This window comes from Lepisosteus platostomus, chromosome 3 (genome assembly GCF_059453375.1).
Source record: "Lepisosteus platostomus isolate fLepPlt1 chromosome 3, fLepPlt1.hap1, whole genome shotgun sequence".
Lineage (NCBI taxonomy): Eukaryota > Metazoa > Chordata > Actinopteri > Semionotiformes > Lepisosteidae > Lepisosteus > Lepisosteus platostomus.
The window spans coordinates 32,221,764-32,356,699 of record NC_142613.1 but is presented as its reverse complement, the minus strand read 5'-3'; the positions used below and the strand labels follow the sequence as shown (position 1 = coordinate 32,356,699).

Here is a 134,936-nt window from a genome sequence, read left to right as displayed (position 1 = left end):
GAATAACAAAACTGAGAATAACAAAAACAATCCCAGATGCCCACCCTACTACATTAATTGCTTCATGATAACTTTGCAACACTTCTTTAGAGTTTTTTACAACAAAGATTGACAATATCTGGCATCACATTCTTTCCACAACGCTTGCTACTATTACACCTTCTCCCTGCATTACTGATTTGTTGATTCTCCTCTTTCTTGTTTCTCTCAACTTGATACTGCATGCCTTAGTAAACGTATATCATGTATGAAACCCACCACCTGTCTACAAGATCCCTTTCCATATGTTTTATTTAAATCCTGTTTTCAGCCCTCTTCCCTACCGTTTTCAACATTGGAAATGAATCTTTGAGCACTTAAATTGTACAAATGGCCTTTAAAATGATTTCAGTTACAACTATGCCTAAAAATACAAACTTGGCTTGGGTAACCTAAACAATTTTTGTCCTCTATCTAACATGCTGTTGCAATAATAATTACCTTATAGCAAATAACCTCTTCGAAACCTTCCGAAACCTTGGTTTCAGACAATTACACAGCACATAAACTGCCATTAAAGTTAATAACAATCTTTTTATGGCAACTTATTCTTGTTTTCTATATATCCTAATTCTCCTAGACCTGTGATGCTTGTGAAACAGTTGATCTTGACATTTTCCTCTCCTGTCTTGAGTCTGAGTTTGTAGTATCTGACATAGTCTTAAATGGTTCAATTCTTATCTAACTGACCACTCATACTTTGTTCATCTTGGGGGGTTTTAGTTCTGAAATCTGGTGTTCCCCAAGGCTCAGTACTGGGCCCTCTGCTATTCAATATTCAATTCTATGCTGATCATATGCAAATCTATGTCTTTACTAAACCTGACACTGAAGTAGTTGTTTCTACACTCTGTAACTGCATCTCTGATATAAAACCCTGCTGGACTCAATTTATATCACTTTCCTCACTTTCCTCCACTTAAATGGCAACAAGACTGAGGTCATGCTTCTCAGCATCCTCCATCACCTATGTAGAGCCAATGCAGTAAGCCTACAGTATATGTGGACAGCTGTGTAATTTAATTTCAATTAAAATTGAAGAACTGGGGGTGATATTTATTTCTGGTTTGACTTTTGACTCAAGTGCAGAATATTGTAAAAACATATTTTTGCCATCCCAGAAATATCACCAGACTATATCCTATGTTGTTTTTGACTGCAGCAGCAAAGTTGGTCAATACATTTGTCTTTTCTAGATTTGATTACTGCAATGCCTTACTCACTGGGGTATCTAAATCCACACTGAACAAACACCGATATGTTCAGAATACAGCAGTGAGAATCCTGACCAGGCCGCGTGCAAGTGCTCACATTACTCCTGTCCTGGAGTTCTAACACTGGCTTCCTATCAGGTTTTAAACCATCATGGCTTGAGACCTCAGTACCTTTCTGATCTTATTATGTCTACTCCCCAACATGCAGCCTTCATTAGTCTAATAGGGCCTTCTATTGCTATGCTGCAAAGCTCTGGAATTCTATTCTCAAGTATATCAGAGGGCTACCTACCCTGAGCGCATTTACATCTGGACTCTTTCTTTTCACACCCTCTTTCTTTTTCTTCTTTCTTTTCAGGAAAAAGCCTTTCCAGGCTTTTATTGAATTGATATCTGTGTTTGCTCCATTTTCAAATGACAATGTATCTTCTGCTGTACCTCTAACCACTTGAGTTTCTTATTCTATAATTTGCTATTATTACTTTTTTACACCTACTTTGAAATGTTTTAAGATGCCACTCATAAAAGCAGTATATAACATAAAGCTTATTATTGTGGTTATAATCATTAATGTAATTTACAAAAAACTAAAACATACAGTAACATACTTGCAGTATGCAAATGATCAGAAATAAACACATGGAAAATGAACAAGCCCAGCTGCTTGCCTTGAATGGCACAAGAGTAAAAATAATATTTCACACCTAATAAGAATAACTGGCAAGAAACCCTAGATTAACACTTGCAATTGGTTGTGAAAAGAGGGTGATTCGTTGGAGAGAAAGATAAGGGTGCCAAAATTCACCCTGCCACTGTGAGTGATACTGAACAGTATTCTGCACCCATTGAAATCATCATTGATCCTGTGTCCCGTTGTGATAGGAAACACCTCTTCTGATGTTTTTGTTTTGTTTTTTGAGAAAAAACCAAACTCAACTGAAGTAGCAAATAGAATTTATTAATCCTATCAATTTTGTATTGTACATTTTTCACATACAATTCATTCAGATGTAATTAATTTACAACATGAAGTGCTAAACAGAAACTTGCAAAAATGTCTAAACAAATGAAATTTCACCCTCTGAATATATTGTGCTTTCAAGAACATAAGTATTTACCCATTCCTACAGTGAGAGGGCAATGTGGCATTGTACGCAAGTCTTTGCATTCATAACTCATAACTATCTATGCCTATCTATATCTACACTGCGTGTTCTGGTGTGATGGTGAGAATAGGTTCATATTGCACCAATGATTTCAGTACACTGTAATCATTTTGCAAATGATCATGCAGATGTCTTATGAAAGTCTACGGTCTAGGTTTATTCTTTAAAAACTGTATGAGTGCATTCCATATTCAGGTTCTTCAAAAAGGTGTTCAATGTTAGCTGGCAAGGCTGGTCAAGGAAGAATAAAATGTTCAGATTCCTGTAGGTACTCTAGACATATTTCACCTGACAGACCATATGCCCATATGTCCTGCTGGAATTTGTTTTCAGAATCTGATGGCTCTTGAAAAGCAGTTCCAAAATCCTGGTCAGATGGTCAGTAAGGCAGGTCCATCTTCCTATTCACTCTATAGAGACACAAGGTGACTGAACATGGGAAAGAGCCCTCCTTCTTTGCCCTCTTTGTTCAGCATTGGTAAGTGAGCAGAAAGCAGGGGCAGTCTGTAGAGTTTCCTGTCTGTTGTTAACACATTCAAAGTTGCAACAGTCATGTGGTGGCAGTGTAATCTTCTCCCGACCTCATGTGTGGACAGTGTAGCTCTAAGCCTTCCTATTGCTTCAGGGTTCCTTTATGCTCAGCATTTCCCCTCATTTCCGTGTCAGTCTTTGCATCCTGTGATTGTCTTCTAATTTGACAAAGACCGTGAGCTGAAGTCTGTCATTGTTGCTGTTCTCGCATGCACAGAAGATGGAGATGCAAGAGTTAAACTATGCCAGGTAAATCACATATCACAGCCGCAGCAGATGGGCTCATTGAAGATTTTAAGTAGTGCATGTAAAAATCATACAGATGATTTCATTATATTTATTTACTGCACTTGTTATAAATATTTACTCAAAATATGGCAGCAAACATGAAGTGCCCAGCTGCAGCTCTTCAAACCTGAAATATCACACTTCTGTACAGTAGGAGCCTTTTTCCATTGGTATATCTTTATTATGTAGATAATGCAGTTTGAAGAGCTCGCCATACGATTGAGAACAATCTAAACACACTTTTTAGTTTAGAGTTGCCAGTTATTTCTGTGATATCCGAACTGGAATAGTCAATCGTGTGTTTTTCATGCCTCGACTTGCAGCTACAATCTCCGTGAAAGCTCACAGAGGAGTATGAGGAAGCACAGGCAGACTCTTCTGACCCGCCCACCTTCAGTCCAGTTGTGCTTTAACACGTGACAGGCACTGTTCAGAGTTGATTGGAGAAGAGGTGCGTCCCTTGCCGCCAACAACACTGACTGTACCTTACTGTACATCTGACCACCCAGCTGACCACAGGGGTCACTCCAAGTGTTGCTGAGGAGTTGCTGAGAGCTGAGAGCTTGGGGAATCCTGTTGACAGTCAGTTAGTGATTAGACCCAGGCTCAAACCTGCAATCATGGAGCTCAGCCTGGACTCTTGACTAATCACTCATTAAAAACACTCTCAGAAAACAAATTGGACATTTTGAATAGTAATGCAAAAGATCTACAGTATTCTCTGTGCACACACTTCAAGTACATTAGCAAGTACTTTGAAAAAGAATGAATCTTTGCTTTTATACCTTTTCTGATGCATTTCTTTGCATGCACTTATTTTAATGGTGCTTTTTTCTTTTTTATTTTAAGAAGTCATACCCCTACCCCTCTGTCGCAAGCAGGTTTGGTTAGAAATTCAGTTTGCTAGACCTGTCACAATAAATTAATTACAGGATATTGCAGAAGTGGCTTTGTTCAAGCATATACATCTTGCATAGATTAATATAGCCAATTTCCCCATTTCTATCTATTTGTGGTCAGAGATATCCACAGAACTTTACAGCTGCTGCAGACTGCCAGGTACACTAAATATGAGAACTGAGTATCATTCGGGTGTTAAGTGCTGTAAGAGTGCATATCCTCATCTAAGTGTCAGTCAGAGTGGAAGAACACAGCTGCTGGATGGAGTATTTAGCAAATATTTACCAGCAACATTTCCCCAGATATTTTAATGCAAAATATGAATGTTTTTGTAGAGTAACAGGTGTTGTATTCGGATACTGCATCATTAAAGAGGATCTGAAAAAAAAACACAATTTCAGCAGGACAATACAATCTTTACACCAACACTTACAACACATAGATAGATAGATAGATAGATAGATAGATAGATAGATAGATAGATAGATAGATAGATAGATAGATAGATACTTTATTGAACCCGTGAGGGAAATTGCAGTGCAACAGCAGCTTAACACACACAACACAGCCACAGTGTAACGAATTATATACTAATAGTACAATACATACAATACAATACAAGAGTTACTCACAGTCCGGACACACAAGAGGAAACTAGAACAGAACAGTACACAGAAAATCGTATCACACGTATGAATATAAATATAGATGTAACCATAGATATAAATATAAATATAAATGTATTGCACAGGTCCCTGGCATATATTGCACAAAAGTGGTTGTAAACGGGAAAAAGAAAAAGAAAAAGAAAGAGAACAGATGTAGCAGTATATGTGTATATGCGTTTAGTCCAGAAACAGGTCACTGTCGCTGTTGCCTCTGCCAAGACGCAAGGTGGATGCGTTGTACAGTCTTATGGCAGACGGCAAGAATGACCTCCTGTAGCGCTCCCTGTCGCACCGTGGATGAATCAGTCTATTGCTGAACGTGCTCTTCATTCCTGCAAGCCTGTCATAGAGGGGATGGGAGAAGTTGTCCATGATGGCCTCCAGTTTGGACATCATTCTCCTCTCAGCCACTACCTCCAAGGGGTCCAGGTCAGACCCAATGACAGAGCTCGCTCTCCTGATGAGCTTGTTCAGCCTTTTGGAATCTACTGCTCTAATCCCAGAGCCCCAGCACACCACTGCGTAGAAAATGGCACTCGCTACCACCGACTGATAAAACATGTGTAGCATCTTACTACACACATTGAAGGACCTGAGCCTCCTCAAGAAGTAAAGTTGGCTCTGTCCGTTCTTATAGATGGCCTCGATGTTCTTAGACCATTCCAGTCTATCGTCGATGTGCACTCCCAGGTACTTGTACGAGTCCACCATCTCCACGCCACTCCCATGGATGTAGACAGGAGTAGGTTTGACCTTTTTCCTCCTGAAATCTACCACCAGTTCCTTTGTCTTTGTAACATTCAGTTCCAAGTGGTTCACCCCACACCACTCCACAAAGCTGCTGACCAGTCCTCTGTACTCCTCCTCCTGCTCACCCTTGATACATCCCACAATTGCAGAGTCATCTGAGAACTTTTGCAGGTGGCATGACTTTGAGTTGTACTTAAAGTCCGAAGTATAGAGGGTGAAGAGGAATGGAGAAAGAACTGTCCCTTGAGGTGCCCCTGTGTTACTCACTACCAGTTCAGACACGCAGTTCTGAAGTCTCACAGACTGTGGTCTGCCCGTCAGGTAGTCAGTGATCCACGAGGCTGTGTGGAGTGAGGCTGTGTGGAGGCTGTGTGGAGTTGGAGCAAACATTTCAAATTGTGCAGGACAATCAGTGTTATTTCTCAGTCATCAATTTTGTATACACTTTCATGGTGTGCTTGAAGGCGTGGTTGTTAACAAAAAAGACATTTCTTTAATGTGACAGCTTAAAAGCAAAGATTTTATCCCAAACAAGTCAGGAGGCAGGCAGTGTTAAAGTATTAAAGAACACTTTCTTAAGTTTCTACCTCATCTGAAGCTTGAGTAAGTCACCTCATACTGTGTACATATTGCTGCAACATTCATTGTTTACATATCCAATAGAAGCCTGAATTACAATCATCCAGACTGCAGACAAACATTCTTCACTGCAAGTCTAATCAGAGGACAAACAGACAATCAGGGGTCTCTATCTGGATCATCCGCACTTGTTTTGTGTGGCATATTTGGAAAACGGAGTAAAACAAATGAAAAAAAATATCACCAGTGCTGAAACTAGCTATTCTGGCACCAGATAACAGATCACAAAAACTAAGTGGTGTTTTAATTTAAAGAAAATATATTTTTGAGCAGAAATGTGAAATATGCAGCATGTACTATGTATCAAGAAAATGCATTTTGTTTGGAAGACTGCTGCCTTTAAAAAAGGTACATAGAAAAGCTGTTGATAGTTGTTAGGTCTAAACATTACAGGGTGTTTTGTTTGTCCTCAAGGGTGTATCTGCAGTCGCTTTGTTTGCATGACAAGATTTCAGAGATGAAAGAGAGTCCCCCCCACTGATGCGCTTAACAATACATTTGAGTATAATAAAAATGACAACTAGCCACCCACTCTCAAACAACACAAATCAAAAGGCTGATCTAAGATAGGATCTAAGTGCCAAAAGATGTTTTTCGTATATCTACAGTATATGGAAAAAATTATTCTTAGAAATCCATGACAATAATAGTTGCAAAGTAAGCATTAAATAAATTGTCCAAATACACCCATTATGGTTGTAAATTGTGTGTTAGGTGTATGGAAAGAAATTCAAAAGAAATTGATGTCCTTGAGTTACAGAACCTTTCAGAATAATCCAAAATAAGATTGATGCACGTACATCAACTGCAAACAAGTTTCTAACTGAGAGAAGACCTGTTTATGCTTCAGGGAGTTTATAAGAGCACTTTGCATGAAGTGCCTTATTCAAGGGTAGAACAGTAACATCCCACCCAGGATTTCAACCCACAACCTTCGTGTCTGGAATTCAGACCTCTAACCACATTACTGGTGAACAATCACTTATAATGTCTTGCGGTTCTTGGTTTTGTTTTACCTTTGCAGAGGTGCAGCCCTTGGTATGATGAACATGAATAATTAACAGTGGGAACATCTTTGTGATGTGACCTAATGGTGACAAAAGGGAAATTATAAGATCATAAGAGAGTGCTTTCACTATTTGTTAGATTGGGTTTTAAACATGAGTTCACAAAGATAAAAATCTTGGGAAATACCTCAATGTTCCAGCCACCAACAAAAAGTCCATTTTGCATTAAGGCTCCACAATAAAGACACACATCAGATTTGCTTTCCCAGAGGGTATGGACATCTTTTAGATATCGAATGAACAAAGATACCCTGTTAAGTTTGGGATAAGAATCTGCACGGAGTTTGTATGTTCTCTTGTGTTCACGTGGGTTTCTTCTGCATTTTTCGTTTTCCTCCAACTGCCCCAAAACTAGATTAATTGGCTTCTGTAAAATCAGCCCTGGTGTGTGAGTGTGTGTACAGTATGTGTGTGTGTGCCCTGAAATGGACTGGTGTCCCTTCCAGGGTGTATCCTGCCTTGTGCCCCATTGCTTGCTGAGTTAGCCTCTGGCTCCCCTTGCGAACCTGTACTGGATAAAGAGGTTTAGAAAATACTGTAAACGGATGGATAGATTGACTAATAATTGATTCATTTTATTATATATTTTTAGTAATGGAATACATGGGATAATTAATTGTTAGCAGCATATTCATTACATTCAAGAACTGATAATGTAATTTACAGCACTTCTGCTAATGAAAGCGATATGATATACAGTATGCCTAATCGCAACAGCAATATATAGTTCTAAACTCAGCCTCCGAATGACTGAGTGGTACGAGATTAATTGCTAAATTCAAAAGATATAATGCAAGCAACTTTCGAATGCGTCAAGGGCAAAGGCCTTTTCTGTTCATGAATCAAATTTAGATATGGAATTTTTTCTTTTTTTAGTCCACAAAAAATGATGCGTGATGTTAGAAGCAGTAAATAAATGCCTTTCTTGTGGCGTGGAGCAGAGGGGATGAGAGACTTGGGCCTGCTGCGTCTCTATTTCAAAATTCCTCCAGAACCATTTCAAAATGTAGTGTTTTTCCTCACCACAGCAGACCCCAGAAGTCAAAATAAGGAAGGTTTCCTTATCTCTGTGCTCCAGTATGGTGGCAGTGCTGGGTCACTGCAGGAGAGATCGCAGGGGGCGTGTTCAACACTAATGACAGGCAGGGGGGATGGCTGCCTGTGTGTGTGGAAATGTGTGTGTGTATTTGTGAGCACATGTGAGAGTGTGTTTGTGCACTCTGTTTATGAAACCCTACTGGAACAATCACATAGATAAAGGATGGGGGATGGGAAAGTGTTTTTTTGCTTCTATAAAAGAAACAATAGAATGTGGAATCGGGGCAAGTGGAATACTGTACTTATAGACAAAAAAGACTTTTTAGTAAAAACAAAACTTTGGAAAACATATGATGTGTTTTGTTTTCCAACAATGCATTTTTATGAATTGTCAACTGGCATATACAGTATGTCTATCATTATCTAATAATTATATCTATGATCTATGATATCTAATCTTATTTTCTAGCCATTTATCATCATCGGTGCTCTTTACCAGCATGGTGAGGCTGTAACATTATGTTGAACACAAAGTGAAGAACAAGGACAATGTTTGGCTGCATTTATGGCATACACAATTGGGAATTCTCAAATTGATCCATATTGACAAGCGCGACCAAGACCTACAGTATATTACTAGGTGTACTAGTAATAGTAGGTGAACACCTACATTTTTACCTTTACAAACTTTTGAACAGTATTCCATATGTCAGGCAGTAACTCAGTTTGTTTAGTTTGTTAAGTTCAAGATGTTCTTATCACGTTGCTCACACTAAAAATATTCCAAAAAACTCCAGCAAGCAAATGTGTTGCACACTACTAAACCAGAAACTGCAGACATCAAAAAACACTCGGCTCATTGCACATTCACACCAACTCATACAAAAACAAGAACCTGTCATCACTAGACCAAAACTTCACCTGGTCAGTCACTGGAGAGACTGATAATGCAGGTCAGACTTCAACTCAAAGGTCATGACATAGAAAACTAATGGCCTCAGCTACTGATATAGAACACATTAAGTACAAGTCAGCATTGAAGGGAGACACTTTAGGGAATACAATAGGGAATTTACTGTTTACGAACCTTATCAAAACATGTTAAAAAATATGTTTTCTGACAAGTTGAAGAACATTTCTTTCATCAAAGAAATTTGTCTTCTCAGGAATCACAGTTGCATTGAGGTATTAAATATATTTGAGTATACTTGTGCTTGCTGCACTCTTTCACTCATATACTGTAAAGAGATTAATTAGCGTTAATTTTATTTTTAATTGTAATTTAATTTAATGTTAAGCTACTGGGAGCAGTGAAATTAGTGCACCATTTGGAATGCTTTTACTCTTCCTTCTCATTCATGAAATCTAGATTTAATCTCTTAGTATGTTAAGGAATAAAATATTGCAACACAAGCGCCTACCTGACCTCATGTTTGGTGGGGGCTGCACTTAAGGGTGGGTCCCCTCCATCATGAAAAGTGCATTAGTGTATATAAATGTGTTTTTTGTGTTGTAGCAAATGCAGCCTGAAAATGATGACTCAGAAGGATCACGTGAACACGCTGGACATGAGTGTTGATCCCTTTGCCTTTCAGAGGGTGATCTGCCCTGCACAGAACTGGCCTTCTGCCTTCAATCATGTCAATAACAAGCAGGTGATCTTCATCACCCATGTCAGGCTTGGTAGTTTAATCTTGCATGAATTAAAATGGTGTCTTTTTGTAGGGCTAATCAACTAATTTTTAATTTATATACCTAACATTGACTGGCAGTGTTTGTTGAAAGACAGCTGTATGAAATCTGTAAAAAACTTTCTGGAATGAGAATACTATAGTTATAGCTTACTGTATGTACTTTCACAAAAAGTTATCCATTTGTTTTAAGCCCTCTGACCAGCAATACAGCCTGTGCAGTGAAGCATTGCAATTTGCGAATCACATGAAAGGTGCACTTTCACCCAACGAAGTCCAGGTGGAACAATACCTTACAAGGTCACCTTTAAAAAGGCCTTTATTCAGTTTTCTGTGCATTCCATAATGCCTCGATGTCACTAGAAGCAAGGGAGAGGGCCATTGGCATGCTGCAGGCAGGCAGGCAGGCAAGCAGGCAAGAAGGCAGGCATGGCATGTGCCAGCATTGCCAGACACTATGGAGCAAGCTGCTGCTGAATCTGCCAACAGTCACAATGCCCGCATCAGTGAGGCTCCAAGCTGCTGGCATTAGAGCAAGGCGACCTGTCAGAGGCCCTCTGCTCACACCTCCTAGACATCACACCTGACTGGCTTGGGCCAGACAGAGGCGGCGATGGATTCGTCAGTAGTGGCATCAGGTCCTCTTCACAGATGAGTCACTCTTCAGCCTGTTCCATGCAGACGGGAAGGCCAGAGTGTGTTGCGTTTCTTTTTCCATCAGTATACAATAATTAATATTTTATTAATACAAAAATGTACTTAGCCTTTATTTACACACGTTTTTTGAAAGACAGAGAACAAAGAATATGTCTTAACCTATTATGTGTGCTTCAAACATATAATATAAAAAGAACTATGAAAGTGCCTTATGAACTCTCAGGTAGGCAGAGTTTGGTTCAGAGCTTTTTATTAGTTTATAACTGAACAATAGATGCATTCTTTAGAAAGTACATAGGTATAGTAAGTGAAGAGATTCAGATTTGTATCTAGACTCAAGTCTGTAAGGGCATTGTTTTATCTTCTGTAAGAAAACTGATATATGAAGTGTCAAATTAAAAATACATCCAATAGCTTCTGTGTTAATTCATAATCAAAACCTTTTTTTTTTTTGCTTTACTGGAAAGGTTTTTGTATTTATTAGATGAGTACAAATACGTTTAACGTACAGTAAGTATTGCTTTTATTTTGGAGTAATTCCATGCATAGAGTAAATTTGCTCAAATTAGTACAATGACATTCTTTATAAGTAACTTTACGTTCAAGTAATTTCCAATGACCATACGTGTTGAGACACATTCACCTCGGAAGCACATTTCAGAGTCTTAAAGTATTTGATTGCATAGTATTATGGGGTACATGAAGTATGTACCCCACTGAGTGCTGCTCAGATGGCTTTAAATCTGGAGATTGGCTTGATCGTTCTAATTTTCCTCTTTTTTCCCTCCCAATGGGCTCCTAGGTTGCACTGGTCAGATGTTTTGGGTCATTGTCGTACTGCATGGTGAGGCACTGCTCGCCAAGCACAGAAGCTTGTACTTCTATATAAACAGACAATTCTGTAAACTCCAGAATACATTTTTCCGCTGCCATTATCAGTTACATCAATAGAGTGAGTCAGTTTCAGAGGTGGAATTTTCATGCACGACATTACCTCCTCCATGCTTCAGGAGAACAGATGAGATGGCATTCTTTGGAGCGTCTGCAGTTCCTTTGTTTCTCCACACTTTAACCTTCCTATCACTTTGGTAAAGTAGTGTTGGGCTCATCTGTCCATAAACCTTCATATGAAAACTATCATGTTTGTACTTTCAAGCAAATTTTAATCTGACTGTGTCTTATTGGTGCAGATGATTGAAAGTTTAGCTTTTATTGTCTCAGTCTTCTAAAAACAGTGGATTTTTATACCTTCACTCCTGCACTCTGGAGGTTGTTGGTAATTTCCCAGACAGTTGTTTCAGGGTTTTCCTTGACAGCTCTTGAAATCTTTCCATCATCAACTGCAAAACTTTTTTCTTAGGTTACCTGGTCTTGGGCTAATTGTGCTTGTTGTGGCTTTTCTTCTTTAGTAAATGGTTGCCTTATGACAGACTGGCATGCTCAATTTCTGTCCCATGGTTCTGATTGAGTTTTTAAAACTGCCTGAAGTTCTGTAACAAACGTGGGTAGCTGCATCAGCATGTGTAGGCTGCAAAGGAACAAGTGATAGGTTTATTCCATGCTGAAAAGAGAAGAAAGAAAACACAACGTTTCAGATAGGAGCCTTCTTCAGGTTTGAGCCTGAAGAAGGCTCACGAAGGCCTCACACCTGAAGAAGGCTCCACAGCTGAAACATTGTGTTTTCTTTCTTCTCTTTGTTCTGTAACATAGTTATTTGGTTTTCATTTTGACTTTCCACCGTAGACTCCAAATACTAACGTTTTTGGTGATTTTGATTTTAAGGTGAAAATACCAGTTTAGACTTCAATGCCCAAGTACTTTTTGGAGAAATTGTATAAAGAGCAGAACGTAAACAATCTGGAAGTTTGTAAGAACTGCCCTTGGGGATTTTACCCAAGCAGCAAAAAGTGTGTTTTATCAGCATCCTGATTTGTATCATAAATCTTCTTGCTGTATAGAGAAAGCTCTGTCAACAAACCCATTAATACACAAATTAAGCACCTAACAACTTGATTCCTTTGTATTCCATCATTTTTTGTAAATATCCCCAGATAACCCAGAGAACCAGGGAAGTTATTTTTAAAAGTAATCAGTTACAGTTAACAGATTCTTCTGTAAGTAATTACATTTTTAAAATTAATAATAATAATAATAATAATAATAATAATAATAATAATAATAATAATAATAATAATAATAATAATAATAATAATCATGAGGTGGAATTACTAGTAATAGGCAATTAATGTTCTTTTCAAAGTAACTTTAGACAATTGCTTTAATTTAGACTATAGTACATAAATCACCGTTACCCCTGACCCCAGCTTTAGGTTTACTTTAAAAAGAGTTTATGGTGAAAATACCAGTTTAGACTTCAATGCCCAACTGGGTTCAGTTCTGGACCTGGAATGCTATCTGTATGGAATTTGTATGTTCTCTCTATGTTTTTGTGGATTTCATCCAGGTGCCCTGGTTTCCTCAGACAGTCCAGAGACGTACCTGTACTGCCAGGTTAATTGGCTTCTGGGTAAATTGGCCCTGGTGTGAGTGTGTGTTTGTGATGTGACCTGTGATGCACTGGTTCTTGACCATGATGTATCCCACCTTGCACCTGTTGCTTACCTAGTTAATGGCATCTGTGAAGAGGTTTGAGCTGTGAGCTGTGTCAGCATGTGAGCAGCACAGGAACAAACAGAGGTTAATTCAAGACTGGAAAGTATGAAGGACAGATGTAACATGTTGGCAGTGAAGGTTTTTGTAGTTGTATATGGGAGAGAGGAGAAGAGCAGAAAATGAGACAAAGGTTGACATATGTGAATTTAATGTGACATGTTTGAACAATTTTTACATTATTATCAGTGGCCGATGATTTAATCCAAAATGAAGAAGATAAAGTATTCAGAAATAATTTCAGAACAACACAATTGTTTTGCTATCAGTTATTGCAAAAAAAGTTAAAATGAAAAATAATGTGACACAAAAAGATTTATAGACATAACATATTTTCCAATTGACAGTTTTTTGCTCACTTGAACCAGCCTAGAATGTCTGATAAGCAGATTCATGGTCAAGAGGTTGGTGAAAAGAAACGTTTTCTGTCATGGCTGTTGTTTGTATTGGTCTTGTAAATGGAGGTTTGTAAAAGACGTCATCAAACAATCCACAAAAATGTTTGCAGTTTTACTTTTTATAATGGGGTAAAAATATTGAAATGTCTAAAATTTTAAAAATTAGTTTTACTTTTATTTCAATTTACTTTTTTAACTCAGAAGTGTCATCATTCAGTAATGTCAGTTCAACACCTTTGGTGATACACAAACCAGCGGTCACAAGTGGAAACTATGATCACGTTAATTTAAACCTGAGAACACAAGATTACACTTGGGGTTGTGGGAGTCTGGAACAAGCAGCCCAGCCATGATACAATGGTTTCTTTCAAGAAACATCTGGATGAGATACTCAGATCAATCAACTGTTGGAACCAAGTAAGTTATATAATGGCCTCTTTAGTTTACAGCCCTGGGTAAGTCAGAGATAGTTTACTTTTAAAAACATACTCTTTATTTTGGATGAAATGGTTTGTTTTGATGCTTCATTGATTTGTCTTATTGGTTGTCCAGAGGGTCTGTAATAAAAACCACCAACACACAAACCTGTTAAGGGCAAGCAATATGGTTTCCTTTAATACTGAATAACCAGACAGAAAATGTATCTCCTATTAATATATGAGTTAAATATATGAGTTTTTTAATATAAAAGTTAAAAATCTAAAGAAGCAATGTGGAGATTGTGTGTAGAAAAGCTAGCTAAATAGAAAGTTAGTGTTTGCTGAGAATCATCTATATTAACTTCAAGCTATTTTGGAAGTGTAACACTCTGAACTCAGTTTTATTTGTAGATTGTTCATCTTTCCAGAATCTCTTTAATTAAACCATTGATTGACTTTTCAGTTTGTCGGGATTCTGTTGCTAGAAATTATTAAATATTTTATGTTATATGATATATACCGACTGCATTTCATGTAGTACACATCATTATATTACATTTTAAGACAATGAAAAATGTATTTATGCTTCAATTTCTGTACCTGTTCTGTCACATTCTGCACACCTGTAGCAGTTTTGTATTATCAGACTTGTACTGGAGAAAGGTAATATTTTGGGTTTGCTGTCAAAGGGTGAGTGAAGTGAAGCTTAGCTTAAAAAAAATGGGAAGAAAGTGGTGGCCTACAATTCCGGTTTTTGAGTGTGCCCTGCTTTGTGCTGTCTTTTGTTTTTATGACTAGTACTAATCTTTGTTTCATGATAAAAGCTTGCTAGCTCATGGAAATCAGTACAACAGGGAGTGACTAATATGATGTCTTCGCAGTGCCGACAGTGGCTGTATCTCCAGGATCGTGCTCATAATTTGAAGGTCCAAGTTCTCACTGACAACACAGCTTGTGTTTATAAAACAACTGTTTGCGCCACAAACTCTTCCCGCCTTGGCCAAAGTGCAGCCCATTCACCTCGGGAATTAGAGCAGAAGCAAGCGATGAATGAAGCAGCTCATTATGAACTCCACAGCCCTGAGCCCAGGCGAACGTCTAACATGCCAGCTATGTTTTCATTGCTGTCCAGTGCCTCTTTCGATGGCCATTGTTAACCCTAAGTGATCCTGACATTCAATTCACCAGCAGACAATTGGACCCAGCGAGCAGATTTAGGCCGCTTGTCATCAGGGAATTTCAGTGTTTGTGCCCCCCTGTCCTCCAATCCCTCCCAGCTTGAGTGCCACCTTCCCTCATTTGTCTTGTTTTTCATTGTTCCAATGATATTGCAAAACCCTGCCTTTTGCCATCTTGATGATGCCTCCTCCTCCAAGTATTTAATCTAAAAGGTACACAGAGTGTTTTGTTTTATCCACTCTCTAAAAGAAAGCTGGCTAAAAATGAACCTTGCTGGTTCCTCGTTGCATTCGATCACACAATTGTGAAAAACAATGGCACAGTGCAAAATGCATTGAGGTTTTGGTGACTCAGAATACAATGTGACATCAATTGTAAGGCATCTGGATTCTTCTGGTTGACTTCGTTTAAAAAATGAAGCTACCTTAAGTTAAACTGCAAACATCTTTTTATTCAAGCTCTCAAAAATTTACATTTAAAAGGGATTTTAAACTGTACACAGTAGAATACAATAAAAGGAATTTCCTTCTGCAATTTGTTACATTACTCTTTTTTGTATAATACTGTGCAGGTATAGCAATATATATTGTACCTATAATAGGTATATCTTTTGGATTTTTAACTGGCCCGACACAAAGGGAAATTTTATTTCCTTTAGACTTAGATAATGTAATCTGCATTTTCTGTCATGACCTTCTGCCTTCTCCCACTCATTCAGTAAAACCAGCAGTAAAACATTTTGTGGCTTCTTCACATATTTCGTGCTTCTCTACTCGTGTGACAGGAAACAGATTGTTTTTAGTCAGCCCTTCTCTGTCCAAACGCTGACCATCAGTCTCAAAAATAGCACCTTATAGACACTGTATACACATGGCATGTTAGCTTTATAGTTAAAAGAGAAATACCACTACCTGCTGTTAACACAATCCACTTACTAGATCTACCACATTTATCTCTGTTCTTTTGAAGCTAGAGGACACTTACAGCAATGTCTTTTTTTAACAAGCTTTTCTTGCCAAGTTTTCAGTTTTAATACACCACAGATTTTTCAACTTAAATATACAATGTAATAGTTATTTTCAACTGTTAGATTTTTTATATATTTGCACATGCTATATGGTGGAAAACCATTACTGGAAGCCTAAGAATATATCCTAAGCCATATAAAGGAAGAGCTAATATACTTTATTTTTATGGATGTACAGTATTTTACATTTAGGACCTGTAATATGTCTCTTCATAGATGATATTCCGAAAGCTGATTCCAATAAATGTGTAGGGGATAAAATTTAGAAGTGTACTTGATCCGCAGCTCTCATATTCAAATTTATTTTTGTTGTTTTGAAATTTAGAAGTTAAAATTTCTGACTGCTTTGCAAAACCTCAACGTCTATTTAAGTTGTGTCTTAAATTGTGGGAGCTTAGTTAAGGAGATCGTCTGTGATCTTATTAAATGAACTGTCATCACCCTTTGTGGATTACTAAATTCAAGAAAACCAGCAAACATATCAGAAAGAGTAATAGGTTCCTCAGAGTCACTCCAGAAAGCTTTATTTAGAATTAGTGGGGCCAGAAGGTATAAGATGTAGGAGGCCCATTTTTCAAAATTCTGGTTTCAGTATACTTTTTTTCACTGCTAATGACTTAAACCACATCATCAACAAAACTTCTTAAAATAGTTTTTTTCCTTGGCTTAAAGGAACACACAAAAGCATGAAGTACAGTATCATTGCTTCTCTTAGAACAAGGAAAACTTTTTTGGTGAAAAAAACAACAACCCATAAAACATGATCTTTACATAAAACATGCTCTTTAATAGTGACCTGTTTGACTTGGCTAATGCCTTTAGCACAGATAAAAAATAATTTATCATAAGTGACAGGAAGAATGCAGTTCTCCTGATAACCTATTTCTTAAATTTGATTTATTTTTACATTATTCTTCCACAATATTCTCCCGTGTTCTTCACAAAGTCTGTCGGGACAGCACTTCAAATTGTTTGCATCTTCCAAAGATACACAGGAGGAGTGGAGTTTGTTCAGCTGCTTATTACTGTATCTACACTGCCTTGCAAACGTATTCAGATCCTTCCATAGTGCTACATTTTGTGCCATTATAAAATTATGCATACACATGTTTTTGAACTTAACATTTCATTTAAAAACCTGAAAGCTCAAATGGAAGACTTTTAAGTGCAAGTTGCAGTTAATGTCAGCAAAAATTAGAAAAAAAAATCAAACATGTTGATTGCGTAAATATTCAGACCCGTGAATTCAATATTTGGTGGGAGCATCTCTGACAGCAATTACAGCTGCAGTTCTTTATGAATCTCTACCAACTTTGCACAAAAAACTTGGTGCAACGTTTGCCCATTCTGCACGGCAGATTTACTGTAGTTCTCTCAGGTTGCTTGGGGATCACTTATGGACAGGAGTTTTTCAAGTCTTTCCGCAGATTCTCAACAAGATTCAAGTCAGGAATTTGACTGGGTCATCCACTTTCTTATTTCCAAATCACTCTAGTGTAGCTTTAGCCTTGTGCCCGGGGCCATTGCCCTGTTTAAGGGTAAATTATTGCTCCTGTTTTAGGTCTTTAGCTAAACTAATGCTGGTTTTCCTTTCAGATTTGCTTCATCATTGTTTCTATCATTCCTGAGCTTCAGAGTCTCTACTGATGACAAGTAATCCTTTAACACAATGCTGCCACAACCATGCTTGACAGAAAGGATGATGTTGACTGGGTGGTGTTGTGCGTGGGGAGCGCAGTTTTGCATTTAGACCAGAAAGTTCCAATTTTGTGTTGTCTGACCACAAAATAAATTTTGCAATGAGTATTATCATTTAAATGCTTTTTTGCAAACTGCACGAAAGAGTTTTTTTTAAGCAATTGCTTCCTTCTTGGCTCTCAGGCCAGCTTCAACTCCAAGACATTTTCTTCAATTTCAGCCATTGAACTTTTTCAGTGTTCTTTATCAGCTACTCAGTTTGAAGGGAGAGCCTGATTTAAGCAGTTTCCCATTTCTTGGTGATTGACTTCACCACACGCAAAAGGATATTCAGTGTCATTGAAAATACCCGTTAATCACTCTGTACCTTTATAAACTTTATCCTTACTCTGTTTTGTAAGCTACTTTGTCTTTGTGGCTATTTTTTTACTTGACTGGAGGACCTTACCGAAACATATTTCAATTCTGAAATAAATTTACCACAATTATAGCACATAGAGGCCAATCAACTATCTGGGTGACTTGTAACAAATACTAACTACTCCTTAAAGGTGTCATGACAGCAAGCTTTACAACAAAATCAAATATATTCAAGGATTGTTTGCATGGCACTATGCATGTATTATACTGTGATGGACTGGCATCTTGTCCAGCATGTACCCTGATTTGCATCCGGTGCTTGCTGGGATAGGCTCCAGCTCCCCCGCAACCCTGTATTATATAAAACTGATAGAAAAATAGATGGCTGTATACCTATTATATACCATTACTTACATCTCAAATATTTCTATTAAGATTCGACAATCAGTGTTTTATGTTTCAGGAAGACTTAAATGTGAAATTGCAGATTTTTTCTCAGACATAAACGTCACCTTCTATAATAACTATTGGAATCTAGGTCTTTTTTTTATCTAGAGTGTGTGTTGTCTACTGGGATACAACTTTGCTATGTAATAATGAGCAGCAGGAACAAGCAAGTAACATGAAAGTTTGCATTGAAAGTTAACAATTTTGTCTTGTCTGACCACAAAACCTTTTGCCACATATTTGTGGTATTACCTAGATGCTTTGTTACAAACTCCATGCAGGATTAATGTTCCTTTTTCAGTTGTATTCAAACACCCTTTGTTTAGTGACAGACATATAGTTGGCTCATTAATATTTTCTTCCATGTGGGCCACCGAGATCAGTAACTCTTAGAAAATCACCATTGGTCTCACACCTGTTTCTTTCTTGTCCAGATAGCCTGATCTAGGCAGCGTCTGGGTGTCTTCCTCTTAGCAATTGTCTTCACCATACTCAGAGAGATACAGTATGAAGTGACTTTGAAATATTTTTACACCATGCTTTGTGTCACTATACATCTTTATCCCCGAGTTGTTTTGCTTGGTCTTCATGGTTGCCTGAAATTCACTTCCTGGCAGAGGAACCTTACAGAGACAGGTGTATTTATTCTGAAATCATGTTTACTATTATTATTGCACAAAGATGCAGGCCACTCAACTCATCGTGTATCTTATGAAGGTAGTTTTGTGCATATAAATTAATTTAGGCTTGCCACAGTAGTAGCCTTGAATACTTGAGCACTCATGACTTTTCCAGTCTAATTTCACACTATCTGCTTACTTCTTTTTGCTTTTGAATGTGTGGTGTACTGTAGGTTGTAACGTATATTTACAACCTACTACTTCAAAGGGTCATGACTGCAAGATTAAAAGCAACAACCTGTAAAAACCTCTAGGTTATTAATGCTATTGCAAGGCACTTATACTGTATGTATCATATACTGTTACTTATACTATACAAATAATGAAAACAGAGGGAGGTACTGTATACCAAGTGTATCAGTAGCCACAAGCTGGTTTTTTCCTCACCTAAACTGGACTTCTGGTCAGCTGCGAAACCAACGTCTGACTGCTCGGTCACCCTGTAATGCAGCCTTAGTGCAAAATCACAGATGTGCTATCCCTCTACTCAGAGTGAACATCTTATCAATGGTCTGTTCACACATTTTTGTTATTTATAACTCTATGAGTTCAGATAATTCTTATCGTTAAGAGTGCTTGTTTTCTGACAGTTGTCCAACAACCTCTGTATCTTTAATACACCACATACATTTTATATCATGATTAAAGGAGGTTTTTTGTATCATTTTAATTTTCAGTCAGCAGCTGTTTAATATTCTGATAAATATATTTTGCGTTTTATTGGGAGGTAAACACACTTGGAAGGCCTATTTTATTGTTTTACTAAATGGAACAATTGAATGTTCCAGTTTTCAGGCTCACTCTTTTGTTCTTGCTTCCTCTTTTCAGTGCCGGCATTAGAGTACCTGAATTGCAGGAATTTAAAATAGTGCCCTGGTAAGGTAGAGGATACCAGGCCCCTCTTGTCATGTATGTTGCTGCTATTCATAGAAGTGTGGTTGCACCTATGATCTTACAAGGCTATTACATTCTATTTAAAAATATCTTAATTCAAATGTTTGCTCCCACTTTATTAATAAAATCAACTTTTAAATCACTTAATGCTAAAGCCACTTTTAAGGAAAGGGCTTTAGATTACTTGATTCTAAATGAAAACAACAACATACAGTACAGTAGTATTCAGCCTTAAAGTGCTCCACAGTCATATGAAGATTGGATTTAAACTAAATATCTCCTTAACATGAGCTGTGGGTAGTGCATCGGTTTGAGGAAGGAAAAAAAATCACAGGTATAAGGAGATAAAATTAGGTTTCTCTGCAGAGTTGGTGGATTCACCCTACAGGGTAGGATGTGGAGTTCAGCGGTCTGGGAGAGCTCTGGTGTTGAGTCTTGAGCCTCAAGAGAAGTCAGATGAAGTGTCTTGGACACCTGAGAAGCAGGCTCCCTTTGGAGCTCTTCCAGGAATTACCCTCTGGGTGGATTATTCAAAGCCATCCCAGGACACATGGGAAGGATCACACATCTCTGCCCTTGCCTGGGAACGGGGAGTCCCCAAGGTGAGCTGGAAGGGGTTGCTGGGGAAAGGGAAGTTACAGTAAGCTTTCTTTACTTAGCATGCGCCCACCATCCACCTGATCAGGAGGAGCGCCATAATGAAAAAGGCGGATGGATGTCTGTAAAGCAAAATTACACCTGATCAAACATGGGATATAAAATGATAACCAGCAAACGTTTTCATAGTAGGTAGCTGCGTCAGCATGCGTAGGCTGCAAAGGAACAAGTAAAGGTTTATTCCATGCCGAAAAGAGAGGAAAAGAAACAACGTTTCAGCAGTGAAGCCTTCTTCAGGTGCAACACATTTTCTATATTTTTTATTTACCCACGCCAATGACATTTTAACATTAACTATACATTTTTAGTATATAATTTAAAATGTTTAGTATATAATATAAAAGCCTTCTGCTTTTGTTGTAACGTACTGTGAGAATGCTCACAGCTCGGTGAAGCTGAACAATGATGAAGTGAAAACTTCATCATTGATCGGTGAAGATTACAACGACAATCTAGTAGTTTGACTTTGGATCTAACTTTATTGTGTGAAGTTCATAAACTATTCATTGATCTGTTTAAACAGAAAGTAGAATGTAGTACATTTGTTACAGAAAGGCACACAATAATGACCAAAAAGTATATAAAATAAATATATATGAAATATCAAGTTTTTGTTTGTAATAATAGGTTGTATTTAGGGGATGTATTGCATTTAATAATAGCTTTAAATCGAACAGCAAACAAATAATGTAAATAATAAAGTGCCACTACTAATAGAAACCTTCAGTCTGGCTGAAAAGTCCAGATGATTTAAAATTCTAACATTTCACAAATAAAGCAATTAAATTAGCTTTTTTTCCAAACCGATATGCATATATTTATAGCATACATACTGTGAATATACAGTATAAACTTCAATCACTTGAAATACTTAGGACACTAATAAATATACTGTTTTCTAAACAACTGTAAAAAAAGTGAGAAATGTAAATACAGTACAGCAAAAAAAAATCAAATAACTCATTGTTTATGTAGAAGTGGCATAACATTCGTGTTTCTGTAACAGGTACCTAGAATGCCTTTTACTTTGTTAATATGAAAGGTTTTCAGTTTTAATACATTCATTCAACTTCAAGTTAAATCAGATGACTCATTTGATGAATAAAACATCCACATGGAAATTTAGTGTCTATCATTAAAATAGAAAAATATCTCAAAATTCACACAAAAAACATGACATTTTTAGCACTTAGTGAAAATTGTGTAGATTCAGAGGCATTATATTTTGTCACTCACAATCTCTAACAATGTTATTCACCAATTTATAACAATATTGCTTACATGTTTCTAGAAGAGGTACAAACTCAGTCATCTTGATTAAGATTTAAAATAATGATTAAAGACAGAGGGAATACATATAAGACTTCATAAACTTCTATAACATTGCAGAAATAAGAAATGAATTAATTTGCTTCTACTAATGTGTTACGAGGATAAGTCAGTATTTAATAAACACATTGCTGAATAATCATAGTTTGAAACAAAGTAATAACACTAACAGCTAATAAATATGTGAATAACATCATTAGAAATGGTGGGCACCAGAAATTTTGTCTGTGACTGCAGTATCAATTAATAATTTGTGCAACTGAAATTGTAAAATATGAAAAACATATAAAAATGCATACCACATTAAACTTTAAAACCTGGAATCATATATAATCACATTTTACATGTTTACAACTCAATGACACATAACAATACCAACCCAAAACAACAGGAAAATACAACACTATAAAATAAATAAAATCAAAATATTAGTACAAAATAAAACATGTAAAATTCGTGGTAACACAGTAAATAAAATGCCCGGAGATTTTCCATGCTCAGAGTACAGCAGGGCTTTTTAGTAACAACAGAAGTGAAGGAACAAAAATAGCAGCAAACTGGGCTAGATATTCATCATTCAGTCTCCTAACAAAACATCAGCCCTTTGCAAACATTCAAACGTATTAAAGTAGTGTTTCTCATAAAGGAATAGGCACTATTTTTAATCCCTGTACTACTTAAATCGTTTAGGAAGTAACCATTCACACTTTTGTACACAATGTCCTGGCTGGCACCACTCAAATTGCAGGGCTCTGAAGCCTTTATTGCTGATACACGTGCGTACAGTACATTCGCAGAGCTGGCATCTATCTAACAGTCTGGCTCAAAAGCACTGTTCGATTGTCCTCCTTTGTGGATGGTCTTGGCCGAAGTCTTCGACCTCTTCTTTCTAACAGACGCCGTAGGAGCCGCAGTGTCACCAGCAGTGACAGTCTGGGATGATTCGACATCAGTGACAGCAGGAGTCTCTGACCTGCCTTCTGTGGACTTCTTCTTCAACTTCTTCTTTTTCTTTTGGACTCTACAAGAGATACAGGTATATTTTCTGAAAAAAGGTTGGTAGTTAAAACCAGAAGGTTCATCTTTGCAATCTGAGCAATCTTTACAATGGAATAAAAACCACTGAACGCTTTTTACATGTACTAATTGTGTTGCTGATCAAATATATTTATTGGCTATGTTTAATGAATTTTTGAAGAAAAAGATATGTGATTTATTTATCCTGGCAAATACCCTGTTTTCCGTTTTCAAATGTATTCAACATATAGCTTCACCCAGATAAAACACAAGTTCATACCCCCACCCTCATCTATCAAAGAAATAAACTCTTGAAAAGATGGAGAGACACTACAAGAGTATATTTTATGTCTGCATGACTGTTATTTTCCGAATCAATTAGCCCCCATTAAAAAATATGTTCTTTGTATGAGATTCAAATATCACAAGCCAAATAAGCCTTGCTTTATCTTTGTCTGAGATAAAGACTTAAGTTTGTCTTGTGCAGTGATTAGGGACACTCTGCAGTCTACTACAACAGTTCTGACAGCAAAAGTGTGAAGGATGAGGCAGAAACTGTATTTTAAAGCATTTACACGGTCCCTGTCAGACTTTAGTGCTGCCATTTTTCATAATCCTACCCTATTCCCAGGATTCAGAACTGGCACATATGTTTCTTTCAGAGCTCAGAGCTCAGAAACAGCGATAGCCATGTGTTCTATAGACAAGTACACATGACAAACTGTTTTGTCACTAGATGTTACTGAAAACTCAGTTCTGTGCTCTGTGGTTCGAGATGCAAGGACAACAAACAACTCTTTCCTTAAACTGGTTATAAAAGAATAGAAATGACCTGTTATGTTGTTCACATCTCTGTAGATGACTCCTGATTCCTTGTTTGCATTGACACATTACTTCCAGTAAATGTTATGAGTATTAGGGGGAGTTACAATGCAATTGCACACTTTGTTCTCAATGCCTTGGAATAGTTCCAGTCTCTGAAGCACATTTTGGCTGGCAGGCTCCTATTCCAAAATCTCTGTCCAATGGCATGAATCCGTCTTACCCAATACTCTCTACTTTGCAGGACTTAACAATAGTTTTCCATCAGATATTTGTGTTTGAAGTACTAAGACAAATATGTCTGACAGAAGCTTGTGAAGATAATCATTGATCATCACCTGTTTGCATTTGTATGTTGCGTACCTCTTTAGTGCCAGACAATATATAAATGACAAGGATGGCCTACATTTACTTAGTTTCACTAAGAACATCAGGACAAATCCTGAATTTGCCTCTATTTTCAGGATTCTTGCACATTCAGTGGAGTGGCTGGGCTACAACTCTCTTGTCAAGATTAACCTTCACCCTTTATCCTTCAAAAAGTGATGACTTTGGGACAGGCCCAGATATGGGAAAATTAGATTGGTCTGAACAAAGCTAGATTTCCCACTCCATTACCTTTTCTTTTGATACTGTATTTTCACATTTCTGCATTTCTGATATGATGTATATCATTTCTGTTCATCTTAGAAAACCTACATCTTCCAGTTGAAACTAGAGTGACTGTGCTTTTTTAACAGAAAAGAAAAAAAGCTTAAAAATTGAGAATTTTGCTGTAATGAGTCTCAACATAAATACTGTATATAAATAATTTTTAACTGCATTTATGAAAAGATTGAATTAACCCAGACTAATTGTTGTATTTAATTTAACAAACACTAGTTATTAAGAAGTATTGACAAAAAGATTCATTCCCAATTGAAACACACCTAGCTTTTCTTAGTCGTGCATATATATGATCTTTGAATGTTTGTCAGCTCAATTTCACAAATTTCTCTGATCCAGAGTACCCTGATCTAATTTATTTACTCAGTTTAGTTATAGCTTTGGTTTTTACACTTACCGATTACTGCTATTACAATCAGATTCTAAAATATTAAAATTTCTTCTTGCCTGTTACTGAAAAAACATTAACCTGAAATGTATTTTGTGTTAAGGACAATAGTTTGCTTCCTGTTCTTTTGTTCTTTAAGTCACCCATTTTCCATTTTTAAATTTTAAAAAGTGAATATACTACAATTCTGTTACAATAAGACAGTACCCTAAAGGGTATTCTTATTTTAAAACGAAGAATAGGAAACACGACTTTACATTAAAATATAAGAAAGGACACAAGTATGTAATTAGTAGCCAATTGATCCAATCTAATCCCATTATTTACTAATTTACTAAGAATCTAGGGTGTTGGATTCAGATGGGATGAGATACTGAGCTGTGAGAACATGAGAAGTGAGATTTGGACCTATATCTCCAGAACAGACTAAGACTCAAACAGAGCACTTATCTGCTTAACCTCCCTAACATGGGTGACAACAAGTGTTGTGGGTATGCGGAACAGGATTCTCAGCCAAGTGCTGACTCCTCAACTCTGGGCCTTTAAGAAACAAGTAGACAAGATTTTAGATTCACTAAGCTACTAAACCAAAGGAGTAAGATTAGCTAAATGGTCTAAAGCAATATGAGTAAACACCAAGCAATGTTAATATTATTTCAAATTGATTAATAAAAAAATTCATATAGTGGGTTAGAGATGCAGTCTCTATTCCAAACCCAGATTTGATATTTATTTATTTTCCAGAATACACATTAGTAATTGCATTTTATTTGTCTTTTTCCCTGAGCTTTTTCACTCATCTATGACTGACGTAACTACATATATAACTGAATTATGTTTTTCCATGTTAAAAATATTTCAAATGCTCTAAACCAGTTTCACAATATGGTAAAACCTGGAATGTTTAGTCCAAATAAAAATCAGATGGGTTTCCACCTGCACCTGGGGCTGTTTTCACCTTTGTACAGAGCTGTAGTTCGCTGCTATCACTACCACCCACACTCTCCATTTAGGTCCATTTGCTACCACTGTTGATTAAAGACCAACAGGCCATGTAAGGAAAGAATTTTAATACTGTATTTCTGTGTCTAATAAATGAAAATGTCTGTAAAAGCAATTGAGAATGTCATTATAAACAGAACGGATGTTTTCATATGCCTTATTAAAATTCTAAAGAACTAAAAGCAGTGGAAGAAGCTCCATCTTACTGAATGTGATTCAAGATATAGTTAAAGCAGTAACATTTTTGCTAAAATGGGTAATGTCCCCAAATGGGAAATGCTTTTAGAAAATGGGAAACCTTTGAAACTACTCTTTAAATATCGAAGGGTGATAGTGGTAATGTTAAAACACAAAGAAAGAATAAAAAGGTAAAATCGTGCACAGGGAATTCTACTAAAAGGAGATTACAAAACACCTGCCTCTATTAAAGATAAGAGTTCTTATCAGTATTGTGAATAGCCCTTATAATATTTTATAGGGCTTGCATTTGTAAGTTTACTTGAAACACAATGAATGAATTCAGCACTGGAATTTTGTCCAGAGGACTGGAACACTGATCTGCTTCTGCTTCTACCCCTCTGTGTCTACCTATGGTTTCCTGAATAACACATCGACAATATAGCAATTGAATGGCCTATACTCAAGCCTAAAGGCTCATCAGGCCAAAGCTTATCCCAGTTTCTATAGTACTAAGCGCATGTAACTCCCCCTGGATGTGGCGCTATTCCACTGAACCACCCAGCACCGCACACCATCCAGCTGGTCTCGGTTTCTACAGTTGGGTGGACTGGAGCTCAATGACAGAACAGCCAAGTCTGCAGTGGGGAACTGAACCCACCATTGTCCAGCGAGGACTTAAACTACCGTTCTGTGCTGTTCCCACAAACGCAGCATTTTGAATGAAAGTTCTGCTTAAAATATATGTTCATACAAAAATAATGGCAAAATAAACACAATTCAGAAAAAAGAATCAGTCAATGTGACATGGCTTTCATGTTGGATGAGATTCTTCTTAAAAGAGAAATACATTATACAGTGCAATGCTACATTTAGAATGAACCGTATAACTTCATATTGCATATTAATAATTTCAGGGAACAATACTGCCTTTTTATTCCCATGGGTAACTAATAAAAGGAAAAAAAAAGTGTCTGGCTTATCCACAATGACCCCGATGTCACTAAAACCTACTGTATATTATTCATATGGGCTGATAATGGAAGACACTACTGGAGATTAATTTCATTCACTTCATTTCGGTCTACTACAATACAGCCATTCCAGTGGCACTGGCTTGCAACATCAAATGTGTAAAATGTGCTTTCAAAACAGGTGAGCACTCATGACAAATAGGAAAACTAAAAAAGTTTAAGACAATCCATTAGTTGATTTCTCCCAACTGTTACCAAACTTTATGCGTTATCTACTGTATATTCCTTTTTATCTATTTCTATCAGGTTTCCAAATATTCTCTGACAATTTTTTGGTTTAACAAGCTTCAGAAAGGGTAAAACAAACACTAATTTGCAGTGGTATAAAGATGAATTTTTAAATAACACATTTACTTAAGGGAGACAAGTGGATGAAGATGGGGTTGGAAACTACGGAAGTGAAAAAGTGTTTTTAACTCAGCACATTGAAAACCAACATGCTGGTGTTGCAGCTGCCCTGTGACACAATTGTAACAAGAATTCTTACAGTGAGTTTCAATTTCCGAATGCTACTCACGTGGTCACAGGTGAGTCTGTGTCTGTATCGTGCTCCGAGATGAATTTGAGCTCCCCCGAGTAGCTGACAGCTGCTGACATCTGCAAGAGAATGTGTAGAAAAGTTTGACATGAAAGGGAAACAAAGGGGATAGCACATTTTGTGTGAGGGTGTAGAAACCCACTGGCTTCCTGTACATTCATTGTCTTCAGGCGTTATCAAAGCAGTGTCTGGCACTTTAGGAGTCCTTACTGCAGCGTAGGTACAAATGATTTCAAAACTAGAGTGGCAAAAAATTACAATCTATCCAAAGCAAACGTTTTGGGGTAGTTAAAATGTTTGCCTAAATCACCAGAGTACATAGAGCATTCATTCTGGAAGAAAGAGAAACATCTCATGTGAGAGAGACTGGTCTCTGTAACCAAAATATGAAGCCAGCAACATAAAAACAAAAGTGTTCTATAATAAAGAAAAAGTAAATCTTAAAGGATAATTCAGTAGAATTTCCCCCAGTCCTTAACAACTGAATATTTTTATTCAGAAATTGGTTGTTGTATTTTTTAACATAAAATGCTAAAAAGTGTTTTTCTCTAATTTATTTTTGCAGATTTTATAAAATAAACATAGAAGTTAAAAAACTATTTCTATGCAGATCAGAATGTCTACTGCTGTTTCAATTCAAAATATCCACTAATAAAATACTTCACAAATGGAAGATTTCGAAATCAGTCCAAAATCCGATTGTATCAAAGAGGTGATAAACCACTGATTAGTGAAGGTAGTGAATACAAAGAAAAAGAGCTCACAAAATAATATGTTTACTGTATTACATGAAGCTATAGTTAAAGTGAATGAGAAGTTAGAGTATTCTATATATGTACGACTAGATAGTATGACTGTGGAAAGCAGATAATTGTAAAACAATAAAAAGCAGTTAACTCCAATTTCAACCAGCAGCTGTTAGCTGATACAAATCCAGAAGAGTCTGCAGTAGCATGGCTGCACCAGTAACTCTATGTCTATCTAGGAACTTTTACAATTTCAAATGAGAAATGCTTGAGTTGACTATAACTTCTGAAACCAGGATGTTCTTCTAATGATATTCATGAAGTCTAAGAGAACCGCAGGAATGAGTTAACAAAAAAAGGGCTTAAAGACCTACGAACACAGAATAAAGAGTTGATTGACAGATTATCAGGAATTGATCAAGGACAGACATGCTATATTTAAATAAAAAAAAAACAACTAAAGAGCATTAGCCTAGACGATTTAAGTGCAGTAACTGCTCAGAGGACGATGGAATAGATATTTAAGAAAGAATAAAATAACCTTTATTCAGGGTACACTGTTTTAACTGGCTGTTAAATCACTAGTCAGTTTTCAATGTGTTTGCAATCTTCCTAACACATCACCTATTACCTACCTGTCAATTCCACAGAATTTATTTCAGTATGGTGTTCAGGCTCCTTCAAGGTCTACAACCTTACAGTTAAATTTACAGCATGTCGACTGACTTAAAACATTGTTTTAAAAGTTCCAACTTGGAAAAATATTTGCATTGTTTCAAAGAGTCCCACAAAGCACAGCTTGCTTAATGGACTGAATGCCACAATGTTTTAAAAGCCACTCCAATGTAGCAAATCAGGTGATCAGAGAAGAAAAAACATTTCATTTTATTTTTTAAGCTAAAGCCAGGGTTGAGCAGGGGAGAGAGGGGTCCTAGCTGGTGAACCAAGGAGAAATATAATGTACAGCATACATTAATCACTGTCCATCAATAATGTACAAAGGGAGATTAGTGAGAGATGTAATTCCTGTTGGGGCCTGTACACAGACATGACAATGTGATTTAATGTTTCACATCTATACAACAAGCTGTTTCGTCAGAACCACAATTATAATTCTATTTTTACTTTAGAAATATTTTATTACTACTACTAGCCACAATAAAGATATAGCATTTGTAATGCTGTGCATTTATTTTCTGTTTTATAATTTAAGAGGTTCTGTAACATTTTGTACTCAGTTAGACAGTGTTTTGTGTTGATCAAAGGCAAGAAATCCCAATTAAATACATCAGGATTTTATATGGGTGGCATGGAGGCACAATAGTTAGCATTGCTACCTTGCAGAGCTGGGGCCCTGAATTCATGGGACTGCTACCTGCATTGAGTTCGTTTATTCTCCCTGTGTTCTTGTGGGTTTCCTCAATGTGCTCCAGTCCAAACATAGACTGGTAGGTTAATTGGCTTCTGGGTAAACAGACTCCAGATCCCCATGACCCAGAATTTTAAGAAACGGTTAAATATGGATGATTCCATATTAGAACAAAATAACATGTGACAAAGTGCGGGGGGGGGGGGGGGGGGTATTTTTGATAGCCACTGTTTGTCATTTAGAGAAGTATTGGCATGTCAAAAAGTGATACAAGTCAATAATGAAAACTGATGGTGTGCAAAAATATTCAATATTTGTATCCTAAAACAATGCCCGGTGAGACATTATATTATGTAGATATTATTGAAAATGGCTCCTAAGTTTTGGTAACAGCAGGTTTTGCCTAGGTCAAAAGAATCATCAAAGAAACTCAGAAATACTTAACTTCTACAAGGCAAGTGATGGGTATAGAAATAGACACGTTTTCCAATTTTAGTCAGACAGGAGCATTGTTTGAAATGGATTAAAAAATACCCTTAAGGAATACCCTTAGAGAAATGATCATTAAGTGGGAAAAATTTCACTAAAAGCATTGAAGAGAAAGGAGACATCAACCACCATAACTCAAGATAGTCCTTGACTCAACAGTGAGGAGGAATTTATACACTGATTGAGATTTTGCAATGATAGCAAGAAAAAAGGCCATAGTTAAAGCCAAAGCTTAATTTTCCCGAGGATGACCTTTGGACAACCCAAAGATGTCTGGAAGTTTTTTAAATATTGAGTTTTTTAAATATCGACATGTTAAATGCCAGACAAGTAAATCATTCTAAGAATAGAATCTGTGTCTACTGTGAAGCAGGAAAGAGGTGACATTACTGTGTGGGGATCCTTTTCTGCTCCAGACACCACTAAGACTGTTGAAGGAGATGGAAAAATGAATTTAGATGTACCATCCACTTGTCCACGTGAGCTGAGCTGATACTATGCCTTCCAGCATATTACTGACCTTAACATACCTAATACATACATAATACATAAAGCAACAAGTGATAGGTTTATTCAACGCTGAAAAGAGAAGAAAGAAAACAACGTTTTGGCTGTGGAGCCTTCTTTGCAGCCACCCACCTGAACTACTTCAAAATACATAACTTCCAAAACAAAAATATCAAAATTAACAGTAAAACACCAAGAGCACTGCCACTTTTCTAAAACATTACCACACATAATAAAAATGTTTCTCATCTGCAATCGTTCAAAGTAAAACATACCTTTCATTAATTTTGTGGTCTGAGTTTTGAATTTTGAATACAAAAGTGTTGAAATGTAAAAATAAATGTAAAATGTAATATGAAGGTGGTGAAAATGTATCAGTTTTGCAAAGAAGCTTTGGCATAGCATTAAATAATAAAACTGATAGATGTGATGTAGTTGGCCAAATGTACAGTATGAGCTATGAGCTACATATATGAAACAAATGCTTACACTTTCTCTAGTCTTGCTATCTGAGGTGTCAACTCACTTTCCTGTTGTGTAGCATGTTTAAAAATGTGCAAGGGGTATATTTAAAAGAGTGGTAGATTATATATAGGGAGACAATGACTGATAAAACAAGAATACTATGAACTATAAATTATATACTATGCTAACACGATACTATAAAGTATATTATCTTATACAGATTATACAGATTTGGTGCATTTTCAGCTGCTAAAAATATATGAACATTTTTCTGTACAGTTTAATATACTAGTATATCATTTCCTATCTTCAGCGGAGAAGGACGACTGTCTTCCATGAACCAAACGTGACTGATAGGCCAGGTATCTGTGCATTCTCTGGTAGGTGGAGCACATGCTGTCTTGGGAGATATGTGGTTGTGTAATTTACAATTCAATCATGGTGAGTTCTTTTAAACATTCTCACTCTTCTTTCTCATTTTGACATCTCTGCATGTCTCTCGAAGTGTTGAGCTCCTTCCCAGATATTTTCCATCCATCTGGTTCTGTCATGAGCCACAGTTTATCGGGAGGCTAAATTTATGTTGCATTTTTGCAAGCTTGCTTTTGCCATCTCTCTTCAATGTTTCTTCTGACCTCCTCTGATTTGACTGCCTTGGCAAAGCTGGCAAAAGAGAACCTTTTCGAAAGCCTGGAGTCTGATATCAACATGTTCAATGCAAAGGAGCAAAGCTGGAGGTGAGAAGACTAGAGAGAACCCAATGTTGGTGCTTCTGTCCTCTCATTTCATAGGTAAAATCTTCTGCAAACAGCCATGGTGATACATTGGGTTTCAAAGTCCCCCTCTTGTCCTTGTGAAAATGGCAATAAGTAATGTCAGGTCAACATCTACAGGGTGAAAAACAGGAGGATTCCTTCAATTCTGGAGCTGGTTAGGTTGCTTTGAAGAACTGTTAGGATTCTTGAACGTTACCATCTAGTTCTATGTTTACAAATGTGCTTTGCTTTGTGGATGTGGATGCTAAGGTCATTTTTAAATTAGTCACAAAGATTAACAAATACTGTGGTGACAAGATAAGATGCAAAGGATAAGGACACAAAATTAGTGTTGAGTAATTAAACCACATGGCTAAGAAAATGTTAGTGTGATAACATATTCACATATATGTTCTCATTAAGGTGTGAAAAAAGAACCACAGACCAAAGAACACTGCAACAAAGTTCAGCTAAAAAATACAAGTAATATTATATTGTGCAAGTTAATCATTGTCGTACATTTTTTAAGCTTTATATTTTCACGTTTAATATTGCAACTGTTTTAGATTTTTCAGACCATGTGTTTTAGAATTTAATATATTATATTAGACCATTTTCAAAACAAAACATCTAAAACTACTTTCACTTTATGGCATTTGTAAAATGTACGCGGTCTCTAGTGTTGACTGCTGAAACTCAACAATTTCTAGATACAGTCTGGAGCTTTTTGTAAAGAAGGATCATCTATAAATGGAAAGAAGGGCTGGCGATAACAAAGTTTGGATTAAAAATATATATCTGTACGATCTGGCAGAATACTAATGAAATACAGATCTGGTTATAGAAAAAACTGCCAAAGGAGCTGTCCATTTTCCTGTTTGAGCTCATCCAGGCTTTCAGCATTGTTAAGCAGATGAGAGAGCACTTGACTCTTCCTCTGGATGGGACACCGCTTCATCACAGGGATCATCCCCAGCAATCCTGGTTCCCATTTATACAGCTGGGAAGACTGGAACAACTCGGATGCAGGACCTCGTTCAAGGGGACAATGACAGGGTCCACAGACCTACAAGCTACGACTCCGGAGACTGCATCAAAATTCAGTACCAAAACAAACAATAAGCCACTTAAACTTTAAACAATATCCTAAATGATTGCACGTGAGACATGAATACCTGCTATAATATGCAGTCTTTCTTGTTGTCATGAGCGTTTAGGAGCCAAAGTCTAATTGTGACTCTTATTTTTAAATCTTAGGACTTTCTATGGTCTTCCTAGTTCTTTCCAATCCTATTCCAGTCTAACGTACAATTGCAAGCAATGTTGCCTAATTAGCATATATCTAAAAAATATAAATATGAAAAAAAAAACGTTCAAGTCCTATTTCACAATCCGAAACAACTGCAAAACAACTCTTACTATAATTAATTTTATCTTACACAAACCAGAACATATTCCTTGATGGCATAACCCCTAGTTCAATTAATCATCACAGAGAAGAGTTCAGCTAAGCCTTCTTGTGCGGCAAAGTCAGGCCTGCACCCTTTATATTACAATTATTTTCTGGAGAGGGGTATATATTGTTTATCCAAAATAAGGGTGTTATTTAAGTCTTGATATGAGTATATTAAGTTTGTACTGGATTCTTTCTCCACTCTGTGTAAAATTAAATTCCCTCTATGAAGTTTTAATTTTGTTTTAAAAATCAATGATGGTAATGTCTCTACCCTGAAAACTTTCCCAGCATGGTTTTTAAGAGTCAAAAATGTGAAATGGAAGATAATGCGGTTTTTAAGATCACATTTTAGTATCAGTTTGTGTTTGCATAGTTTTTAGATGGTTTATAAAAAATGTGCCACTATAAACTTGATGAACCAGAAGTAGGTCTAAATAAATAAAGATAATTGGCTACTTAAATCAGACTTTAAAAATATTTTATTTCAACCTATAAAATTATCATGTAGATATAAAATCACAATTAATATAATCTTTAGAAGTAAAGAACTTGTCTTTTGATATGACTTTACACATATAAAACAAAACACACTGCTTTAATCTTGAGTTGCTAACACTATCACTTACATTATCAAACCAAAAAGCACAGAATGTTTTAAGACTACTGTTTTCCCCATATATCTATTTAGGATTCTAATCTTGTAAGAAAGGTTTACTGGGTCATATTTGTTCACTGAATTACCTCCAATGTTTCTACAGGCTGGTGCTATGCACTTTGTGTGGTCTTAGTAACACATGAGGTCTGGTGTTAAATATTAGATAAATTCAACATAGATTAGAAATGATTAGCTGCAGTGAGGAAGTTGGGCAGGTGTTAGGATTGGGTAATCCAAACTCTATTCTATGAACAAACAATGGTACCGCCATGACCAGAATGCTCCTATCAGATCCCACCACTGTTACACTTACACATTTAATTTAATCATTTTTCATGGGTGTGACTCTTCCATAAATTCCACAACACACCTGCTCATGGTTGACAGCACACTACTTCATAAGGGCAGCCTGCTTGGGGAAACATGACATGATGCAAAACAAGGTACTGTACTCATGATGTATGAAAATCCATCTGACTACTGAACTTAATACTCCATCATCTACTTTCATGATTCCTCCATCTACAATAACTGTCAGATTAATTTGTGGTGTATGCAGCTCCACCCGTTCAGCAATTCACGTTTCTCATTTGAGCTCCTTTTGGAACTGCAATAAAAATGATTCACATATGAATTTGCAAACATTTTCACTCCGGGTGAAGACCATAAAGATCCAAGCAGGTCACAGCACTTGAGCATTTTTTAAATCATTTACCCTTTCCTAATCATTTACCTTAGCTGGGGTTGGCGATCTGTCAGCTGTCTCGTTCTGCTGGTCAGACAGAACAGGATTTGGTTCTAGTGTGTGGGATAGCTCCTCTTCAAAACCTCCTGCAGTGGAAACACAGATGCGTTTGAACACATGACCCAAAACCACTGTGTCAGCAGAGGTTGTTCTCGTTAAGCTTAAAAGGAAAAAAAAAAAACATAACAAAAACAGCTTACTTTCATCTGCCACATAATTAGCCGGGAAGTAGCCCTGTTGTCCATTTGCCAGGCGGCCAAACCACCAGTTCTCATTATCTTTGTACAACACTTGGATAATGTCACCACGATGTATGGTTAGCTCATCTGATCGATTCGCTGTGTAGTCATAGAGGGACACAACCTAAGGGGGAAGATAAGAGCACCACAGCTTTATCAGACCTGTGCCACAGAGAGAAACACTTAACATTCACTTCCTCCTGCAGTACAGCAGCAGAAACCAAAGCTGCTGCTCTGGTAAGAGTTGAGGCTGTCTAGGGTTTTCTGAAAGGGATTCAAGGTGGTGGGAAGACATCAGGAGCAGTGAGATAAAGGACTTGTGGCACTGCAGAAATGTTTAAGAAAAAAGAAAAAAAAACTTTAATTGTGCTAAGATTAGTTTTCAGGCAGCTGCTACGCATTCAGCAAATGATTAAATTTTCGAAAGGAAGATAAAAAAGCTTTAAGCACATACATTCTAAGAACTGTGACACCACCTCCTGTACCACATGCTTTGTTGTCAATCTAATAAAAAACTTAACTCTTTACAAGCAATGTGAAGCACATTTTTCTGCCACTGGTTTCTGATGAAGGCTTAAAATTTGTTAAAACATTTCTGAAGTTCAAAGTTTTTTTTAATTCAACTATTTAAATTCAAAATGTTTTTGAAATCAGTTACTTTGCAAATTTATTTTAAAAAAGTTAAATCAGATCATTGTTAATTTTTTCCAATTTCCAATCACTTCCTTGGGGATTGTCCATATTGATTTGTCACTGCAGCAAACAGAAGATGACTAACAGGAATAGAAACCACAGTCACCACTTTTTAAATGTCAAAAAAGAGGACAGAATCTGCCAGTCTAAGGTACTCAATCTAAAAACATAGGCACAGTAGTTTTTTTAATTACTTGTTATGTGGAATACATTAATGGTCAAGTAGAAATTACACAAATTATACTATTACAACTATATTTATAGCCACAATACAAACACGGCGTATTTGGTGCCACAGCACATAGTGTTACACTCTTCTGTTCTTGCCTCACAGTAGTTTGTAACTGCTAATATGGTGGGCAAAGACTTAGAGGAATTACGAGAGCTCTAATATGTTAATAAGAGAAACATTTAGTTCCATTAACTATACCCATTACTACAGTATTCAAAGTTGTTTTTAATGAAAGCACTGTTTATACATTTTAAGGTAATTCCTTAAAAGTAACAAGGGACACAAACTCCAGTTTTGTCATAAAATCTCCCATGTTCATTATCCTTTCTGCTAAATGGTTTAGCCACTCTTATCATTAGATAACATCCTATCAAAATACCAGATTAAAATCAAGGGAATGCTTTCAAGACACAAAATCAGCAACACTCTTCCAAATGATTATCAATATTTCTGAACTGCATAAAGTTACTGGTTACAATAAGGTAAATGTCTGAGACAGACACAACTAAATAAAATAAAGGGTTTATATTTAATGAAATCACTAATGTTTGCTTGACGATAGCTGTTATGGTTTCCTATAGTATTAACAATTGTGTAACAAAATAATGACAGTAAATCTTGAATGAATAGAATGTGTGTCAATATTGCAAACTCTATTATTTATTAACAATGATTACACAAAGAATATTTTTATACTGTATCAGATCACTGCTAAATGTTTGAATTGACCATTCACATACTGAAACAAGGACAGCAATGTCCTTTAGTTTTAATTTTTGTTTTGCTATTGCAATTTGCTTTAACGCCTCCATGACAAATCCTGTAACCAATGGTGGAAAATCTGAGTCACAGTGTTTCACAGTTTTTACAAAAATCCCAACAAGCAGATCCTTCTTCTATCTTTTCTGCGAGGTCTTAAAACAACAGGTATTTTACACTTTTTAGAAATGTAGCAAGGCTCTGGTTACTAATGACAATCCGTAAATATATTTTGTTATGATAGGATAAACATAAAAATAAATACACAGGGACATACAGTTAAGTCTTTGTCTTCTTAACGTGAGATTTTAAACCTCACCTGAATGAAAAATACAATCTAAAAGTTATACATAATCAGTATACACAAAGGAGGTGTTTCAAATATTGCAATAACTCAGTAGAGCAAATAATTTTATAAAGTAAAAAGACAGAATTCACATAAACTTACTGTCTGTTGGACTGGTACAAAGGAATCAGCTTCTACTCTAAGAAATGAAGTTGTGGGATCAGCAAAACTCTGAAGAAGAAAAAAGGGAACCTTTTAAACATGTAAAACACAAAACAGATTAGGTGTCTAAGGTGCCTGAGTTACGTTCAGTAACTTCTTGGAACACCTCAAACGTTCTGTAGCTAGGATTCATTAGATAAACAAAACAAAAATCATTGGACATGAAAACCCAGATGACTGTCAAATATTCCTTTTTTATATGAGATGTCCCTTTACTAGGTTGGCGTCCCATCAAGGGCTCATCCATCTTGGCATCTTATGCATCTCTGGCTTCCCCCAACCCCAGATAATATGGTTGGAAAATAAATAGATGGATGGACTTCACACAAAATATAGGGAAAAACAATTTTATATTTTTAGAAAATACTTAAGAGACTGGTGTTGGCCTACAACAACATGGATGGAAATACCAACCAATCCATGTACTAAAGCATTACATTTCATTAGGAAGGATACTAGTGACACAAGTTCTTGATGCAACGAGACAGCCTCACACACAACCTTACACTAGGTTGTTAGTTCCATATTACTTCCATGCAAGGTGAATGTAATTAACTGGTAAATTTGACCTTTTCTCATGACGGGTAAATAACCGTAGTCTCTATTTGAAGGGTTCCAATAAATTTACATAATACCATATACAAACCAAATTCCAGTCATCAAACTAAAAAACAGATACAATCTTATGTAGATCATCTGAAGATTAGTATATATTTTATCACAATCATAAAATATACATAGATTTGACAGTTAATTGTATAAAATGACATTAAAATATGTGAGTAACATGGTGATTGCATTGCTGCATTGCAGTGATGGGGTCCAGGGTTCAATTCCACACCTGGGGTACTATCTGTGTGGAGTGTGTACTGTATGTACTCCCCATGTTCATGTGGGTTTCTGATGAGTGCTCTTGTTCCTCCCACAGCCCACAGACAAACTGGTAGTTTAACTGGCTTCTGTGAAGACTGGCCCTGGTGTGAGTGTGGGCCCGCCCTGTGATGGATTGGAGTCCCATCTACGGTGTGTCCTTATTTCTACCCACTACTTGCTTGGCTCCTCTGCAACCCTGTAATTAGAATATGGATGGATCTACATTTAAACTTTTAAGTGCTTAATTAGTCTAATTATTTGATTCACTTTATTACTTCTAACCATGTTACTAAATATCACAAAGAAAACTTTCAGTCAAGGCTAGTGAGATTTAGACACACAGGAGATAGTAGGCTACATTGCTCAACAGTGAATATGGTTGAGAATTTTTCAGAAAACAGCAAAATCTAGATTATAAACCAAGACACACCTACACAGGTGCATACATAGTAAATACGTATTATTTAATATAAACAAAAGAACACAATAGATCTTTCACTGTATTTGACAATGGATTCAAAGTTTCTCAATCACCAGACCAAGAGCAGTGACTCTAGTGAGTCACACATTAATGCTAGGAAGCTGGGCATACGTTTGTAGTGTGATTTCTTGATACAGAGTATTTTCTAAAAACAACCTCAATTTTCTCAAATAGATTTGGTCGATTTCTTTTGATCTTGAACTGAGAAAATGAGAACAAGACAGTTTTTTTCCATATGAGCTTAATGAATACCAGCCACACAAAAATCTAGGAATGTTGCCTAAATGTTCCCATTTCTAATTTTATCATGTGGTTTTGCTCCTGAAAATATTTTAAACATCAAAGGCAAATAAGGGATTACATATTGTGAAGATATGAATATCAGAAGTCCATCTGAGGACAAAGAGGATAAATGCCTTAAATACTGTACACTGAAAATTGATTTGCTATCACTGAAATGGTACTGTACAATTTTAGTTGGAGATGGAAAAAAAGGTGATTTAAAACTGCAGTTACTGACTCTTTATAAGCTGTTCTTCATGAAAGCTATTCAAGAAACAAAAACTAATAAATCTCTGAAAAGTCTCCCTGACAAAAGTAACTTGGTGATATTTCCAAGAGAACAAATTAAACAAACAGTGGAAAGAGGAAGTGAGGTGACAAGGAAAGTACCTACTGTATTACAGTAGGTAGAAACAAAAATAAATTAGACACCTGCTTAAGATTGATCCCAATAAAAACACAGTATCTTTGACAAAAGGACAAAGGCACCTACAGTAGTTGTAGCTACCCCCCCTCCTTGAATAAAATGATGTGCGTTTTAAATTTGGGCAATGTGGTTTATGCTAATATTAAGACTCTGTATGCCAGACATTTTCTCCCGAGGCAGATTATTTCCAATACAGATGATCTAGTGTAAGAAAGAGTAGTATTTAAAAAAATGTCAACTGATATATTTATGATAATTACAATAGTGCACAGAGCTTCAACTTGAAGCCATTGTTTGGATGGCTAAACATAAAGATATATAGGATGTTCTTTTCTGTCCATTGATTCTTGTCATTTTTTGGGGGGTTATTTAGACTTTATTCCTTTTAAATTACTTTGCCCCGAAGCTATTTTCTGAAGCCTTGATTCTCGGCAATTAAAAAAAAAGACTGAATAATTTCTGGTCTTATTTGTTAACATTGATGTTAACATTGATGTCCACTTTGAATAATTTCACATTCAGAAAAAAATATACTATGTGGATTTATCATGCGAATGGTAAGTTCTAGCCAATAAGAAGCAAGTTGCATGTGAATGAAAGGCAGATTGTTAAAGGGAAAAGAAAGTTTATGGACACCTGTAAACTTAGAAAATAAAAATAACATTAATATTACATTTTTCTGCTAAGAACTTTTGAGCTTTTAAGGTAATTTTCATCATAATTTGATCCAGTCTATACCCTTAGAAAACATTTAAAAAACATCTGGTCACTCAGCAGAAGTGGATCACAGAGAGATAATGAAAAGATGCTAAGGGCAAACAGCATAAGTGAGAAACCTAACACACTGCACTACACAACGATTTCAATCATGTCACTCTATGAACTTAGTCATACAACATGAGTTGCATCATGTTTTAAAAAGACTGACTTGATTTGACAGTAGCAAAAATCTGCTGAGTTCACTGCAATGCTAAAGTACGGTTGTCGCTAGTTTCCAAAACAAGGATATGTAGATGGTTTCCAAAACAACATAATACAATTATTGGATCCATGTTAATTAAAAAAATATATATTTTCAAGATTAATTAAACTTTTCAACCATTTGATTTTGTATGTGATGTATGTTCCAAGGAATGGGAGGTACATATACAGTATAATATAATATAACATATAATGGGATACATATAATGGGAATGCGATTTTCAAACCAAGACAGCTTAATGCCAGGAGCTAGTTCTGTACTGGATTCGTTGTGACTGAGGTGCTCTTTTGAAGGAAAGGTTCTTACCGTTTGCAGCCTAAGAGATGGCGCATGGCTCAAGTGTCGTCCCACAGTACTGAAACCTCCTGCAAAAACAATGACAGCCATCTGTAAGAGCTGAGCCTGAAGACATCTCTCATGTCCCGCACAGTGAAAAATAAGCAAACATTCACACGGCTGAACACTAGGAAGCACCGTCTTTGCAATGACTCACATCATATATCTTAATGTTTGTTGAAACAGCTGAACTGGTTTGAGAGTTTGAATAAAATACATCACCAGTCATTCCATGTCTTGATTATATGCCTGGCAAATGCTGCAGGGAAAATGCTTACATGAGACTGAACTAAATTGCTTAAAAGAAAGATTATTTAAAAAAAAAACCTGTCAAATGATAAATTTATCATACAGCTGAACACATGGAAATAATAATATATTCTAGTGCAGTGTTAAACTTACCACAACATCTTCCTGGAAAGGAATCACATAATGTACTATAAACTGACTTGTAGAAAACACTGAAAACTACATTATCAATGAGCTTCAAAGGACATTATGCCGCAGAACCTGAAACACTCAGATTTCATAAGTTACCTTTTTGGAACAGCTATAATGTTTCTTTGGAAAATCTTTTGAAAACCACGTATTAGCAAAATCAAAAATAAGGTGCAGTTTCATGTTCTTATAAAGCACATCAATTAAATATTCTTAATGCCATTGGTGGCATGATATGTAAACAGTGCAAATAATCCTGCTGACTCTGATGAAAAAAAAAAGAACTGAAATGAAACTAAAATAGTTTAACACAATGTGATCCTCTCTTTTGTAAACACTAAAAAAAAAGAAGTTTTTTTAGTTCCTTACTAAGTTCCTTTTCCTAAGTTGTATAATAGCATATTTACATAAATACACACTGTCTGTCAATAAATGTGTACAGCTGAAAACAGGTGTGACATGGTTGGCTTAAATGTAATGCTTCAAGACAGCTAATTATAAGCAGCAAGTTCTACTGTAGGTGACAATTCTTTTTGCACATGTGTTATCTGCTTACATGTTACTGCCAATCACCTTCTCACCCTTTGCCCTTCTTATGTTAAATGAAAACTGTAACTACAATGCTGGGCATTCTGTTCTAAACTGACAAAGTGACCTGTTGCAGTGAATAACAGGAGGCAAAACTAGTTTTGCTGTTAATTTTGTAAATCACAAATATTCAGGATCTACCCTGAGTTATGAGGGTGTACAAAACTGTGATCTTTCTTTACATGGACTAATAAATTATCATCTGTCTTTATTTTGTTATCTAAAATCTTTATCACTTACTTTATCTTTATCTAGAGTCATATTATTTGGGAGAAAATGCAGAATGTATACTGTATATACTTAAAAGTTTAATACGTTTTAAGTGGCTTAGGTGATTAGTGAGACAGGAATTGTTTGGTGTTCTAGAACAAATCAAATTACATGAAATCTCGGTTAAGGGCAACGTTTCATGTTTCTTGTCAAAAGTTATTGTGCACATAACACAATGCTCGAGTTTCTATTGTTCTATATCTTCATACATTTTAAATGCACATAAAAATGGCAATGTGAAACCACAAGCATGAACCCCATTACACTGTGCAGCTTGCAAAACCAGTAACATTTTCATATCATGCAATGCAATAGGTGTGAATATATGTTCAAAAAACATCCATAACAAACTCTGTCTTTTTGGGCAGCTCAGTTACCATATAAACTGATTTAGTGTACAGTATATCCTGACACAAAACCCTAATTGGAAGTCACTGTTTAAATACAACTCAGGCACAGTTGTATTCACAACTGAATTCACACGCAGTTTAACAAATTCTTATTAATCTGTTGCTGTTGTTAGAATGTGATGTACAGTAGCATACAAACTGAATCATGAATGGCACATGCTTGCTCAGAACAGGCACACTCAAAATCCCAAAAGCAATAAGAAGATGCACAACGCCACATGCATGGTAAACTCATGACACTTAAGTACAGTGCAGCCCTTTTCATCAAAGAAGGTTCAATCAAGCAGCATGTTTTCAGCTCTGAAATGGCTGTCACTCCCACTGTACCAGTGGATTGAGGATTGTGTGCACTGTGCATTAGTGTGTCCTAAACTGATTTCATTGCTGTGCAGCTGGAACACAGGTGAAAATGAACCTGAGCATAATGTTAACAGAAAAAGTGCCACTTATCAGTGACTCCCATTTCTAAGTGTCTGGCAAAATCAGTGAAGTGAACAACATCTTATCAGCCAAAAAACGTGGACTACCTGAGTTGCGGAATTAAATCTTTAATACAGGATTATTCATATCCTTTGTGGATACCCCTGATATTTGGTTTGAACTGGCTCTAGAACCATTACAATATAGATACTAAATAACTCATTAGATCACTGCAGTATCAGCACAGAGAGAATGCTTAGTTTTCTCAAAATAGGATCTGTGAAATTCAGATCATCATTATCACCTCTTAATCAGGGTCTTATTCTTTGAAACTGTGAAACGTTGACACGTTAAAAAAGTTTCACTTGGACTGGCTCATCAATTCCACCATCAAAATTTGGGACAATTTAAGTGCATGATCTCTTGCTAAGGTGGAAAATGCACTTTTTTATTGAAAAACATTTACAATCTGGTGTGTTCTTCCATTTCTAATAAAATGAAAGACAAAATGTCAACAGAGACACGCTCAATGTGGCTAATACATTGCACTGATAAGTAAAACTGGCCTGTTGTTGCTACATTCTTTGATTCTTTGAGAATTTATTAGGCTATGATATCTGATAATGTAATCAACTTCGGTGGTCAAGTTTATTTATATTGGTGCAATATGCCAATTACTAATATTATACTACCAAAGACATCTTTATCTACCACTGCCAGTACATTTCTGAAGCCAGACAAATCTCCCAGGGCTCCTGTTGCTTTAAGCAATGCACAACAAGCACATGCAACAACAATCATGCTTGCATGAGTAGTTCAGGTGGGTAGCTGCGTCAGCATGCTGACATGAGGTCTCTTTCCTACAGCACATTAAAAAAAGGCCTGAGTTGAGGCAACTTTACAATCATGAGGCATGCCAAGTGCACAGTACTCACACACTTTATGCAGGATGGGCAGGATTCTATTCTGTAATTGTCTGGTAGAACAGGGTACAGACACAGTGGAAATTCTGTTGTTTCACATACTTAAATAAAATGTCAAACTTCACTGTGTCCGAAACTACAACTTAATTGAGTCTGACATTTATTTATCAGACACTATCATGAAGCGTCTCTTAAAAGATTAATTCCATCTGAGTTTGCACAAAACGTAAATGCAGACTTTAAAAGACTTTAAAACTTTAAAAGACTTTATGAAAAAATGCAAGCATGGAAAAAGCAAATATTCCAGGGTTAAAGTTTATTTTGAAGTCTTGCAATGACAGCATTATAACTTTGAAGGCATCCATTAATTTTTTTTTTTGCTTGTAACTTACCCAAAGTGCATCTTAAACAGCATCCTAAATACATTTTATTAGGGACGCCCCAAACAGGCTTTTTAGGGCCGATACCGATTCCATGCCTTTAGAATCGGCCAATACTGTTTTTTTCTTTTAAAAATCACTACATCAAGCTCCTACTTTACCAGCCATGTAAAAGCCTCATGTCACATGGTAAAGTGTTACCCTTGTTATTTTTTCCAATTAAAATAAACTATAGACTACAGGTGTTATTTATTTATTTTTTCTTAACAAAATGAAATGTAGTGTGCTTCTTTTTCAATTACCATAAGATAAACACTTCTTACTAAAATAATCACTTAAAGTAAAATAAAGACTTTACTAATAAAACATGTAAAAAAACATTTATACATACGGTACAGTGGTGTGAAAAAGTAAGTACACCCCATGAAAAGGTTTGACTTTTTTTTACATTTCTGGACAAAAAGGATATTTGACCGTAATTTCAATAATACTGATAGATAAAGGTCATCTAATTTTAAAAAATAACATTAAGAAATTACATTTTGCACTAATTTGTACTATTTAAATCAACAGAAATGCGATTTCATTGTGCTCAAAAAGTACACCCCTATCTTTATCATTGGATTAAATGCCTAAAATTAGAATCAGGTGCACCAAAACAGGTGCAAATGATTAGAACATCATTAGAGAGTAACTTGGAGGACACTGCCTTCTATAAAAATCAGAAACCTGTGGTCTGGTTTGGTCTTAGCAATGGGGAGGGGGGTGTGTGGCTACATCATGCCAAGATCAAAAGAGCTCTCTGAGGCCCTCAGAAGAACGATTGTTGATGCCTATGAGTCTTGGAAGGGTTTTAACGCCATTTCCAAGCAATTTGTAGTTAATCACTCCACTGGCAATCTATCCAGGCCAGGTCTGAGCTGACCAAAAGATGCTGCAGAAAGTCTCCAAGAACCCCAGGATAGCATCAAGGGATTTACAGGCAAGTCTTGCTGCAGTCAATGTCAAAGTGCATGAGTCAACCATCCGAAAGAGGCTGCCCAACTTTGCCCTACATGCGAGGTCAGGAAGGAAGAAGCCTCTGCTCTCAAAAAAGAATATACTGTAGATGCATGACTGAAGTTTGCCAGACAACACCTAGGTGAAGATCAGGACTATTGTAACAATGTGCACTGGACAGATGAGACAAAGGTAGACATCATGTTTGGCGAAAACCAAAAACTGCCTTTGACCAAACGATTCTCATACCAACTGCATGGTGGTGGAAACATTATAGTTTTGGGCTGCTTTTCAGCCTCAGGGCCTTGCCATGAATTCCACATTGTACCAGAGAGTACTTGAGGAGAATGTGAGGCCATCTGTCAAAATGCTGAAACTGAACCATAACTGGACCTTGCAACAAGACAATGACCCAAGACACTCAAGCAAATCCCCAAAAGAAAGGCTCAAAAAGAAGAAATGGAGGGCTATGGAATGGCCAAGTCAAAGCCTATAGAAATGCTGTGGGGGGATTTGAAGTGGGCAGTACATGCAAGAAAGCCATCCAACATCACACAGTTGAAGGAGTTCTGTAAGGAGGAGTGGGCAGAAATTTCTCCAAGACGATGTAGGCGACTGATAGACTATTACAAGAAATGCCTATAAGAAGTGATTTCTGCCAAAGGGGGCAACACCAGCTATTGAAGCTAGGGGGTGTACTTATTTTTTCCATAGCACACAATTGCATTTCTGAGTTTTTTGTTGAATAAATTATTGCAAAGAATATTTTTCATTGTTATTTGTTAAATGCTCTTTAGCTACTAAGCCTGTTGTTTACTTATCATCGAGGGCAGATTCTTGTTTATGAATATGAACATCTCTGCATGTTTTTAAGATAATCCGTTCCTCTTCTCATACCAAATGGGCGCTGCTGTACTGAATAGATCACGCTGTCCACACTCGTACAAGAACAGCAAAGGTAGACCCGAGCTGCTTCTGCCAAAGCAGGGAAATGTTTTTTATTGCTCTTCCAGAAAGCCATTGGGACTGCGCTTCTTGGGATGAGTTGTTCACCGAGGTAGAGATTAATCTCCGATGCTGTTGACTTGTTCCTGTCCTAACCATTGCTTTTATCTTCAGTTAGAATTTCCTCATACTTCGCCTGCAAAGATCCTGCCCGTAGTACTTTCGGCTTTCTTGCTATTCCTACTGTAAGTTTCGATTTTTTTAAGTGTTGCCATTTAAGTGTTGATGGTTGAGCGAGAGTCGGCTTTCTAGTTGCCGCAGCCTTTGCATATGCTAATTTTTCATACTCTGCGTATTATTTTTGGTGTTGAATGTCACCACGAGCGACTTCTTTTGCACATATATTGCAAACTGCAAATTTTTCATCTTTTGTAGAAGTGTGGTAAAACTGAGAGACCGGCAAAGACATGTTGCTATGTCCTGGTAACGTCGGAAATTTGGTCATTGCAAAATCGTCTTTTGAGATCGGTCGATTTAGAGAGCACATAGTGAAAATTGGCCGATTTCAATTGGCGGCCATTCGATCGGCGCACCCCTAAATTATATGGTTGTAAATTTCCTTCAGGGAAGAAATGTACTGAAAATATATTCGTCTTTATATTAGTCTTATACGCAGACAAATATATTAGTCTTATATGCAGCTACATGTACATGGGCTCATATGATATAAAAAAGACGGGATTATATGCAAGGAAAAACAATAACATACAAAATTATAAAATGCACAAAACACACATTAAAAATACTTCACCTAGGACTACAGTTCATCAGTTCTAAGACTACATGTCATCTCACACTAGAAATGGAATGTATTTGGTTTTAAACCCATTCTGTATGACATTTAAAGATAATTTAATCCTTGAAGATAAGAAGTATTATATTTATAAAGTTATAAATTTTCAAAAGAATTCTCTGATCTTTGAAGATTCCTTCATACATTCATATTTAATTTCATACAACCCGCCAATCGACAATGTAATCTATTATATATTTCATATATAAGTCTTCAGCAGTTGTTCACTCTTAATGAGAAAAGCTGAGAAAAGTCCACATGATATGGCATCCATGTACTCCAGACTGGACAGGCCCAGCTCAGACCTTTCATAGAAGAAAGACTGCAACGTGTGCTGTATTGTACACAATGGGGATATCAGGTGATCAGGTAAGCCATAAATGTTTACTGATACCTTTCTGACAAGACAGGTGCAAAACATGTAGGTCAAATCTGTGCAGATAAGATAAAGACAGGTATCTGAGCTGCTTCAGAAAATGAGAAGAGCATTTCACTACTTTATGAAACTGTAGTTTGTCTCCAGGAGAACGGAGTCCTTGGAAACATAAGTGTTTAGAAAACAGGCCATTCAACTTTTCATGATAAATAAATTGTAAGTTACCTGCATTGACTAAAACCTACAGTATGTCTTGTGCTAATTAGAAACAACAAACACTGGTCAGATAAAACTACATTTTTAAAATTGAAATGATGGAAGACCTGAAAATATAAAACAAATGCAAACAGAAAATGAAAGAAATTGAGTTTCAGTTTACACAATATATGCTGCATTGATATCAAAGGAGATAAAGAAAAAAAGCAGAAAAATCTAATTCTTCATTTATTTCCAATATATAGCCTATATGCATTTTCACCAATGTCTTTGTGTCACAGAATAGCTTGACTCATAAAAATAAAAATAAACAAGTAGTATATTTAAGCTTCTTATAAATTCATGGTAAGCAGGACCTAAGCTCTTGATTCAGTACCAGCGGTAAAAAAAGAAGAACTTGTTTGGAAAGCTCATTGTGATTGCTCAACAGGAAACCAACCATTGATAAAAAGTTTTTTTTGCTTGTAGAGAACGAGGAGGCTGCAGCATAGTGAAATGTGCTGAACTGAGGCGTGTGCACCAGCCTCCTTCATCTTTGAAAACCAGTTCATCTATCATCAGAGGCAATTCGTGACTTTGTGGAACTCATTTAACTTGCTTACATCTAGATTCCTTCCTGGCAGGAAAAACATGGAAGTCAAATGAAAAAAAACAAAACAAACCAAACAAGTACAACAGATTCTAAATGAGATAAAACATACTGAAAAAGCAAACTATTTCTATGTAAAATGCTCTGTAATATGCGTTTACTGTATGCAAGAGTTAATGTCTTCAGACATCATTTTCTCCATCAGCTTTATCCTGTGATAAAACAAAAGTATAAGTTGTAATGGTTAAAGATTAATAAAGTGTCTGGCAGGCACTCTATGGTGAGTGTCTATACTCAGTAGCTAAGCCTGCATAATTTGCAATGCAAAAAGTACTGAGGTTAAGTAAATATGTAGCCATTGCCTCAGCCTTTAACTTGACTTATTTCTCATCAGCCCTGCTCAATACCTATGCTTGCTGACTTAAACCAAAGTACATTTGCTTGCTGACTAAAATCTCAAATTAAGGGCACGGCCGTAAAACTCTCTGTCACTTGAACAAGTGAAGGCTTTGAGTTCCTGAAAACCCACGCAAGCTACTGGAAAGTAGATACCTCAACTTTATTTCACAAAGACTAACCAGCCACAATGACCATTATCTCATGGCCCGGCCTACTTTCAGTGTTGAGTATGCAGCGTTTGTCAGGAGAGGGAAATTATCCCAGGGGCAGTACCGTGAAACGGATTAATCAAAACATAGAACATTTTTTTTTACAAAACCAAAAACTACAAGCTTTCCCTTTTAGCTTTTGTTTAAGCTAAAGTTGTGAAAGTGATCTGACCTTTTAGAAAAAGCATGACATCATTAAATATTATCAAACATCCATGATCAGAAAGCCAGGATCATGGCAAGCTGGAGCCTATCCCAGAAGAATACAGCGCAGGGCCGAACCAAACACAATTGCTCTCCTCCTGGATGAGATGCCTGTTCTTCATAAGGAAGCAGAGAGAGGGGCAATCAATGTTCTTACTCTCTACTAAGAATAATTTTCCAGAACTTTTCCGTGTCATTTCCAAAGCACCACATGTCAACCACACCCTTGTACCTTTTCAATTTCTGTTTACCAAATTAACTCATGGTTCAGCTCAGTCAGTTGTTCAGCTTTATTATTACTGGTAAATAATATCAGATCAGGCAATAATCTAAAACTGTACTAAGAATACAATTAGCTTTCATTTAACAAGATTAGTCAACTAATAACAAACTCTCTTTACTCTTTACTTAGTAGGACATTTTACTACGTCCCCCCCCCCCCCCACCATCACTGTCTTCGATAAACATACAGTTGTGAGAAAAAGTTTGTGAACCCTTAGGAATTATATGGATTTCTGCATGAATGGCTCCTAAAATGTGATCTGATCTAAGTCAATAATAAATGAAGACAGTCTTATTTAACAAACAACACGCACAACATTTAACATTGCCATATCTTTATTGAAGAAATGGTTTAAACAATCAAGGTCATTGATGGAAAAAGTATGTGAACCCTTATATATAGTAACTAGTGGAACCTCCTTTATTGGCAATAACCTCAACCAAACGCTTTCTGTATCTGCTGATCAGACCTGCGCAGCGGTTAGGAGGTTTTTTGACCCAGTCACTCTGTTGTCGATTTACTCCTGTGTTTTGGATCATTGTCATGTTGCATGACCCAACCTCTTCATTATCCTTTATTGCCACACAAAAATAGTTGGTGGAATTTGCTTTCAGTATACAGTAGCAAAGAATATAGATGAGACATACATTCAACATATCCAGTACAAATTTAAGTAAGACAGAAGACAAAAAAAAAATCATCACATGTAAACTACTTTCCACGTAGCACTGGTTTGAGTTTTAGATCAGACAGACGCCCTGACATTCTGCCGTAGAATTTCCTGATTCAACTTGGAATTCATTGTTTTCTCAATGATTGCATGCCATCCAGACCCTGAAGCAGCAAAGCAGGCCCACACCATTATACTCCCTCCACCATGCTTCACAGTTGGGATGAGGTTTTGGTGTTGGTATGCAGTGTTTTGTTTATTCCAAAACTTATGTCTCATCTGTCCACAGAACACTGTTTCAGTAGTGCTGTGGAACATCCAGGTGGTCTTTAGCCAACTTGAGAAACCCTTCAGAAATCCTTTTGTAACCCTTTCCAGTCTTATGAGCTTCACCAACTGTTCTTCTGAGATCCTCTGAAATCTCTTTTGATCGGGCCATATAAAACGTCAACAGAATTCTGTTGTGAAGAGCAGGTAACCAGAATTGTGTGCATTTTTACACAGCAGGGCAGGTCCTAGAGCAGTGGTTCTCAAACTCTGTCCCGCGGAACCCTTGGGGTTCTGTGAGTTCTCGCATAGGCAACTAGAAAAATAAAAATTTGCTATCAATAAAAAAATGTGAGTTACCATGGCTTTGCATGGCTCCAAGAAGTCAGAAAAATTAGGGATATCTTCTGAAACGTCATCTTCAAATTCACGCACTGAATAAATTTGTGTACGTAAATTTTCTGTACGCTGCTAGAGCCAGAAGGTACCTCAAAGGTGTCGGATGAAATTTCCTCTTCCATCTGCTCTTCTATCTTGTTTGGAGATAAAAATGTTTGCCATTAGCTATCCGGCAAATCTCAAAATCTCTCGCAATGAGAGAAAACAGCATGTTACTAGGTAGAAGGATTGCTTAGAAATTACTGCAACCACGAGAGAGAAAAAAAAGAGAAAGAAAAAATGTGAAAAACAATAAAAAACTTAAGAGACTTCACGTCACAAGCATATGAGAAGTTCATTGACCTGATTTCAAACTCTTCCTGACAGCTTTTAATGAAGTGCAGTTGGCAGAGTTTTGGTGCAGCAGCAAAAACAAATATCCAGTACTATCGGAGAAAGTTCTTTCTGTTCTTCACCCGTTTGTGACCACCTATCTGTGTGAAACCGGATTTTCGTCGTAGGTGTCCACAAAAACAAAGTATCGCAACAGACTGGATTCAGAGTCGAACATGAGACTGCATCTCACATCCATACAGTAACTCCAAATATAAAAAAAATTGTAGAAGAATTGTAGAAAAATTGTAAGTAAGTAAGTAAGTAATTGTAAGTAAGGGGCAAACTCACTCATCACACTTTGTGATTGTTCTGTTTCTTCTAATTTCTTCTAACTTGGTTGAACTGGTGGATAGAACTTTGATTCTTTCATTCTCAACAAGTATTTCAGTGATAAAGCTTCACTGAACTGTAGGGGTGCTAATTGTAAACAAGTTATCATGTGATTAATCCATCCATTTTCACTTCCGCTTTTCCTGGTGAGTCGTGGTGAAGCCAGAGCCTACCTGGCAAGCAACGAGCACAAGGCAGGGTACACCCTAGACGGGGCGCCAGTCCATCGCAAGGCAAGTACAAGCCAATCATACATGGGGACAATTTGTAGTCCACAGTAAGGGCTGAGGGGGGGAATTTGGCCAAGATATTGGGATAACTCCCTACTGTTCTCGAGAAATGCTTGTGGATCTTTGATGACCACTGATAGTCAGGATCTCGGTTTAGCGTCTCATCCGAAAGATGGCGCCCACTACAGTATAATAATAATAATAATTGCTTACACTTATATAGCGCTTTTCTGGACACTCCACTCAAAGCGCTTTACAGGTAATGGGGTCTCCCCTCCACCACCACCAATGTGCAGCATCCACCTGGATGATGCGACGGCAGCCATAGTGCGCCAGAACGCTCACCACACATCAGCTATTAGTGGGGAGGAGAGCAGAGAGTAATGAAGCCAATTCATAGATGGGGATTATTAGGAGGCCATGATTGGTTAAGGCCAATGGGAAATTTGGCCAGGACGCCGGGGTTACACCCCTACTCTTTTCGAGAAACGCCCTGGGATTTTTAATGACCACAGAGAGTCAGGACCTCGGTTTTACGTCTCATCCGAAGGATGGCACCTGTTTACAGTATAGTGTCCCCATCACTATACTGGGGCATTAGGACCCCCAAAGACCGCAGGGTGGGCACCACTAACACCTCTTCCAGCAGCAACCACAGGTTTTCCCAGGAGGTCTCCCAACCAGGTACTGACCAGGTTCACACCCGCTTAGCTTCAGTGGGTTGCCAGTTGTGAGTTGCAGGGTGATAAGGCTGCTAACCTCATGTGATTCATAAATGACTGAAATAAACTCAATGGGCTCAGCTCATGCAATGCTTACAATTAAAACAAAAGCAATCAATAGTTTCTTCCTTAATTATTGTCTAAATTGCCTTTGAATAGCAGTCCTAGAATTCTTTTTGCAGAACACCACCATAGGTAATCCTGAAAAGTAAGAAAAAAGGTTGCTGGGGATCTGCAACATTAGCTTTGACAGAAAAAGGGTTTCTGTCATCGAAAAAGTTTCAGAACCACTGTCCTATAGGTTCACATACTTTTTCCATCAATTACCTTGATTGTTTAAACCATTTGTTCAATAAAGATATTAAAATATGTTGTGTGTGTTGTTTGCTTAACAAGACTGACTTTATTAATTATTATGACTTAGATAAAGATCACCTCACATTTTAGGAGCCATTCATGCAGAAATTCACATAATTCCAAGGGGTCCACAAACATTTTCTCACAATTGTATTAATTCGAACACTGCATGGTCATATTAATAAAGCTTTTTTAAAATAATAATATTTAAGAAGTGAAGGACTCGTACCCTCTAATAAGAACTTATTATATAATAATAATAATAATAATAATAATTCCTTACACTTACACAGAAATTTTGTGGGGACTCCTCTCAAAGTGTTTTACAACCTTAGAGTTACAAGTCCTTAGCCCTGACTGAATGCTCCACTTTACCTTACATACTGTACATATTAGAGCAAAACAAAGATGCTGTCTTCATACATAAAAAAAGGAAAGGCAAGAAGGCTTATGCTATTGTTCAAACAATGTCACCCTCCCTGATTTGAAGCATAGTAATATTGAAGCATATTAACCAAGTAGTTTATCCTCTCTAGCAGTTTTACAGTACATACAGCCATGGGCTTAATTTGTAAAAATAAATATCGGTGAATAACTAAAACAAAAATCTGTGAGCCTTTTCTTTTAAAAGTATTTAATTAGGTTTAGGAGAGTAACTACCATTTTTTTCAGATCTTTTAGCCATTTTATCATCTTCTTGCAACATTATACTAATACTTTTTTGTCTACGTCTGTACACTTTCAATTTAATTTTTTTTTCTTACTTTCTTAGAATTACTGTACCTTGTTATGGCTGCTTTTACTGTATGTATTGCAGGAGTTTCTTTGGATTGGTCATGCATGTATGATTTCCTTCTGAAGACAAAATAATCATGCACATTGTTAAAAAAATCATTTTAAATTCTCAATTAGTATTAAATCATAGAGCAACAAAAGGTATTTGAAGGAATCCCAGAATGTTCTGAATTCAGTTCTACCCTTGAAGGATATACCAAAAACTCAGCAGCTCTGAAACATTTTAGCCCAAATTAGAATTTAGTATTGAGAAGAATATGGAGCAATGTTTTAAACACTTATGTGGCATCCTGTTCTGACATTATGTGTGACAGGAGACTAAGTGTAACCAAATACTTCACCTTGGGATATAGTAGGGGATTTCTCCTGAGCAGCTTTTTTTGAAACTGCAGCAAAGAAAGCAAAGCAAGGAACTTTATGATGGAATGTGGTGGCTGACAAATTCATCTGACAATTTACTTAAATTTCTTGTTGTTGCTGAATTATGGTTAGCGACAGCTCAAGTGCTATCGTACATGCTATCAAATCTTCTATCTGTGTCTTTGAGGACAAAATATAAGAGGAAAGATGATACTTCTAGTTAATTTAGTGTAGTCATCTTAGTCTCTGTAGTCGCATCTAGCTGATGTCTCATGGAATAGCTGTTACAGTGTTCTATGTACTGTAGCTCTTCCTGCTTGTATTTTTGCCATATGTAAGACTTCTATGTACAATATAGAGGCCACAGCTGCCCAGGTTAATGAGATTTGAAAGTCCTGCATCATCCTTCTTCTTATCTGCCTCAATATATTTTAGGAATTCCAGATTTATTCCAGAACCACCCATGATAATCTGCAATAATTTATTTGGTGTTTAAATTTCTCAAGAAGGTGTTCTGTTCTTATGAGTCCAAGTAATTCCTCATCCAAATACCATGCAGCTACTTTTCCATTCCACTTGCAAGAACACAATAACAAATTCATCTGTTCAGTTTGAGATACAATATTTTAACATTCCTGAATTGACATAACATAGCATTTTGAACATCTATTAGCCTTTCCATGAAATACTGGGTTAAGCAAATGAAATCAGCCTGCTTTGATGCACTACAAGAAACGATCTGTTAAATATCATTGACAAACAAGCTAGAAAACAGCTGACACTCATTTGCACAAATGTATTCATTGCTCACTGTACATGTGAATCAAGAAGACTTACACTGGGTGAAAATATTAAAAAGATGGGGGAAGCACTGCATGGAGCACTAGGTCAGTTCTTTCACTATCAACCTCTCCTGATGTACATTTACGACAAGCTCTAGCTGGTCTGGCTATTTCTCTATGTTATGTAATGTGTAGAAATAGTTTATCCTTATCTTCAGCTTATTGTTTTGTAAATGTGCCGCTACCTTAGCATGTCCCTGGCTTCATGTGTGATTCTTAAGAGCAGAGCCACTCATGTTTCAGGAAAGGAAATTAAAATAGTTTGGGGAGCTCAGACCATTTAGAATTTCCAATTAAAACTAAACACCATTCCTTTGGGAGATGGAAGGAAACTTCTAGAATCCAGCAAAAACCCATAAAACATGGAGGGGACATGCAAACTCTATGCAGATATTCAAGGTATCAAACTAAAGTGCTATAAGATGGTAGGATTAACCCCCACACCACTGTGCCAATCATCCTTTACCAGAAAGAAAAAACAGTAGATGAGAAACTCAAGAAGAATTTATAATTCCTTGACTGAGAAAATATCCTTGTCATTTTCAGCCCTGCACTGCAGCTTATAAGGACCATATACCACCATGAGAGTATAGTAGCCACTCACATAAAAACTAAGATAGATTTCACTCTGCATTTAGGCTTCCATTTTCTACAAGACTATATTATGGTTGTGATAGCTTCTTAGGTTATTTGAAGAATGGGTTGGAGCTACATGTTATAGTCCTGATTTTCAAAAAGTGCCAAAATATTATTAATGATAAAAATGACCTTTGAATAAACGTCTTCCTTATTGCAATTTTTAAAATGATGTTACAAAATTCAGAACCTGCATTTTTACCCACCACTCTACAATTGGAAATGCAAATCTTATAAAGATTACAGTAAAGACTACACTTGCAGTGTTACATTGTCAAATATTGTAATGGTTATTGTTTCTCTGTATTTGTGCTTTAAAGAAAATGAATAGGTTTTCAATGCTCTTCTCCTCCCTTAGTCTGCCCTTTCAGTGTGATTTATTTTAAAACTCCTTACGACAACATTCTCAGTGTTTCTGTGGAAAAGATTACAATTTAAAGAGCTATCTCTGCCTTCTTCGACAAACATATTCATTTTAACACTGCACATTCATACAGTACTAATAAAGCCCACAGAAGTGAAGGACTCAGTGGTCCATAAATATTTAATTCAAAGCACACTGCATTCTGCTTTTGAAGGTCACATTTTCACTTTTGTACACTTGACTCACATATTGCTCACCATTATGGCTCAATAATGTCATCTAAGCGAAGTACAACTTTGTTTCCATCCTCGCTGCTTTTGTCTTATCTTTCATCAATTTCTATGCATCAGGACACCTGTGACTCACTTCTAAGTCTGTATCAGAGCTGGTGTCATATTATATTTGATAATTTGTTGATATGTTCATCTTGAGTCTTCTCCATTGTGACATCACAGATTAATGGGCACATTTTGGAGAGGAAGTACATTGGGTTAATAACTTTCAACCTAGAGGAAAGCAAAAACTAATCTTTATTTAAAAGCCAAACATGAATATCATGTATTTGAATTATTCTGAGCCAGAGAAAATGGAAGTGTACTCTTTAAAACTATGAGGACTGAAACTGAACTGAAAAAAATTATGACATCACATTAGAAATTTAAAATCTAGCATGAGTCAAGAAAGGTGGGGCATTGTCTTTCTCATGGGGCCCTGCAGATAAATCACATGGGCTTTGGACATGTTGAGTCTAGCCCAAAATCCTATTAATAAGCACATTGTGTTGCGTGACATGTGAACATGAGAGATAAAACTGGTTCTACAATTTATTGGAAACCTCTGCAAAACAGGACTTTTTAGAGGTGAGGTTAACAAGGCTGGTGGGTGTCAAGAACATAGCTTTGGGGTATGAAACAGCATTATGTGTCACAACCGAACCAAAATCTTTGAAGAGAGCTTTGAGCACAGGAAGTAGGTCTTTAAATAAAATGCTAAATGTTCATTTGTACTGCATTGTTATTTTTACAACAGCTCAAAAGCTCATGCTAAGCTGACCAATAATTGGAAAACAAACATGACAATTTGGAAGGGGATATATGGTAATTTCAAAATAATTCAATAGCACACATACTGTATAACAGAATCTTTCTTCTATAAATTACCTAAGTTGTGGTAATTGCAATAAATTTGCACATAACTGGATTGCCTCATTTCCAGTGACACATTCACTTTCACATTTACACGTGGCAGAAGGAGAGGTCTTTCTCAGTGGTGCCTGAGTCACACATGAATTGGGGCTGCCTTCTGGAGGTCACCTCACTCCAAGTGAATGGAAAAAGGGCTAAGAGCAGGGCAGGAATAATTGTGACTTTATAAAACTGCAAAAACATGGCTGATTACATTTATCATGAACAAAACTCCATATCCAAACCAACACTACAAAACCAGCATATGCTATAAATAAATTGAGTAACCAAAAAAAAGGGCAATAAAAAGTAACACTAATGTATAATTAGTACCCATACAATGCACAAAGTCAAGCACCTTGGCTTTATGTCAAAAATAAACTGAACTTGATATTTTTATACTTTGTTAAGGCTAGAGTTATAATACTGTTTTAAATTTAGGTTTTAATATACTGTATAATGAAGTTAAAGTTACTGATTACAAAAACTACATCTGGAAAGTCCAAGAAAACAGGCCATGAGAAGGTAAAATGCTGTTTCAGGCAACACAGATCTGGGTAATTTTGTTCTTGATGAGCAGCACAAAAAAGCAAAAAACAGAGTAAAATTGTAAAATACTGACATGTCTTTTAATTCAGTTGCAACATTCAAACACTAAATATAATGGATAGATATGGTATGAAGAATTACTGTTCCTTCTGAAAATGAAAGTTGTTTGTAAAAATATGTTATAGCACTAAAGGGAAAATTATGTTAATTTATGACATTACTACAATGCATTACCTTGCCAAGCATTAAAAGGCTTCCTTAGACAAAAACGTAACCTTATATTAAGGTTAGAGGCCTGCCTGTAAAGGAAGTAAACCAATCCCATTGTAAAATCTCATAAAAGGTAATAAACCCGCACGCAGTTTCCACAAGTTACTGTGTGTCCACAATGGAAGGGAACAGGAAGGTCCTTATGCATCTTTTCAAACACTTCTTTCTGCTGTGATGGGTGTTCGTGATTTAGGCCACAACCTGTATCTGGTTTAGTTAAAATGGATTCATCCCATTTAACAGGAAATGGTAATGCATAGATTCATCCACACCCTAGTGCAGACTGACAGGTGGTGCTTCCCTCAACCTTAAACCATAGCAACATCTGCCACAACACAGTTCACATGCACCTGAGTTATCCTTTTCTTTCAGATTCAGGAACTTCACAGTTCCCATATCTATCCTTTTCATGCACTTCACTTCCCGATGTGTGCTTTGTTTTAGAAATGTGTTTCCTCATTTGGCTTTAATAGTTCAAAGCATATAAATAAACTTCCTTTGCTGAAACTGGGAATATCTGGACAACACCTTCTTCTTTTAGCAACAAAAATATCATTAATCCTGAAACCATACATAATGACACAGTATCTCAGCACATCTCTGACTTCAAATCAAAGTGGGCCCAGTAAAGATAAGACCTTGTTATAATGACGTGGCATTCATTCAGGGATCTTTGTATGGGAATGTCATTATGAAACAAAAAGTGTTCTAACACCTTTAGGAGAAGAATTAATGTACCTGTATCCACTTGCGGTACTGTCAAAACATGTCAATATAGGAAAAGCCTGCAGCTCCTTTTCCAGCCATGGATCCAGGTATGCAATCATTCAAACTTTGCCAAAGGTTTTCTCGTGGGAAAGTCTCAGCCAGATATGCAGCATGAAGATTTCACAGTAAGGTCCTGCTTGGAATCCTGAATTTCAGGTTGCTCACATGTTCATTCCACATGTAATACTACAAATTGCTCTCTATGGCTCAAGTTTTAACATGCATATTATTGAGAAACAAAAAGTGACAAATAAATGTTCTTCTCAGGATGAATACAATAAAACTATTTACAAGTGGGAGACATGACCTCTGTGGGCTTGTGTCAGCTAATTCGTGTTTCAACAAGCTCACTCAGCCTTACTTCACATTAGCCTTGCCATCTCATCCTTAGAAATTCTCAGGAATGTTTCAGTTCATGAGGTTGTAATACACTTTGTCAAGATTTTAGGATCCAAAGCATGAAACAAAACTAAAGTTCTGAATAATTGAAGATCAACACATCATCTATGAGCTGGCTAAATAATAATGTCTAATAAATGACAATAACGGACATTCAATTGATGATGATAAATTTGATTTAGACATAACTTAGTGATATTTTAACATAATTAACTGATATTTTATACAGTGCCGTCCAAAGGTACTGAGATTGTTGTTTGTGCTTTACACTGAAGCAATACAGTATGTACATTGTCAAGTACAATGCAAGTTTTATTTTTGGGTTATCCCATGCACACTGCTCAACCCAGTGCTATCAAGTGACCATAAGTATACGAACATTGTTCCATAGAACTTTGTTCCAAAATGGCCCAAACTCATTGTTGGGTTTCTGAGCAAATTCTAATCTGGCTATTCTGCTCTTGATGCTCAAGAGAGGACAGCAGAATTGCAAAGAATTGCACTTTTTTGGGGTTTTGATACCTTCATCTCTGCAATCTGGAGGTAGCTGGCGATTTGACAGTAGTTTTAGGGTTTTCCTTGACAGGTTGGATAATGTTTCTGTCATCAGCTGGAGATTCTTTTACCTTGCCAACCTGTTCTTGGCTGATTAGTTAATATACCGGTGGTTTCTTTCATTTTCACTATATTCAAGTTGCTGACGTTAGAATTCCCAGCTACTGCACTATGACTCCAACTGTTTTTTTATTCTTGATTGCCTGCTTTTATATAACATAGAGGTCCTAGTTTGTATTTTAGAGTTCATAGCTGAAAATAAAAAAAGAAGGCAAGTAGAGAGGATGGCCACAGCTCTTTTAACAATGGTCCAAATACTCAATAATGAATACCTGACTAACAAGAGACACCAAACAAAAGGTAATGTTCAATATCTGTCATGAAGGTTCCTGCCTGAAAATGCATGAACTAATCTACACAGACAATGCTATGGACATCGATTGGTATTGTTACATCCCCAATATGGCTCAGTCTAGGGGCGAATGGGGACTAACATATGAGCCAGGGTTTAATGGATGAAAATACAAACAACTATGTGTAGTATAGCTGATAATGCTAGGAAGTAAAAAAAACACAGGGCTAAGTGAATAAAAAACCCCCAACTAATTACACTATTCTACAACCTAATTACCCGCTAATTTAGTAGTGGCTTTCTGGCTAAGGATCTGCACCTTTGGCTGGAAGGTTGCCAGTTTGTATCCCACCGCCGGCAGAGGAATCCTACTCCGTTGGGCCCCCTAGCAAGGCCCTTAATCCTAAATGTTCCAGGGTGCCATATAAATGGCTGACCCTGTGCTTTGACCCCAAGCTTCTCTCCCTGTCTCTGTGTCTCATGGAGAGCAAGTTGGGGTATGCTAAAAACAAATTCCTAATACAAAAAATTGTATATGGCCAATAAAGTTATCTCTTATCTTAGTTCTTAAACCTGTCTCCTGAGAAAGGGGTGGCAAAGCCAAACAAAAGTCTTTGGCAAGCTATCTTTCTACTCTATCATAAACTAAGCTATAACGGAAAACAAAAAAACATGGGTGCCACAACAATCCCAACCCTACACCACAGCTAAGAAAACAAATCCGACACATCTCATGTTATCGCCGTTTCTTCTTCTTACACCTTTCTTCAGACACCCCTACCAGGATGTCCCATACTGCCATTTAAAACCAGACCGCTCCCTTCAACCAATCCAGAGAGAGGCTTAATCTAGGGATACACCCACTTTCAAAAATGGATTCCCGCATGGGAACGTAACAGTAACAATCTAACTAATAATCTAATAAAACGATATGACTTATAATGGTTATTAATTAGCTCTTGGAATTTTATAGAAGAATGCATTGTTTGAAAAACTGGGTGTACGTATGCCTTCCATCCACTGGGTTTCTTCTTATTTTGGCTGTAGGGGTCATATTCCAAACAATTTTTTAGGCCTGCCCAACTACAACATACAATAAGATACTCATGGATCTGTTATAGCATGGACATTAGTAAAAACACAAGAAGCTAATCTGAGGAACAACAGCTACACTACATAAATTCTAAACACAAACTGTATCTGAGAATTTGGCTTCCATTGCATGATTATTTTCAAGAAGATATTAACACAGACAAATTCCGGTCGAATAAAAGCTTACCAAATTTTACATCAATAGAAAACACTTATAACTATTAACAAACTTAATATCAGGAAAAAATATTCTCAGTGTCTCAGGTGCAGTGACATTTTATTGAACAGACATGTCAAACTTGTACCCTAGTCTCTGAGCCTTAGGTGTCATACTGTACTGTACATCTTCCCAGTCTATCAAAAATATTTAATGGGGCTGACGTCTAGCACATAAGACATCTATTTGTTATGTTCTTGATTCACTTTTGACAGGTCTTCATAATAGATTAATTCTCAAGTTTTTAGATGGTAGACAGTCAGGACTATTCAGGTGTGGATTTGGGGTCAAGTACCACAGGAATCTGTACTACTATCACTGTTGTTCTTCATTTAGAATCAATTATATAAATTATGTTTTAGATAGCAAACTAATCACATTTGCAGCTAATACAACATTAGGGGGACTTTGTAAAAACACTGTGGAAGCAGAAAATGAATTTCAAAAAGATGTAGATAAATGACTTGAGTAAATACCTGACTGATAACATTTACGTAGACAGGGTTTTAAGTGCAGGGTCTTGCATTCAGGATATCTAAGAACAAATGATGAATACGAAATGGCAAATGCTGAAAAATGATGCACTCAGGGTTTAAGGGAAAGTCCCACACTGACAGACTGAACTCATCTCAACTACAAAAACTGAGGTGTTTATGCTAACACATCATATACAGTACATGTCCCAGACAAAGCTGGGAAGCTAATAAAAAGGCAAATATCATGTTAGGGGATATACTATAGTTAGAATTGTAGAATTTAAATCAAGGGATGTTATGTTAAAATTGTATAACACATTTGGAAAACCTCATTTAGAATACTTTGTAACACCACGTTGTAAAAAAGATATTGCTCTGGAATCAGTCTGGAGAAGATCAAACAGATACACTCGGGGCTTAAGGGAAAGTCCTACACTGACAGACTGAACTCAGCCGAACCTTTAATCTTGAACAGATACGATCTGTCAGGGGACCATCTTATTTTTTCAGAATGCGCAGTGAATAAGAATGAAGCAGATAACGCAAGTGAAAGCTAATTTAAAACTGAGAACAGATGACACTTCTTTACCCAAAGGGATGTGGAAGTACAGTATACAACAATTGTCCCTGCCATGTTGACAAGTCGATATCCAGGCGTCTTTCAAGGTATCTTGGATCAATTAGCTACTAACTACCAATGGGGCCAGATGAACTGAAGGGTTTCTTTATGATCATAATGATTCTTTTGCTCTTATTCTCATGTCATAAGAAAGACACTGTTACATAAGAATAGCGAGGGCATGTGTTGTCCTGCTGGAATTTTTTGTCACGTCAGTATGAGCCTGTAGAAAGTCAGCAAATGAGGGGCCAGGACTCGAGCAAAGCAGCAGCTCTTCAGTTAAGTGTTGTGATCAATCGTTACAGTTCTGTAAAGACTTGGTAAGGTGCTATGGCTCACAGTCTCCCAGGTTCTATTCTATTCTAATCACTGATGGATTGCGTTTCACATTAATGTCTTACCAGGTTTAAAACTGCTGTTTGTGAACACTTCGGATGGTCAACAACAGTGCGATAGTCCAGCCTCTAATATACCAATAGCACCAGTTCCCATTTTTAGTGTTTGATTTCCAGCAGGCTTGACTTTTAACAGGAGATACCACATCATCACCAATCAGCTTTGACTAACGAAGAGATTTAGTGATTTTGCAACAAAGTCACACAGATGTATCACAGTGAGTCATGAATTATCAATTAACCAAAATTGCACTGGAAACATTTATAATCAAGATTCAAAATCTGCATACTGTACTTCTTCTAAGAACGCATATACAGTACATAAAATGTTATTTTTATTTTGATGGTTACTGTGTATTCCAGAAATCTCTAAGAACAACTTTTATGGACATGTTATTCTTTATATCACATTGACTGGAGACTTTTCAAGGTTTCAGATCGAGGTTAGCCATGCTGCATTGATTCATACATGAATTTGATGACGTTTTTACTTTGCATATACTTTTGCTTCCATAGCTTGTCTGTGCGTTCTTTTGGAATACCACATAAAGACAGTACCATTAAATAGTTTTTACTGAAAGTCACCAAAATCTAATATGACCCATTCCTGAACAGGACCTAGGCATGAAATAAAAGAATTAAGAAGCTTTAAAGGATGAGAAACTTGAATGTGCATACAGCATACCAATTAAGTAATCTGTAAATAAGTGCCTTGCTCTCTTGAGTAGCAAATACTGAATATCTAGCTTTGAGTGCCAAACCCAACAAGTGGTTGTTATAGCTACATATTCAACAAACAATTTCCATGATTATAATTAAACACCCTTGCTAATATCAAAACCAACATGTGAAAGGTTACAAACAAGAGGCTTTTAGGCTTGGTCGGTATAATGTATAATGCATAATTTAGTTTTCAGATGAGCTTTTTTTTTTCATGCTTTAGGTCAATTTCTTGTCAAAGTGTGAATTTGTGACCCCGTTCTAGACTCTTGGGTGACTCAAGCAGGCTTTCCTCTAGGATGTGCCTATACTTTGACTATCTGTTTCCCCCCTCAATCCTCACAAGCTCCCCAGTCCCCTTAACGTGATAACAATCCCTACAACACCTTGACAGCTGTGATAGTGCTGACTGGGGTAAGTGCCATGTTGGACCTGCACTGTAAGTAATGCCTTTGAAAAACGTCAATTTTTCTAAACAATGTTTGTCTCAAATGACCATAAAACCTTCTGCCACATGTCTGCGGTGTCATGATAAATCTCATATGAACTTTAAATAAGGGCCCCTTGATGATCAACCATACAAGTTAGCTTTGTGTAGGGACATGGATATTGTCAATGAATGAACAGTGACCACCAATTCAGACTGAACAAAGTCATTGCTGACTTCACAGCATCTCTAGCCAATCTCCTCCCTCTCCTGCCTGCCCTGCTGCTCACTCTGGAAAAGTAACTTGATCTACTGGAGGTATAGTAGCCTTCTCCTCACCCGTGCCTCTTGACTGCTTTATCTCTGATTTGTTTAGAAGCCTCCTTGGTCATTATGGTGAATGTATCTCATCACCGTGTGAGTAGTAGCTTGATATTCAATATCTAGCTGTTCTAGCTTACAGAAACAGAAGCATTTAATTAATTCTGTGACCTTCTTTTCTACCTTACTTGTATAGGGTGTGGTAGAAAAGGAATCTGAATAATTAATTTAAATAAGCAATCTTCTAATTTTCTTTAAAAATCTAATTTACAAACTAGGAGCTTTTTTGGCTTTTCAGTTTGGAGTACATTGTGTAGATTGTATTTTTATTTTTATTTTTTTATTTGAAAGTGTCATGACTGCCCACTTAAGACAGCAATACAATTTGGAAACTTTGCATCATAACCAAAGGTGAACACAACTAGCATGTTGTAAAGCTTGACCATAATTTCCTTTGATTTAAACTGCATTTATTTTGCTACAAACCCAAGCATTGATTGTTTTTTTATATCTTCTAGATATTGTTTGGATGAGAAAGTTAAAGAATCTACATTAACACAAGCAATATGCATAGCCTATTTTCTTACCTCTTGGACTGCTTGCATGCACATTAAATCTATTTTGCCATGTCTCTGCCAAATCAATAATTTTTATATAATTACCTTGCTTTCTGAAGCTGTATTTGCCAATCCCCCTATTTAAGTACCATGTGCAATATTCAATAGTTTACAAACTAAACAAGAATCTATTATACTGTATGGGATTATTTAAGACGTTTCCCAGTCATGCTGTTGAAGCCGATACCCTTGTTTCATTCAATAAACAATTAGACAAGATAACTGGATCATTTAGCCACTGACTATCCAATGGGATAGATGGGTTAAATGGAATCCCCTCATTTGTAACTATTCATACATTCCTATTATTATTTGCTTACCAGATGCCTAATCTAAACTGTTGATAAAGATCAGGAGGAGCAACAGGCCTAAACGGGTTCCCTGTGGTACCACCACTGCTTACCTCGGCCCAATCTGAAGTTACATCCCTTAACACGATGCACTCTTTTCTGTTGGTTCATCAATTCTTGATGCATATGCATACAGTACATTCATGTCCATTGCTACAACGTTTGAAGGTTTACATTTTATGAGGAACCCGATCAAAAACCTCCTAGGACACTAAGCATTTCATGTCATAGTCTTTAATGTTAGCAACTGTCCCTGTTGCTTGTTTGATGAATTGTTGCAAGTTCATTTTTTTCTGTTTTCGTAATTTTTAAAATGCCATTGTTTATAAACATATTTCTAGCTAAACTCTTTGTATAGTATCGCAATTGAAGTGCTGTCCTATTTTTATTAATTTGAAGTTACATTTGTTAATGATAGGTAAACCATCTTACCATTAGTGAGAACTGACTTAACTAAGGTGTAAATAACACTTCTCATTTCCTTATACACACGATTGTGCCCCTGTAGAACCTCAGTGTCAGTATTTGAAATTACCCAATACTGATGAAGTTCTTGATTAACGGGTCATGCTATTAATGTCTTCTATTGAGCAAAAGTGTGTAAACTATTCATTTAGCCTTTTTATTATTTTTAGATCACTTTTTTTCTATATTATTTTATTAATAGCAGATGATACAGAAGAAGATAAGATTATCGCCTATTATCTTGTACTGGCATTTGCTTTTATAATTGTAGCACTGTTTTAGTGCTGAGGAAAAATGCTTTGTTTTTTCTTTGCTGCAATAGCCCTTCCTACCCGCTTGGAAAATCAAATGTTTTTTTTTCCAGCTGTCTCTGTAGACTACTATATTATTTTTCTGCCTTTGAAAACTCTTTCTACTCTGATTATACTAAAACATAACTGTCAGTTCCAAGCTCACTGCTCTGTCTCATTCCTTAACAGTCTGCTTTTCTAAGATCATAAGCACTAATTCTAGCCTCAGACTAAAGTATCAGTAGTTAACAATATTACAATTCCAAAAAAGTTCACTTCTGTTACCTTAATTAGATCCTGAAAACATCAACAAGTATATCTTCACTAGTAGATGGTTGGGTTATGAAGCTATATTTTACACCTTCTCATCTAGGAGATTTTCTGCTGCATCTACTATAGTTAATAATGCATATCACAACTCTATGTCTAAAAGAGACGTAAAAGAGGAGGTATAGTGGTGTTGTGGTAAGTACTGCTGCCTTTCAGGGTTCTACTGCTGTCTCTAAATTGTGCTTATGCATCCTTATCCAATATAGGGTCGTTCCTTGTGCTCCGCTTCAGGTGCTGGCTCCGGGTCACCACATCCTCTACCCATTGATCCATCATTTTTAGAATATGGCTGCTAACATAAATTATGGTAACCAAAGCATACCTTGTGACTTTAAACTAAAAACAATGACATAATAAAGTCATATATTGGAATCCATAAGAAAAATGTTATAAGTTATAATTTCTTTACATTAAAATGCTGGACTGAACATACCACAGCTCTTTGAAAAGATATCTGTTTGCCTGCAGAAAATAAGTGAAAAGAACAAATAATATCTGTTAAGTATAGACAGGCTTATTTTCTAATATTGCTAAGAAACCTCTAGTTAGTCTAGGCTAGGACAGTTAACTATTTTTGCCTTTGCTTTCTGTGCCATACATTAGTGTTACTCTCTTAACACCGCTAACAAAATGTGGCCCTGAATATGGAACATAATGTGTGAAAAGTATGAATGCCAATACACCCTAATTTAAATAAGACTCTCAAGCATGGCTTTAGAGCTGCATTTTACTGTATGCTCTCATTTTACGATCTAAAAGGTGCTACTTTTTACACTTTACAATTGCAAAATATCTGTGATATTTTAAAAAATTATGAAAAGAAGGCAACAAAGATTATAAAAGATCACAAACAAGATCAAAACAGAGGTACAGGATAGTATAGCAAAGTGTTATATAACAATAACAATAATGTATGAATAATACATTCAGAGCTACTATTTCAATAAATTGTATGTGAGTAGGACACAACACAGAGCAAACATCAAATTCACACTATTTAGTTTTAATAACCCCATGGTTCCTCTTTATTTTACAGATTATTCTACTTATTTTTTTATGAAACACTGATATCGTAACAAGTGAGAGTTTGTCATTTCCTTTGTATCTGTCATTTTTAAATGGCTTTTGTATAGCCCTTTTGGACTGTTCGTTATCTTTTTTTCCATTTTATTTTATGTATCTTTTCTTCATCTTCATCTTAATGGAAATGTATTATTTGCACGTTTAACAATTTTTGAAATATTACTATATAAGTTATAAGCTATAACACACTTATTTTGTTTATTGTAAACTCAGCACCTGTATTAGTCATTAAAACAATACATTCTCTCTTGAATATGGATTCAGGTAACACGACAGTGTAAAGATAAACAAATGCAAAAAAAGGGTTATACAGTATATAGTTTTTACCTGAATGTCACACTTTTGTGAACAGAAGAATGAACAATTATGTTCAAGTGAAAACAGATGAAAACAAACTTTGTGTTTTACCAATACAACATTTTGACGTTAGTCCACAATACATAGAGAGATCAAAATCTTACAAAATATATATTCTACAGCAAAGGTGAATTTTTTATATCTATAAATGAAAGCAAATTCATCAATCAAAAAAGAGTGATGTGAAGACAAAAACAGACTACTGTGAGTCAATGATACCTACTTCATATATGACTACATTCAGTATGAACTGGAGCCTTTCTAAATATGTAGACAGTAGACGTGTACAAAAGCAGTGGGCAGACTGGCAATTACAGTAAAATAACTAATAATGAGGAACTGTCATGAAGACACAGGTTGCACTTTTTTAATAATGTTTCCACACTGACAGGTGTTTCATCTCCTCCTGATTAAAAATATTTTTATTCACTGTACATTTGTCAAGAGAGTGAAACTGGGGAAATAGAGTAAAACCTTGTGTCAAATCAGACCTCATCTCAAAATTCTGTTTTGCAGTGTAGTAACTGTTTATCCGCATGAACAATAGTTTCAGGCAACCCAGTGCACCTTAGAACATCGTCATACTTTCATATCCCGTTTCTTTTTTGAGCCAAGTATATAAATACACACACATACATTAATAAAAAGTTTTTTTTTCCATTCACGCTGTTTTTACTTGTACATAAAAGGACAACACACACTAGCATACAAACCCAAACTAAAAGGTAGAAATATTTTGCACTCTTAGAATTTAAAACAGACACCTTACCCTGAAATGAATATCTAGCTCAAGCTGTATGACTGTCAAGTTCAGGCATTGTTGCTGGTGAGGCATATGGATGGCTAAAGTCATAAGCAAATGAGATAATGTACTCACGGCTTTGTACTGACTGCTGTGGAATCAGCTGAGCACCCAGAGAGCTGGGGAGCCTGACTTTTGAGTGTGGCGAGAGCAGTGATGGAGCAGGAAGCAAGAGATTTGAGCCGACCTGCAATAGGGAAGGCAAATAAGAACACAGAACGTAATTTCCTGGGTCACATACTGATGCAAGCCGAGGGGAAAAGAGCAGTGGCTTTTTGGTAAATGACCATGCAATCCAAGTTCACAACTTCTGGCTGAACAAGAAACTAATAACTGCAGACAGAATGCATCATCAGACCTTGCAAATCCACCAGGAAGTGCAAGAACACACTCAAATTTAACAGTCCAGTGCATTAATAAGAAAGGACAAGTAAAGAGTAATGAATAGGCACAAATATCGAGAAATAAAAGCTCCATCAGAGTATGTACATCTTTGTTCCTCCCTAATGCTCACAGATTCTATCCATATCAGTACGTAATTGACATAAAAACTCCTGGATTTAATCAGGTTAATTAATACTATTTGTCCAGAAAGATGTACTGCAATATGCAGATTGTGTAGCAGATTTGGCGGCGCCGTGGCTTAGTTGGTTAAAGCGCCTGTCTAGTAAACAGGAGATCCTGGGTTCGAATCCCAGCGGTGCCTTTTCATCAATTTCCCTACGGGATTAATAAAGTATTATCTATCTACAGTATCTAGCATCAGTGACATATCAAAGACAGGTTTAAAAGTTTAAATGGTAATTTAGGTTTATATAAGAAATACTACTGTATATCACATTTCTTCCAGATATTTCCTTAAGTTTACTTTTATCCATGTTAGTTTAGGTTGAAGGTTAAAGAAATGAATTTTTACTATTTATATAATATATACAAAATGAAAACAAATTCAATTTAGAAGGATAAACGGGTCACAGCCTAATTACATTTGGCATTCATATGAATCTTTAAAATGTGCAGGAATAATGAAACTCTTGAGATAAAACGCACAACAGTTCTCCCGTGCTCCTGTGTGCTTTGGACAGTAATTTACATACATGCACAGATAAGATTTTCCTAGTTTGTGTTGCTAAGAAACAAACAAACACAGGAAAAAAAATACAATAGAATGGAGAAAGTGTTAGCAATATGTCTTGAATTATTTTGTACATATTAAATGTATTTTGCATGACACTATACCAACATTAATAATTAAAATAACGTATTTCTTACACAGTATCTGAAATAATTTGACCCAAATGCATTTTTTCTGGCCCAAAGTCCGATCATTTCATGTTAGCTCACAGTTAGCATAAACATTATGTTTACATGTAAACATAAAACATCTTATTACACCCGAAGAAGGCTCCACAGCCGAAACTTTGTTTTCTTTTTTCTCTTTTCAGCATGGAATAAACCTATTACTGTTCCTATGTAAACATTAATGTTTGTGACATTATATTATGCATGAATGTCTTCTAAACATATAATAATAATAATAATAATAACAATAATAATAATAATAATAATAATAATAATAATGACTAGTTAATCACATAATTGAGTAGAGAAAAGGTCAAGACACTAGCATGAATACTGCACTGTAAAGCTCAATAAAAACTACAAGTGCTAACAAGTGCAAGTGGCAGGCAGACATGATTTAGCCATACAACTGAAAACACCATCAGGTATGAAGACAGATCATTTTAGATCACTCTGCGAACTGTTTCAGTCATTGACAGTGAAATAACTTCTAAGGGTGTAAATTAATTTAAAACAGTACAGGACATTGAGATTTTCAGAAGCTGTTTTACAGGCCAATCCAAACCACTTTGCCATAGTCCAAGATGGGGATTATGGACACCAGAACTACTGTAAAAAAAACCCATCAAAACACTCATTAGGAGTTTTCAGAAGCTGAAGAAATATACTACCAGTTACTTAAAATTTTTTTTATTGCTTATGGTAAAAATGTGGTTGTTATTAAAACTGAATTATAAATCAATAACAGCTCCTTATTGAGATAAGCAGGAAGCACAGGCGGTAGGAGGAGGCAAACAGGAGCATGTCAAGGGAAGAAGATCGGTTAATGACAATTTAAAACACAGGAAGCAGAGAACAGAGGAGAACTTTTGACATGTGCTACAACAGAGGAAGAAACAACCAAGAATGAATGAGAATTTCATTGACAGTGCTTTGGACAAGGTGAAACGTTTGGAGATGTGACTTAGACCAAGGGAAGGTTTACTTTAAGTGGTGCTAGTAAACAGTGCAGCGGCCCAGTTTGATGTCAGAAGAGGATGTTATCGACAAAGGTTTAGTTATTGCTCTAAATAAGGTAGATGTTTTTTCCCTGTTTTGTGTTTTCTCCACTTTGAACATAAACGCATTGTTTTTCATCTTGCTAACTGTCTCTGAGTCTATGACCCAAGACCCATCTGCTGTAAAGTTCCTACAACAGTGGCGTACTGTACTTAACTGGCAGAGGGGAATTGAACTTTTTACTTTTTAAAAAGGAGTTTTCAGTTTTAGATTTTATATTTTTATGCCTTTTGCCTCTGAAGTTAAAATCTACCATTTTTCAAAAACATATATAGAGAAACACTTTATTAAAAGCTATTATCTTGTAATTTAAAGAAGCTTTACCAAGGATGGAGCTTTCCCAACAGCAAGATATCTTTTTGGAAAGAAAGCACAATGTTCATGCTTTAAAATTTGTGGATGCAGAAAAGGTTACTTAAATGGGGATTTAAATTAAAAATACTTTGGTAGGAGTCTTTATGAACATTGCAAACAATGTCACAAAAAGTAATAGGGAAATCATATTATTTGCTTGTCCCCAAATATTTTATTGACAATGAATTAATTATTTACTGGAGAATTTATAATTGCTGTTCTTATCAGACAGCAAATTTGACTTAAATAAAGTGAACTTCTACTGAAGTTCATGGATCTTACAATCACTGATGATGGCTTCAGGCTGAAAGTATTTAATGTTTAAAATTTGTGGATGCAGAAAAGGTTACTTAAATGGGGATTTAAATTAAAAATACTTTGGTAGGAGTCTTTATGAACATTGCAAACAATGTCACAAAAAGTAATAGGGAAATCACATTATTTGCTTGTTCCCAAATATTTTATTGACAATGAATTAATTATTTACTGGAGAATTTATAATTGCTGTTCTTATCAGACAGCAATTTTGACTTAAATAAAGTGAACTTCTATTGAAGTTCATGGATCTTACAATCACTGATGATGGCTTCAGGCTGAAAGTATTTAATGTTTGTGATTTGTTTTGAAAACAAGTCTGAAAAAGACTTAAAAAAAAGATTATTCTAGCTTAAGTATTAGTAACTTTTTCTGCTTTGTGAATCCTCGAGCCACTGCAACTACATTATTTGCAGGAAAAAGAACCTGATTTGACAATAAGCATCATGTACTGAATTGAATTGAAACATATTTAAAGAATATCTTTTGTCTCTAAAGACTCTTTGGGGAAAAGGAAAACTCTGCAGAAATGGACTGACATTTAATAAGTATCTCTGAATCTGAAATTCTTCTTTTTGTGTGTGTTAATTTGTTTAGCTGTAGGAAGTCTGGCAGAAAAGGGATTCTTTCCCTTTACCATTTATTTGTATTTTACATTAAATGCTTTTTTTTAACAGCTGAAAGTATTACATACTGATCTGTGATTTTAGCTGTTCAGCTGGCTGGCCACTGACTGTACCTCATTAATACAATCGGATTTTTCCAGGAGTGGTTGTGATAGACTCCTTGCCACCTCATACAGTATATATTCCTTTTGTACTGATGATTCTAAGAAATAAACAAGGAGACATAGATTTCTAATGACCTCCAGGACTTAAGACAATATAACCAGAAAGTGACTATGCAATGATGAATTTAAAAAAATCGAATTGCATGAATGCATCTTGTTTACCTACAATTTAGATTCACTTTCATTTTTACAGGCAGACAAACCAGAGGTTCAGGAATTTGATGTTGTTTTTCCTGTCTTGGGCCAGTACCATTTAAACCAGATGGCAAATAATAATGTATTTACTGAGACGAAATACTGTGTGCTCAGGGGGCAGGTGTTTTGAAGCTGTATGTTTCAGGACATCAGAATGTTGATATTCCACTCCAGATCTTGTTTTGCAGTCTGATTCAGATGTTAAAAACTTAATTTTTAAAGGTTTTGTCGAGATAAACTATTTATATTTTAATACAAATAATCTTACCAGCTTTCCACCTGTTGTGTTTCACAATTACTGTAATTAAAAAAGGGATACATTTCATTGTGAAGCAAAAAACCTTGAAAATCCACTGTAAAAGTTGGATTTTGGGGTTTTGGAATTCCAAAAGATTACTAATATTGGAATATCAGGATTATTTTGAGACAACTCAAAACGTGGTCTGTTCTGTGAAATGAATACTGAAATTTCAATTAAATTTCACACAGGAAAAACAAATTATAGTGATAAAGTATCTGAACCAGCAATATTAAATCTGTAAAGCTCACTACAACACAGTGCTAGATGAACGGGCACTATTCTCCACATTCAAATTGGCAGTAAATACATCAAGTCTGCTCTATGTTAACTCAAATGAATGTGCGGTGCAGAGGAACAATATCAATATAAAAGTTTCAAGGCCTGTCAAATACCATAAAACCAGTCCAAGAAGATAATTTTATAATACCATAAAAATAAGTACCATAAAAACCTATGGTTGCTAAATTACTCCATCTATATACAGTATACACCACCTTCATAGTCAACTTATAAACATTCTGATTAGTAAACACATTTATTAAATGTAAATTAATTGGTAAATTAAAAAACAAACTGAATTAAATTTACTGGCTCATAAGCACAATCAGGTACAGGTTCACAACAGCTAAACAAATTCTCATTTATATTTTATTAAAATTTGATCAAAATTGTGAAATATATTATTTTCTGTGGTATTAATACTATAAACAAACACATCTGAAAACTGTTAAAATCTTTGGATAATTAACTACTGTCATTTTGAGTGTAATATATATTGCATGCATTGAGTAATGCAAATCAATAAATTGACTGCTTAGATGGTACATGTGTAAATGTATCTATTTTACAACAAACAGCAACACCATGGGACGGATGTTCATCAATGCATCAACACTAGCAATTCTCCACCAGGGGCAGAGACAGAAAATGATAAGTGAGAAGGAGTAGGAAACACCTGTAAATGAGTTCAAAGAAACGTCTAGCCATGTGTGCTTCGCGTTTGCTCCAGGATCCAAGATACCTCACAACTTCACTCAGATGACCATGACTAGACTATGCAGAAAATGTTTGGGATGACGTTTATTTCTTCCCACTTGAGAGTTTCTGTTTTCCTTTCCTTTGGACCCACATGGTCAACTGTTATTTATTTAACGAATCTGTGAATCACACTGTGGCAAACTGTTGTAAAGGATGGTGGCGAATAAGAGCATTTTATCAATGGGTCAATGAGCAATAAATAGGTACAGGCATGCAAAAAAAAAATCAAGAGGATTATCTGGTTTTATGTTTTTGTGACTTGATTTCCACCACAATAAAAAAAACTACTACCGATCTTTAATATGAACACACAAGATAACTGGTGTTAAAGTTATGATTCCATAAAATAATTATCTGTAATGTTTCTGCTCTTGTCCATCCACACCTTCCATTTTGTGCTCCTAATAAAGGTTCTACCATAATGCATTTTCCAGGTTATGGAAAAAGTTATAGCGCATTGTCCATAACCATTACAATGGGGTACACATTCTGAAGTATACCTAATGATACAACAGTGTTGCTATTACATACTGTTATAGTGATGCTGCACTATATTATTCACTACAGTATGGTGACAAGGGTTACTGTGCTATAGATGCAACACCTTGGTTGTCACTAGCGTGGCACTTCTGGAGAGAGTAGGGATATCAATTCTGGTATCCTAAAATATAGATTGAACCTGTACAGGTTAAATGGTGCAGCAATTTTGAATTTCTCTACCTGATCTGCTGTGTAGTGCAGCTGTTAAAGGATAACGGCTTCCATATGTCACACATGTGGGTGCTTCACTACAATGGTGGATAAAGTAGATTCCCTCCTGTGTGTAAAGATATAATGTACAAAATTATTCTCTTCATCATCATCATCCTTCATTTTTCTAATAATTACTTTCTCAACCGTATTTTAATATAACACTTTAAACTTTTTAATTGCCTGTAAACCCAAGTTTCTATTCCATTCATGAATTTAACAGGTTTACAAACTTCAGCTGAATCATGATCATTGATATACATTTAGTGTACCTAAAACAGCTCTCTGTAGCACTTTCAGTTACCCACTTCTTAAGCCAAAATCATGTATTACTTTGGAAACCTGCAGCTTTTCATTAACTTTTGATATTGAACCTCAAAGACGTCAAAAAAGTTAGTTGAGCAAGACAAAGTTTTTCTAAACTCAATCTGATTATCCCCTTTAATAATTTGTCTTTTGGAATCTTGAAGTTTAACTCTGCACTGCTGTTTCCATAGATTTTAATAAGCAGATTAACTAGATAGATTTAAATTCACCATAGTTTTTAAGGACACCTTTGTAATTTTCCAGTCACTAGAAATCCATGGCTGAGGTGTCTTTTGAAAGGTCCTAGATAAAGATGCATGTAAAACATCCTTGTTTCCTTAAGTATAGAATGTTCATAAACCAGCACAGGAAACTCATACAAACAACAGTATCAGAAAAATGCATATTATATTTGTTTTAAGGGGAAGGAAACAAATAGTCATTCTTATTATTTTTTTAAAGATTACCACATTGTACACTGCACAGGTGGCAAATAAGAAATATCAAAAAGCCAGTTTTAAACAAGTATAGAGGAAAATTCCATATTATCTACTTTTTCTTTTCATATTCAGTAAATTGGGCGAACACAAAGGCTTGAAAACAAGTTGGTTACAGTCTTTAAGAGAAGCTGCACACTTCTTTTATTATTTCAGAATAGGAAGAAATAGACTCTCGCACCCCTCTGCCCCAAAATCTGCCGTGGTTCTTAAGCTGGTTAACATTCTCACTCATCCTCAGGTTTAGTTTTATTTGCCAAATAACCCAAAATACAAAATACAAAAATATTTCTAAGAAAGCCTCTCAATTAAGAGTTTACCTTGGAGGGTAATGATATTTACCATCTTAAACCAGTACTGACACTTCACAACAGAACAACTTTAAACATTTATAACCCTTGCATAAGCAAACATGTCATCAGTAAACATGGAAACACAGAAGGCTGTCATCTAGTTGACACTGCTACTAGCCATGTGCATTTTATTTCTGTGGTGTATTTAAGCCTTGTCATTAAGGGAAGTGGGACCACCCTCTACTGGGCTGAGTGGGGAATATTTTCTTATTTATTTTTTGTTTTTATTTTGAGGCAAATACTGTACACATTTTTATTTATTGTTAGACAAATGCACACTTCTGCATATTAAAAAAATCTATTTTACAGGTCTTTGGTAGGTTAACTGAAGTGACAGATTTTATTTATGTTCACAATTCCTTGATAAATTGATGGAGGAAAAAAGCAAACAACATGTTAGAATACAAAGTTAAAAATGTAGCATTTAAAACATCCAATGTTATAATAAAATCGTATAATGTTATACTAAAATTGTATAATGGATTAGTGAGACTACTTGTAGTACTGCATAGAGTTTTGGTAACCACTTTACAAAACAAAACATTTTTGCTGCTCTGGAACTCAACTAAAGAAGAGACACCAGGTACATTTCCAGGATTGAAAGAATGTTGCACAGAACGGTTTAAGTCATGAATAGAAAAGATTGTTAAGGAATTCAATTCAAAAATTAAAAAAGGCAATGACAAAGTCAATTCATTGGGCCTTTTTAGGATTGACAGTGAAACACAAACCAGAGGATAAGGTTCAAAACTAAGGGTAACTGCATTTATAAGTGGGAATAGGAGGGACACAAAGAATTCGAAAACAAGCTACCCAGCCAGATGTTTGGAGGTTATAACCTGAATTCATTCAAGAAATAGCTGTATGAGATCCTGATATCAATCACCTTCTAAAACTCAAATAATATACTGCACGTTCTTGTACAATATCTACAACTTGTAGCACCTACAGAGCTGCACAAATAAACTTTGAAATCCTGTATCTTAAATTAGTAAATTCACACCTACTAGGATGAATGTGGGCTCAATTCACTAAGAAGAGTTGTTGATTTGACAAATGTAGTTTATAAAGGATAGATTTAGTTCCTTGTTGGTTCAAATGCTAGATGCGAAAACGCATGGACATAAACACACATACTGTACACACACCTATAAAATGAGGAATACATTGCCACTGAAGAAAACAATGGTCAAAGCAATCTTTTATTGCACATTTCCCTAGCTACCCTTAAGCTTTTACAACTTCCTCAAAATATTTCCCTAGTTCATTCTCTGCGATGAATGAATGAAGCAATCCCTGTTTCAAAAGAGAAACAAAAGGCTGTGCAAAGATATTGCGCTAAGAGAGGTAATGAGGGGCCTTCTCATTTCACAACATGCAGTGAAAGGAAAAAAAAGGACCACATCTTTCCCTGTTTACTAAAGGCTTGGTGTGATGCAACAAAGAAGTATAATCAGGTTTCAATAAAAAGGAACAAACTAGTGAAAATAAGTAATCCTTGCCAGCTTCTACTTTGCATTACTTTTCTTATCCACGTCAATCCTATGCAAATTATGTAAATATTCGAATATTTCTTAGATCCAAAATTTCCATAACAAAACAATACTTAAAGTGTGTAAAGGAAGAAAAAAGTGTATTTTAACATGACCCAACAAGAAGGCATCAACAGAGCCCTGAATGATCATTCTCAAGTCATGACCCCAGTATAACATAATAAGAGAACTTTGCATAAACATTTGCAAGTCAAATAAGCTCACCGTTCCCACTGCTTATCAGCCCATCATGTATTCATTCTCTAGCAGGGGCTTTCTGCCTGCAGGTTATTCTGTATTCAAATAACTCCCGTAAAATCAGCATTCCTGTATTTAGACTAAAAGCTGCAAAGGGGGCTGTAAATCAAGTGGAAAAAGTGCTGATCACCAGGTTTTCCAGTTTTTTTCCTACAAAAACATATTTCTGGGACTCTACACACCACTTCTGGCAAATCATCTCCATAACATCACCTTTCTAGAGAAATAATATGAAAGTAATTAGATTATTTGACATAACATTGGGCCACGCAACCCTTTTCACAAGGCCAAAATCAGTGACAGATGTGCTCTTATGAAAACAATTTTTGTTAGATTTCAAGACATACACTACATCGTTGTACAGACCTTTTATATAAAATGAATGTTTACATATTGCTATAAAAAACAAGGAAAAGGTAAATGTTGTAAAATATCTAAATGTATACATGTTGGAAGAAAAACTTCTTTAAATTAGATTAAGGGCTTGGTCACGTAAAAAAAAACCTATATACAGTAAAAGCTTTTTATGTACCACTTTCTTTAAAAAAATAAAACTTAACAATGCACAGTTCTGAAAACATTAATATCTGGCTAGAATGATAACTCTTTGAGATCTTTGATGTTTATTTAAGATTACCCTGTCACTAAGATACAGTCAATGTGAGGAAAGTTAAGAATATGAAGAATATTGTGCACTTGTGGACAAAACTGGGTTTCAGCCTATGTTAACTTCTCCCTACAAAGGCTTGAACTGGTTCTTAAATTCTGTAAGAAACATTAGTTTTACTGTGCTTAAATACTTACTGTGTTAAAATAGCTACTGCTCACTGGACTAACAAAGCCAGCCTCCGGTGGCAAATCCCTTGCTGCAGAAGGAACCCCACCTGTGTTAACAAACAAACCAAGAGGAACATGAAATTGTTGCTGATTTCCTAAAAGTGACACAGCAATTTTGAAGGCAATCAGCTCCACAAGGTTTTCTGGGCTGGCTGCAAAACAAGTACAGTAACCCATTTGGGAAAGAATAGCTACTGTATGTTGAGGAGCCAAAGCAATAAAAAATGCAGTATTACTTATTCCAGCCAGTCTCATAGATTTAAATAAGTATGCACTAAAACATGCCTATTGCTTTTATTTGTATTATTGAATACAAAGTTGTTTAAAATGTTTTGGACCATGCATTATCATGTTTTTTAAAGAATAAAAGCACAGAATAAAAAGTAAGATTATTAATCCTCACAAAAGACGTTCCACCACACCTCACTGAAGTAGATCCCTCTGATGTTGCTTTTTAAGATTCATATATTGTAAAAAATGGCGAACTCCATGGAAAACAATTTAAAAAATAAATACCTTGCTTGTCATACAGGTATCCCGCTGCAGATAGGTTTCGACTCACAGGCTCCTAAATTAAAAATCATCCAACAGGGAATTCATAAAAAATGGAACACTGGTTAGAAGTGTTACGTTGAGTCTTAAATTCAAGATTATATTAAATTAAATATTGCACATGTGTATGTGCACACTCCTTTTGTAAAAATAAAATTCTAAACAAAAGTCCGCATTTACTAAGCAAATTCTTCCATGCTAAGGTTATCATACTATTCTGAAAAGTATAAACTTCTGCTGTTTCAATATGAACCAAACATTTAGGGACAGAAAAGGCTGATGTGCCATTTTACATTTTCATGTTTTTTCTAAGTATGATTTTTTGTATAAGCTTAAGGAGATTTTCACAAAAGTAAGGTGCTACTATTCTTCAACACATTTTGCCCAAAACTTGAAATGTACTCAATAAGTATACTATGGCTACTTATAAGTGCTTAAAACAACAGTGAAAAAGGAAACTTCCATTTCAGCAAGTAGAACAAAAAATTTCAGCAAAATACTGATAGAATCATTTACTATATGAATATTAGGCCTCTCTTTATTGTGGTAATAAAACACAAAGCCAGGTGCAGAAGCTGTTTCACCTGGCACTCACTCAAGTTCACAATAAAAAGGAGAGGCTTTCAACCTAAAAGAGACAAATGGCTGTATCATATTAAAAGCTACTCAGAAAAGTTAGTAATATTTGTTACTACAGTATGTACTGTAACTGTAGCTTTGTCATATTAAAATGAGTGATCTTGACACATTGTAATGTTTTATTTATAAGCATTTAAAAAAAAACTATAAAATGTGCTATATGGTGATATAGTACATCCAGAAAGCACATAGCAGAAGCAAAAAGAGAAAAGTCAGCACAGTAAAACCCAATAAAAAACATCCAATAAAAATCCAACAAAAACAGAAGAAAAACTAAACTAGACATTAAAAGTTAAAAAGAAAAGACTCAAAGTTTTGAACTTTTTTTTAAATGATAAGTTTCATGGATTTGGACAATTCTATAGTTGTGTGTAAACAATCTGCAGCCCATTGTGTGGAGTCAGGTCTTCAGCAATAAGCAGTTATAGGGCTTGAATCAGCAGATCTCAGGTTACGTGTTGGACTATACTCATGCAATAACAAATTAACCTGGAGCTAGACTATGAAGTGCCTAACATGAACAGGAGAACCTTAAAGTGCACTCAAATTTCACAAGGAGTGAGTGCAATTCACACAAGACATATTGTAGCTTACAAATCTGACTACACAAAATGGAGCACACACAAATACATTCCTTATCTACACGTGGCCATGCGTGCAGAAACCTGATAATTATACAAGGCGCACAGAAGTTCAAGGGAACAATTCTCTTCTTTTGTTTTGGGGGTTATACATTTTAATATTGATGGACTTTATAGCAGTTAGAATTTGTTTTAGGTGAAATATAGCCTGTGACAAAAGCATTTATGTTACTTTATATTGGAACACAAAAAATAGGAAAGGTTGCAAACCAGAGTCTTCCTGATTTAGTTTAGTAGGTAAGTAAATGTTTAAATTCCATCAAGTCATTTCATAAAAAAGTTCAGAGTTTGGGCCTCAACTACCTGGCAAGAAAACTTAATCCAGCTATAAGCAACTACTGTAGGTACAGAAGTGTTTTCCTCAGAGATGAATTTGTAGTTTTCAAAAGTAACTCCCTGTCCTTTTTTCACTACTCCCTGTGTATACCCCTCAGGATTTTTAGATGCTTTCATCAAATCTCCTCTTAACATTCTTCTAGACGGAAAAGATTTATGTCCCTTAACCTGTTAATATATTCTGTTTTTGAATATTTAAAAATGCGCTCATCTCCATTTATAAATAAGTCTGTGCATTATACTGAGTACTTTTCCTTCAGACAAATCACAAAGAGTTTACAAGAGGACACACTTCATCTACCTTTAAATGGAGCCCCTAGCAAGGTGACATGTGGCTATTCTGTGGCAGCAACTCATTATATAGCACTTAAAGTGGAGAAGTGAATAATTAAAGTGAAGGAGAGGTTTATGTAGGCTAGACTGAGAAAGACTGAACTGTAATTTAGCCAGAAGCTCAGTGTTAGTAAAGCTAATTCCACGAACAATGCCACAGGACTTTGAAAGACTAGAAGAAGTTTGGACCCTTGTTTTAATGTCTCATATGAAGGACAGCAAATCCTACAGCAAGACCTTTTCAGTTCTCTGTGGCCAATACAGAGCTTTGAGATGCATTTACGCAGAAAATTAATTTGAAGAAGTATACTTGTAATTGACAAATATAGCTTAAAAAGCATATACAAATAGTGAAATGTAAATTCTATAAGGTCTTACATGACAAGTAGAGCTCCCTGAACATTTGGGAGTTAAACCGGAATTATATGACTCACCCACTCACAAAATAACAGTGCAAAACGGCATGTATAAAAATTAGAGGTTATGACAGAATGGTACTTCTGCATTCATTAAAAAATAGAAGAAACATCTTAGGAGCCCACATTATTTTTAATCTTCATCATCGCATAATTGACAAAAAGAAGGACCTACTCCCTTGATCTACACCTCTTCCAAGTGTAAGGCTTCACTCCCTTTGTTTCTCTAGTAGTCTTGCAACGTTTTCTCCCTGTGGTATAAATTTGCTTAATGGAAATGTTTGATCATTTGTATGCCAGTGACTTCCCTTGGCAAACTTCCCTTGTTCAGAACCACAAAGTGGTGTAATTTGTGCAAGGAGCACACATCCCTCTTTTACTATGGAGTCACAATGAAATAATAAATAATTTACAGTAGTTCATTAATTATAAGGCACTATGGGAATACCTCCTAAACTAGGACAAATATGATAATACTTCTTGTTTGGAAATAATAACATATATTGGCATGACTGAGAAAAAATGAAGCAGATAAAAAAACTAGAAAACACAAGAGCATTGTTATTATTTATTTATTTTTTTATTACAACACTATTCTTCAACACCATGCAATACTCCCCAAGAGGTGACTTGGAGGCTTTCAGACACATCATAAAAGTTTGGGACCAGTTAAAACTCAAAAAAGGGAAGAGGAGTTAACTCCATTGTCTTTGCCAATTCTGAAAGTAGTTTAAAAAGTCTCTGTCATTTAACTTTATATAAAATTTGATCAAATAAAAGGGTACTTATCACCCACATGTTTTAAACTTCACATTTTTGGACTGCAATAGTAAAGATAATTTCCCAATTGGTTTGCAAGATGCAAATTTCTGAAAATCTACTGGGTCTGCCTACTTTACTGATTGCCTATTGCTGATGGTGAGGCCTTAGAATGTGATGAACATCACATTCTCATTGGCCAGTTAATGAGCTGACAAGCTCGACTAGTCAGAACTGCTCAGTCCTTCGGATGAGACATAAAACTGAGGTCCTGACACTCTGTGGTCCCAGGGCGTTTGTCGAAAAGAGTAGGGGCGTAACCCTGGCATCCTGGCCAAATTTCCCATTGGCCTTTACCAATCATGGCCTCCTAATAATCCCCAACTATGAACTGGTTTCATTACTCTGTTTTCCTCCCCATTAATAGCTGATGTGCGGTGAGCATTCTGGTGCACTATGGCTGCCGTCGAATCATCCAGGTGGGTGCTGCACGTTAGTGGTGGTTGTGGAGGAGTCCCTATTACCTGTAAAGCGCTTGAGTGGAGTGTCCAGAAAAGCACTATATAAGTGTAAGGAATTATTATTATTAATTAGCAATTGACTAAGATCTTAAAAACAATTAGGAATGTAACATGAAAATTTCTCCAATGAATTCAATTACATAAGATTAGAGCTGGAAAGGGGGAAAAAAAACAGAACTCCAGAAGGACTGGAGTTGCTCATTCCCTGACATCATTGCATATTTCTTTGAGTCACACACTGACAATGTAATGTAATGTAATGAAAAACTTACCAAAACAGAATCTAGTTTCTGCTTAACTTGTTGCAGCCTCAATGATACCCTTGCTGCACTTGCAAAGTGATCAATAGAAGACATGGATGAGTCTTGCAAAGCCGAAGCATCATTGGTACTACTGAAAATCTTGGGGTGTTTTGACATTGACCCAGTTGGCCTCTTCATGCTTTCAGCTTCCATTTGAGCAACTAAAATAGAAACACACAAGTATACATTAATTTAGAGGTACAAGTAAATTCTGCACTGCACGGTAATAAGAAAGCATGTTTTTTTCCTCTTTGCTTTTTCAGTAAAAAATTAACCTGTTCTCTGCAGGATGCACATAGACACAGTTCCCTGTTTAATACTGTTACAAAATAGTTCATGACTGACCACTGTAAAAAAAACAACACCTTAAATATATTAATTAAATTACATTGTCCCATTAGGAAATCTAATAAGATCAGAGGGATTACAATATGTATGTTTTAAAATGAAAAAGAGGAAACCCAAAGATCAATTTTACTGAATTACCAGAAGTGAGTCAATTATCTGAAGCTGCTCTGCCAGTTCAGGCACCTGTCAGCCCAGTGTCATTGAAGCCTGTACTATGATCTGCGGGAGCAGTACATCATTTGTTTGTCTATGACACATTCTCCGATTCACTAATCACAACAATCACGCTGCCGAGTCACCAGCTGTCCGGAGGAACATTGTCAAGTTGCTTGACTAATGGAAGAGATGGTGTAGGAAATTACTAAGAAAAAAGGTTTTGGTGATCCAGGAGAACAAAACTATAGTGGGTAGGCGATTTTCAGTTGCATTGGGCCTTGCCATGAAAAAAGCAGCCTCCATGTAATGATACAGTATGTATGGCAAGAAACACCAGGCACAGAGAGAAAACTAAAAAGCAGTACGTGATGGTGTACCCTTCTACAGTACACATTATAGAGTAAGATGCAGTTACTCAACTAGAAGCTATAGTAAACCAGGATAATCACAGGATAATTTGAGATTGCACATTTTAAGGCAGAACTCTGTAGGAAGAGAATCACAGAAGATACATAGGAAGGTTTTTTTTTTTAAAAGCATCTCCATTCATATATTCTACCAAGATTCTAAATTGTTGACTGCAGTCTCTAGCTACTCAGTTTTGACACATAAATCTGTTCCTGGCTTTGTAACATTTTGGCAAAAAAACAGAATTTGGGTTTCTGTGATCTGAGAAACAAGCCCTGTTTACAATGCCCGTGAAGAAGAAAAATAGAAACAAAAATACAACAACATGCAAAAAAAAATGAAATTGCAACACACAGGATAAAGTACAAGGCAATCAGTCACCGGCCCAAGTAAAAAGGTGAGTTTTAAGTTTAGACTTGAAAAGAGTCAACCAATTTGTCACTCAAAGATTCAGAGAAAGGGCATTCTGTAACAATGCAGGAGCGACAGAAAAAGCATGCTCACCACGTGTATGAGATTTAGTCCTTGGTACAATGAGAGAGGGAGTGCAAACGTGAAGGAGTTAAGAGATGCATGATGGAGACAGATTATTTAAAGTCTTGAAAGCCAGTAACAAAATCACATATTGCAAATGTGACTGTACAGGCAACCAATGTAGAGACCTAAGTGTAGGAGTAATATGCTGCCAGGGTCTGGAGTGAGTTAGAAGTCTAGCTGCACAGTTGTAGACATATTGCAGCTTACAAAGAAAAGTGTTAGGCCCATAGAGCAAAGAGTTGCAGAAACTGAAAATCACCAAAACAACCCCAGACATCTTTTCTCCACCATCAACAGACTGCTCAAGCCAAACTTCCCCACCTCATTGCCTGTCTCATCGCAACTGTGCAACACATTCTTAGATTTCTTTAGTTCTAAGATCGACAACATCTGGCATCACATTCTCTCCACTACGCATATCATTTCCATACCTCCTCCCAACTCATCCAACTTCTCTGGTTCCATTCTCTCCAGCTTCTCTCTTCTTGACTCAGCATTCCTCAATAAACTAGTTACACATATGAAACCCACCACATCTATTTTAGATCCCATTCCCACCACTTTATTTCAGTCCTGTTTCTCTTCTCTTTCTCTGTCCCATTGTCCTCAATATTATACATGAATCCCTGAGCACTGGCACTGTACCAACGGTCCTCAAAACTGCTGCCATTACCCCCGTGCCAAAAAAGCCTAACATGGCTCTCGACAACCTTAACAATTTTCGCCCCATCTCCAACTTACCCTTTCTTGCTAAAATTCTAGAACGTGCTGTCACACTTCAGTTACATAACCACCTCATGACAAACAACCTTTTTATACCCCTCCAATCTGGCTTCCGTCAACTTCACAGCACAGAAACTGCCCTGATCAAAGTCACTCATGATCTTCTAATAGCTTCTGATTCTGGTTCTCTTTCTATACTCATTGTTCTTGATCTCAGTGCTGCTTTTGACACTGTTGACCATAACATTTTACTTTCTCATCTTGAGACTGAGTTTCTGACACCGCTCTCAAATGGTTCAAATCTTACCTCACTGATCGCTGTCACTTTGTCTCTCTTAATGGGTATAGGTCTGAAACTGGACTTGTTAAGTCTAATGTTCCTCAGGGCTCAATATTGGGCCCCTTGCTGCTCAACATTTACATGTTTCCACTTGGTCAGCTTTTAAGATCACATGACCTCAGCTATCATTTCTATGCTGACAATACTCAAATATACATCCATATCAAACCTGACACTGATGTGGCTGTCTCTATTCTATCTAATTGCATCTCTGACATAAAATTTGGATGACTCAAAATTTCCTTCATCTTAACTGCGAGAAGACTGAAGTCATGCTTATTGGCACCCCCAACTTCGTAAAGCCAATCCTGTAACCCTATCTGTATATGGTTCTGTACTTGAGCTTCAATCTAAATTGAAAAACCTTGGGGTTATATTCGATTCTGGCTTAACATTCGACCCACATGTGCAGTATATCGTCAAAATATCTTTTTTTCACCTCAGAAATATCGCTAGACTACGCCCTATGCTATCATAACTGGCTGAAAACCTGATCAACACATTTGTGTTCTCTCGAATTGACTACTGTAATGCTCTACTCGCTAGGGTATCTAAATCTACTTTGAACAAATTGCAGTATGTCCAAACTTCAGCAGCCAGAATTCTGACCAGGTCTAGTGCAAATGATCACATTACTCCTATCCTGGAGTGCTTGCATTGGCTTCCTCTCAAATTCTGTGTAGACTTTAAAATCCTCATGCTCACCAACAAGGCTCTGCATGGCTTGGCACCTCAGTACCTGTCTGAACTATTATCACACTACTACCCACCTCGCAACCTTCGCTCTTCTAATTCTGGTCTCCATACTGTCCCCCAAGTCCGTCTACATTGTATGGGTGACAGGGCCTTCTCCTGTTATGCCCCCAAGCTCTGGAACTCTCTGACCAAGGATATCAGAGAGTCACCTTCTCTAAACTCCTTCAAATACAGACTCAAAACCTTCTTCTTTAGAAAAGCCTTTACTTAAGTGGTTCTATTCTTCACCCCTCTGCTTTTCTTAGTACCACCATCCACGGTCTCATCTGTATATTGTAATTGTGTTTTATCTTGTGTATTCTTTGTATATTCTATGTATTTATTGTTGATGTCATTCTGTAAAGCGCTTTGAGAAGCCACCTTTAAAGGCGCTATATAAAATAAAGTTTATTATTATTATTAAATCAAGCTTTGATCTTATAAATGCATCAACCAAGCACTCAGCACCAGATACTGATAGAAATGGCCTAAAGTGCACAATGTTTCAAAGGTGAAAAAAAGAGGTCTTAATCAAATTGTCCACATGGTGCTTAAAAGACAGGAGAGCATCAAGTGTGACTTCCAGATTCCTGACTATGGCTGAAACCTGGATGGGGGAACCCTTCACCATTACTATAAAGCTATCCAGCCTTTTTAGCTGACATTTGCTGCCCACCAGTAAAATTTCTGTTTTGTCACTATTTAACTTCAAGGAATTTGACCAGAGCTAGATGTTATGCAGTAAAGGATTAAGTGACATAGGTGGGAGATCAGAGGAGGAAGAAGTTTTAATGTAAATCTGAGTATAATCTGCATAACAATGAAACTGAAGACCATGTCTGCGTATAATCTGACATGGTATTATCAACAAGTCAGATATGAACAGAACCAGTTAAAAATACTTCCAATTGAAATTTAAGTTTAAAGCTTTTTATTTGACAGAATGTTGTGCTATTTACTAAAATTATTTTTAGCAGGACATTGTCTTTTATTTTTTCATCAAATTTGACACAAAAGTTAATATGATAATTCACTACAGAGAACATTTTGTGTTTGTATGTCTAAACAGATTTAAGGGCAGTGTGTAATTATCTCAACCACTTCACATTTTGTTGGTGGGTACAGTCTGTTCAGAAACAGCATTAACAACAAAAAGGACTAGATTAAACTACTTCTTATCTTATAATTTAGTGTTGTTCAATAAACTTTGATGAAACAAAAACTACATTTATGGAAAGTTTGGGAGCAATCTGACCGCATGTAATAACCTCAACCTCATGCAATACCTACTGTGAAGTTCCCTTAATACAGGTTAGTCCCAATGCATTTTGCTGCTATTTAAAATACATTATTTTTACATTACAAAGAAAGATTTTTCCATAAATGCCAGTTTTTTTTTTCGAAAGCCATGCTTAATATACTGTATTATCTTATTTTAAAAGATTGCACTGCATCATTCCTCTTTCAAGTAGATAATTCCTTTTTTTTAAAAAAAAAAGATTCATCAGCAGTCATTCATGATAGACATAAAACCCAGGCAAGGTATGAAACTAAGTGCATGACCTTCTCCTTGTGATTTACTGTAACAATGTTTCACCTTTTCTGGCCCTCTAAACCACAAGGTGTTTAACATTATAATAAGTCTTTGCTTACGTCAAGTATAAAATGCACTATTTTCTGTTCTTCTGGGAGTTGATTTGTCATATGTGTACGTTTACACATTTATTTTCCTTAATTTCTAGAAACAGATGTCAAGAATGTGTCTGTTTTTTACAGTAGCTCAAGTAGTATTAAATGACATAGAATACTAGAAAACACACGTACTGCAGTATCTCTCAAGAAGTCGGTTCCTGGTTTCAAGAAAAGTAAAAGGCTGTTAAAATGTATTAACAATCATCCGTCAAAAGTTATCATCTCTTCTTCTTTTTGCATTTCCTGTACCATAACCCTTTAAAAAGCTTTCCCTGCCTCCTGCAATCACTAACAAGTTCAGCTCAGAGGACTTTATACACTACAGCAGACTAAAAAAGCACTACGTCCACTACAGTGAGCCAGCTTGCTTATTTTTCTCAATTCTCAAAATATTTTTCCAAATACAAACAAAAACAAAAAAAGACTTAAAAGGCACAAGAGTGCGTTGAGCAGATAGTATGAATACATTCCAACCTTAAAAACAGCAAGAAAAAATAGTTAAGGAGACTAAAATGAGTGGGCAAAATATTAAGTTATAAATGTCACTAAATTAAAGAAAAATGTTATGATTAATTTTAAAGAATCACTGTTAGCTTAAACGTTGGTTTCATTTCAAACATCTTATATGGGGGTGTTTAATGACCAAGAGCGCTCAATATAGCAAAAGAAATTAACCCTTTAATTCCCCCAGAGCAGTTGCAAAGTCATTTTAGAACTAAGTTGCTTTCTATTCTTGTGCAGTTTACTGTACAATCATCTGGAAACCACCAGCTTCAGTCCCACAGGTCTTTGTCTGAGAAAGTTAAACCTTAAAAGGTTTCTTCCTGCTGAACATCTGGTCTTTAAGAAGTGCTGCACAATTTTACAAAAAGCAGCTAGCAAGAGAACACAATGCATTTTCCGATATCACAGACTGTACAATAAAAAGATGAAATTATAGAACAGAACATATTAGCATGGTTCATTAGGTTTCAGATGCCCCAGACAAACATTATAACCTTTGAAATACCCACAAAAACCATAATCATGATGGAATTAAAAAAATAATTTAGAGCAAGATGGAAAGGAGATGTATATTATAGTGTACCGCATATTCTTCCTTTACTGGCCAATAAAGAACTAAAAAAGTCATAGAAATACATTTAGATTTGAAGAAAAGGAGAAGCTATCTTTGATACTTTTAACACTGTCACAACAGAAAAAAAAGCCGTCTTATTCAGGTACTGTAGCTGGAAGAAAGGGTGGCTGTGGTATGCTGGAAGATGCAGAGTAGTTAGAAATTAACTAGACATGGATTCCATACAAACAGCTCTGATGACTCCATGAGTGCATTAGTATAGCATGTTTACTTGAATGAAATGAATGCACTCTACAATTACATAGTGTAAACTATAAACTTCATTGTCAATGGCTGGAATATTGTTTTACACTGAAAAAGCATTTTCAAGAAACAGTCACATCTTTTGGCTGCATTTGATCAGACACCATACTTCCTCCAAAGGTTCTATCTCTGTGTTGCTGATGTTAACACCTTAATTTAGAATAAAGACTACTGTTCACCTTCTTCTCCTTAAGGGTCTGAAAAGATCAATACAATTTCCACTTGACACTCATACTCTTTCACACTTACAAATTTTAATTTAAAAGTGGCACAGATACTCTACACACATTCATTAATTCAGCATATTTAATATCTAATGTGATTGCATGCTGCATTTCTGCAAAAATAAAAACTATATTTGCATGTGGTGTTGAAGTATACTGTAATCCATATATTTCTTTCTACAAATGCTGTGGTTTTTATACATTTATGTTGTATCACTAAATTCTACTTGATAAAGGCACCACTATAAACAGTACTGATGATGGAGGTTCTTATTTCTTTTATGTATCACAATGTGCTACCTATAATCCAAGGCATAATTAATATTAATTTATATCTGAACAGCAAATTAAGTCAGTATAAATAACAAAAAGTCATTAAACCAGTGTGACTGCATATGTTGATTCTCTCTATATATATTATACAGTAATGTTATTCATAATTTCTAGAAAGGAAAAGGCAAAATTTGTTCACGGTTGTTTTCTCAAAGTGTTAATGCTCAAAAACATCATGTACTGTAGTGACCTCATGAAGATGGTAGTGTGAGTAACACATTCTGACCAAAGGGGAAATGTAAATGTAGGTATATCTCGAGCTTCAAAGGATATCCACTGTGTCAAGCCTTTAACAACAAGTATTTTACTGTCGGAAACAGAGGGCAACATGTACATTACCACTTTAACGGCAAATCACTACATACTGTATGCTGTAATAATCACAAGTGGGTTTCTTTTGAAATGGTATTGTTTTCAATGTACAGTTTACAATTAATTAGTAAGGCCAGTGTTGGTTATTGCAACTCTATGTAAGTGTAACGCTTCAAAAACTCTACATTACACTGAGCACTACTCTGCCATCACCTCTGGAGCAGCTGCAACAGATTCCAGGTGGCACGTTTTTGATTCTGTCAAGGATACAACTGATTGTGATCATCAGTAGGGAAGAGCTAAGCCCTTTACCCATCTACTGAAGGGTCACGTGGTGCCACTGAACATTTGATATTGCCTGTGAGCAACTTTTTTCAAGCTGGAGATATGTATTTAAAACTATATAAAATACCATATACCATATATATATATAATACTTGCATATATTCTAAAGCAAAAACAACACCACTGTCAAACAGTAAGTATACAACAATTAAAAGGAATTTATATAACAATCAAATGCCATTACTTAAAAAAATTACTGTACAAGTACAACAGGCTGTTGAAATGAAATGCTTCAGTACACTGAACAGCCTATTGCACTTTTGGAATTTTCAGAGAATTTCAATGCCATTGCGATACAAGAATCCTAAACAAATTGAGAATTACTGTACCAGATCGTGTGAACTAACTTCACAAAGCAAACCACCAAAACAAATCACGGTTCTGGTTCTAAAGAACAAGACTGATTACAAAATGTAGTGAGTTCATTATAAAATACAGATATTTTAAACCCAGATAAAATAATAAAGAAATAATGTATTGCACTTATTTAGTGCCTTTCATCCTAAAGGATCCCAAAGCATTTTATGCCAGCAGGAACACTACACATAACAGAACAGGTATAAAGGAGAGAATAACTGCCTCACCAACTGAATAAAGAGTAAGCTTTATTCAGATTGCACAAGCCCTGAGTGAAATTTAACCAGGAAAATCGTGTTACCATCCCTACTCTTATAAGTACTAAAGGATCTTTAATGACAAAATAGCTAGGGCCTCGGATTAAGGTCTAAAGGACCCAGCTACAGCACAGTGTTCCAGGTTAGCATCCTGCTTCAGAGAGATGAGCTGGATCCAAGTGGTCCACCTATACCACTCAAAGAAGCAACTCAGTGTTCCTTAGAGGTCTCCTACCCCAGGAATGACCAGGTCAAACCTTGCCTAACATGCTAGAACCAACAAGATCACGCTGTAAAATGGAAAAGCTAATACCTATACAGTACATGCACTATAATAATTAATTAATAATAATAATTGCTTATACTTATATAGCGCTTTTCTGGACACTCCACTCAAAGCGCTTTACAGGTAATGGGGACTCCCCTCCACCACCACCAATGTGCAGCATCCACAGCATAACACAATAAGTTTTGTGCTTAACAAGTGAAATGCGATTCTTTAAAATAACCATTTCTGCTACTACATTGCTGAACAGGAATTTGGCAAATTTTTAAAGCTTTGCTCACGATTGTCATGTGTGATGCAATGCAGGTCAATATCTAACTAGAATGAGTCACCATTTATTTTCTTCAGAAAAAAAAAGTCAACTTCAAATTCAAAATACATTTAATGCAAAGTCAACTGTATGCACACAAGCAAAAAAGAAAGAAAAAAGTCTTAAGAAAGTCCTAATTGTGGTATTACTCATGACTAAAATTAGAAGAACTATATGATTAACCCTTTCGATGCCAGACACAGCTTAACTGACTACTGAAAGCTACAGCTTCATTTTTAAAGAAAAAATACAAAAAAACTGCTAGCTCTGCCTTGCCTAGAATGACCACAACTGTTACAAATTATTTATTGACTTTGATGCAAGACATCCACAAGGTTTGGGGTTTTGGTTACAAAATTAATAAGAGGGGTACATTATGATACACATTGCTGAAAATGTGGTCTTTGAGACAAAAAATGTACTGGTTAAAAAGGAGTTAATCGTAAATGGTATCTTTATCTTCTAGAGCTCTGACGTCCACTTTTCAAAATCAATCAATGAGCAGACACTGAGTAACTGAACACTACACATCACACAAACTTGAAAATGTTATAAAAGGGCTCAATTTTGTTTTAAATTGAAAGGGTAAAAAAAGCTGAAAGTAGGAACTGAAAAATAAACTTGCAATCCTGCAGATCATAACAGATCACAAACGAAAAATACATGGTTGTTCTACTGCTTTCCGTCACCGTGCCTCCCTTGTTTATACCTTGATTTCGCATCACTGCTTACCTTTGCGGTCATACAGGTACACATGCACTGGCAGGCCCTGTCCAAAGGCACAGAAGGCCACCATGTGCTCATGAGGATGGAAGTCAACATCTCGAAGAGGTGAGGGGTAGCAGAGTTCAGAGTACACCGCAACCTGGTCTCCTGTGTTACACCAGAAACACAAATTTATAACATATTATTTAGAGGAAAACAAACATTTGGCAAAAGAAAAAGTCTGGTCTAGTCTAGAAATATGTTCACCTGAAGACCAGCTTCATATAAACCATCAAAAGGATTCAAGAACATTAGCTCAATAGAGGGCAGTGGAAGGAAAAAACTAGTAATACACTTTATAGGCCTTTAACCTAAAAGATTTTTAGGCATAGTTAAAAAATTTATTTAGATAACATCATTAAAAATAAATAACTTGTTAACAAACAAACAAACTAAAAGCAATTGGTTGTGACCCGTGTCAAGCCACAGTTCACTGTTTATTAAGCATTCAATACAGACATCTCAGAAATGCCTGTTATAACATGTTTGACTTAGAGGGGTTGTCCCAGCATTTAAAACCAATTACAGTACTGGTGAAAATGTTTATTTCACATGAATGTTTTAGGACAGGAATGAGAAAAAGAAATATAAAGTTTCTCAACTCTCTCATAGGCTGCTTAAAAACATACTGCTTTGCCTGTCACCTCAACCTGTTTTGCTAAAAACAGGACCCCAGACGCAGTTCTGTGCCTTTATTGTGAAGAATTCTACAGTTTAAAATTCAGTGTGCTTCAGAAACTCTGCTTTTTTTCATTTTGTACCTGTCTCTGCATTCCAAACAAAGGCCATTCCATCCTCACTTCCTGAAAAAATAAAGCTCCCACAAGGTGTGAACGTGCTGTGGATTTTCTCTCTATAGTTTGTGGCACCTGTATATTTTTTGAAGACCAAACTATGAAAGATAACAAAAACAGTTTATTGCATCATAGCAGAGAAAATCTTAAAATACAATCTGCAGCAAGTTTAGAACATGTACATGAACATACACCATGTTTTTTTCTTCTTAGGTTTTGGGATACTGTGCTCAAAAGCATCACAGGAAACTTGGCAGCACATATCTGTTGCAAACTCACTGTACAGTATGTGCTCAGTCTTCTTTATTTAATATTGCAATCTTTCTTTCTGTAACTGTAATCACTTCTGATAAAACCATAATAGTGTCTTTTAAAATGTGGAAGTGGAACGATGTCTTCTAGAATGTGTCTTCTACACTGCATTTTTCCAGAAAGATGTCAAGCTCTATTAAATTTATAAACATATACATTAGACAACATCACCCATTTCACATTCTATTTATGCTAATATCATTTGCATAAATAAATCTTAAGTTTATAAAATATTTATTTTACAAAAATAAACTGTGAAAGTATTTACATTCTCAAATCCATGACTCGGACAATACTGTCCTTTGCGTGAATCAGCAGACGTCGTCCATTTGGATGCACCTCCAAGTGATTAATAGGAATACCCTCCAGTTCACTGTCCTTTATCTCCTACAAAAAAAGAGATACATTAAATACACAGAGAAAATTATAAATCCCACAGAGCAAAACAGAAAATACTGTTTTTAGTCTCGCCTAATTTGAAGCCCTCTAAAATTGATCAATTTTTAACACTTTTTTTTTCATCTGTTACATCCATGTAACAAAAAAGATTAAATCAATACATTTCAAATCATGATGCCCAAATTAAAGAAAGTTAAGAAAGAAATGCATTATTCTAAGAATATTGAAATGGAACATTTTGCAACTCTCATTATCAATCACACAATCTTGCAATATTTACAGTAAAGTTAAAACAAATGAATTACTGCTACAAAGGCAAGGTGGAAATGCCTTTAAAGCTTTTACAATATTTAATGTTTTAAAAACAACACTTTAACAAGACAGATTAGATAAATCATGTAGTTCAAAGTCCTGTAATTTAATCATTTGTTAGGAAATACAATTCCTAACACAACAATTTAATCAGATGATATTCATTGAAAACAATGAATGGTTCCACACTTCACCGGAATTCAATCAGTAATATCCAAACTAACAAGCAAAACGAGATGACCAAATTCACAGCACATTTAAGAGCAAGCAACTTGTTTTCTCAGCTTTATTCATGAGAAACAGGGGCCTGTGAAGGCTAAGGTTTGCATTATTTTGATTATTTTAAAAGGTGGCACATTTTGGCAGGTTGGGTTTCATTCTAACAAATTAGAGAGCTGTACAGGAAGCACCTAAATATGAAAAGTATGTGAACACACTTAGAAGCAAAGGAGCTTTTAAATTCAAATTAAAGCATTGTCCCCATTTTGTCTTGCCCTTACAGTCTTAAACTCAATAGATAAGGGTGTGGTCAACCATGAGGTCACAATCAGTATTTATGTACACTGCTTCTTAGTAGCCTACTTTTTGAAGACAAGTAAATGTTTAATTTAAGATACTTGGACAGAGCTTCTATCTTCCACAAGCACATCTGGGTTTAACAATCATGAATGTAAACAAACTATCAACAATTTTGGTCTCTACAGACTTACACTATTCAACAGAGGTCTGATTTTGATGTTCAGCCCTTATTTTAAAAATACATACAGTAAAGCTGATAATTTACTGATCTCTCAAATCATACGCTACAAAAAATATCAGTACTATGTCAGATGTTTACTTAAAATACTGCAATAGGACCCAGAAGGATTACCAATACAGTTTCTTTTAGTCTGTTCAGGTGACGAATTGCACACTGATGAAGTCAAAGTCAAAGTGAAAGGAGCATTCTGCAAACTCAAAAGCAATAGGTATTGTGAGAACAGCTCTAAGCTATATGAATTAATCCTACAGTTCATCTTTTTGAATACCATGGGCACAATAGTTTATGAAATTCAAATGCACATTTGACTATATTAGTCTGTTTCAAAATTCAATAACGATGGTATTAGCTAAAAAGTACCTGATTGCTTAATGAAAAGATTGTGGAATCATTCTGAACCACAAGAAAGATCAATTTAACACTCATCCGACCTGTTTCTGTACCTACAAGTAACTTTGAGATAAATTAGCTTTCTAGACTTTTTGGTGAGCACTACATTTTGTAGTTTCATAAACGGCCTCAATTATTCAATCAATTCTTGTTGACTTGATGATGCCACTTCAAAAACTGTTAAGTCATGCTCGTTTCATTTTTTAAAAAAGATTTATTTAAGTGGCTTACACTATAGGTGTATCCCCGACAGTTCATAACACAACATCCTTGCAGTGGTTTACCTTATTGGAAGATGATCAATATACTGAAACGAAGAACTAACATTTCCAACCACAAAGGAACAAACTGCTAGACCAGATAGTTTCAGGCTCTGCTAAAGCATTCCTGGTACCTTTTCAATGCACCACTGCCGTGTTGGGTTTTGTTTTGAGCCTTCCTTCACAGAGGTGTTCCACATTACAACCAGGCCTGAGCTGTCTCCTGAAAACATCCGCAGCCCTTTAACAAAAAAAAACAACATAATTCTATAAACTCTCAGAGAACGTGTGCAATTTCCAACTAAAGCTGGCATACGGGTACAGTTTATTTTTTACAAGAAAATGTGGAATATAATTATGGAGTAACTTTCCACCGCAAATAAAAAATGATTTCATTGCAATGTGCAACAGGTAAAATCGCTTAATGCTTCCAAACCATGCTTTTGAACTATGTCCTAGCTTTGCTGTCCTACATTTGTGTGCAGTTTTAAACTTTAATCTGGAAATGTGGTCTAATATTATATATCTAATATGCTGGATCAAATAAAACAATGCAATATATGTAATATAAAAATATGTTTACCACCAGTATGTAGAACATATATAGTGTATATACAGAGAGAGCTTGTTACATGAAAATATTTTTTACTTATTATTTTTTACTTTATTTAAAAATAAAACTGTTTTAACATGTTATGCTTTTTTCATAAGAGGAGAAAATAAAACCATGTTTGATGAACATTATTTCCACAATAACTGATACATAAATTAAATGACTTTTACAGATGTGTTCTTTAATCAGTTAATTTAAAACATACTTTGTTTTTCTTCCAATGTCTTATGATTAATTTCTAAAGAAGTGGGAGAAGAAATGTAAATATCTCAAACATGCAAGACATCTCAATAAAAATATGAGCAGTATCGTATCATATTGTTGAAAAACAAACGAGCCAAGGTAAATAGTAACTTGTACTTTAAAATTATTTTAATGTTATTGGAACATTATAAAACAGTAATCAGAATTAGTAAGATTGTCTTTTTTATTCTTTTCTATAAAGTTTATCAGTTTACAACTACCACAGGGCACAATATATCAGTCACCAACTGTGAATAGTAAAAAGATTCAACAGTTCTCTGATGAAAGGATAATCAAAAGGAAAAACAGGTGAAGAAAGGTTACACCTGGATTGTAGGGTTTTGCTGCTTGGGATCATGTTATACTTAAGAACGGTTGGAATTAGTGGGATACAAGCCAGAGAAAACTCAGAACTGCTATGAAGCCTCTCTCTTGGCATTATTTATTCATCAATGGGAATTTTACTAAAGCAGCAGGAGCTGTGAATACTTTTGAACTGGCCTGATAATTCTGTACAATTATTTCTGCACATATTACTAAATTCAGAACACTACACACTATGAAGAAAAGGCAGGCGAATACATACCTTCTGAATCAAAACAGAGCGTATTAATAAAGCTCTTATGCCCATCAAATTCATGGAGCAAATGACCATTAATGTCTTTTACAGTCACATTCCACACACGGATTACACAATCATAGCCTCCAGTTACAACTAAATGCGGGGCAGAGGGATGATATCGTGCAGCATAGATGAATGCAGGATGAGGAAGAACCTTTTCAGCAAGGCTCTTAAGTGTCTCAATATTCCAAATTCTAAAGAAAAAAAAGAACTTCAGCATTGGAATCTACAATAAGACATACTTATATTTACACACAATCCACACACAGCTCTCCCATATTGGGAGGACCTGATTCAAGTATTCAAAATCCTCAAAGGCACCGACAAAGTGAATCCTGAGGATTTCTTCAGAATCAACAGTGAAACATGAATCAGAGAACACAAGTGAATATGAAATGGCAGTGTATTTAAAACCAAGAACAAGAAGCACTTTATGCAAAGGGTTGTAGGAGTGTGGAACAAGCTATGCAATCAAGTTCTTCAAGCTGATTCAAGCCATTTTTCAAGAAAGGTCTTTAGATCCTTAGTTCAACTAGTTACTATCGATTGGGTGAAATGGGCCATATGACCTCCTCTTGTTTATAATTGCTCTCATGGTTCTATTTCATACTGAGTCTGTGCCAGGCATAGATACTGGCTGGAAGCAAAGGGAGTAAAGTAAAAAGGACAGTGCAACAGGACAAAGCTGAATACTGGCAAAAATCCAATAGGGAAAACCCCAGATCTACAGTTCACAAGCACAGGATAGAGGAAGACTTATTTATTACAAGTGTAAGATTGTTTACTTAAATTATACCATCTATAAAATATTTTATATTTAGAATCTTAAATGCACTGTAAGAATAAAGGGTGTATATCAAAAACAGTGAAACAAGTGTAGTTACTACTTTTAGCCAAAAAGCATTTGCACTTGTTAGTATGTCCAGTAATACTGTGTTATTCTAAAGCTAACTATATAGCTCTGTAAAGTCTTTAAAATATAAGGTGTGGCATTAGGTGATGAATCCCATTTGTCAGACCTTCTCCGTGTCCAAATCCGTGTGTGGCTCAATTATTTTGCAAAGTAGTAAAGAATGCAAATGAAATACAATATATTCAGCACACAGTATTCCCTGATCCGCATTCTTAGTTTCTCTGTACAGCTGAACTCATGGATAACATCAAGATCGCAATAATGTTGTTAACAGATCTAACTGAAAGGCTGAGAGGCTGAATATAAAAATTTAACAAGTACATTTTGAAATTATCTCACTAATACAGGCATTTGGTACTGTATCACTTTAAACTGAAATCAGTATCTAACTTGGTAAATACATACTGGATTTGAATGAATATCATTAAGTTTACTCCATCCTTGGCTTTGTCTGAAATAGTTTAATAATTAAACAAAATATATTCTACATAATTATTCAGTTATTAAAAGCAATAGTTACAATGCAAATGTTTCTGTTCTGAATCTAAATTTCCACTTGCTACCCGTCTTATCCTTAAAATGAAGGAAAAAAATGCATCTTCCGGGTTATAGATGTAAAACTTGGAGCTATGCACTGTACATACTGTAGGATAGGTTAGATAAATTGGTGTAAGATAAATTGGGAAACCCCCAAAATTATCAAGTGAAAGTACCACGGTGTTTTACAATTTTATTGTTTTTGTTCTTTTTATTCTTGTGGGTTTAGATGGTGGATATTCCCTGCCATCTTTTCAGCAAACAAAAACAGAATATGCAATACTTTCTCTTATGATACTGTCTATATGGATAGGAAAATAAATTTTGCGTCTCTCCAAAAACCATCAATAACATTTAACATTCTCTGTGAAGCACTGATGCCCCCCAGTGGAAACAGGTACAAATAGGTCAAAAATGCTATTACTTAATATACTGCCACTGTTGGCATCCCCACCTATACGAGCCTTCATTCTCAATAATCATAATTTCACTGAGATTCTATTGATGTGCAAAGCATTAACTTAGGTAAACCCTTAAACAAGTTAAATTACTGTAATATGAATAAACTCTGAAACAACAAATACTTTCAAATACGTTCATAACACATCCAAACATTTGAGCAATTCAATTTTTTACAAATATTTATCTTTAGGGTGGATATCTTAAATTAATTTGTAAAGCAGTAACTAACTACAGAATTCTGTGAAATTTAATTATAGGTCCTGTGAGTTTGTTTTTCTTTTCAGGTGCACTGTACCTTCAGCAGCCCTCAAACCCTGTTATTGATTTTCAGTGTGCTGTGACTCACATTACATCGTTCAGTTCAAATAAAAGTCAAGCACTATTAAGAGCTTAACGGTTTTGCACCCTCTTTGCAGTGGCTTCAAGAAATTTCATAAAGCTCTCATATCAATACTGCGTGGAACCACCACAATCCTCCTAAGTCTGATGTGGCTCCTGCAAAAGGTTTGAAAAGACAGTTACCTCACTGTTCCATCAGAAGATGCTGACAGGAGGTTCTTGTCATCTCTGGACCAGCAGAGATCATATACAATACTAAGGTGGCCATTGAAAGCTCCAAGCACTTTACCTGATGGGATTTCATAAACTGGAAAACAGATAAAATGTTAATCGAGCAAAACAAAAAAGGTAATATGCTGAGACATTATATAGGTTCATTAAAGAAAAATTAGATTAGTATATTCAACAGCTAATTCAAAACTGTACTTAACACACATTGAATATGACAAAAAGATGCACCTCCTCAAATGCTAAGATACACCCTCAGCAATAATAATAGAACTAACCAGCTCAAACATACCTACAATAGGGTAACCATCCCTATCAGCACATGCAGTTGCTAAAGTCCTTCCATTGTGGGAGAAACGCACAGCAAAACATCCCATCTGACCTCCTCGAAAACACAACAAAGGCTTGTTTGGAATGCGGCATACCTTTAAGGAAAAAAAAAAACACAGAACTAATCCTCTATGTATTTTCTTCTAGAATGATTTATAAGTGTCTGCCAAAGCGCAGACTAGTCCTTCTAAAAAATGTTACTTATTCCCATAACAGCAAACCCTGGGCACAGAAAAAGAACAGTTTGACAGCAAAAACAAGAATGTTATTTTTTCTGCTTTGTTGATTCCATTTCGTTGGACTGAAGTAAAGCTTACAGGTGACCCCATATTCATGACTGCCAGTGTTATTTATGCCACAGCTCAAAAGCTTGGTAAGGTCAAAGAATGCTCTATGGACAAGATGGTCAGTGGCTTATATAGTGATGTGGTAAATGTACTAAATCTTCGAATCATCCTTACAAACATCTCAATAAAACCCTATATTAGTGGTACTTGGACAAAACATTACATTTGGATTGACAATTTTAATGTGTGAAGATCACAACACATTCTAAATGTTATGCATATAATTTCAAGAACATTTATTAGAAAACTAATTTGTAAATAGCTCTAAAACAGAAGCAGTAAAACATATACAACCTAAAATCAGTGACAAACACGTTTTTGTCACAAAGAGCTTATTTTCTGCACATTCGATTTGAGCTCATCTCAGGAGAGCAAAAGATAGTCTTGTTCACAGCATGTGCCACTTTTGAAAATGCAACAATTCCTCTGCTTCCATTTCTTGTCATTCATCCCAGCTATGACTCAGAGTGAAATGTCTTCAACCTTAAACTAGAATGTCTTTTATCCTAAGACTGAATGTGCAAGAACAATGATGAGCTGGAAACCACCTATTATCTTTTGCAAGAGTAGCAAAGGCAAATCACCATGGTGTGATTCAAGCATAGCCTTCCACCCACACAGACAATGTATATAAACATGCAATTCAGAAGTACATATGATTCCACAGTCTACAAATATACCTTTATCGCTAAAACAAAACTGCTTAAGATGGCCTTTGTTTTCTCACAAGTCTGAAAATCACAATGTTTCATGCAACTCCAAAGAAAGGACTGTAGATTGAGAAACTGAATCTAATTTTACTAAGAAAATATTTGCAAGTGTTACAATAAATCAATTTAGACCATCTTTCTTAAACCTATCATTACCCATGCGGCTACAAAATAAATGTTGACATTTCAGCAGTGCCTGATGAAAAAGAACAAATATCTTTAACAAATTGAGCTACAGTTTGGATAATGTGTCTTGCTTAAAACCTTTTAAAAATGTTACACTGTACATTGTAGTCCAGAAAACAAGGTTGACATTTATCCCCACGTGTATATCTTTAAATAAAATAAAATAAAAACAAATAATGCTATGATTTTGTTAAAAATGAACACTCAAGAACTATACAGAAGCCTTAAGATATATTCTAGTTGCTCTGGGATTGAAAAGACACTCAGTAGTAACATTCATCAACATGGCTAAGGGCTGAGAGCTCTTTAAGACTGCAGACAAATTGTCATTGACCAGCACAAGCTGGGCAATGGCTATAAAGGAACCCATAAAAATCAGAAACTACCACTTTCAATTTAGTATTATTAAGACATTTAAAACTACTGGTGTAATGGCAACCCCAGAAACAGGACATAAACATACTGTCGGAATGGGCAATAACAAGGTGTGAGACAAGCGATTTGGGAGGTAACCATAAAAATCAAAGACAAACGTCTGGTCAATCTCTGCCATAGGAGGATTTACAAAATACTAAATACTAAGTGTGAATAAATGTGACCCTCTTGTCTAAGTATTCTAATTATTCATGAAAAATATGACATTCATCTGAGAAATGAATCAAGTATAACAACAACAACAACAAATGTCATAAAACAAGATACTGTCCAGTTTGCAAAACTTTCTGTTATGTGACATTTATTGATCCTTCTTTCATTAGGACCACAAATAAATCTATTTATATATCAAATATCTTCACATGCAGGCTCTAGGCTGCCTTGACTCTTACTAGGAACAAGCAGCTTTCTCATAAAGATGGGTAAACGTGTGTAAACATAGTGACCTGCCCAGGCATTCTGCTCCACTTCAGAATCTCTGCTCTTTTTTCATCCAGAAGCTGGCTGGCTCCTTTTCTTAGAAGCTCACTCTGGAGTTCACTGTATGTGGTACTGCCCCTCTCTTGCTGAAGGGCCATCATGGAGCGTACAGAAGGATCCACCTGAGACGGAACAGACACAAACTGTAGTATCACTTTCATTGATGTGACTGTCCTTTAAAACATCTTAATATTTAGAATATACAGTCTTACATTTTGTGTCATGATTATACCAAACACATTATGCACACAGCAGAAGATTATTTATATCAATAAATGCATTAAAAATATTTTGTACATAACATACTGTAAAATAATACAATAATTAACATTTTCTTTGTTAATGGAACTTCCTGATGCAAGGAACTACAATGCCAGAATAAGTTAGTGAAAGTTTAAAAAAAAAACTAGAAAACAGATTTCCGTAATAAACTGTGGGAAAAAACCCTCACGTGGTCTGGTAGCTTCAAGCCTTTTACGGTGACATACAGCGTTGATAAGTATCGATTTCTTGAGTATTTTTTCCACCATTCAAACACCTCCACAGTGTTCGACTGCGTTTTCCCCCTGGGAGGTGGGCAATAGAGCTGCAGTCTGAGTTTCCCATCTACATTCAGTACTCCATTCGTACCAACAAGCTAGAACAAATTAAAGGATAACAAAAACTGAAACAGTGATTTGTTAATAAAGCTCAACACTCCACAAAAATCCCTGCAAGCACTTTTCTTAAAAAAAAGAAAGAATAATGAAATCATAGCTAATGTACTTTACCTTTAAAAATGCCCAAGCAATTTTTCGAAATCCATGTTCATGTCTGTCTACCTCAAAGTTGGCCCTTGCTTCATCCATACTCATAAAATCCAACACCTTGCATATTATAAAACACAGAAAGGAAAAGTGAATTGGCAACTATTAAAATATTACAGATCTAATAACGTTACACATGTCAACCTTTTTATAGGACAGCTACTATGCAAGGCAATTTCAGCTTTAATAAGTTACTCATACGTTTTTCTTTAGAAGCAATCTTCTTTTATAAAAAATGACAAACATACTGTCAGCATAGTCTTTTCTTGGTTGGGACTTGGATAGGAGAACTTAAATATCAATACATGAGGTAAAGACAACATTTCACTGAAACATTTTAAACTGAAATTGTTTTAAAAACCCTAGCAATTGACCGGTGTCCAATCCAGGGTGTGGTATGAAGTGGTCCCACCTTGTGCTTAAGCTTCTGGGAAAGACTCAGGATTGCCATGACCTCTACCAGGAGTAAGTGGCTTTCTGATAATGGATTTACATTTTACAGCTGTTAAAGCAAGTCTACTCTAAGATGACTAGAGCTCATATATCTTGATGCATTCTGAAACATTTTTATGATTCTTACCTCAAAAAACAGTATAACTTTTGGACTTTCCTCATTTTCCTGCAGGAAATAGCCAAATCTCTCATTAAACACAATTTGTTCCTCCCATTCTGGCATAGTAGATTTATTTTTCTTAAAATCATATGGCTGAGTCATGATAGGAAGAATGTGCTCCACTTTTTCATCTTCATAAAATGAGGAAACTGGGCGTTTACTGTAGAAAAACATTTACAGAAACCATTAATCTTTCATTACACTAATGGAATAATAACATTAAAACTGTTAGGTACATTATTCTAATCACACAGACTAAAGCATTGTAACAGTTGCAGAAATTTTAAATACCAATCAACAATCAAACCAACAAACAGTAAAATTTGTTTTATTAATGTACTTGTTAAACATCACGTTTTTTCCTGAGCAGACAGCACTACTATTAAAATGAAAAACCCGAGAACATGATAACTGCGAGAATCTTTACAACAGTAAGATTCCTGAGCTTACATACTTTTTGCATCAAAGCAGAAATTCAGATTTTATCAGTAAACAATCAAATAAGAATCATATAGAGTATAATAAAAAATACTGCTCTAACAGAATAAGAAAAAGTACTGTGGATATATTAAATCATCAAAAATATTAAAATATAAACTATCCCAACAGATACAGCAATAAACATCTTGTACATGTGGCAGTGTGTTTCTGTGATGCACTTTGAATAAACACAACAGAAAATATCTGAGCCATTGTTGTATTTTAATAAATCATTGGCTTAAGTCTAAATTAAATCAAAAGCATGCCTGTACATTTTGGAGGTAATGTATTAAAGAAACACAAGAAAACTAACTGCTACTATGTTTATGAATCATGCACAAAAATCTAAATGAATAATTAGCGTGTCAGTTCTGTATATTAAAAAATGTTTGTGCATTAAAAATGGAGAAGTTGTAGTGCTTGTTTAAACACAGAATAGTGGATGTGTGTAACAAGCAATCCATCTACATTGTTGAAGCCAATACCCTGGCATCTTTCAAGAAGTAGCTAGTTTCTATGATCAGATACTAGCCACCAAAAAAGTGCAGGACCAGATCTTTTCTCCTTTGTAACTTTTCTTATGTTCAGAATTTAGGAAAAGTTGTGTTATTAACAATAAAACAAAACTATCTTCAGCCCATTTCTTCCAAAGACTGTACAGACTACGCTAGGGAGCCAACCAATGTTCCCTCTAATTTTAATGGTCTGTGTGTACAAAAATTTCGAGTTGTGCACATTTTTTACCCAGTGACAAAAACTTGTACGCACTAAATTGAGTGTATGGAAAATTGTAAACCTGAAATAATTTTTTGTTAATATAGTCATTCTCATAGAAGCACAGAGATCCAAAAGACTGGGACAGCGATTCAATGTCGAGCGAGCATGAGCACTGAGGTACGAGACTATGAGAGCACAGATATCGATTATCGAGTAGCAATAATAATGCATACAGCCAGGTTGGGCCTCTCGCAGCCAGTCTCATGTGGTCAATTTAGCATTTTTCAATTGATGACCGCGTTTGTTTTATTATTATCTTTATTTTATTTAACTTTTTGTGCGCAGTTCAATTTCCTATGTGCACTGATTTCATAACCTGTGTGCGCGCGCACACGCGCACAGCTTAAAGCGAACATTGGAGCCAACCTCTTACAACAGATGTTTGCAACATTTTTGGGGGGAATGTCAAAAATACTGCAATATTTACTTTCAAGATGGTGGTAACTCAAGAAAGAGGTGTAGGCTGAGGGGTGCTTGGCAGAACACAGGTTAACAAGCTGCCAACAAAAAAAAACTAACTGCCAAGTGGTGATAAACATAAATTCACATACTATAAATACAACGAAAAGCATTGATGCAGTGAGTGAACTGAAGTTGGTCATCAGCACAGATGCCCCAAGTTCATAGAAATAAAACTACACAAACATAAAAATCACTTCAGCAGCATTATATGGATGATTACATCTACATAATCACATATAATACTAAAATGCACTTTGTACAGTACCTGAATAAGTAACATATCTAAATAAACAGTGGTAGACTCTTTTGAATATCTAAGTTGATTTTTTTAACTATCCATAATGAAGAATTACATAACTGTATTAATCAAACATTCAGATTTTTAGTTTCCTAATGTGAAACATAACTTCTGAATAGCAGATTGGGCAATGGGTGATCAGAACTACTGCCTGACAGCTACTGAGATATGGCGTCTTTGTGGAATTTGCATGTTCTCATGAGGTTTCAATGGGTCTCCAACCACCTCCCAAAGACCTACTGGTTAGGTATCATTGACTACTGTAAATGTTTCCCCCAAGTTTTATTTCTTGGTCCCCGTTAACTAACAGTTCACTATTTGTTTTGTGAGAAAAAGTAGATGTAGTCAGCAAATTAGAAAATTGATTTTGGACTGAAGCTTTCATATTCTTGTAGGCATTACTCTTACTCCTATGTGATTATTAATCAAGTCTGCGAAACATTAATGTGAGAACACAAAAAAAGGTTGGTGTGCAATAATCAAAACAGTCAACGGGCATCAAATGAAGGATTCTAGTTTAAATGTCACCCATTTCTTCTGTTTTGCTTTTGCTAAAGGCAAATAGCATTTTGTGTAGCTGATTATCATTTAGATAAGTGTTGTATAGATAAGTGTTACACAGAAATATGGGGTCAATTCAGCATGATTAAGCCAAAGATGTAACTGTGAATGTGTTGCAACAGAAGCCATGCTGAAATTAGATTTTCTGTGGATAAAATATTTAAACCATTACCTATTTTCTTTTCTAACATACTTCCCAGTCGTTTCATCGATCACATGGACTTTGACCATAGGATGTGAAACCATCAGGTCTGTCTTCAGCCTGTCTGTCCGGTGAATGTAAACTCCGAGCACTAGGCTGTCATCAAAAGAGTGTCTCAGATGACTCTGCTGGGCCTCACTCTGACCATCACCAACATCTTCAGTAAATTCTGGACCACAGCACCAAAGGACATCAGTATTCAGAAACAAAGTAATGCACAAAGGCAATAGGTATTACAAATACAATGAAAAGCACTGATGCAGTAAGTGAACTGAAGTTGGTCATCAACACATGATGCCACAACACCTCAAACAACAGATGCCCTAAGTTCACAGAAATCAAACTCCACAACTCCACTCATTAGACCTGTTCTGTTTGAAGAAGATGAAACAAGTTAACATACAGTGGTGTGAAAAAGTGTTTGCCCCCTTCCTGATTTCGTATTTTTTTGCATGTTTGTCACACTGAAATGTTTCATGGCCCTGTGTGAAAAAGTGATTGCCCCCTAAACCTAATAACTGGTTGGGCCACCCTTAGCAGCAACAACTGCAATCAAGCATTTGCAATAACTGGCAATGAGTCTTTTACAGCGCTGTGGAGGAATTTTGTCCCACTCATCTTTGCAGAATTGTTGTAATTCAGCCACATTGGAGGGTTTTCGAGCCTTTTTCCCCTTAATAATAAAAACCTTCATTTAAAAACTGCATTTTGTGTTTACTTGCGTTATCTTTGTCTAATATTTCAATTTGTTTGATGATCTGAAACATTTCAGTGTGACAAACATGCAAAAAAATAAAAAATCAGGAAGGGGGCAAACACTTTTTCACACCACTGTATACAAGTTATTGACATTACAAAAAAATGAAAACACTAAATAGTGAAACTGGTGACTCCTCTGATTAATCAAGTGGTAACTAATGAGTTATCTGAGTATAATGACAGTGCGGTACGTCATACATTTCTTAGGAAAGCAGTACAGGGGGAGAGGAACTGTGCTTAAGATGGAGCAGTAAAAAAATAGCAACTCTCCACTCCCACTCCTTTAACATATTTCACCTGCTGCTTCCAAAGCTGTGAATTATATTCAATGTAGTAAAAACCACCCACAGGAAGGCAGTCAGTCCTACACCCTAAGTTCTGTACTTTTTACCCACCTTTTTTTTTCCTCCTTTTCTTTCCTTTGCCTGACTTCTGTCCACCCGCCTCTTTGTTCTCAGTTATCCCCTCTTCTTCTGCATCGAGAGTTTCTCTTTCTGCGTCAGAGGACACAACTCTTTGCTTCTTCTGTTTCTTTCTGCTCCCCTCACCAAGCTGGCTGTCCTGTAGCTCAGATAAAGGCACTGAACTGCAAAGCAAATATAGATGTAAATTTTTGTTTTTAATATATAAATCTGCCTAGCAGCCTTTTCTCAGAAGCCATGCACATAAACCAAAAATGGTTAGCATATGTAACGTGAACATATATCTGGAAATATCCAATTTCCAGATAAAACATTTTAAATGTAAATCCTTTCAATAAGAGGAAAATACCCCTTTAAGCTGTTCTTTGTTTCATGTATTTTTAAGACTCATATTATCAAACAGAAAAACAAAAACATATATTTTTATTTTCCATACATTATGGGCACAACAGTTACTTCAATAATAGTAATAATCTTTAACAAACTTTAGCATTTCAATCATATTTTCCTTTTATTCATAATCTATTCCTAGCCTGTGCAAGATTTCTAACTTCATATTTAGTTCAGATGGACATTTTAATTATTATTCCAAGTCTGGTTTTATTTTACCTGCATTTTAGCAATGAATAGTAAAGTATAAAAAAAATGAGAAACAAAACAAATCTAAGCAAAGTTAGTTTCACCAGCATTTTGAATCCCTCTCATACAAAAGAATTACAGAATCAAAGAGGTTTCTTACTTGGATTTTCCCACTTCTTATCAAGGGTTGTTGTGATACTATTGATAGGAAAGCTTCTCTCTGCTTTGACTTACAGTAATTTTTTAAAAAATTTTCTTACCAATTACCCAACGTATATGGAACATACACAGCTCCTTAAATGTTGGTTCAAAAGTAGCATAGGATTTTCATCACAATGTTTGTCACTATTACCTTTTACATTTTTCCTTCATATTTACAAATTACTGATAAACACAGGGTTTATCGAGGGTTACATGTTACCTTTTTGGCCTAAAAAGCATAATTAACAGTCCCTTTGTTACACTCAGTAAAAAGGGGGAAATTTTTATGCATGTAGTGTTCATTTAAGGGAATATACTTTAATTACTAGTAACACGACATAGATGTTTTGAAAAGGAGAGCATGCATACAGTGTATGAAACTGCTGTTAAAATGACTGAATTGCATAAAGGGAACAGTACATCTGGTTCACAAATTTTGCATATGATACCCAACGAAACTCTTTTTGTAGTTTTGACAACCTGGGGAGACAGTTTCCTGTGTCTGAATTAACTGCTTTGAGAATTGTGCTGTAGTTTCAGTCATTGTCCTCCAGCAACTTAAAAAAAGGTTAACAGATGGCAGACTATACAAGCCCTACATGGAAACAGATGGTTATTAGTAAAAAGCGGTGTTTTAATGTGCAATGAATTATATCAAATATATTTTAACATGTAAAGATAAAACATTTAGCACTGTTGTAAAAGTCCTGAGGTGCTGTCCATGTGGAGTTTGTACTGTATGTTCTGCCCATTCACACCAGATGCTGTGGTTTCCTCCCACAGTTCAAAAATACACTAGTAGGTTGGCTTTTGGAAAAACTGACCCATGTGTGATTGTGTATGTGTCTGTGTGTGCCCTGCAATGGACTGGTGCCCTGATACCAGGGTGTATCCTGCCTTAAGCCTGTTGCTCGCTGAAACAGTTAGAATGGATGAATGGATGGAGGATTTAAGAAATTAATATTCCCCACTGCAAAAGAATGAAGTGATCGTGACACCTCACAAAGCAAGTTATTTTGTTACCTTGGTTCTGTTTCAGTTGTCTTCAGTTTTTTCTTTTTCCTCTTTTCTGCTTCATTGTTCAATAATACAGCTGGATCTTCCTCTGTCCAGGTAGAATCTAACATCTTCTGTGCAATCTTTTTTTTTAATTTCTTTCTGATCGCATTTTCTTCCACCTCAGCAATTTGTTGCTGATACTCCTTGATAAGCTTTTCGTCCTCTGTGTCCACTTCATCCCTTGGCGCCCCATCTCTTTCAAGTTTTTTACGTCTGGGCCTCGTTTCAGTGTCATTAATCTCAAGACCCTCATCTTTCGATTTTGGTCTCTTCCTATTATCTTCTTGCTCTGTCCTTGTCAGAAACTGATGTTTTTCATAATGCATTTGACTCTCTATGGCTTCAGTCTTTTCTTTCTTCTTCTTAGTCTTTGGTGGTTTTCTCTCCTCCCCAACAAGACCATTGTTATTGATTTTTTCTCTTAGCTTGTTTTTTGTATACCTTGGACTTCCCTGTTCTGGATTGTACGTGTTTTTGAGGATAGTGTCATCATCTTCTGTCTCCTTGTTCAAGTCTAGGCTTTTCTTCAAAGTTTCAAGCTAGGAGAAAAAAATATTTTTAGCAACAGTTCTTCTATCCATAAATTAGTATGTATACATTCCACAATTTACTAGTAGGATGTAATACAAAAATAAAGCTCAAATAATAAACTAAAAACAAGTATTATAGAGGTTTCATTTCATTCACAAAGTAATAATGATTGCATGTAGAACCCTATGAAATTAGAATTAGAAGAATTGACTACTGTAATGCTCTACTCGATGGGGTATCTAAATCTACTCTGAACAAACTGCAGTATGTCCAAAATTCAGCAGCCAGAATCCTGACCAGGTCTAGTGCAAGTGTTCACATTACTCCTATCCTGGAGTCCTTGCACTGGCTTCCGGTCAAATTCCATGTAGACTTTAAAATCCTCATGCTCACCTATAAAGCTCTACATGGGTTGGCACCTCAGTACCTGTCTGAACTATTATCGCCCTACTCCCCACCTCGCAACCTTCGCTCTTCTAATTCTGCCCTCCTTACTGTCCCCTAAGCCCATCTACATTGTATGGGTGACAGGGCCTTCTCCTGTTATGCCCCCAAGCTCTTTGCCCAATGATATCAGAGAGTCACCTTCTCTAAACTCCTTCAAATCCAGACTCAAAACCCTCTTCTTCAGAAAAGCCTTTACTTAACTGGTTCCATTCTTCACCCCTCTGCTCTTCTTAGTACCAGCATCCACGGTCTCCTCTATATATTGTAATTGTGTCTTATCTTGTGTATTCTCCTTATTTATTATTGTATTCTTCTTATTTATTGTTATTGTCATCCTGTAAAGCACTTTGAGAAGCCACCTTTAAAGGCGCTATATAAAATAAACTTTTTTTATTATTATTATAATTATTAAGTGTCACACAAGGGTTTAATATGTATTTAACACTGGTGCATCAAAACTGCAAAACAGCTGTTCTAAGCTAACCTGGAATGGCTCAGAAGGATCGAACTCTGTTTTTTTCTGGTTGCCAGTGTAGGAAATTATTGTGGAAATTATGTTACCTGTAAGGGCTGAGTTTAGTCTCTTGAACCTGCGCTCACTTCATGTGTGTATGTGTTGCATTATGGCCTTTTCATTATTTTATTGAATGATAATGATTAATGTCCATTATCTAATCAGCACACATTCTGACATTAACTTCTAAATTACTGTCAGAAGATTCCTCAAACACTCCCTAAACAAGTCTGTCTTTTTTAAACAGGAAAATAAAGAACTGGCTTCACTTGCTCTCCAATTGTTTATTAATTTGACTGTGAAAACTGTTCGAAGAGCACAATCCCCAAATTTCCAAGTTCACTTGGACTTTAACTATAATTTTTCTGAATAATATTATACTGTACTTTGTTTTGAGACAGATATTTGACAACACAATCTGGATACTTTTTTGTCGCTATTGTACTAAGCAAAAAATGAACATAAGACGTTTTGTAACACAAAAAAACTCCTAATATACAGTAGGAGTTCTTACAACCTTCAAAGTTTTTTAAAAATAATCTGGCTCAAGAATAACTGTCTTCTAAGGCCTCAAAACGGTGTGGGGTTTTCACTTGGCTCGATAACCTAGGGAATTTTTAGGACAGGATGGGTTTTGAAATGTGCAATAAACTTAAGGGGATTAACATGCTGCAAGAAATGTAACTCACACAGATATTTATTTACTGGAAATGTGTACTGAAGTTATAGCTTTGCAAGATAATTCAGTAGAGGAACCCTTGAGTTTGCCTGTATAGACTCTATTGAGAGTGTATGGTAGGCCCTATAATCCAGAATTTGCTGGTTTGAATCCAGGTTATGCCATTGGCTCACTGATCAAAACATTGCCAGCATTTGTCATGTTTAAAGTTGACCAGATTATTATTGCCTTTCCAAAATAAAGAGATCCTTGCAGTTGTTGCAGTCTGTAATCTTACAATATTGTCTGTAAGAGCTCATGCTTATTTGCAGATCTGTAAATACAGTACATGTGTAACCTGAAACACATTTTGATTCCTAGCTAGGAGCTTTGTTTTTTACTAAATGATGACAATACAGTATGTACCAACTTAAAATAACCTTAATGTCTCACAAAACCCAAAACTGTAAAAACATTCCATAGCTAAAATATACCTTCACAAAACCATAACCACTGTGAGATAGAAAGGAATAAAAGACAGAATAAATCAACCATTGGTGTTTAACCCTTTCCTGCTAGGTAGACCAAGTATATCCGTTTCGTGCAAAGGTTTGCAGACAAAAAGGATGTGGTTTCTCAAAGGAGATAAGTACAGATTTGAAGATAAGGAAATGGAAGAAGGCAAAATATAGAAAAGGATACTTTTCAACCAAATGGAAACAACTTACTGAATAACCCCTGAGTGGAAAATACATTTTTGTTTCAAAACACAGTGAAAGTTGATCATTTTGATTATTCTCTAATGTAAAAATAACTTTTCTACATACACAACACTTAGAACCAAAAAGTATTTTTTCATTTATATTAATCATTAAATTTTATAATATATTTTATTAGTTTACCTTACTTTCCATGCTAATAAATTTTAAAATGAATATGGTATTGCTGGCCAGGGCTCACTAACTGTTTCATCCTGTTAAACAAACTTGTTTCAGCAGGCTGGAACAAACATACTAAAACAGCTGTCAGACTTAAAAATGAAACATTAAGGAAACATAAAAGCGAATTAAAAAGACATAACTGTCATTCTGATTTTAGGGAATTAAGATATTTGATATATTAGAAAGAATTAGAAGCCTAGTGAACTAGAATAACATTACAGTCTGAATCAAGAAAAAAAGGCTTGACCTTCATGTATGGGCAATTGGGATTACTGTCTGGATCTGTTTCTCACTGAATGTGTATTTTTAAATAATTACAGAAACATCCTACAGCTTAGTAGTCTTACCAGCCTAGAGCATCAGGCTTATAAAAACTTCACAAAAAATTCCAAAAGAAATGGGTTGCGGTTTCACTTTCACAATTCCCCAGCATTCCACACTTGAGCATAGAAGATTTGTCCCAGCAAATCTCATTCATATGCAATATTTAAAAAGGTCACGCTTGACCTATCACATTTCAATCAATACTTACCATTCATTTACCATGGTGCTAATGAGCCACCTGCTGGATACAAGCAGCTAAACACTTTCTAGGATTCATTTCTATTAAAACATAAAATTCTACTTTATTTGACTACCTACAGTATATTGCTGCACGACACTTAAAACAGGAACATATTTTTTTTTAAGCGATGACTGAAATTCGCAGCTGTTACTTTAAAAGGTCCGGTTGTCACTTACCACAATACTCTCTTCAGGGTGGGCGCTTTTCTTTCTCGACTTTTTGTGTGCAGGGAGGTCAGTGTACGTCTTAAATAACTCTTCAAACCGAGCCTTTGTCTTTGCTTTTGCTTCACTCTCCCCTAGGACACAATTACAAGCATTATTTAACTAATCACAAAAACTAAGACATATGGCTGTTTTATAAATATAATAACAAAGATCATGGACTATGACATACCATTAAGGCTAAAGCTCTTCAGTAAGAATTATACTGTGGAAGAGTGAACTTGCATTAATTTGAAGAAATTGTATTGTCTTTGTAAAGAGAGACCAAAAAGCTGTAGCGTCTCTACTTGCTGATTTGTAAAAACAACAAGTATGAAAATGTGATATTTATATATGGCAGTTTAGCAAAACATACAGCGAAGGTGAATCACTAAATGTAAGTACAGTTTGTTTGTTGTTTGCTTTCACATTCAGAAACAACTGTACTATTAAAAAACAACTGAACAGGCCCCCTGAACAAAATTCACTTTGTGATTTCCTGTTGACTGGATAACTGAATTCTCAAAGAGCAGTGGTTTACTTCTTCACCTTAAAGAAATAGCTACTGTTCTCCTTCCAGTAGAATTTCTTCTTTATTTACATTTTTATGAAAGACTATTATAAATAGACACATAAAAGCTCAACAGATTGTGTTTACAGCAGCAAAAGTATTTCAAGGGAAACCTAGAAAAAAACACACCTGCAGCAGAATTTATGATGCATCTCAATTTATAGCTCAAATACTGTATCTTACAATGCTGTGGTAAGATGCAAACAAGTTAACTCGTTTTAGTACATAATCATAACAGTAAGTCTGGTTTCAATATTTCATTAACTCACCTGGCATTTTCAAGTGTTGAGGTACAATTCATGCTGAAAACAGTCATCTAATGTCCAGTGAAACTAGAAAAAAAGAATCAGTTGTAAACGTTTGCAAAATACGAAGCAGTCTGAATTGTCATGAACTACTGTACTTTAAAGCAGACTAGTGATCATCTTGATTTGGGGATGGAACGACCATGAAAATTAAGATAACTCTTCGCCCTAACAGCTCTCTGGTTCCTGTTTTATTCAGACTATGATGAGTCTTGTGTGGATTTTGCATGATGCCAGATCACAGGGTGCACAGCTAAGAGCCAAGACACCAAATTTGGTGGGAGTAACAAAAAAGAATTGGCAACTCAAATACAAAAACAAAATAAATCAGCCTCAGGAAGACATGATATCACTGACTAAGGCTAAGACAAAAATATCGCCATCTGACCCATTTAGTGTGATGCAGTTGACAGGAGCACTGGATCTGAGAAACTCGTGCAGCCACTTCTTAGAGGATCTGAGAGAACTGAAGAAGGCTTCACAGCCAAAACATTGTGTTTTCTCTCTTCTCTTTTCAGCATGGAATAAACCTATTACTTGTTCCTTTGCACACATATAGACTGTATTTACACCACTAATGTACATAATCACTCCTATAAAGGCTTAAAGGCCTATATCTCCACCATTGGTTCAGTCCTTATTATACCAAATAATTTATGCAGTATATATATTGATGAAATTTCTATTCAGAATGTGTATTTTATCTTTAACAAATATCATGATTCTTTTATAAGCAGCTTAATGTTTTGTATTTACATCATTTTGTAACGTTTGTTATTTAAGCCTTTTACAATGATTTACCAGCATATAAAATAAACAGGATAAACATGCTGTCTTTTTTCCCCACTTTCGTTTTTTAAGCGTATGATCAGGGACTACACAAACGGTTACAATGTCTTCTGATGTTCACTGTTTACGTATTTGCTGTATATTCAGAAGTTGTCAGTTCTAAACACTTGCTTTAAACAACGGCAGCACAGTGGCGCAGTGGTTAACATGGCTGCCTCTCACTGTTGGGTTACGGCATTCAATGCTGGACTAGGGGTGCTATATGGATAGAGTCTACGTTCTCGTGGTGTTTGTGTGGGTTTCCTCCCACAGTCTAAAGACACACTTATAAGATAAATAGATTCTGGGAAAAATATTACTGGTGAGAGTGCGTGTGTGTGTGTGTGTCTGTCCTGTGATGGACTCTGTGCCTGTTGCTTGTATCCCTTGTGACTCTGAACTGAATGATGTGATTACAAATTAGATACTTTAAACTAGTTTTCCGTTATCTCCAAGCAAAAAAAATGTGTTAGATTATCATGCTGTTATGTGCCTGGGGTATATATGTTATACCAGTATGGATTACATATAGCTCCTAATAACAGCATGCTTTTCAATCCAACAGAAGAACGCGAGAAGCTAGAAGGGCACCTGTAATGTAATACTCAAGGTGTAAACCGTAAAAATTCAAAAAGCTCACGAGTTAGATTATGGAAAAAGTAACTGAAATGAAAACAGGTTATGATTTTGTATTGCCGATTATTCTGGTTATTCCCATCCCATAGGTACATAGCTTTGAACCCTCCAGCTGCACATGGGGAGGGAGAAGAAGGAGTAGGCAGATTCCTCTGAAAACCTTTGAGCCAGTTGCCTTTCACAACAACAAAGCGACCACAGCTGTAGACTGCAGGAAAGGTGCTTCCCTGATTAATTCAGCAATTAGGCCACAGGGATCACCATGTAACCAAAAGAGCCCTAACGGACTAATCCTACCTTACCCCTAATGGGGCTCAACCAATGGCGAGTCACTGCTGGGTAACCCTGGAACAGTCGACTAGTGAAATGACCTTGGCGCAAACTGGTGATCATAGAGCTCTACCTGTACCCTGGGGAGAGCCTTTACTGGTTCAGTGACTCAGAAGCACATGGCTGTCACTAGATCCATGCTTTAAAGGGGAACAGCAATGCTATTTTTATATTTCAGGGTGAGAAAGAATCAGCATTGACAAGCGTATTTCAAACCACGATAAAAGTAAAATGTACACAGTAACACATAAAACCTCCAATTTACATCACAAAATAGACAACATTTCCAGGTACGCACTGCGCCATATTTTGGAATTCAGAACAAGGCAAGATAAGTTCCGGTGATGTGAAGTGGCCTTATTACATTGTCAAGAAGCAGGCTTGCGAACTCTTTTAATCCAACAGAAATATTTCTCTCGACTTCGAGATGGTTTTGTCCACAAATATTTCTTGTTAACTCTGCATGCAGGTCACATTGGAACATTTCTGCAGTGAAATACTGTATCTGCCGCACAACCTGTACTTATTCGCTTGTATATCGCATTGCAGTAGTCATTACAGTGACTAGTGAGGAGGAAGGGCCGCGTCACGTCACAATTCTCACGAACCCTCACTCTCGACCATGGCGATACCAGGGATTTGCAACAACATGGCGACTTACAGTACTTTCACAAAGTTCACAATCTCTTGCTTAATTTGAAATTTGTTACATTTTTCTATACCATCAATTAATTTATTTTGTTACCGAGATTTAATCACCAGTCTGAGAAATTGGGACTACAGTTTCTATTTAACAGATGACCTGTAATTACAACTGCTTTTCTTTTATGAATGAATGATTCTGTCTCAATAGGATAAAAATTTGTAGCCATTTTATAACTTGCAAAAATTGCTTTACATCTTTTGCATTGTTGACTAACATTTACAAGACCTTTTCAAACTTTTAACATTTCAAGTTCGTAAATAAACTTTTGTCTCTCTTTTAGGACTGTCTTCATTTTATTACTCCTCCATTAACCTTTGCCAGGAACAAAGAAAGCACAAATCCACAGTCAAAATCACTCCTTACTATAGGGGATATTTTATTACCTTTAATTGTTACATTTATTAAAATTGCCTTATTTATAGCATACAGTTTCAAAGATTCACTAATCCTGCACAAGCCCTAAATGTAAAGAATTTGGGGACAGTGTGATATAAATCATAATCAGTATTTCCCAGACATCACCACAACAAATGTATACCCATTCTAATCACATACAGTATATTCATTTACAAATAAAATATTCATAGTTCTTAATTGTTTTTTCCTACATGTCATGCATTGAAATGCATTAAAAAGTTTGCTTAATATCTGTACCTAAAAAAAAATAAGAAAACAAAAGAACAAAATACATTTGTCCTTATCTTCAAAATGTGTGCCAATAATCCTTCTTTTGTTAAGTACAATTAAAGGACATATGGACCACCAACCTCTCCAGTGGGCCATCAGATCCTTATGAATAGAAGTCAAAGCATTCACCTCATAAGAAATCCCACTACAATGTCATGCAATACCCTCAGGAAAAGGGAGAGGACTTATTTCTCAGCATTGCAATGACAGAAAATAAACACACAAATTGAACTAAATAAAGTTCTGCCTTTGAAAACATTTTGAAATTAATGTGCTATCATCATCAGCCATTGCCCTTAACTTCACTGAACTGTAACACAGAAGAGTAAAAAAGAAAACCACATCCAGCATAAATTCCAGGAAATGAATTAGACTGAATGCACCAAAACAGAAACAAATAGTCAAAAGTGTCATAGTTGTAAATACTAAAAGGCATTAAATGTCAGTCTTTCAAGTACAAAACTCACATGTTCTATGCTGCATTTTCTTTTGTAATGGTTGATATAACCCATATGAATCAATAGTCAATATTAGTTTGGTTTCATACACGTTAAAAACACAAAAGGGAACATTTTTTGGTTTGCAAGATATCTCTTTAGCCTTTTAGCATACTTTCAACTCACTGACTCTCACAAATGACAAATGCAGCAGTGAAAGGCAACGTCTTGATATGGCAATGTGGCTAAGGATTTTCGCCTGTGGCTGGAAGGTTGCCAGTTCAAATCCTGTGGCCGTCAGGGAAATCCTACTCCGTTGGGCCCCTGAGCAAGGCCCTTAACCCCAACTGGTCCAGGGATGCCGGTATAAATGTCTGACCCTGCACTCTGACTCCAAGCTTCTCTCTCCCCGAATGTGTGCCTGTGTGTCTCATGGAGAGCAAGATGGGGTATGCAAAAAGACTAATTCCTAATGCAAGAAATTTTATATGTCTAATAAAGTGATCTTATCTTATTTCCAGCTTTGTTTCAGGTTTATAGCAACCCATCATCAAGTTCTGTGTCAGAGTTTTCATCTCAATCAGCTTTGTTCAGATCCCTTTAACTAATACATTTAATCTGATTACAAAACCGCAGAAGGAACTAATTTTATCCTGTTAATGGGGATTTAATAGCCCTCCGGATAAAATGGTGTATCACAGCCTACTTCAGATCTATTCCTTTGTGAGAAACAGCTCCCCACTTCTTTAATTACTAATCAGCTCTTATTACTAAACAAAACAGGCGCTGACCTGTTGGCTGCTCTGTACTGGAGAGGGCTAGAGGGCCTACAAGAGGAGTAGCAAGTGCTAATGCTCTCCGATTGGAAATTAATTGATCTCTTCCCTCACAAGAGGCAGTCTGACCTCGTACCCTGAGCAACCAGGATGTCACTCCAAGCTACTATTACCCTGACTCAAAATAAGTGGGTGTCTATTGTAACAAATATAAGAAATATAAGATATCCCTGTAATCTCAATCATAAAGAGGGGAAAAAAACCCTACATTCAGTTTTTTAAAAACTTTTAGCTACATTTGATATTACATTTAGATGCCTAATGATCAAATGTAGCTAAAATTACTTTTCGGAAACTAAATACACTAAAGGCTTTTTGCCTCATTACTTCAGAATTACGGGTTTATCTTCTTTTTGTTACAGAAACACAACAGGTTCTTGTCAATGCAGCAATGCAGGTGGTCCAATGCCGCTCCTGGTGTATCAATATATGTCAGCACAGATGTTTTCATTCAAACTGAGCACTTAAATCATCTCATTACTGACTGAACTGTACCAATACATCAACTTCTCCCAGCTCTTCAGGTGCTGCTGACTTACAAACCCTGATTAGTGGTCCTCCAACACCAGAGATGGAGCACCTAATACTCTGTTCAGCTCCTTAACTGTCACAGTTACTGTATAAATAGCTGCAATGTCTACACTATCTAGTACCCTACACAGTGGTTTCAGATATGAATTTTCAATAGTATTAGAATATCTAATGAGAATTTATGTAACCAGGACTACTGGGAATTATTATCTGTGAATCTATCGTTGTAATTGTAACTGAAAAATAAGATTCTAATATTAATAATAAGATCTTAATATTCTTCTGGTCTTCATATTGCCTCAGAAATGTCAGCATTCAGAATATTGTGCATCATAAATTTCCATTACAAAAACATTATTTGGGGATGTTTGAGAATAACAACCAGGCAAGGTTTGAGTCTGTTTCATTGCTTCAGCACTGCTTATCTTTCAATAACTTAAATACAGGTCTGAAATTGGTCTTGTCAAGTCTGGTGTCCCCCAGGGCTCAATACTGGGCCCCTTGCTCTTCAGCATTTACATGTTCCCACTTGGTCAGCTTTTAAGATCACATGGCCTCAGCTTTCATTTTTACGCTGACGATACTCAAATATACATCCATACCAAACTCAACACTGATGTGGCTGTCTCTATTCTATCTAATTGCATCTCTGACATAAACATTTGGATGACTCAAAACTTCCTTCATCTTAACTGTGACAAGACTGAAGTCATGCTTATTGGTACCCCCCATCAACTTCGTAAAGCCAGTCCTGTAACCCTGTCTGTAGATGGCTCTGTACTTGAGCTTCAATCAAAATGGAAAAACCTTGGGGTTATATTCGATTCTGGCTTAACATTCGACCCACATGTACAGCATACTGTCAAAACATCTTTTTTTCACCTTAGAAATATCGCAAGACTACGCCCTATGCTATCATTAACTGTGGCTGAAAAGCTGATCAACATATTTGTATTCTCTCGAATTGACTACTGCAATGCTCTACTCCCTGGGGCATCTAAATCTACTCCGAACAAGCTGCAGTATGTCCAAAATTCAGCAGCCAGAATCCTGACCAGGTCTAGTGCAAGTGTTCACATTACTCCTATCCTGGAGTCCTTGCACTGGCTTCCGGTCAAATTCCGCGTAGACTTAAAAATCCTCATGCTCACCTATAAGGCTTTACATGGCTTGGCACCTCAATACCTGTCTGAACTTTTATCGCCCTACTCCCCATCTCGCAACCTCCACTCTTCAAATTCTGCCCTCCTTATTGTCCCCCAAGCCCGTCTACATTGTATGGGTGACAGGGCCTTCTCCTGCTATGCCCCCAAGCTCTGGAACTCTCTGCCCAAGGATATTAGAGAGCCACCTTCTCTAAACTCCTTCAAATCCAGACTCAAACTTTGGGTTTCTCTAGTAAATTCCATTTACAGAGCAGTTTCCGACTACTTTAGCCAACAGCATTTAAGCTCTGCACCAGAGCCTTTACTTAACTGGTTCCATTCTTCACCCCTCTGCTCTTCTTAATACCACCTTCCACGGTCTTCTCTATTGTTATTGTTGTATTGTTGTAATTATAATTGTGTCCTATCTCGTGAAATCTTCTTATTTATTGTTGTAGTCTTCTTATTTATTGTTATTGGCATCCTGTAAAGCGCTTTGAGAAGCCACCTTTAAAGGCGCTATATAAAATAAAGTTTATTATTATTATTATTAAATGTTTAAGGTTGGTTTACAGAGGAAATTAACTGTAGAACTACTTCCAGACTTCATGTACCTTGTAATAACACCAAGTATAGTTCTAGTCATGAGCTGTGAAACCAGTGGTTTTAAATGTATTAGTTTGGCTTGAATTTCAATAGCATCATAGCATCTTGTCATTTATCCCACACACAGCGTGTGCAGCTTGCATCTACAGAGCTGTACATTTTACTGGAACAATCTGGCTCAAGGGACAACAGCAGTGTCCCACGAAATTCGAACCCATAACCCTCCAGTTATATACAGTAGGTCCAACCACTCCTCCAGTGCTGCCCCCTTAGTTTACATTTCAGGAGTACTACATTCTTTCTTTTTGCGAATATATTCTTGACAGAAGAATCAAAGCTATGTAGCGACTTCAGAAACTTGAACGCTCTTCTCTAAATCTCAACATCACATCAGCTTAAGCTTTACGGTGATGTTTCGGTGAATGATGGAGAGATAACAGTCAATTCTATACAACCCTACTGGCATCAGACACCACAACATGACTCACGTCTAGTCCTTAGCAACAGTGCCGAATGACATATTGAGAAAACATAACCCAAACATGAAATCGCGATCAAGATTTACTCCAAGATGCTACATAAAAAATAATTAGAAAACAGCATCCTCCGCAAACTTTACTCCCGCAATCAAAACAAGCTGAACTCATATTTTAAATATTGAAATGCATGCTGAGTCTCGAGACACGTACCTGTGTACATTGTTATTCTGCGGACTTTGTGTGTGTCGTTTACTGTATTAAAACACGAATCAACACACCAGGATAGACAAATGCATCAATGGAGTCAAGCCGTCACGATGGTTTCTCAAACAACAACATTGGCGAGAGCCGCTGTCCGTGTGACGCCACAGCACGCCGTCGCCAATCAGAATCAAGCGTCCTCTCCTGCGGCAGACAGCAGGGTAGGGTGGCTTGTGCAGTGGCGCAGGGAACAAATCTGTGCGTGCGGGGTCATAGAAACCAACAAATTACAGGAGACTACAGTAAAGGTGGGGTTTGTGACTCTGGTCTGTTGTGCGCTCTTTTTTAAATCTTCCAGTCGTAATCATTTTTAATTCTTATTAGCTCGACAGAGTATATATTAAAAGTGCAAAAACACCAAACAAGAAAGGCTGCACGAAGCACACGTAATTGCAACGTTGTCAAATAATTTACGTTTTGCTATTAAGGCACAATGCCATATGTATCACATTTAAAGTATGAGATTTGCATAAATTGGTGGGTGAATGTGAGTTGAACTTAAGCTTAAATTTACAGGATGCCCATATTTGAAATTGTGCAAGCCGGACACTGCTTACAACTGAAAGTATTATTATATCGTTCAATTTCACACGATGGCTTCTTAATATTTCAAACCTAGACTGAGTGATTGGTTAGTGTAATAATAAATTGACATTTATTCTATAAGCAGTTTTCTGCCTTAAAAGTTCAAAATATGATTATAATGTTTGAAATGTTTTAGTATCTTTATGCATTGATCTATTTAAACGATGTTTTGTGCTGTACTGCATGAGAAGCACCGTTCAAATACAATCATTGTTACCATCTCTATAATTATCTGCAAATTATTGAACATAATCTTAATTGTTTTTCTTACTTTCACTGAAAAACCTTTCATCATTGGTGTAAATTTACTGTACGCACTTATCATGCACAATGCACTGTAATGGTTGTGCTGCATTGTGTTGTTGCCACAAGATGGAGATCAGATACCACCAAACTAAATAACTCCTGCATTTGCCACCTGATTATGAGAAATTCTGTCTGTAAACTCCTTTGCATAAACATTTACTTATATAACACGGGATGAATGTATGTTCGGTCTATGGTTCATTCCAAAGTTAGTTTTACAAAATAACCAGAACTATGACTTGGCAGGAAACCTGTTTCAGTTTGTCTCTTGGAACAGTTTAAAGGGCCAAATCAGCCAGGCATTTCTTCATCTCTAGGTGCTAATTCCATGAGTGGTTTGTGATACACTTCACTGTGTTATGGTTCCCTCCTCCTTTGGAAATTGCATTGGAGTTTTTTTTTTTTGCAATGATTTTGAACGGTAATCTTTTCTGCTCTCTAGTTATTCTACTGCCTCTTTAATTTAACTTACCTACAGCTGTTATTCTGCAAGGATCAGCACCCAGGCACCTTATTTACTTCCACACCTAGTCTCTTGGTTGTCTAATCTTATTTCACAGGTACCACTTCTTTGTTCTTTGTTAACAATGCTCAGATTCCTTTCTCCTTTCTCTTCCATAATTCTGGCATTTGTGCAACAGTGTTTCAGTTACAGTATGTCCTCATGGAATAACCCCTCTACTTCAAGGTCATATTTTTCAAGTCAGACATATTATATATTCTATAATCTTCCTTGCTTACTATTGATTTTTCCATCCATCTATTTCTGACCACTTTATCCAATACAGGGCAGCAAGGGAGCTGGAGCCTAACCCAGATATACCCTGAGATATACCCTGGAATAGAACACCAAGGTACACACTGAGAAAACACAGACATACAGTACACATGCACACACACACTCACTTTGGATTCTGGGAGGAAACTGCAGCACCCAGAGGAAACCACTCAAACCAGGTAATCCTCTACCATACTTTTCTTAGCCATCTGCTCCATAAAACTTTTGGTCCAAACCATATATTTTGTAGACTGAGCTACCTCAGCTGTTTTGTTTTATGCTCTCCACACTTTAGAGATCTGCACCACCTCTTCCATATTTAATGAAAACTCTGTTGCTCATTTTGTATATAATCTATCCCTCTCCTGCTTCATATCTGTTGCCACTTTCACCCTCTCATATTTAGCAGCTGGCTGCCTTTCCTTTCTCTCCTACATGCCTTGTCCACTCACTCGTCTCAAACATTCCCTCTAACCCCTACCATAACACTCTCTCTGTGACCACTGTCCTGTGCCTTCTTAAAACACATGTACTGTAACTTGAAATAAATGTGATTTATTTATCTTTCGTGTGATCTATAAACTACTCGTTTTACTATTTCACACTCTCTATTACAAATCAGGTTACAAAATCTTTAGTAAAGCAATGAAGCGAAACATTTTAGAGGATTTACACAAAACAGAACCTAAGAGATTAATCAGAGAGATGAATCACAGAACTTAAATTACAAAACCACTTTTTTTATGAAAAGGAAACCTTTCAAAATGATGAAGTTTTGTTTAACTAATGCAAAATTAAAAATGCGTGTTAAATATTAATGCCTTTTCTAAATTACTTTTCTTAAGTATTCAACATATTGTTAGTGAACATTTGATGGGTACTTGATTATAATACATTTATTGCTGTTATATTTCATTATGATCTACTGTATGCTCACTTTTGTAAGAGGAAAATGTACTTCATTCATTGAACTTGACTGTATGTGAGCAGCTCCATTTTAGGTTTGGGTTACCATTTAGAGCTTTCACCAAGCACCGTGACTTCTCTTTAAGATTGTCCTGTACAGTATGTCATCAGAGTGTCTTAATTTTATAGATCATTATCTATCGGTTAATTCATCTGACAGTGTGTCACAGTATGTGCTAACACACTGATATACAGCATTTTTCCAGGGACCCACTGTGATTCTTCAGAAAAGAAAAAAATGCATCTTTAAATATATGTTGGCATTAGGTTATTAATAGGTAGCAGACAAATCTACCTCCACCCTTTCCCCAAACCTAGAAGGTTAGTGCTAACTTTGCCATTGGCACGGTTTTCAGCCAGTTCACTAAATCAGGCGGACTCCTTCCTTCCTGCTGGGGTCACTTGCTGAGTTTATCATATCATTTATGCTACATCTTTGTATCTCCTAGGTTACATGCAATCTCTTCATTAAAGTCTTTTTTGTTGTTGTTGCTGTGGGCGTTCTGTGTGAAAGCAAAATCAATGTTTAAAATCATGAGCTCCAGAGACCCTAACTTTATAAGAGTATATTGTAAAATATCATATTTAAGTGTGAGTCCTTTAATATATTATCATTAGTGTTCTGACAGTTGTGGAATATTTAAAACATTTGGATAAAGTAGAATTATAAAGGCCCATTCATTAATATTTTCTTGCTTGATTTTCCTTTAGCTGTACTTTGTAGAGGCAGGGCAAATGAAGTGCACAAATAATATACAAGCAACAGTTAAATCTATATCTAATAGTGTTTCAAAGGAAGTGTTTTCCATTAGACCCACTTTAAGTCCTTCACCAGAATTTCTCTTAGATTTATTTGTGGGGGGGTTTTCCATGCTACAGAACTAAAAAATGGAGGCATCACAGCATGGGCTTAACCTTTGTACTTTGTGAGTAATGTGCTGACGTCACTCCTTCCAGATTTAGGCATTCCTTGATTAAACCATCACGTTCTTGTGGGAAAAAAAACTTGTAGTGAATGCAAATCATGAGCTTCTACAAGTATGGCTTGATAGCTACAGTGCCTTGCGAAAGTATTCGGCCCCCTTGAACTTTTCAACCTTTTGCCACATTTCAGGCTTCAAACATAAAGATATAAATTTTTTATTTTATGTGAAGAATCACCAACAAGTGGGACACAATTGTGAAGTGGAACGAAATCTATTGGATTTTTGAAACTTTTTTAACTAATAAAAAAATGAAAAGTGGGGCGTGCAAAAGTATTCGGCCCCTTTACTTTCAGTGCAGCAAACTCACTCCAGAAGTTCAGCGAGGATCTCTGAATGATCCAATGTTGTCCTAAATGACTGATGGTGATAAAAAGAATCCACCTGTGTGTAATCAAGTCTCTGTATAAATGCACCTGCTCTGTGATAGTCTCAAGGTTCTGTTGAAAGCGCAGAGAGCATCATGAAGACCAAGGAATACACCAGGCAGGTCCGTAATACTGTTGTGGAGAAGTTTAAAGCTGGATTTGGATACAAAAAGATTTCCCAAGCTTCAAACATCCCAAGGAGCACTGTGCAAGCGATCATCTTGAAATGGAAGGAGTATCAGACCACTGCAAATCTACCAAGACCTGGCCGTCCCTCTAAACTTTCAGCTCAGACAAGGAGAAGACTGATCAGAGATGCAGCCAAGAGGCCCATGATCACTCTGGATGAACTGCAGAGAACTACAGCTGAGGTGGGAGAGTCTGTCCATAGGACAACAATCAGTCTTACACTGCACAAATCTGGCCTTTATGGAAGAGTGGCAAGAAGAAAGCCATTTCTCAAAGATATCCATAAAAAGTCTCGTCTAAAGTTTGCCACAAGCCACCTGGGAGACACCCCAAACATGTGGAAGAAGGTGCTCTGGTCAGATGAAACCAAAATTGAACTTTTTGGCCACAATGCAAAACGATATGTTTGGCGTAAAAGCAACACAGCTCATCACCCTCAACACACCATCCCCACTGTCAAACATGGTGGTGGCAGCATCATGGTTTGGGCCTGCTTTTCTTCAGCAGGGACAGGGAAGATGGTTAAAATTGAGGGGAAGATGGATGCAGCCAAATACAGGACCATTCTGGATGAAAACCTGTTGGAGTCTGCAAAAGACCTGAAACTGGGACGGAGATTTATCTTCCAACAAGACAATGATCCCAAACATACAGCAAAATCTACAAAGGAATGGTTCACAAATAAACGTATCCAGGTGTTTGAATGGCCAAGTCAAAGTCCAGACCTGAATCCAATCGAGAATCTGTGGAAAGAGCTGAAAACTGCTGTTCACAAACGCTCTCCATCCAACCTCACTGAGCTCGAGCTGTTTTGCAAGGAAGAATGGGCAAGAATTTCAGTCTCTCGATGTGCAAAACTGATAGAGACATACCCCAAGCGACTTGCAGCTGTAATCGCAGCAAAAGGTGGCTCTACAAAGTATTAACGCAAGGGGGCCGAATACTTTTGCACGCCCCACTTTTCATTTTTTTATTAGTTAAAAAAGTTTCAAAAATCCAATAGATTTCGTTCCACTTCACAATTGTGTCCCACTTGTTGGTGATTCTTCACATAAAATAAAAAATTTATATCTTTATGTTTGAAGCCTGAAATGTGGCAAAAGGTTGAAAAGTTCAAGGGGGCCGAATACTTTCGCAAGGCACTGTATGTGCCATATCCTTTATTTAATTTCGTGTAAGATGCAGATATTCACCAATAGTATATTAATTATGTACTGTGTGTCTGTCAGACTATAACTAAATAGCCTATGACCTACTGTATAGATACAGTATCACCACACTTTTTGTGATATCACTTGAGATGCCTTGAAGCAGCTACTGTACTTTAAGTTCTTGCCTACTATATTTTTATGGTGTTTTCACTTCAATTTGTTATTCAGCATGCAAAATGTATGATGAACTGATTGTAAATCTGGATGCCTACTTGGCTAGTCTAGGAGTTTCCACTTTTTTCTTGATGAACACCTTGGTTGCATTGGCTATAAAGCCCAATCAGTATGGATCAAAGTCTGAACAGATGAGACCAAGGTAAGCCTTTTCTAAAGTGATGGAGAATTAAACAATGGCCAATAGGCCAGGCATCAAGAACTCTAAACTTGATCTACTGTACACTAGCTGCGTTTTAACATGTTTTCTACATTCATCTGATGTCTGCCTGCTCCTCCTGTTCTGTGGTCTTCATAGTCAATACTATAGTCTACACTGGCAGTGTGCACAGAGGGTCAGCAGCCCAGTAGAGTGTGAGGTCCCACTTCCTGCTCCATTTCTATCTGTTTCTTGTCTTCTTTTACACATCTACTGTATGTCTGTTAAGTAGAGAAATAAAAAACACATAAAGCTACAGTATGTCCTGCAATGGAAATTATTTTTATTTTTTAAATGTTATCATCTCAATGTCCCAAAGGCTCATGCCCTCGAAAAAAATGTATTGGATGCTCGCAAGACTGTTGATAAGACTACTAGTTTTCCAGATCAGTTGATGAGGTCAAGTGCAGGGAAAACAAAGACACAAAGGTGTCAAACCCCATCCTGGATCCCGTTCGCTTTCCCTGAGTTTAATTTCAGTTTAATTCAAAAGTAATATCAAAGATATTATATGCTTGCAGCACTGAGGCCCTGGGTTCAATTCTGGACCTGGGGTGCTGTCTTCATGAAGTTTGGATGTTCTCCCTGTGTTCATGTGGGTTTCCTCTTGCAGTACAAAAATATACTGGTAAGTTAATTGGTTTCTGGGAAACTTAGACCTGGTGTAAGTTTGTGCACGTGTGTGTGTCTATCTGCCTTGTGCCTGTTGCTTGCTGGGTGTGAGTCTCTGAGACCTGCAACCCTGAGCTGGAAGCAGTGGTTAAGAAAATGTTTGGAAGTTTCACAGAATCAACAGTATCCATATGGTATTCTTTATAACAAGGAAAGAATTGGTTCAGAAGTTGAGGAGCTCCTATTACTAGCACTGGGACATAATAGGATTGGGGACAGAAACAGTATAGATCACCAGACGCTTAAAATTGTAATGTGAGTGTAACACTTACAGTATGTGTCAGAAGCAGCGTAGATTCATTTTAACCTCTAAACCCAATGTGCCGGTCATGTGATCTCTTAGGCTTCACAGGGTTCTGTATGCTAAATAGGCAGTTTAGCTTTACGACCAAGTAGGTCAATGGAATCTTAAAATCTCTCAATTTAAGATACAAAGATCTTCAGATTTTCCATTAAATGTTCAAATCTGTAACAGTTTTCTCTGGATGGAAGCTTGAAACTGCACACAGTAAATTATGTAAATTTGGATGGAAAATGTGTATTGTCCTACAAATTGCTTTATGTATTCTTTACAAAAGCCCAAAGTCCCTCTGATTAAAATCCTACTGAAGCTGAATCATATTAAAAGATACTTCTAATGCCCCATGTGAGACATAGCCTGCTTTTGTGATAAAAGTGGGCCAGCTCATTATTTGACATCATATGAAATTACCTTACCTACCCTGTCCGAAGACCTTGAATCTAGGAGTGCCATGTAAGACTCTGTCAGATGTTTTTTTCATGTTTTAATTTTAACTGCTTAATCCAATTCAGGGTTGCAGAAGAGCCAGAATCTATCCAGCAAACAACAGGCTCAGGGATGCCAGTCCATCACAAGGCACACACAGACATAAACACAAACTCATAGCAGTGAGCCAACAGCGGCCAATTTTCCCAGAAGCCAAAGACACAAACCTACCAATGTGTCTTTGGAGTGGAAATGCTTACCACTGCATCACCATGCTGCCTGTATAGAACATATGTAAAATTAATTTTTCTCCTAGATTTCTTAAATAATATTATTATGTTTATATTTCAATTTTGAAAAAGGTTATGGTATCTCTAGTTCAAGTTCAAGTTCACATTTATTTGTCATTCCAGCCATATACAAGTATACAGTGTAATGAAATATCGTTCCTCCTGATCCGCGGTATAAATACAGACAGTACAGATAGGACACTGACATATACATAGTAAAATATACACAACACAGTGGGGGGTTTTAAACCCTGTTTCTGGAGTTGGAGTGGGTGCAAGTAGATTCCAGGGTGTTGAGGAGGGCAAAGAGTTTATGGGAAGGGTGGGAGGGGTCATCTACTATACTACAGGTCCTGTGTAAGCATCTGTAAGCATCGTTTGTGATAGGTGACAGAAATGGAAGGGAGGGAGGCTCCAATGATCTTTTCAGCTGTTTCCACAATCGTTACAGGGTCTTGTGGTCTGAAGTGTTGCAATTTCCAAACCAAACAGTGATACAGCCGGTCAAGGTGCTCTCAATGGTGCTTCTGTAGAAAGTGGTAAGAATGGGCAGGGGAAGGTTTGCCCTCCTCAGTCACTGCAGGATATAGAGACGTTGCTGTGCTTTCTTGGCTAGGGAGGTGGTATTGAGGGACCAAGTGAGGTCATCTGTAATATGTACACCAAGAAACTTGGTGCTTCTAACTGTCACAACTGGGGAGCCGTTGACGTACAGTGGGGAGTGATCAGGGTGGGCCCTCCTGAAGTCAATGATTATCTCTTTTGTTTTTACATTAAGAGATTGGCTGTTGTTTGTGCACCAGTCCACTAGTTGCTCCACCTTCTCTCTGTATGGTGACTCATAGTTGTTGCTAATGAGGACCACCACATCGTGTCATTGGCAAACTCGATGATGCAGTTTGAACTGTGGTTGGCAGTACAGTCATGAGTCATCAATGTGAACAGCAGTGGACTGAGCACACAGCCCTGGGGGGTTCTGGTGCTCATTGTGATGGTGCTTGAGATATTATTACTGATCTGGACTGTCTGAGGTCTCTCGGTCAGAAAGTCCAGAATCCAGTTACAGAAAGAGGTGTTAAGGTTCGACAAGCTGAATTTTTCTGTTAGCTTCTGGAGGATGATTGTATTAAAAAATAACTGCTTGTTAATTAAGACCAAATTTGGACAAAAATATTTGGACAAAAGCTGCATTAGCATCCAGTTAATGCAGCATGGCAGCTCCGTTATTAGTATTGCTGCCTTGAACTGCTGAGGCCCTGGGGTGCTATCTGCATGCAGTTTGTGTGTTCTCCCCTTGCTCTCGTGGGTTTTTTTCAGGTGTACCAATACTTCCCACAGTCTAAAATACACACTGATAGGTTTTTTGGATTTAGGTAAAATTGACCCTGGTGTGAGTGTGTGTTGGCTCTGTGTCGGATTGGCATCTAGTTCAGGGTGTATCCTGCCATGTGCCTGTTGCTTGTAAGATAGACTGTAGCTCCCTTGCAACCCCGTATTGGATAAAACCATTATGAAATGGATGGATGGATAGAATATCCAGTTTAAAAAATAAGCTAAGTCTAGATCCTGCTTCCTCTTCTTTAACTTCCTTCCTTCTTCTTTAACTTTAATTTGTATATGGCTGAGTATTAAAGTTTGATTTATATATTTCATAGTGACTGAACAATGACAGTTTGTTTTCACCCCTACCAAAAACAAAATGGAAATGCTGACTCACATTGTCTGATCAGTAGCGTATTTATGAAATAAACCATTAGGTAGAGAGAACAGACAGTGTGATGAGAATATTTGTGTACTGTACCTGCATTGGGTAAGATTTGCATGTGGTGGAGGTGTTCAGCCTGAAATAAGATTAAAGAAAGGATCTTCTTATTTATGTGAGAAATGCACAAGCATACTGAGAGGAAGTGCAATTATCTGTTTTAATATTCAAACTTGGCAGGAGCGAAATAATCCAACAGTTCCTGAAATAAATTTATATAATCGACATTTTAAGATCTTAGTAAGGAAAACATGGCTGGTTGTGTTATGCTCAATTAATGAAAAAAAGGTTAATTCATAATCTATTAAGAGCTGTTTAGTATGCAATTAGGCAGCAAATGTAATAGTTTGAGCTAGTCTGTACTCTTAAGTTGTTGAAAAAGAACATTTGAAGCATTTCTGATCTTGAATACAATGAGCATTTCTGAAATACAAAAAAAAACAGTAAACCAAAGTCTAGTAAGTAAGCAGACCATTTAATGACATCACTTATTCCAGATCAAATGGAATGAACATCAGCAGTTGCAGAAGTTAATTGTTTTTATTTTTTTTATTTTAAGGCTTGACACATTGTGTTGGATAGCCTAGTTGATAAAAATACAGTTACTTTAGTTTTAGTTTAGGGTTGTGTGTACAGTACATACAGTACATACAAACACTGAGTAATTTAGTTACTGTAAGAAAAATATAATCAACATCTTGTGGTTCAAGAGAAGTGTAAAAACAAAATTTCTTTGTAGAACTGAGTGGAAAGTTAACATGCTTGATTTGTAAGCAGCACTTAGCTACGTTTCAAAGACAAATTGCAATAGTTGCAGAATTGAATTATTTTGATGTTTTTATATCTCTGTTATCTGAAAGATAAGTAGTATCCATCATTCTGGTCACACAAAATCCCTTTGTCCAAAACGTTGACTTTTGCTGATTGTATTTTTAGGTTAAAACCACTAAAGCTCCGCTAAATACAAGATTTTCACTGCATAACACTTATTATCAGAGGAGCTGATAAAAAATGATGTGTATGAGTTATCAGTCCATTAAATATAATTTACAGGTTATGTGGATCACAGAGGCTTTGAAACTCATATTTCAATTCAGCAGTTTATCCATATAATACACTGTACATCCATCTCTTGGTTTACAAAGATAATTCCTTCCTTAAAAACTGTTTTTATTTTAAATGCCTGCATAAGTAAGTCAATTAAATTCACATTACTTTACTTTTAAACATGTACTTAATATACTAATAGCCCGTTTCTTGCCAAATGTCCAACAGCAAAAACGTTCTGAGTCAGAGTACAGTAGACAAATGTAACACTTCCATCTCATCCCATTGAAAGCCTCAGTATAAAATTAAATGAAAGTAAATTTTAATCTGTCTTCAGAGAGCCAGTGGTGTTGACCCAGTCTGTCATCCTGGTTGGGTGATAATATCTGTTGAACTCTTCCTTACTGCAAAGTAGTATGACAGCATATAAACTTAAAAAGAAATTTTCTTTTAAATATGACAAGATGGTTTATATTTCTTTCGTTTCATTAACAGGAATTCATTAGGGTGCTTTAGAAGAAAGGTTTCCTTCCTCTTTGAAATATAAAAGAGAAATAACAAAGGGCTCAGAAAATATTGTTTATGGAACAAAGCTCTTGACCACACAGAGGAATAAGAGATACAGTAAAAGCTCCTGAAAGAAGACTAGATATACAAAACGTCTGTTGCTCACAGAATACAATTTCCAAGGACTTTTAATTAAAAAGAAAACTATTTTTTAAGAGAAACAGTCTTAGAAAACTACTATTCAGAACAAAATAGCTTTTTTTCTGCCTTTGTACTAATAATGTGGTGTTTGTAAACCTGTTCTTGAGACATCTGTTTTTTTATTGAAATGTTGGTCTTAAAATTCCTTTATAATAATCAGTTTCACAAAATAACAATTTTGTTGCTCATTTTAAGTTTATGTAAAGTACAGTACAAAGGTCAACTTATTAAAACTCAACTCCTGAGCATAATTAATGTTGTCTACATTTTCATAATGAAAGCTAAATAAACCCTTCTATTGGAAAAGTACAGCTATTTTACAAATTTGCATTTTGCCCATTTCACCGCTGCTGCTTCATCTTGCAATTGATTTTCAAAACTATGGCTCTGATAAAGTGTGTTTGGCCTTGGACAGGAATCCCTGGGTCCTTATACCTTTAAGCTTTCCATGTGAAGTCAGTTGTTTCCAAACCCCAGCCCGTTGTACCTTTCACATCTACCTCTGTTCCATATCGTTGTTTTCTTTCTCTCGGTTACACCCAACCTACAGTATGTTTTCTCTTCCATTCCCTGCTCATTCTCTTTCAAAATCTCAATCTACTCACTGAGTCTTAGGCCCCATGGTTTACTTTCTTCCTCCCTGGTATTTAACTCAACTCCCAGTCTTTCTTCTGACTCTGTCCACATCATCATATTTAGCCCAAAAGCATCACTTTTGGTGCCTTTGGCCACAGTTTCCTCCTTTTCAGTCCTTGGTGCTTCCCCTGCGCTACCTCTTTGGCCCAGGGTCTCCCCAGCACCCTAAACATAGTTCAGTCATCAGGTGTCCTTTGATCTTTTATGCCCCCTGGTGTCCAAAACGACTCAGCGGCCACTTCTTTCTTTCCTCCACAACTGCATATTAATCTTTCTACTCAAAATCCCCAGTTTCCCGCAAATTCTCATCCCACCAAGTTTCAGGCTCCAGGTCTATCCAGTCGAAATCCCCAAATATACAATCTTTTCTCTGCTCTCTTCTGACTATTCAACTTTGGTCAACAGCATGCTATCCGACTCAGTTCTGTATCTTGAGGTCCGGATTCCAGTCTTGCTGTCCCTGATCCCAGTTCCTGTGACACCAGGTCCTCCTGGCATCCCAAATCTGGCTCTGTCAGTAGGCATCCTAGAAAGTCTTCTCTCTCATCTGTTCCCTGGTGTCCAAAATAACTCAGGGACATCTACGTTTCCTCAACCCTTTCCCCCTACTTCTGAAGTTCCTCCCTCAAATGCACCTAACCTGTTTCTCAGTTCTCCAGTCCAATGTCCTCAAAAGAGCCAGCATTTTCCCTCATCCCAAGCATTCTGTTGCAGCTCCCTTCAATAAAGATTTCTCCCTCTGTTCAGCCACGTCCTTTCCTACTCCTCCTAATGCCTTGCTTACTCTGCCTCCTGTTCCCCTCTCTCTCAGGCAACAAATCTTACAAGGTGCAGATGTTAATCTTGGCCATCTTTTATTGCACTACACTGACTCCCTCCAAAGCCAATGGTCTGTTGACTGCCATGTTCTTTCTATCACTCTCAAATCTTCTGACTTTTATTCCTCTTCTATCCTCACAATTTCTAAGTTCCGTCTGGCTTACTATATTTTCAGAAATATTTTGTGTTCCATATTTCATGACCATCACCAAGAAATGGATGATGATATGCATAGAATATTGGATGTTTCCATCCGTTTTGGGAGCTTATGTTGTTTATCATCCAGAAATTGCATTGCATTCTTAAATATTCTGGAAATACTTCCCTGATAACTGACTTTGTCAGCCCCCCAGAATTCATAGTGATTTTCCCCTTCATTATGCCACCATTGACCATACCATTTCTCTTATGAAGAAATCAGGGCCTTCTCTAAACTCCTTTAATTCCAGACTCAAAACCTTCTTCTTTAGAAGAGCCTTTACTTAACTGGTTCCATTCTTCACCCCTCTGCTTTTCTTAATACCACCATCCACAGTTTCCTCTGTATATTGTAATTGTGTTTTTATCTTGTGTATTCTTTGTATTTATTGTTGTTGTCATTCTGTAAAGTGCTTTGAGAAGCCACCTTTAAAGGCGCTATATAAAATAAAGTTTATAATAATAATTATTATAATTATATTACTTTTATCCACAATGAATTCTTAGACCTGAAGTTCAGCTGATATGAGTGCTGCAGTAGGAGTGGTGTCCTTTTTTCACAACTGTTAGTATTTTGCCCATGGTATCTTGAAACTGGGACTTTTTCCTGTTCCAAATACATTGCAGTAGTGATATGATATCTATCTGCATCCATAACTCCAGGAACAAGTCAAGCATGTACCCATTTAAAATATCTTAGAGGTTCACTGGATTAGTTTAACCCTTAATGCTTTTTTATGCAATTAAAAGTTAACAATGCATTATAATGTGGTTACCAT

At 36.3% G+C, this 134,936-nt stretch overlaps 1 protein-coding gene and 1 non-coding gene across 6 annotated transcripts; one reads left to right on the top strand and one right to left on the bottom strand.

Annotated features, from left to right (window-relative positions):
- Window positions 1-21,536: 21,536 nt before the first annotated feature.
- ahi1 (Abelson helper integration site 1) lies at window positions 21,537-121,641 on the bottom strand. Of its 5 annotated transcripts, XM_088625273.1 has the most exons (27): window positions 121,489-121,641; window positions 114,022-114,084; window positions 113,155-113,276; window positions 109,287-109,861; window positions 107,457-107,647; window positions 106,273-106,471; window positions 103,490-103,682; window positions 102,874-102,969; window positions 102,555-102,740; window positions 102,070-102,225; window positions 99,908-100,040; window positions 99,571-99,694; window positions 97,101-97,330; window positions 95,793-95,899; window positions 93,806-93,924; window positions 93,193-93,323; window positions 92,399-92,539; window positions 82,893-83,083; window positions 78,940-78,991; window positions 78,391-78,470; window positions 68,612-68,723; window positions 41,020-41,078; window positions 37,609-37,677; window positions 35,438-35,600; window positions 35,226-35,323; window positions 28,030-28,109; window positions 21,537-23,427 (listed from the first exon to the last, which is right to left on the bottom strand). In XM_088625273.1, the coding sequence occupies exons 2-27, from the start codon at window positions 114,026-114,028 to the stop codon at window positions 23,217-23,219; spliced, it is 3,825 nt and encodes a 1,274-aa protein (XP_088481399.1). In that variant the 5' UTR covers window positions 114,029-114,084; window positions 121,489-121,641; the 3' UTR covers window positions 21,537-23,216. The 5 variants fall into 5 exon arrangements, 4 of the variants coding, with proteins under 4 accessions (XP_088481399.1, XP_088481402.1, XP_088481401.1 ...); XM_088625276.1 differs by lacking the exons at window positions 21,537-23,427; window positions 28,030-28,109 and adding an exon at window positions 31,204-32,513; XM_088625275.1 differs by lacking the exons at window positions 21,537-23,427; window positions 28,030-28,109 and adding an exon at window positions 32,529-35,099.
- trnat-agu (transfer RNA threonine (anticodon AGU)) lies at window positions 69,169-69,242 on the top strand. Its single transcript has one exon. It is a non-coding gene; the product is annotated as a tRNA-Thr (tRNA).
- Window positions 121,642-134,936: the final 13,295 nt, after the last annotated feature.

Coding starts and splice junctions, on each gene's coding strand:
- ahi1 (XM_088625273.1), bottom strand. Junction 102,741..102,873: donor TTGCTTGGGCATTTTTAAAG/GTAAAGTACATT, acceptor AATTTGTTCTAG/CTTGTTGGTACGAATGGAGT. Junction 93,925..95,792: donor GGCAGTGGTGCATTGAAAAG/GTACCAGGAATG, acceptor CTTTTTTTGTAG/GAGATAAAGGACAGTGAACT.